The 144,179-nt window shown below is 43.4% G+C and overlaps 1 protein-coding gene, 5 long non-coding RNA genes and 2 pseudogenes across 11 annotated transcripts; 4 read left to right on the top strand and 4 right to left on the bottom strand.

Annotated features, from left to right (window-relative positions):
* Positions 1-26,049: 26,049 nt before the first annotated feature.
* Positions 26,050-46,100, bottom strand: LOC105008421. 5 transcript variants are annotated; one of them, XR_004576671.1, is made up of 8 exons: positions 45,864-46,100; positions 38,126-38,255; positions 37,972-38,028; positions 36,126-36,493; positions 35,926-36,027; positions 35,619-35,843; positions 32,842-33,171; positions 32,382-32,652 (listed from the first exon to the last, which is right to left on the bottom strand). It is a non-coding gene; the product is annotated as an uncharacterized LOC105008421 (long non-coding RNA). The 5 variants fall into 5 exon arrangements; XR_827644.3 differs by having other exon boundaries at positions 36,126-36,501; XR_002197661.2 differs by lacking the exon at positions 45,864-46,100 and adding an exon at positions 39,043-39,155 and having other exon boundaries at positions 36,126-36,501.
* Positions 46,101-47,749: 1,649 nt separating this feature from the next.
* LOC109616517 lies at positions 47,750-52,008 on the bottom strand. Of its 2 annotated transcripts, none has more exons than XR_002197662.1 (4): positions 51,782-52,008; positions 49,480-49,629; positions 49,088-49,202; positions 47,750-48,883 (listed from the first exon to the last, which is right to left on the bottom strand). It is a non-coding gene; the product is annotated as an uncharacterized LOC109616517 (long non-coding RNA). The 2 variants fall into 2 exon arrangements; XR_002197663.1 differs by lacking the exon at positions 51,782-52,008 and adding an exon at positions 51,258-51,768.
* Positions 52,009-54,143: 2,135 nt separating this feature from the next.
* On the top strand, positions 54,144-57,006 carry LOC109616518. The gene is made up of 2 exons (XR_002197664.2): positions 54,144-54,272; positions 56,619-57,006. It is a non-coding gene; the product is annotated as an uncharacterized LOC109616518 (long non-coding RNA).
* Positions 57,007-57,084: 78 nt separating this feature from the next.
* On the bottom strand, positions 57,085-61,347 carry LOC109616471. Its single transcript, XM_020052304.3, has 8 exons — positions 61,055-61,347; positions 60,543-60,952; positions 60,127-60,407; positions 59,061-59,865; positions 58,729-58,938; positions 58,427-58,590; positions 58,237-58,341; positions 57,085-58,129 (listed from the first exon to the last, which is right to left on the bottom strand). The coding sequence occupies exons 4-8, from the start codon at positions 59,701-59,703 to the stop codon at positions 57,332-57,334; spliced, it is 1,920 nt and encodes a 639-aa protein (XP_019907863.3). The 5' UTR covers positions 59,704-59,865; positions 60,127-60,407; positions 60,543-60,952; positions 61,055-61,347; the 3' UTR covers positions 57,085-57,331.
* Positions 61,348-69,649: 8,302 nt separating this feature from the next.
* On the top strand, positions 69,650-72,197 carry LOC114840669. The gene is made up of 3 exons (XR_004576733.1): positions 69,650-69,721; positions 71,594-71,784; positions 72,112-72,197. It is a non-coding gene; the product is annotated as an uncharacterized LOC114840669 (long non-coding RNA).
* Positions 72,198-74,186: 1,989 nt separating this feature from the next.
* LOC114840668 lies at positions 74,187-77,697 on the bottom strand. Its single transcript, XR_003782781.2, has 6 exons — positions 77,237-77,697; positions 76,722-76,805; positions 76,450-76,587; positions 76,025-76,246; positions 75,508-75,667; positions 74,187-74,270 (listed from the first exon to the last, which is right to left on the bottom strand). It is a non-coding gene; the product is annotated as an uncharacterized LOC114840668 (long non-coding RNA).
* Positions 77,698-84,712: 7,015 nt separating this feature from the next.
* On the top strand, positions 84,713-88,109 carry LOC114840727 (annotated as a pseudogene).
* A 66-nt stretch (positions 88,110-88,175) lies between these two features.
* On the top strand, positions 88,176-88,679 carry LOC105030199 (annotated as a pseudogene).
* The last annotated feature ends 55,500 nt before the right edge of the window (positions 88,680-144,179 follow it).

Raw genomic sequence — 144,179 nt, forward strand, 5'->3', positions numbered from 1 at the left:
CACCAGCCCACAGTCGGACGCGTCCACCTCCACGATGAACTGGAGCGACCGGTCGGGATGGGCCAGGACCGGAGCGGTGGTGAAACAGTGTTTCAGTTCCACAAACGCCCGCTCTGCCTCCATGGTCCACCGCAACCGGGTCGCCCCCCCCTTCAGATGGAAGGTGATCGGAGCCGCAACCTGGCTAAAGCCTCGGATAAACCTCCTGTATTAATTCGAGAAGCCTAAACAACGTTGCACGTCCTTCAGCGTGGTTGGGGTCAGCCAATTACGCACGGCGTCAATGTGATGCTCCTCCATGGCCACACCTGTGCTGGAAAAACGATACCCCAGGAAGGACACAGACGACTGAAAAAACAGACACTTCTCGGCTTTCACGTACAGGTCATGCTCCAGCAGTCAAACAAGCACCCTGCGTACCAAGGAGACATGCTCAGCGCGGGTGGTAGTGTATATCAAGATGTCATCGATTTACACCACCACGCCCTCGCACAATATGTCCCGGAACACATCGGTGACAAAGGATTGAAAGACTAATGGAGCATTCATCAAACCGTACGGCATTACTAAATACTCATAGTGGCCGGATGTGGTGCTAAAGGCTGTTTTTCACTCATCCCCTTCCCGGATACGTACCAGGTTATAGGCGCTCCTGATGTCTAATTTGGCTAAAAAGCGGGCCCCGTGCATCCTCTCCACCTCCGCAGAGATCAAAGGGAGAGGGTAGCGGAACGGAATGGTGATCTTGTTCAGCGCCCGGTAATTGATGCATGGGCGCAAACCACCATCCTTCTTTTTCACAAAAAAGAAACTCGAGGAGACCTGTGACTTGGAGGGCCTAATGTAACCCTGTTCCAGCGCTTCCTTAACGTATGCGGCCATAGCCTCCGTTTTGGTACGGGACAGTGGATACACGTGACCCTTAGGGAGTGCGGCTCCGTCAATGAGGTCTATCGCACAATCCCCCGGCCTGTGTGGCGGTAACACAGTGGCCTTAGCCTTGGAAAAAACCACAGCCAAATCCCTGTATTCGGGTGGAATTGGCACGGCGGGAGCACTGTCTGGACTTTCCACCGAGGTCGAGCCAACGGAAACACCCAAACACTTACCTTGACACTTCCGCGACCACCCCGAAAGACTCTGACTAGACCAGGAGATGACGGGGTCATGTAGGGACAACCAGGGGAAACCCAAAACGACAGGGAACGTGGGCGAGTCGATCACATGGAAGGAAAGGGTTTCGCTGTGTCGGTCGCCGGTAACCATAAGGAGGGGGACAGTGCGTTGGGTGACCAAACCCGACCCTAGTGGCCGGTTGTCCAAAGCTCTCACAGGTAAGGGGGTGGTAAGGACTCAAAGGGGTATGCGTGAACATAGAGCAAAGGACATATCCATGAAATTCCCAGCTGCGCCTGAATCTACCAGCGCCTTACACTGGGAAAGCAACGGAAAACCGGGGAACGTAACAGGGACATTGCACATAGAGAGGGAAGAGGCAAGTGGTGAGTGGGCATGTGCTACCTGGGGTGACGCGGAAGTGCCATGCCTGTCGCCTCTCGACTCGGGGAGGGAGGTGTGATGTGGTGTGGTTGTACGGCCTCGACTCCTCTTGGAGGCACTCCACACCTGTCCTCCCCGACCTCTGCCCGAAAGCACAGCTGCCCCCAGGTCCATGGGGACGGCGGCGTCTGGTTGACAGGGCGGAACAGGCGGGCCTCTTCCGGGACGTCCTCGGGCAGCCAGCAGGTTGTCGAGACGGATGGACATGTCTACCAGTTGGTCGAAGGAGAGGGACACGTCCCGACAAGCTAGCTCCCTCCGGACGTCCTCGCGAAGGCTACACCGATAGTGGTCGATGAGAGCCCGCTCGTTCCACCCCGATCCCGCTGCCAGGGTCCGGAACTCCAGTGCTAACTCCTGCGCCGATCTCTTCCCCTGCCGTAGGTGGAACAGCCGTTCACCCGCCTCTCTCCCTTCGTGAGGATGATCGAACACGGCTCGGAAGCGGCGGATGAAGTCGGCGTAGCTGCCCTGGGTGGGCTGCTCGATGTTCCAACGGCGGTGGCCCACTCCAGGGCTTTCCCGGACAGGCAGGAGACGAGTGAGGAGATCTTCTGGGCATCAGTCGGCGCAGGATGCATCGCCTGGAGCGCGATGTCCACTTGCAGCAGGAAACCCTGGCAGCGGTCTGCTGTCCCGTCGTAGTCTCTGGGCAGCGGAATGTGCATCCCCATGTTGGGCGACGCAACCTGGGGAGGCGGAAAGACGGCCAGTGCTGCGGGGTTCTGCTGGCTCAGCTCTAGGCGCTGTACCGCTTTCAAAACAGTGTCCATTGCGGCGCCTAAGCTGGCCAGCATAGTAGAATGTACCTTGACTGCTTCCGCAACACCGACCTCGCCTTTGGCTCCTTGTAGCTCCATTTCCTTCTCTTTTTTGTAGGTGTGTTATTCTGTGACGGCTTCGGATGGGAAAGGAGGAGCAGGAGAACGAGGCGATACTTATAGTGGTTTCTTTTAATAAAAGTGAGAACAATTGGCGAAGCGCAACAATGCTCTTCTTGACAGCGAGACAATAACACACAAAGACAGGGGAAGCAGAGAGAACATATATACTGGGGGGAATGATGAGGATGAGAACCAGGTGCGTTAAACAAGACACAGGTGAAATGCATAATGAGATGGACGGTGGTGTCAGAAGGCCGGTGACGTCGAACGCTGGAGCCCGTTTGCTGCAGGGGGAGGTGAAGCGGGCAGAGGGCGCAGTTGTCACAGTTATTTATCACTGCACATTTAGAGTGGTAACATGCCACGCTCTATATATGGTTTTTCATATTATATTATTATTTTAACCACAACTGATTTGGCCTTAGTGGGGCTGTTGAGAAGGTCTACATAGATTGCCCTTTTTGGATAGGTGATGACATTTCACGAGATTGGTGGCTAGCTACAGAATATTTCAGCGCCAAATACATAATTAAGAGCTTGTTAACCTTATACTAGACATTTTCGATCTGACTTGAATTAAAACATTGTCCAATATAGCACAACACTGTGTAGGCCTTTCTGATTTTCCAAGTGTTTTATTACTAATGTTAACTATACAGCCAGCAATTGGAAGGTTGCGCCTACAGTATCCATCCTTAGGTGACTTTTAACCAAGGAGTCAAACAGAAACTGAATGACTGAATGAGTAGTCTTGTGGTCTAAATACAGAAACATACCAAAGACTGGAAATTAACACCTCTTGGCCTTCTGCATCAAAATCGGGGAGTTTGGAGTTAAGGCCTTGCTGAAGCTGCCACATGCTACATGAATTGCAGTTTGGCTCCTACAGCTCCCCATACCCTATTATTGACATACCAGAATAAATGATGACACTGGAGTCATAATGATCAGACAAATGCATTCTCCTTTTCCAACATTTGTCCATGTTGCTGGTATTAATAGATTTGACTGAAGACATTATGGTCCATGGGATGTATGTTACAACAAGAACACACATAAACAATCGCAAGAAACTGCCATGTGAAGAATCGTAGTTGTCCTGTTTCAGCTCATTGCTTCTTCTTAGTGATACTATTTCTTGTTTTGTCTAATATCACTTCTATGCAAATGTGATAATACAGGTTGCTCAACAAGGTTGGTGAGATTACAGTATTCAATCATGCTACTAGACTATAGATATTTTAGAGTGTGGAGTTGTTTAATTAACATGATGCAGATGTGCAGCTTAAGTGGAGGTCATGTCCCACAGAGTTCACACCCAAGGAGTCGCACAGTACCCATATCCTGGGATCAGTTCTCATTAGAATGGTAGAGTGGTAGACATACTGATCACAGGTACTGTATATATACAAACACTGTGAAGACTGGGATTGGTTGCAACATACTCTACACATTAGTCATTTACATATTACAAGTTCTGATCAAGAGTGACTTTGTTTTATACATTGTTTTTATACAGGTCCTCTGTGGGTATCACACCCACAACTCTGATGTTGAAAGCAACATGCTTTACAAACTGAGCGAGCCACACATGACATTAAGATTTATTGGTCTATGGTTAATTGCACGTTGACAGAGGAGTTACATTGCAGTAACACAGTTATAAAGACGTGACATTAGATTGATGGTGTTGCATCTCAACTTTGTGTTGGTGTAACATTTACTCTTGTTTGTCAGCTCTTGGGAGTCTAACCATCAACTTTGGAAATAACACCAACGAATGACACCAGTGCAGTACACATTATTAAGTAAAATCCCAACTCAGTAATAATGACAGAATATTTTCGATCTGACTTGAATTAAAACATTGTCCAATACATCACAACACTGTGTAGGCCTTTTCTGATTTAGTGGATAATTTATATTAATGCATGAATGTATTTTAATTGTTTAATGATTTGATACTGTATATGCCATCCTCCAATTATACCCAGTATATGAAATATTGAATAAGTTGATGGTTGATATCATATCATTTTAATATAAGGAAAGGTTTAGCACACCAAGGATTAAAGCCCACAGGTTTAATGTAAAGACTAATTAATTAAACAAAAATAATTATTTGTCAGGGCTTCCATGTGTGACTTGGTAAGTATGAACGTTAGCTCTAGGCACAGGCTAAACTAAAGACTTTATGAAACTGTGGTGAGAATTTTGTTTTCAAAATTAACCGGTATGTACAACAGCACAGAAGGAAGCAATCAAAAAGTGTGTGTTAATTGTCTAGAAAAGACTTCTTCTGACATTATACTTCTTAACACAACATACAATTGCCATATCCAATATATGCTCTCAATCAGGGAACATATCTGAGTGAGAACATATAATTGATATAGCCGTGGTCAAAGGAAGCATGTGATTAATCTTTGACGTCCCATCATCTTAGAGCGGTTGCTGACAAGACATAGATGAGAGAGGATATGGACTTGGAAACCAGGGGGGGGGGGGGGTTGACAAAAATACACAATGATCTAAGGTCAGGAATAATTTGTCTCTGTCAATAATTCTATTGAAATGTTGACATGCAGTCCTGTATATATATTTATGTAATTTAACCGATATGCCAAAGGATAGTTCAGCCTGCTAAACATGTACTATTTCCAATGAATTAATCCCTCAGCAGGTGTGGGATGGTCGAAGATCGATCCCATGCTTCCTCCAAGCATGTGTCACCAAACCATCCAATTCTTATCACACTGCTCTTTCAACACAGAAGCCTTGAGTTGATACATGGTGATTTAATTTAAACACTGACAAACTACACACAAGGATTCACTAAAGAGCGATATGACAAGGTACCCACACACAACTACGTACCCGTCCACCCCTGGCAGCGCTGTGCCCATGCTAGCCATGAACAGCATTACATTGTGGTGTCGCTCACTAGCGACGCCTTGTGTGTGTTGGGCACAGGTGAATTCAGTCGTGGCTGTATAGTTGATGAATGTGTAGTTTCCCCTGCGTATATCAACCAACGGCTTCCGTGGTGAAGGAGCACTGGGATCAGAATCGCACAGCTTTGTGATGCACCCTTGGAGGAAGCATGTGGTCAGTCTTCAACCATGACACACCTGCTGTGGAGTTGCCGACAAGGTCAAAGGGGAATTGGATATGAAATATTTGGGGGTTAGAAAAAGAGATGGAACCCCCCCCCCCCCCCCCCCCAAAAAAAAATAACTTGCACATTGATGAGTATAATATATTTTCAATAAATAAGATATTCCATGAATGTGTTGTTCATTTTCAGTTTATTCACATGCTTACACATCTAACTCTACAGTTTGATATAATTATTTTAATGATCAAATTCTATCACAATACTCTAAGCTTATTCTGTACAGCAAACATAAAATATTATCTTGGATAAGTTGCAGAATTGAAACCAATACTTGAATCAAGTATGGAGAACGAATAGGAAAGTTACATTTTTAATTATCAGCACAATTTTCTATAAATACTGGATCAGGTGCTAGAACAAATGCGCCTGGGAGTAGTTAACGGGAGAGGAGAGGGGATAATTGAAAACGTTCGATCAATTGAGCTAGTACGGAGCCGAGGTTGAGTACGGAGATGCCAGAAATAGATAAGCTGATGAAATGTGCACAATACATTTTTTATGGCATCATATATAAAATAATAAAATATGTAGTGTTAATTTTTTTTAAATGGTGGCATGTTGATAAAAATTGGAATGCAATAGAATTCAGAAGGCCACGCCCACCCCAAACGATTAGAATTATTTCATTAGCGCACAGTCAATAAATTATGATCTAACGAAATTCTGTCATTTCTTTATAAAATCCACAAGATCCACAATATAAATACTTGCGCTTTCTAACAATTAGAATGTATATTTTTTTTGTTTTGAAATAGAAATCAGTTGATAACGTTCAATTAATGATTTATCTGGGATTTCACCTATTCAAAAAGGGCTATTTACAGTATGTAGACCTTTTGAACAGCCCTATTAAGGCCAAATCAGTTGTGGTTAAAATAGTAATACGATATAAAAAAACATATGTAGAGCGCGGCCTGTTACCACTCTAAAGGTGCAGTGATAAATAACGTTCAAGATAAAAGTATGTTGAAAAATAATAATCCAATATTTTGTCGGATTTCAACAATCCAGAAATGGCAATTTATGTAGACCTTCTGAACATCCCCACTCAAGCGTAATCAGTTGTGGTTAAAATAATAATACAATCAGTGCTTGAAGTGGGGAGGAAAAGGTACCGGTACTCTCTAACATTTGCATATCATTACATTTGAGATTTTTACAGTGGAAAAAAAAAGAGGGTTTGTTCTGGTTCACCACGTTACCTCTGTTGATGCGTCTGGCTCTGGCACACGCATTCTTTTATTGCCTTTCTGAAGCCAGGCTAACATGACTTACAATTTCAAATTCGACAAACTTTTTCTAAGTTTCTAGGTTTTGGATTTCACCAGTGAAAAATATGTTTACGCTCAGGCGGAAGCCGCAGCCATCAGACAGCTCCTGATAGGGTGAACCGACTGCTTGCCTTTACGTGATTCGTCAAGATCTTTAGTAAGTCACGTATTGCCCTCTGGGTAGTGTAGTTTATGTAACGTTACGTTAGGTCATTACAAATCTCTCTGACACTGACGCCTTTTCTGTCAGTGGTAGAGTACCGGCTGCATGTGAGAAGTAGCAGTACACAAGAAAAAGTGCAGGTACGCTTAAGAGTAAAATGTAGAAGTGCCGGTACTGCGTACCGGTGAGTACCGCCCCACTTCGAGCACTGAATACAATATGAAAACTTGGAGAGCACGGCGTGTGGCGCGTGGATTGATATATATTCTTGACCGACGTTATGGCATGGTGGATATGTTGGCATAGAACGTAATCGCGGTTTTTACAATAGTTCCCATGGAACCTAATTCTTGAGATATACGGTTGCATTTTCCACACAGTTTAATACATGTTATGATCCGACTGAGAACGTACCTGTTTTCCTCAACCCACTCTCTTCCTTTTGCGTACATATAACACGGGTTCACATGCTATGCATACGCCAAAGTCCTTTTTTTGCGTGCAGTTGAGACGCGATCTCCTCCCATTAATAATAATGGTGGTGAATAAAATCGTTTCATTGACACGCACCAACTGAAACCTATTTGACGTCACCATCATCGAGGTACGGATTTCCAGAAGAGTGACTAATTGTTTAAAAGCCGTAGATTAACCTTTTTCTTGAAAGAACGTAAAAGGGTAAAGGTGAAACTTTAATATCGCATTTATTCACCATTGTTCTTAATTGGAGGAGATCGCGTCTGAACTGCACGCAGAAAAGTTCTCTGGCGTATGCATAGCACGAAATTGTGAAGTGTAAACCTGTGTAATATGTACACAAAGGGAAGAGAGTGGGTTGGTTTTCCTCCACCTGTTTGTTATGCTGCTCAATGGAGCGCCTGTATGCACTGTCAACTTGCGCTGCGACATTCTCCCTTCCAAGTAAGCCAAATTTCACAGATGACTCCCGCTGCTCTCATGTTTTGCAATCCTCTCAGAAAGATGTTTCAAATCTTTGTAACCCGTCCTCGACCAAGTACCATCTCCACCAAATAGCAGACATGGAAAACACAAGAGTACCTTCTTTTGTATGCTAACTGTTAGCCACTTTTTCTTCAAAAACCACTCCACGTTAAACCGGCGGTTACTTTTACCAGCAGTTTGAGTGATGACAATATCCCGTGGCTGATGGGCACCAAGTCGCTTTACTTCAAGTTTCTCCTCCAAATTAAGCCCTGAATGGATTGACAGACAGTGTGTATGGTAACATGTGGGTGAGCGGTTTGCTGATGTTAACGTTGTGGATCGAGTGTCCCATGGTGGCAGTGGGTTTATGGTATGGGCAGGCGTGGGTTATGGACAACGAACACAGGTGCATTTTATTGCTGGCATTTTGAATGAACAGAGATACCGTGATGAGATCCTGAGACCCATTGCTGTGCCATTCATCCACGACCATCACCTCATGTTGCAGCATGATAATGCACAGCCCCATGTTGCAAGGACCTGTACACAATTCCTGGAAGCTTAAAACATCCCAGTTCTTGCATGGCCATCATATTCACCGGACATTGAGCATCTTTGGGATGCTCTGGATTGGCATATATGACAGCGTGTTGGGGTGCTTCTCATTTTTCTATTTTTCCTGTATATTAGTTGAGAAAAGCAAATTATGCTTTAAACGACCTGCCTGGGTGGATGGATCTGACAAGGCAGGGGAGGATGAGGAGGGAGTGAACTTCATCCACGTCTCCATTAGTGTAAAGGGAGCTTTCAATAATGTATTCATCCCTAGCTGCTTTCTTTCCAAAGTTGATGGACCAGGACGCTGAATCTTCATAGACATTTTCTGTTTCTTGTTCCTCTTCCAAAATCCCCTGCTAAGTTGTAGCCTATATCTTTTCTCGGTCCTTGGTCCAGTTGGTGTTATTATTCTTCCTTCTTGAGTCTTATTTTGGAGATCTTTTATTTCTGTCTCACTATTCAAGCTTTCTGTGAGTACTGGTTCTATTTCTGGCACATCTCTGTACGGATGGTCTTTGTCTATATTTGTTTATTCTCGGTTTTCTTCAGGACGGAAATGAGATCCAACTCTTGCACGGTTGGGGTACGACTGAGGGCATGTAAAGAAAATGTGGCCTTCTCCTGTGCATGGGCTACACACACTTGCAGAATGGCAATCCTTGGCTTTGTGACGAAGGTCACCACATCTCCAGCACTTAAATCTCTGGACAATCCTTAACTTAGTCTAAACCTTGGCATATATAACACAGAGGTATCTGACCAGGCTATGTTATTTTCCAATTATGGGGCCTAAAGACAATGTATTTGAGATCTGAATAGTTTTTCTTTGTTCGGATTCCGTATTTTCGAACACCATACCAGATCCCGAACTCATTGGAGTCGTTAGGCCTGGGCATGGATCTTTTATGAATTGCCCTGGATCTCAAATTAGTTATATATAAATGTTATCCCAAAAAAAGAAAAGAAAAATAGCTGACCTATTCATCTGTAATTCCGATCATGCATTAAAGCCCTAAAAAAAATTATATTGTTCATTAAAAACGCAAATGTTTCGGGTCCTCTGTGTTTCATTCAAGCAGCAGATCTACACCCTAAAAACAGCTGGGTTATTTAATCTACCCAACTGCTGGGTTATGAAATGTTTTACCAATTATGGGTTATTTATATGGAATTTGGGTTATTTTGTGCAACTCATGCGTTGAGTCAAAATCCATCAACCTTAAAAGGTTTGTGTACACTACATGTCTAATTCACATTGTCTGTGTTGCGTTATCTATTAAAGTAGTATCTTTATTTTGTCTAGGCTAATTGGTTGGTTTGGCTAACAACGTAGTTAACCTTAGCCATTTAGCCGTTATCATGGAAGCACGGATAACCTACAGCTTATCCGTTTGGTCTGAATTATATTAATGAAACAATTTCATAATGCCCATAGCCATATGGTCATGTTTATTGAGTTCGCCAGGCTAATTTGCCAGCTAGTTTCAAGCTTGCCAGGTAATTCGCCAGTTAACTATAGTTTACTAGCCAACAGGCTGTCAGTTAGTTGGTTTGCTTGCTATATTATTTTAACTGGCTATAAAGGAACGCGCTTGTTTTTCCTGAAGCTTTTAATGTGAAATATGAAGGCATAACACAGTGTTTGACTGAAGTATGTAAAAACAGTGATATGTCTGACTAAATGCATTTATGTGCATTTATTAAAGTAATGTGGTGACCGACAATAGATAAGAACAAATTCTTATCTAAGGGCCACTTGAGTGAAGGGTTAAGAAATATATAATAAAAAGTTTGGGAACCACTGCTGTAGACTGTTATACTGACAGTCGTGCCCTGAAGGCTATGCTGTGAGCAGCCACAAAAATTATTGTGAAGTGAAAACATAGAAAATTTACACACAATTCATATTACAAATTGTATAGGGAGAGAGGGAGGATTGTTTTCTCAATATTTTGTGATGCTAAATAAAATGGCGGTTATCTTCGCATTGGATTACATTCTGCTGCTAGTCTGCATTGCTTTTGCATGGTGACATTTGAATAGTTAATACCATAGCAATTGTATATTTGCTTAAGCTATTTTTGTGTTTGTTTCAGATCAATGGACAGCTTTGTCACACTTTGACAGAGTGGCAGCTGACAGACCTTGTTGAAAGATTTAGAGGTAAGAAATATGTTTTCCCATCCAAAGCTTATCAAGTCTGCATTGCTACTCAAGCCCTTTTCAGATATGAATGCTTATGAAATATCATTTCTTTTTTTCAATAGCTTCCATGTAATGTGTCAAAGTGACACCAATAGATGAATAGGGCTCATGTCTTTTGTAGGCTTTCAGTGCTTCATTCTATTTTGTAATAAAAAATAATGGAATATGCATGTTTATTACTATATCTTTCATTTAATTACCAATACATCCTCTGTTGTAAAAACAAATATTACTTTGTGTTTTCTATTTTTGTCTTTCAGAGGAGGGGATTGATGAGGAGAGTTTTTTCTTTTAGATAATATATGAAATGACAGGAGGGGAGTCTAAAATGGTAACGTTTATTCAAATTAGAATACTTGCTTGCAAGTAGAGCTAATGGCTCTTAATAGCAGCTTTTTAATAGGAATTTCTTGAATTTGTTCACTTTAAACCTGTTGACTGTTGGCCTGTTGAGTGTTCAGCCAGTTAATTCGTAATTGTTGTTTTGCTCTGAATGTTTTCCTACCTGAGTGATATGAACTGCACCAGTTCCACTATATTGTTGATATTAATTAATGTAATATAAAAAAAATCTAAGATTCCATTATTTTGTTTTGTTTTTGTATTGTTTAAGTGTTTATTGTGTTTATAATATATGCATAAATCTAGCATGTATTCTGTTCTAGGTTTGTAGTTCTACAGTTTTATAGCTGTGGGTAGTCTATTGCAATTTATTTTATTAAATTGTACTGTAATGTGTTAGAATTAATCTGGTATATGGGTTAATTTTACCCAGCATTTGGGTACACTATATAACAAATATGTAGGTGAATCAACCCAGAATTTCATTTAATTTGACCCAGTATTTGGGTAGAATATTTAACTCATCTGTTGGGTTAAAAATGACCAACCCATCTTGCTGGTTCAAATTAACTACTGCTGGTCTGGTGCAATATTGATCCAGTTGTTGGGTTATAAAACAACCCAATTTGTGTTTTTAACCCATCATTTTTCTGTGTGTATTTAGCACTGTTTGGAACTTGTGTATTTCGTGTGAGCCCGCCGAGAGAAAGAGAGAGAGAGTGCACCGGTTACAGGGCTTGTCATTATTGGCATCTAATTCTGGCGGCTATGGATATAGGATAATTTTTGTGAACATTTATTTTAAGAGGAATATAAGTGCAGCTGAAGAGTATTATATTGAAATCGTAATTTGTGACATTTCAAAGCCAAAGAAAGCTGCGATTTTGGTTTTTATTTCATACCTTCACTATAACAATGTTTGGCATTTGTATACACTACACTTCAAATGGGTCTATTAGGAGTTGATTTTAGAATCAGTTTGCCTACCTAAAAATAATAAGCAAGCGAACGGCACGACCTTAGTAAATATCTGCAAGCGCCATTACAATAAACCGCGCCCTAAATAGCTGTAGCTGTTTTAAGACAATAAACGTTTACATTTCGAATGTCCCGCGGTATGTCTCAAATCGGTCAATCAAACCACACGATACATTATTCTTATCACGCCTTTCACTCGTCCCAATTTATGGCACTGAATGTATTGTGATCCCAGCAACGCTGGTCAGAGAGAGACAAGCAGCCGTGTGTTTGGCTGTAGCGAGGGGCTCAAACTGAACTTGTATAAGAGCTGCACCTCTCCTCTCTGCCGCCATAAAACACAGCACATTATCCCATCACACCGTGCGTAAGAAATTACTATTTTAACTGTGTGCCTACAAACATGATTAGCTAGGTTTTCAGCTTGGCATATCCACTAATTGAAGACGAATGGCGAATAATCAGAAAATGGGAGGAAGGAGTCTGTACCCGAGGACAGCGATGTGAGATAGGCCTACACATATATATAGGTCTACGTACACGATATACACGCCTAGATTTAGGCTACTATACTGTAGGCTACTATACACAATACACATAGCAAATGATTCGGAAGAGAATGAACCGGACAACATACAAAGCAAGTATTGGGTTTCAAAACAAAATGAGCGTCGTTATAAGCCGTCCACTCCATAGGGTGCCTAAATTGGGACGCATTTGTGAATATGTGCTATTTGGGATGAACGTAATGTATGTAAACAACAATCGCATAACCTATACTTAATGTTATCGGTGAGTAAAACCCCAGAACACTCACCACCGAGACGAACACGCGGAGTCCGCGAATGTCCCAATACGTAATGTGTCCGAAGAGCAGGTTCCAATAGCCATGCTGGTAGAGAGCCACAAGTACAACTTCGACGCCACTCACAGTAGCTAGCGGGAAAGCGTGAAGATTAGGGTCTCCTTTAGATAGATCTACTACTCCTCGCTCGGAAACCAAAACACACGCTCAGCCAGACTCGTTTCCCACACAACCGGTAGAACAAAGAACAAAACCGCCCAGGGACTCTACGCTTAGCAACCACTCCTGAGGATTTACCTTGTCAACCAGACCGCGCTAACCCGCGGAGAGCAGCGCTAGCTACATGACTCGGAAAACGGCATTTAACACCTGATCGAGGAGTCGGTGTGCACGCGTTAGTTATAACCTAACAACGCAGACTGACCGCTGGGTGACAACATGTAAAAACTGAGACATTGAAACCTCAATAGCAGATTGAGTGGAGAAGAAGGCCAGTCTCCGTCTTCCGCTGCCCTGTTAAAGTAATGGACTGGATAAGAAGGGCACCAAGTGACGCAACCTCGTGAGGTTGAGACCCAATGGAAAAATGCCTTTTTGTGAAAATGTAAACACAAACATTCCACTTTATTAAATTTAACAACATCAAACAATATCTTGAAACAATAGATGGTCCATTACAGGAAATCCCGACGGTCTATTCCTCGTCCAGTCACAGCCACCTTGGGAGGCGGAATCGCTGACGCAGCCGTCTTGGCCCTAAGAGTTGGAATAGGGTGCGCTGCCGTAGAAACAGCCGTCGGGGGTCTTTGGCGCCTGGCATGTGGCACGGCGCCTGGCACGGTATCTAGCAGAGGAGCCTGGCCTAGCCGCTGTCCTGGGGGATGGGGATGTCAGCTGGGCTGCTGCCTTCGCCAGAGGTAGGTGTCTGGAAAACTCCTGCCGGAGGAGCACCTCTGCCGCCGCATCTCCGAAGAGGCCGGTGGAGACGATAGGGGAGTTTAGGAAAGGGTGTTGGTCAGGCTTCTTGATCGAGGAAAGGGAGAGCCACAAGTGTCGCTGGGCGACGATGGAGTTCGCCATCACCCGGCCGCCACAGACAGCATGGACCTGGTTGACGTGCAAAATTGCTCCAGCCATGCGGGAGATCTCCCCAATCTGAGAACCTGAGAGTGTCGACACTCCCTTGGTGAGCTTTGATATGGCTGCTGCCAGTAGACCTACGTTGTTGGAGGCCGCCACTGCCTGCGCCCCTAACACGTAGGTCTTATCTAGCAGCTGAGCTGTAAAACGGTGTTTAAATGTGGGCAGGGCAGGATTCCTAGCCTGCCAAAAACTCACCGAGGGGAGGAAGTGAGCCACCAGCGGCAACTCAAGCCGCGGAGAACCTTGAACGATCGCTTCCATCCTCCCTACCACCTTGGTGAAAGGCAGGTAAGATCTTTCAGGGGCCTTTGCCAGCAAGGGTCTCTGCCATGAATCTTCTGCGTACTTCGGTAGGTCAGGCAGGGACGGGGCCTCCCGGTCCTCCTCCTTAGCTCTCTCAGCCCAAGATCCAAAGGCCATTAAATTCCGAGACTTAGTAGGCGGGCAAGCCGGAAGGGAAATTTCCAATCTCACCGCGGCTCTCTCAATAAGGACAGAAAACTCGGTCCTGAACGATGGCTGAGGAGTGTGTGAAGAAGGGTCGGCATATCCATCCTGTGGAGAGGGGAGGGGGGGGCAGGTCGGGCCGTGGTCCATCCGCCTGTCCTTAAGTTGTTGAGCATCCAGCTTGCTCATCTTGAGTTGACACCGCAACAGTCGAATATCCGACAATATAAATGTCTTCCGCAGAGCAGCTCTCGGAAAAAATGAGGTTATTTGGATTGTGTGGTGCTCAGTTATATAGTGGCAGGGTGCCCTGATTCGCTGATCACGTGCATGAAAAAGTTCAGCGTTAGCTGCTATTGGCAGTATGATAAACCACTAGGGGCGGAACTCCACGACTAGTAACTGTGCCATAGAAGCTCGCCTCAAAGCAGGGGGCTGGCCTTGAATGAGAACCATTTAGACTCAAACCATCCAGCTCTGCGAAAAGGTTAGGGTCTGAAAGCGGACTTGTCTCGATAAAAAATGTATCTGTGCCGGCTTTGCCCCGTGCATTTGGTTGCAACCTGTGAAAAACTTCACCAATAAACTGTAACCTGGAGTTGTCCACACTCGTTTTCCCGTGCTATTTGTATCCTAAAATTACACCTGAATGCAAGTGGCACTTGTTTCATAATCTTAACATCCTGACATTGGACACGCTTTTGTTTTAACATAACTCCAGCTGACTCCAATACGAACAGGAAGTCTGTTGACCGATATTAGTCATGCAGTGTCTCATTCTTTCCGATGGACTTTAATCAAATACATTGTTGATACAGACTTTACATTCATCTTCAGTTAAATGTTTACATTTACATATATACCACCATGTCATCCGCCTTAACCTTTTCACGCGTGAGTTTCAAATATGCCTTAACGGCCCCCCAGAGTGAGTTTTTTTGCGCGTGAGTTCAGCACTCACTCAGAGTTCCAGAATTTGATTGTGACGTCACAAAACATTTAATCTGCAGCTTCCCAAAAACACCACGCTGCTATGCATCACATTTTTTATTTAAATTATATTAACAAACTTCTACAGGTAGTAACTGTTAAAAATGTATATTGAATAATTATGAACCAATCTTAAAAATGCTGTCTTATTTCTAAAGATCGCGGCGAGAAAGATACTGAAACGCTTCACTTGTTGTATCAATAAAACATACGCAATCTATCAGGCAATAGGTGGTGTGTAAATAGTTTTACGTAATTATTCAGAAGCTCTCAAAAAATTATAGATTCCGATTCTTGCATTTAGTAATGGACAAATGCGATCAGTGAAAAGGTAGATTTTTGAAGATTACGAGCTTTTTTCTCAACAAAAGTAGTGCTGTAATACTGTTTTAGTTTGCGCCATCGGTTTGCTACTAGATCTGCCAATTGAGCTATTGTGCGTGAACCCTACCAAAACAAACTGACTGGATTAACCCCACGTTAGCTACATGCATTGAGTGGCGTTCAGACGGTTGACATGAAGTCACTTTGCCAGGTAAGGAACACTAAATACATTGCATTGCAAGCTTCTCTTTTTGACTCAAATTCAAAGAGCTGCAAAGAGCTGGTTTATGTGTAACTGTAGCTAGCTAGCAAACGTCAGTTAACCGCTAGCAAACGTCAGCTAACCGCTAGCTAACAAAGTTTGACCTGTAATGCAGTGCAGCTAAAATTAAGATCATAGTTTTCCCAGGATGGCAAATCTGTCCGAAAGACTGGCAAATGTAAATGACCATCAGGTCTTAGAGTTACTCACCTTTCTTTATCTTTGATTGATAAAAAGCATAGCAGCACCCTCAACAGGTAACCTAACTTGAAAGTTTTTACACAATGATTTTGACCGGTTGTCAGCTCTTTCAGGAAATGGTTAGATGCTCTATAGTAGTCGCTAATATAATTCGTTTTTGCGTATTATGTTTATTGTAGTAAATCTACTTCTAGTAAACTTCTAGTGTTGGCTACCTGTTGGTATGTAAGTAACACTTGTTTATGCTTGCTACCTGGTTAATAACATAGTGTGGTCTTGAAACAATTACAATCAGGAAAGGAAGTTATAAACGCTGTTTGAGCTAAATGTGAGTAAATAACAGCGCGGTCTGACCAGCCATTGTTACGTCACTCGTACCTAGGCATTCTAATGATGCGTTCTAAACAATACGTTCTAATCACACCGGTGTGATCGTACGCTTCAGGGACCACTCTAGACTGATCACACCGGTGTGATCGTACCCGTCAAAGGGTTTGTGCAAGCTAACTACTCACAGCCAGTTGAAAACATAATGACCATGCCTGTTTGTGGCTAGACAAGTTAGCAAACTGCGTGGCTATCGTAATGGACTGGTAATCCTCCTTCCAGCTAAATAGTCTACATACTATGCATCCCAAATAGCACCTGCTTCCCAATTTTGGCACCCTATGGAGTGGACTGCTTATGACAACGCTAATTTTAGGTATAAGCCCAAGACTTGTTTTACATGTAGTTCCATTAATTCTCTTCAGCATCCTTTGCTAGGTATATTGTACAGTATGTCTAGGCCTGTATATATCACATTGTTGTCCTCAGGTGCTCCTCTTAGACATGTTTAGTATGAGTACCTTGCTACAGGGCTGCTTATCTCTCTCTCACCATCTTTATTTTAAATACCACTGGAGCTCTGTTTCTGTTTGGTTCATGTTTAGTTAGAAAGATACTGGGACTATGAGTGGAGATGGAAAAGCACACAATCTGAACAGGGTGTTAAGGATTATATGAAAGTTGCCATATGCTTGAAATCATCCATGAAGATTGTAACTATTCCTGCTCATAGAAGCATGCTGTTTGAGCGGTGTTTTGTTTGTTTCGATCTCTCTTTCTCCCTCTGTCAACCCTCAGGAACATCAGTCTTCATAATTAATACGGCAGTAGACACATTTATTCCACTATAACTAGTCCCCTCAGATCTAGCTTAGCCTTAGCTATGCCTTCTTACTAGTCACTCACATAACTAAGAAAATGCATCCTAGTATATACATTACCAATGAAAGCATCCATCCTTTCAATGTAGTCAACTGGGTGGGACTGCCAGTTTCATTGCCTGATTTCTCCCGTTGACCTGGTTCATCAAGTGATCACAACTCTCAGAGTCATCAGGAGGGATCAGCCACTGAAATATACCGAAATTAACTTTTTTAAGGAGATTTCCTCAATGTCCCTGCCCATGCTGGAACAGACACTTATATATAATCGCATTGAGACCTCTTTCCATGTCTATGGACATCGATGATTGCTACATAGGAAAGTGTGTGTTCTTTCACTTAACCCAGATGCTTAACTTGTTATTAAAGCATGTTGCTTCCAATTTTATTTGTCAATTTAAATTAATTTTTAAGGGCAAGAAGGCAGAGGTAGGAGGACCTTTTAGCTCTGCACATGAAGGGAAGAATGAACATTTTGGCGGACACTGCGATTTGAGTTCTGATTGTAAAATAACCAGATATTTAGGACTGAATAATTACTCTGCTTTCCAGAATAATTAATGTTCTGGAAGTCTGTGTACGGCCTTTCTGAAATTACATGTATTTGGTAGTTTTATTTATTTCACTATTAAGCTATTGACATTACATTGTGTTTTTTAGCTTCTGATTAACGTCTGACTGAAGAGAATGTCAAGCTGAGGGCACAGCTGGCTCTAAAATCAGGTAAAAACAAGACTATAGTCGAGCTAGCATGTTGTCTTACATTTCATCTGTCTTGAATGTCATGCAATTCTCAAAATCATGTCAGACCATTTAAGTACAATATCTGATATTAATAACTGTATTACAGGAGCCATATGGAAGAATCCTGCCACTGACGAGCCTGTCCAGAACCAGTTCCCCAGGTACCAGAAAGGGGCAGCTGACCGTACAAGTGGGAGAAGACTTCGCGGAGGTACAAGGGACCTGCCGTGAATATGAATGACATCTCCAGCACAACCATTATTGCTGCTAAGCTACAGTACTCAATTATTATTATTATTTTTAACTGCTGCTATGCACCGTGTTATATGATCGCATTATCCTCAATATATTTATAGATCTGTGTGAATGTTCTTAATTCTGACTGTAGTTGTAGTGTTATGCCACCATTCTTAAGCTTATTGCACTGATGTATCTATGATATTCAATAATACACTGGACGGGGGTCATTGGATCAGCTGTCCCGAAATTGGAGCCAGCCCACTTCCTGCCGTAAGCTTGTGGATGACAGAGCAAAAACCCTGTGATGCCTGCTGCTGAAGGACCGTTTCTCGGCCCAGTTGTGGTCTTCACGTTGGGGGCGCAGACAGTCGCAGCGTCCAATAACACTGCTCTGTTGTTGGCGGCCATTTCCAGACTCACCACGGGCGCCTCAACCATCTCTGCTGCGGAGATCGGGGTGATTTCCCAGATGGCTTGTGCGGGGCTAGATCTTTACCAGGTGCATGCCGCGTGTGCAGGGCACAGCATGGCCACAGCGGTTGTGGCACATCGTCACCTCTGGCTGTCACTATCAGCAGTCCAGGAGAGTGAGAAAATCCCCCTCCTTAATGCGCCGTTGATTTCTTCTGGGCTGTTCGGCGACGCGGTGGACCTGGCATCGGAAACCTTTAGGAAGATAGAGGATGACTGCCGCTAGCTCGCCAAGCACCTAGCTTCCCCTTGCCAAGCAGATGAATGCCGAGAGACGTAAGAAGCCCGTCCGGGCTCCTCATCATGGAGCCGCGCAAGGCGTCACACAGATGCTCCTCCCGCTCCTAGAGAGGCGATATCGGCACCTGCGGCCTCTACTACCTCTCTCCCCTCCTCCACGGTACGTCTAAGGGCGCCCAAACTCTCTGCTTCGGGCCCGAAGTCCAGTCCATGGCCACCGGGACAAAAACGGAGACGTACCTGACTAGGCGTGGCTGCGGAGATCGGCTGTTCCCGCCCCTGCGCCCAGTAATGTGTTACTGAATTGTAATAAAGCTACGGCCAATTATTACATTTTCAAGGAAAGACAAATTTTCCTCCAGTATCAGCCCCCTGAGGTTGCGACTGTTATTCCCCTGACTTCTCAGCCCCATCCCTTGACTGTGGGCAGAGGAACTCAGCGTGTGTTGTGTGACATGGACGGCTCTATTAGATCAACGCCGTCTTCACTGAACCCGCCGCTCACAGCGGTCTCCAATGCACCGTCGAGCACGGCACAGCAGGGTCCAGGCTGCACAGCTGTTTCTCCTCCGCTCTCCGCTCAGGCAGGTTCAAGAACTCAGTGGCCAAGCCCGGTCCGTTGTTAAACGTAACTGATGTGTGGCAAAACTGTTAAGAATTTTACGTGTATCAGAATCTCTGAAGAAGGACGAGGCTTCGGTCCGAATGAAAATTTAGCACAAAGATTTATTAATATTTATTAATATTTATTAATATTTATTAATAAGTCAAAATACATGAAATACACTGCAGCAGTCAAATATTTGCTCAACCCTCGAGCTTCCACAAAATATTCGCCCCGAATCAAGATCGAACATCGGTTTTGTTTCTCCCGCCACAGGGGCGGTTACTTTTCACTCTAGTGAGTAAAACCCATCCTTATTGGCTCTTCGTTGGCATGGTGACATTTTGGACAAATCTCTTTGTTTTCGCTGTCCAATGAAGAAGGGCATGCTCTAAACTCTTCACATTTGGGGGTTACTCTCGGTCATAGATCAACAGGTTCTTGCATACAGGTGTGAAATCTTAACCAGGTTACAGTAATTTACATTCTGTTGTCCTAACCTAGACTAGAACATCAGGGGGTTGGAGACAGAAGGTATCTTCCTGCTGTATAGGGGGCAGTTTCATTTGTATGTTAATTGTGGGGTTTTAATCCTGTCTCTCTATCTGAGCCAGGTGTAAAGTCTGAGTGAGTGTGGCTGAGTGTAATGTATGGAGTTCTAAACTTTTTATGGTTATTGTATTCAATCATATTTCCCTAACCTGGCTGCAGCATACAATTTAATAAAACAAAAACATAAGAATACATGGTTATTAAATCAGCATTATTTAAACTTCATTTATCTCAACAGTTGCTAGCACCATTTCTAGCTCGGTTTCTCCGTGGGCTCAACAGGTGCTTGGTTACCCAGCCGGTTCTCTATCCCTAGGCGTCTAAAATCGACGATCGGTCAATGTTCCCTCTGCGGCATACTGTGACACCAAAGGTGCCTTGAAATCACAAGGTCGGAGCTCTAACTTGGAGTTTTCGATCCGATCAGTTCCGAAGTAAACCGAAAACTGCCAAACATAACAAGGTAACGTAAGCCAACCTGTAGCTTGTGAGCGCAATTTAATTTACTGTGTGTATAGTAATAGTTGATAGTTTAGCTAACAATTTCTTGAAATATATGTTTTCATTAGCTAAGTTTTAAACTTCACCACACTAGCTACTCAATTAGGCTGATATTAAAAAACAAAACATATTCTAAGTTGCTAGCCATCTAGCTAATACTGTAACTAGCTACCTAGCTTGTTAGTCTCTGGAAGAAACTTGCTACAGTTTGAATCTCCACATCATGAACACTGGTCCAAGATCAGTTCTACCTGTTACATGGCTCTGATTGTGGTACATGCTATGGTTTGTGTGCAGAACCCAGACCTGTTAGAGCTTATTCTGTAGTTTATCAGATTGATCTAGCTAGCAATATGACTAGTTCTGACATCAGCCATAAAGGTACAGTTAGGGATTTGGGAACCAATACATTAATTGCAATAGTATTTGGAAGATTTTACATAAGGTTTTTGGGGGTTGCAGGAAAAATGACAAAGCCGAAGGTGATGCTGTGCCCCCTCTGCCCTTCTTTCAACCCACTTGCCAGCAAAACATGGCAGATTTGTTTTAGGAGTCTCCCAAAAAAAATACAATAAATGAGACCCTTCAGACCCAATACAATGAAAAAACGTAATTCAAGGTGGACGCTGATGCAAGCATGGGTTGTAGTAAGTGAAAAGCTTCCTGTTTCTACCATTACACAAATTTGATCTTGGTTATACACTACCGTTCAAAAGTTTGGGGTCATCTAGAAATGTCCTTGTTTTTGAAAGAAAATACATTTCTTTGTCCATTAAAATAACATCAAATTGGAGTGACAGCTAGCTCAATTTGCGGCATCGGCAGCTCGCAGTGGCATTTCCGGTGGCAGGTTGAGATACCACGGCATCTGCCCCGTTAGCAGTTGCATTTTTAGTGACAGGTTGAGATACCACGGCATCTGCCCCGTTAGCAGTGGCATTTGTAGTGGCAAGTTGAGATGCCATGGCATCTGCCCCGTTAGCAGTGGCATTTATAGTGGCAGGTTGAGATGCCACGGCATCTGCCCCGTTAGCAGTGGCATTTTTTTGTGTGGCAGGTTGAGATGCCAACGATTTTTCCTGAGATGCCATGGCATCTTTCGCCGTTTATATGGTGTTTCCGGTGGCAGCCTGAGATGCCACAAATTTACTTGACCGATTATGGGGCAGAACGGTGGCAAACAAGGGATGTGTCCGAAATCAACCACTACTCAACATATACAACCAAACCAGTAGCCTGTCGTACTGTAGAGGAAAGAGCATATCCGACTGCAACTGCTGGTGTTTGTAGCATTTGCTAGTGAGATACCTTATAGTTTATAAATGTTAACATTTGCCAATATTACACTTGGTAGCATTTTCATGACCCTATTTGTTCATTTTTTTCAACGTTTCTTTGATTATTTATAATATTTTATTTGTATTACAGTCTGTTATGTTGCAATTGGTGGTAGCCTGTGTTTTTTTATTTTATTTAAAATGCAATGACAAAATACTTTATTCACTCAAATAAAAGACTGCAGTTTAAAGCATGATTACATTAGGGGAACAATATTTAGGCTATAGGCTTACACTTGGCAAAGCACCTGCCAATGTTTGTGGCAATTGCCACTGGCCCCCTGTGGCAGCTGTCCCTTTCTGATTGTAAATTAAACAAGATGTTGTAACAGATGACCTATCCAAAATTATTGACTTTAAACCCTCAACATTTATAGCTTACTATAGTAGGTGATATTTATATGTATCTGTGCATCACAGGATTCTAATTTAAAACCATGTACAAAGGTCTTGGTATGAATTACTAGGCTGTATTTAGGAACAAAACTCTTTAATATAACATAATATAAAAATATTTGAACAATCACTGTTCCTCAAATCTTGCGAAGAGTCTGTAATTGTTTTAATCAACAAATTCTTCCCAGAAGCTGCGTAGTCCTTTTTTCTTTTTCAAAGACAAATTTAAAAAGTTCTACTTCATCCAGTTCCCCATCCCAGGTGTCCATCTCCTGGATGGCTTCTTTTTTCTTCTTCTCTGTCCATCAAAAGGACAGCAGGGAGTTTCAGTCCTCCATGGAATGTTGCCTTATCGCACCAGTCAGCTGCAGCCAGGCTATGTAGGATAAGAAGGTTTTCCTGCAGTAAAAAAAGTATGTTATTGATCATTTATGTTTTTCCCAAGTGAAGATTTCAGACTTATAGAGCATTTACAGTACATCTGAACGAAACATTAAAAAAAAAATGTACCAACAAATGCTGTATTTATTAACACTGTGGGTTCCATCTAAAACCCCCCAAACTAAATGACAGTATATGTTCATAATTGTCTTAATTGTACATGTAAATAAAAATAATAATAAATGGTAATGCAACTAACCTTCAATACACATCAAAAAAAGCAAAAAAGCTTCCTGTCACAGTAAGCGATGCTGTATTGTATGGTCAAGCAACCATACACCCAAGTGCTGCTCTGAGAAAAAGGTGGGCAGTGATCCCCTTTATATGATTCAGATGACGCCCTGCAGGGTTGCCAGGTATGGAAGGTAATTTAAGTATTGCAGGTTCAGATGTACATTATGCTTCTTATAAGGAGTTATAATGATCTGATATGTGAATTGTTTGAAATCCTTGTTTGAAAGGCTACATTTTGGACAATTATTAATGTATTACTTATTTACTTTGCATTTATCCTCCTTCTCTCTTGTTCAATTAAATTAAATCTCAACAACTATATATAGATATATATATGTCTTTTTTACAGTAGGACCATTTTATTCTTCCAGTCATACAACAAACATTGATTGATTGTGGTAACAAACCACAATCAATCAAACCTGCAGACACCTTGTCAGTGACAACATACCAGTATTTGGGCACCAGAGCAAAGAAGCTCTTGTTGCCTCATTTTCATAAATAATTACGAAACATTAATATGTTTCCAATACATCGACATGTGTTATACTGTTCTTAGGCTACATATCATGCACTACGGATTACTTTAAAGGTCCCATGACATGCTACTTTTTGTAGGCTTTAATATAGGCCATAGTGGTCCCTAGTACTGTATCTGAAATCTTTTTTCAAAAATTCAGCCTTGCTGCAGAATTATAGCCACTACAATACAGTCACAGAATGAGCTTCCTTCAAACGGCCCGTATTGGTGTCTGTGACTTTAAATTTTAATGAGGATGAAAAAGGCGGGGCAAGGTGGTGGGTGGGCGTGGCCTTTACTATCTTGCAGCAAAGGTAACGTGCATGTTTACCGGTATGTCTGGATCATATTGCAATGGCACGAAGACACATTGAAGCATTTCAGTTTGACCCAGAATCCGATCCAGATGGAGAAGCAACGGATGAAGAAGTTGCAACTCAGCGCCTCCAGAAGGATGTTTCCGAATGGTTAGTTAAAAATATTATGTCTATATGATACTTTGTTAGGATGTCTGATTATCATGTAAGTTAAAGCTAAAGCTAATCTGCTTTTGCCTTTTCATGTTTCTCTGATTTGTGATGATTTTAAAGCAATGTTAGCATCTATATCAGTAAATATTCTAGTTTAGAGAAGAGGGTTTTTTTAAATGTAAAAATTCTCCCTTCATATCATGAAGTCACGTTACACAAGATATATAAAGCCTATATATTTATGTGCGCGCAGGAGTAAATAATTTTGTTGTGTAACATTATGTACATAGTCGTCGGTGAAATGTTTGCCACAGACATGCAAAACTTTGGGAAGCTGTGTCGGCGCTTTTCCGGAGAAAATGAAATCATTCCACTGGTTCTTCTGTGGCATGTACGAAGGAAGTAAAAAAAGGCTTCGTTGCTCATCTCTAACTCCTATTACTGAGCAATTATTGTGTTTCCTTCGCTCAAAAGCCATGATGCCCCTCCTCGTCGCGTAGACAAATTGAAGTCGCGCTCACACACGTGTGCCTCACACCTGGCTCTATTTAAATTCTTTCTCTGCGCGGGCAAAGGGGAGTTACCATGGGAGTTAACAATTTCTCCTTGCGACGTCACAAAGAGACGGGTCCATGTTTGATTCTCCGTTTTCTCCAAGTCAGAGAAAGATAGAAAATGCTCAATTTACACCGAATGGAATTTTTAGAAAATTTGGGACCATATATAGGCTAGGTGAACTCATATTAATGTTAAAAAACCTCACAAAATGAAAATTTCATGTCAGGGGACCTTTAAGTCCATAAACTATATTTTCAAATTTGACAATCACCTCATGCCACTTGTGATAATATAGTGTCCTTATTATAACTGTTGCCTCAGCACACTTTAAATGGGTAATGTTTTAATGGATACATTAAGAGAAAACAAGTGTTCCTACAAACAACATAAAGCATTGCAAGTAAATAACCATCAGGGCTGATTTTTATATTCTTACAGGACAAACACAAATCTGGCAACCATTTTACACAACCACACAAAGATGTCTTGTGTACTTGTAATTGTAATAATTTTATTTATTTTTATATTGAATTTAATTTAGCAAACTGTATTCAGATGATTAATATTATAATGCAAAGTGAAGTTTATGTATGCTATGTGGAACCTTTCATAAACATTTTGTGCTCTAGGCTACATAATAAAAACTAACGATTGCATAAAACATGATGCATTTGATTTTGGTGCTCATGTGCTGTATTTATGTAATTTATGTGTTCTATGTCTATCTGCTTTTATCTATGCTCTTATGTTTTCTGTCTGTGCTTATGTGCCTGCTGGTGAGAGATGAAAAGAATGATAGCATAAACAATACAGTATATAGGCACGTTTTAATATGAATGCTAACAGAAGAGTGCAGGTGAAAGAAAAGGTTATTTTACTTTAGATGTAGCCTATTGGATATAGCAACTTGCAAGACGCAAAAGACAAAGCCAGAGCTTGCTCAGAAACTTATGCTGTTGCTTCCATTCCCATGTGCTGTTAAATTATAAGTCACTGGCTGCTAATTGATGAGTCTCTTCACTGGTGTTGTACTCTCTGTGAGGATATTTATGTAGGAGTTTTAAGCTTGGGCATCTGTTTCGGATGCCTCCGGAACGCCTTCCTGGGAAGGTGTTCCGGTCCCGTCCCACCGGGAGGAGACCCCGGGGAAGACCTAGGACACGCTGGAGGGACTATGTCTCCCGGCTGGCCTGGGAACGCCTCGGTGTCCCCCCGGAAGAGCTGGAGGAAGTGTCTGGGGAGAGGGAAGTCTGGGCATCCCTGCTTAGACTGCTGCCCCTGCGACCCGGCCCCGGATAAGCGGAAGAAGATGGTATGGTATGGTTTTAAACCCTTCACAAACTCAGTACTATTATCCATTAGTAGCCTAAAGCAGATGCATATTGACATCAGCAAACCTCACCAAATGTTTACAGGTTGAAATGCCAAGTAACCTCCCACTGGAAAGTTAGTAATTTACAGTATAAATAACATTTATAAAACAAAACGTTTGTGACTATCTTTTGTAAAATGTGTACAAAGTTCTCTTACTACAGAATAATCAGAATCACCTTTAATGCAAAGTACGTTGCACAAAGGCTAAGAGATTTGCTTTGGTAGCCTATTTTTGGGCATATTGAGTACACTAGAATATAACCTGTAAGAAAAATAAAACAAACTGATTCATGTTTTTATAAATCATGTTGAATCCAACCTGCGGCCCTTTGCTGTATGTCTTCCCCTCTCTCTCTGTGCCCCTTTCCTGTCTATCTTTGGCTGTCACTAGCAATACATTTTTTTTTTTCATAGTTGATTCCCCCGCTAGCCACAGCTACAGGCTTCATATTCGGCCTCAGCTCCGACGGTCCACATCTTTTATCCGGGAGATAGGCTACTGCCAGCATGGCAACAGTCGGAGCTTCACAATCGCTCTTCCGAAAGCTATAGTCATCCTGCTGATCTCTGCTGATCAGGGTCTGAGAAAAAAATTATGTCAAGATTTAAAAGATTAAAGGGGACACCATCCTAAATATTGTACCCCTAATGTAATCATGCTTTAAACTGCAGTCTTTTATTTGAGTGAGTAAAGTATTTTGTCATTGCATTTTAAATAAAATAAAAAAACACAGGCTACCACCAATTTATTTCCTTAGCTCTGCAACATAACAGGCTGTAATACAAATACAATATTATAAATAATCAAAGAAACGTTGAAAAAAATGAACAAATAAGGTCATGAAAATGCTACCAAGTGTAATATTGGAAAATGTTAACATTTATAAACTATAAGGTATCAATCAAAATCAATCAAATGTATTTATAAAGCCCTTTTTACAACAGCAGTTGTCACAAAGTGCTTTACAGAGACACCTGGCCTTAAACCCCAAGGAGCAAACAACAGTAGTGTTGGATTTCAATAGCTAGGAAAAACTCCCTAAGAAGGCCGAATTTTAGGAAGAAACCTAGAGAGGACCCAGGCTCAGAGGGGTGACCAGTCCTCTTCTGGCTGTGCCGGGTGAGATATTAAGAGTCCAATTAGAATAATAAATACATTTCTCTGTCCTAAATCCAGAGTCTATTTGATTCTAGACTAGGTCAAAAGTATGACCAGGTGGACAAGGACAGGGACAGCAACGGGCCCCCCAAACCAGGTACTCCGCAGGTGTGGACCAGGACCTCATCTCCTCCTAAAATTTAAAACTGGAGGAGACTGAGAAAAGTTAGAAAGTGCATTCCTCATATCCCCCAGCACAATAACATAGCAGCGTAACACCTTGGAACTGAGACGGGGGGGTCCGGCAACACTGTGGCCCTACCCGGGGGAGGCCCCGGACAGGGCCCAACAGGCAGGATATCAATCCACCCACATTATCTCACTAGCAAATGCTACAAACACCAGCAGTTGCAGTCGGATATGGTCTTTCCTCTATTGTACGCCAGGTTACTGGTTTGGTTGTATATGTTGAGTAGTGGGTGATGTCGAACACACCCCTTGTTTTCCACCGTTCTACTCCATAATCGGTCGAGTAAATTTGTGGCATCTCAGGCTGCCACCGGAAATACCATTTAAACGGCCAAAGATGCCATGGCATCTCAGGAAAAATCGTTGGCATCTCAAGCTGCCATACAAAAAAATGCCACTGCTAACGGGGCAGATGCCGTGGCATCTCAACCTGCCACTATAAATGCCACTAACGGGGCAGATGCCATGGCATCTCAACCTGCCACTAAAAATGCCACTGCTAAGGGACAGATGCCGTGGCATCTCAACCTGCCACTAAAAATGCCACTGCTAAGGGGCAGATGCCGTGGTATCTCAACCTGCCACCAGAAATGCCACTGCGAGCTGCCAATGCCGCAAATTGAGCTAGCCCCTGCTGTCAAATTGATCAGAAATACTGTGTATACATTTTTAATGTTGTAAATGACTATTGAAGCTGGAAATGGCTGATTTTCTTTATGGAATATCTTCATCGGCTTACAGAGGCCCATTATCAGCAACCATCACTCCTGGTTCCAATGGCACATTGTGTTTGCTAATACAAGTTTTTCTTTATAAAAGGCTAATTGATCATTAGAAAACACTTTTCCCATTATGTTATGACACTGTTGTGGTACTTAAAGGACAGTTTTATTGCTTCTTTCTAGAATCAGCAACTGTGGGTTTGACTATCATTAGTAATCATTATTTCTATCCTTTGTCAATGACTATATTTCCTATTCATTTTGCAGTATTTCCTATTCAAACATATTTAATGTACAGTAGGTTTTCATGGAAAACAAGGACATTTCTAAGTGACCCAAACCTATGAACGGTAGTGGATGTGCATCCAATATAGATGTTGGATGTCTGTTTAGCTATAGAAGGAGAATATCTGATTTAAAACCAATTTCATGTATCAACTGTCTGAGCTTGTTTATTGATTAGTTCATATATCAACTGTCTGGGTCTGTTTATGGATCAGTTCATGTATTTATCCAAACACTGATGTGCTGTAGTATTTTCTGTAAAAATCCAAGACGTGTTGTGTTAAGCATTCAGGTTTCAGGAGTTACACAAGCTTGGTTATGAACCCATCCTGCTTTTGGGGAAAGAGACCAGGAAGGGTAATCAGAAGTGGGTAGTCACCGAAATGGTGACTGCCTTGGGTCCAGCTCCAGAGGGCCCCCACAGAGATGTTTTAAAGATGTTTGTCTTTATGAGTATCTACTTAAAGGTAATTCAGACATTGTTATGTGTATTAAGTAAAAACTCATCTCTACAGCATGGTTTATAAACCTTCACTGGCCGGGGGCGTGAAGGTGACCAGTAGGCTTGATACTGTCCACCCTTGCTGTCTTGCCAGGTGGGCTCTCGTCGCCACTGGGATGCCCTCCCTCCAATGCCTTTCGGGGGAAGAGTCACTGGCTTGTTGTTGACTCTCTGTTGTGCACCTGTGCAATTGGGCTGTACGCTGCTAGCAATACTCGGCCCTCATTCAGGGGGGTTGCGGTTGGTGGGTGTCCCTTTGGTTGATGCCTGGCAATGTGGGTGGATTGATTTCCTGCCTGTTGGGCCCTGTCCGGGGCCTCCCCCGGGTAGGGCCACAGTGTCACCGGACCCCCCCGTCTCAGTTCCAAGGTGTTACGCTGCTATATTATTGTGCTGGGGGATATGAGGGATGTACTACTAACTTTTCTCAGTCTCCTCCAGTTTTAAATTTTAGGAGGAGATGAGGTCCTGGTCCACACCTGCAGATTACCTGGTTTGAGGGGCCCGTTGCTGTCCCTGTCCTTGTCCACCTGGTCATACTTCTGACCTAGTCTAAAATCAAATAGACTCTGGATTTAGCCCAGAGAAATGTATTTATTATTCCAATTGGACTCTTAATATCTCACCCGGCACAGCCAGAAGAGGACTGGTCACCCCTCTGAGCCTGGGTCCTCTCTAGGTTTCTTCCTAAAATTCGACCTTAGGGAGTTTTTCCTAGCCACTGAAATTCAACACTATTTTTGTTTGCTCCTTGGGGTTTAGGGCCGGGTGTCTCTGTAAGGCACTTTGTGACAACTGCTGATGTAAAAAGGGCTTTATAAATAAATCTGATTGAGATTGATTAAATCATTTAGTCTACATTTTATTAAACAAAATAATTGCAGTGATTATCTTGTGTTGTGAGTCATGTACTAATATCTCTCACTTCCAGTTTTTGAAATCAACATTAATTAACATTTGAACAGCTTCTTGTAGGTTTACAACAACTTCACAGGGCACCCAGCCAGAGACCCCCCCCAGTTGACCCACAGTAACATCCCCTCCATCTGAGGCCCAGGCCAGTGAACCCACAGTGACCGCCCTTCCTTCTAAAGCCCAGGCCAGTGGACCAACAGTGACCTCCCCTCCATCTGAGGCGCAGGCCAGTGGACCCACAGTGACCTTCCCTCCATCGGAAGCCCATGCCAGTGAACCCACAGTGACCTCCCCTCCATCTGGGCCACTGGCCAATGAACCTGCCAAGACATCAACATCCCAAGACAGCGGTGGGTGTGGACATTTTTATTGATGTAAACTATGAGCGGTACATACACTATCTTGCCAAATTTTGAATGCAGGTCGATATAATCAATACTTGTTATGGATTATTTATTTTTTTCATTTCAGTGCTCCACTAGACACTGAAATGAATAAACGCGCTGTGTTTGTAGGGGTGGCATGTAGCAGCATGGTAGTGTAGTTAAGTATTGTGTCAGGTTTTGGAGCTGTTTAATTTATAGTTTGAATAGTTAATTTTTTTAATAAATTTCTACAAAGTGTAGCTATGAATTTGCTGCATGATGACTTTATATCTATACAGTATGTTAACACACACTACCCAAGGTGGCTGAAGCACAGTTTGTATAACCACTAAAATAACACCCAAATTTGTATTGAGAAAGACTATTAAATAACTGTATAAAATAACATTTTGCCTTTTCTCCTGAAAGGCAAAATGAAAGGTATTTTTGTATGAGATAGCGCCAGGAAAGCAGAGAAAGAATCCCAAGTGTAAAGGTACGAGTCTAGGTACTATTTTTAAAGCACATGAGTGTAGATATTATTTTCAATGTTACCTAAGTCTAGGTACTATTTTCAATGTGTCACTGACTATTTCATTTGTACTCAGCGGTGCCAACAAGGCACTATAACAGTCGGTCTAGCAGTAATGTAAAGACAGTGAAAGTTAATTAAGCAGTCAACAGGATGCTTTTCTATGTTTTGAGTAATGACAGAAATGCATTACCATTCCATCGGGTGTAAGAAGAAATTGAGTAACTGAAATACATAATATTTTTCACATTTCAGAATGCAAGGCTAAGAACTTCATGAGAACAGTGGACACTGTTGTGAAGCATAGAGTTAGGGAGGTTAGTCAGAACTAAATGTAAGGGAAGGAAATTTATGTAACTGTGATCCAATAAACAGTATTGGATAATATACATATAAACAGTGCATTGAGAAAGTATTTGTCTCAGTCTGATTTTCTGAATTCTTGGATATATAATTTTGTGTGTTGTATATACACTCTGTGGACAATTATTAGGCACATCATATTTCGCAATATTTAACAATCACAATGCTTTATGTCAATCCAAAATATAATTGAACCTCAAACCTGAATGTTTTACGAAGAAAAAGTGAGTTTTGATCTTCCTCAGGGGAATATAATTGTGCAGAATTATTAGGCAACTAAATTGCAAGAATAGTTTTTCCCAACTCACTTGTTTTTTCTTCATATTTAAAGGAAGTGTAACAAATAAGTAACACAAAATGAGAATTAAAATGTGTATCTTTCCAAAAATATTCAGTGACCAATATAGCCACCCTTCTTTTCAATAACTGCTATGAGCAGTTATTCATGGAATCTGTCAGTTTCTTGATCTGTTTTCAATCAACTTTCACTGAAGCAGCAACCACAGCCTCCCAAATGCTGTTCAAAGAGGTGTTTTGTATTCCATGACTGTAAATCCCACAAATTCTCAATAGGATTTAAGTCAGGTAAGGAAGGGGCCAGGTCATTATTCAGGCATCTTTATGGCTGTTGCTTGCTAGCCAACAGTGGAGTACTTGGATGCATGTGATGGAGTATTGTCCTGCATAAAGATCATGGCCTTCTTGAATGCTGAGGAATTCTTCCTGTACCACTGCTTGAAGAAAATATCTTCCAGAAACTGGCTGTAGGTTTGGAAGTTGAGTTTCAGTTCATCTTCAACCCAAAAAGGTCGAACTACCTCATCCTTAATGATAGCACCCCATACCAGTACCCCTTACAATTCATTATTTTATAGTTTGAAAGCAAGTGGGACAACTGCGCCCTCTGCTGCCTCTCCTCCCCCTGCAGCAGACAGGTTCCAGCGTTCAACGTCACCGGCCTTCTGACACCATCGTCCATCTCATTATGCATTTCACCTGTGTCTTGTTTTGCGCACCTGGTTCTCATCCTCATCATTACCCCTAGTATATGTTCCCTCTGCTTCCCGTCTTTGTGTGTTATTGTCTCATTCTGAAAAGAGCATTGTTAAGCTTCGCCTTTTTTCAATACGAAAAATAAAACAGAAAATACGAACCGCTTTGCTCTCCTGCTCCTCCTTTTTACTCAAAGCCTGACAGCAAGTATCAGTTTATAAAACAGATATTTTATGACTGGTAATCAATAAAATGCAAAATAAAAAGTTAACTTCCAGTTGGAAGAGATGTCATCCTTTAGCTGTGAAGTCAGTTCTTCCAACGTCACTGCTTGATTTCCCAAAGCCCTCCAGTTTTGCTGCATTTCCCCAGCTTTAGTGCTCTTGTGTATGCACCTTTAATTGTATAATAAACTTTATGAAATCACCTCCTCGCCTTTGGTGGATCCAGCTCCTTCTTGATATGATTCTCCCCATTTGACCTAGAGATAAAAAAAGAGCAATTCATCAAACTATAAAAAGTATGTAACACCTGTCATAGAAAAAGGTAATTAATAGCTTTGATCAAATGATAACCAAACCAAATAAAAATAAATGAATGAAAAGAAACCATGTTAAATAAACAATGTGCACTTTTCAATATAACAACTACTATTAATGCTACAGTTTACCTCACATTTCCACTGAAGGGCTGCATGTTCAAAAGGACCTGTAGCTCTGGGCACTTTTGGGCCACCTCCTGGACATAGGGGAAATACTTGCACGCCACATCAGAACACAGAAATGTAATGTTTTCTGCTGACTTAGAGGCTAGCTTGTGCTGGAGGAAAAGTGGGTAAGCATAGACCTCACCCCTGTACATGTTCAATGCACCGAGGAGAAGTCGATGTCAGCACACTACTAGTTCCAGTCCCTCCTCATCAAGCTTGCAGCTGGATTTATTTGAGCAACTCCCTGGCGGCAGTCCATTCTGAAGCTCCACACATCCCCTTCCTAGACACCTGTACCACACCAGTACATACATGTTAATTCATTCATATTTAGGTAATTCAGCAGATGCTCTACCCAGAGTAACTTACAATAGTGAGAGCTTACATAGTACACTATACTAAAGTAATATGATAAACTTACAATACACTGTGCAAGGACAGGTTCCTTCTCCATACTACTACTCCATACGCTAACCCTAAATCTATCCTTAACTGGGCTAAATTCACAACTTATCCCCTCAGCATAAAATATCAATTTTCAATTACTTTTAAGTTTGTTCACATCTTTTGTGGAAGATGTGTGGTTATATGATAAGTGTGGGTAAGTGATTTCACACACTCTAAGCACAAACACACAATTTCAAGGAATATTATATGTTTTGTGGTTCTGGGCACATAGTCCACAGAATTGGCCACATCCTCGTCTTTGTGGATCAATACCCCTTTAAAGCAGCCACATTCATCAGTTCTAAAAAGCAAAGACATGCAGATGGTTTTCAGCAACAACATAAAGATTCATGAAGCTCTTTCAGCAATAACGTAAAGATTGAAAAAGTTCTCAAAACTACTGTTATATATTGTTATTAAACTGGTGAGACCTGAAGTGATTATGAATATATTTTGGTATGTACAGTGGGGCAAAAAAGCATTTAGTCAGCCACCAATTGTGCAAGTTCTCCCACTTAAAAAGATGAGAGGCCTGTAATTTTCATCACAGGTACACTTCAACGATGAGAGACAAAATGAGAAAAGAAATCCAGAAAATCACATTGTAGGATTTGTAATGAATTTATTGGTATATTCCTCAGTAAAATAAGTATTTGGTCACCTAAAAACAAGCAAGATTTCTGGCTCTCACAGACCTGTAACTCCTTCTTTTAGAGGCTCCTCTGTCCTCCACTCGTTACCTGTATTAATGGCACCTGTTTGAACTTGTTATCAGTATAAAAGACACCTGTCCACAACCTCACGACCACACTTCAAGCTCCACTATGGCCAAGACCAAAGAGCTGTCAAAGGACACCAGAAACAAAATTGTAGACCTGCACCAGGCTGGGAAGACTGAGTCTGCAATAGGTAAGCAGCTTGGTGTGAATAAATGAACTATGGGAGCAATTATAAGAAAATGGAAGACATACAAGACCACAGATAATCTCCCTCGATCCGGGGCTCCACGCAAGATCTCACCCCATGGGGTCAAAATGATCACAAGAACGGTGAGCAAAAATCCCAGAACCACACGGGGGGACCTAGTGAATGACCTGCAGAGAGCTTGGACCAAAGTAACAAAGGCTACCATCAGTAACACACTACGTCGCCAGGGACTCAAATCCTGCAGTCCCAGACGTGTCCCCCTGCTTAAGCCAGTACATGTCCAGGCCTGTCTAAGGTTTGCTAGAGAGCATTTGGATGGTCCAGAAGAGGATTGGGAGAATGTCATATGGTCAGTTGAAACCAAAATAGAACTTCCAAAGAACACCATACCTACTGTGAAGCATGAGGGTGGAATCATCATGCTTTGGGGCTGTTTTTCTGCAAAGGGACCAAGGAAAAGTAAAGGAAAGAATGAATGGGGCCATGTATCGTGAAATTTTGAGTGAATAACCTCCTTCCATCAGCAAGGGCATTGAAGAAACGTGGCTGGGTCTTTCAGCATGACAATGATCCCAAACACACCGGCCGGGCAACGAAGGAGTGGCTTCGTAAGAAGCATTTCAAGGTCCTGGAGTGGCCTAGCCAGTCACCAGATCTCAACCCCATAGAAAATCTTTGAAGGGAGTTGAAAGTCCGTGTTGCCCAGCGACAGCCCCAAAACATCACTGCTCTAGAGGAGATCTGCATGGAGGAATGGGCCAAAATACCAGCCACAGTGTGTGAAAACCTTGTGAAGACTTACAGAAAATGTTTGACCTCTGTCATTGCCAACAAAGGGTATATAACAAAGTACTGAGATTAGCTTTTGTTATTGACCAAAAATTTATTTTCCACCATAATTTACCAATAAATTCATTAAAAAACCTACAATGTGATTTTCAGGTTTTTTATTTTCTCATTTTGTCTCTCATGGTTGAAGTGGTACTTATTATGAAAATTACAGGCCCCTCATCTTTTTAAGAGGTAGAACTTGCACAATTGATGACTGACTAAATACTTTTTTGCCCCACTGTATACTGAATGAGTATGTATAAATACCCTGCAGTGTTCTTAAACCGGTAATGCTTGCGATTTCTGTCCACTGAAACCGCAACCATTTTGGGGGTGTAAAATGGAAAAATGTTCATCAAGCTGGTTAATTTCATCCCGTGCAGCCACCAATTCCATGAAACTCTTATGGAAGGAATCAGACAAGATTTTCCCTGTCTGATAATGCAACAATTGTAAAGAAATTGTAAAAATCCTCCTCCTGGCTTGCCTTACAATCAGTCAGTTTTACTTTTGATACAGCTACATAAACCTACTCTGCCAAAACGTTCTGTCCTTTGGTCAAGCATTGTCAAAAATGCTTGACGTGACATCCCTGGGGCAGCCATTTTCATCTCTTCATATGAGGCAAAAACGCCAGTCGAAAACGCAGTGCAAAAGTTGATTGTGGCAGTCACTTCTTTGCAGGTCTCTCATTTCTGCTGAACAAGTCTCCTTGCATGTTTCACAATGGAGCTCTGGCAATGCCAGATAGTAATGACCTAAAGAGAGAAACAAAATTAATTGAACAGATCTATTGCAACAAGACAAAACAACATGTAGTTGATTATACCGAATGCTTACCATTCATGGTGACAAGCGCAACAGACCTGCCAGGGCAAACACTGATTTCTGGTTGTGGACACAGGCAAAAACATTGAGGCCTCTCTACAGGCAGGAGAGGAGCTAAATAAAAACATCAGACATCATAGAAAAAAAATTCTAATCATGAAAGAATAGAATGAAGGTACATTTATGTGATCTCTAAAACAGTAGGAAGTTACCAAGTTGTTTGAAAGCAGGGCTGCCATCAAGGATTGTGATGCCTGCAGTGGGAGGGAGTGGCTCTAGGAAACCTTCCACCATGGCAACCCTATTGTGGAGCACCAAAAGGGAATGCCTTGCTGAGTCACACTCGGCACAGAAGAAGGGTCTTGGAAGGCAGTCTCTAGAGCGCATGACAACTGGGTTGGTCCCACGCTGTTGACATATGGGTGATGAGGAGACATCCTCCATCGCCAGTCAGTTGTTAACGAGAAATGCCCTCTCCTCCCTCCACCTTACTGAAGACATTAGCTGTCTAGTAGCCCAGTTTACTGGCCTTGAGCTGTGGTGGTGTCTCATCATGAACATCAGAATTGTCCAAGAGTTCCTGAAGTTCTTGGAGATGTGCATGTGCAAGATTAAGAAAAGCATTTAAAATTGACAAACTTTGGTAATATGCACTTTAGTCATCACATTTCCAAAGGAAACTTAAAAAAAGACATTCCATCTCCATCCAAAACACAGCTTGTATTGAGGAAACAAATACAATTGTTAATAAATGACAAATAGTATTTATCCTGAGTTCTTTCAAGAAACAGCACCAGTCAACTGTTCAATGTGGACAGTGTTGTGTGCATGCTATACAACTGATGAAGTAAATGGTGATAGCAAAGTAATACTCAAACTCTACGTGTTTTACAAGTAAGTATGAACATACTATTGGTCAAAGGGCACAGCAGCGCCTGTACTTTTTGAGGAGGCTGGAGAAAGCCTGCCTGTTCCCCAAGATTCTTGTGAACTTTTACCACTGCACAATCGAGAGCATTTTGAAAAATTGCACCCCAGTGTGGTTTTTCGGTTGCTCCGGAAGGAAAACATGCAACAGGTGGTGAAAACTGCCCAGCACATCACTGGTACCCAGCTCCTAGCCATCATAGAACTCCAGCACAAGCGGTGCCTGCACAGGATCATCAGGGACCCTTCACATCAATGCCACAAATTGTTTTCCCACCTACCATCAGGCAGGAGGTATAGGTCTATGCGTTCTACACTAGTAGGCTACGGAATAGGTATTTCCATCTACTTTAACCCCGCTTAACTCTGTGACCCAGAGAACTCACTAACCATACCCCCCACCTCTCAGGGACTTGCACAACTCCCTTCTTACTACTCTTACACTGCCTTGTTAAGTCTGATAATGGTAGTCTTCAGCTGTTACATGTACATGTCCACCTCGGGAACCTCACTGATGCTATCCCTGCATTTCAGTTGCACATGCACCTTGCACATTTAGAATTGCCATCCTGCATGCATTTTTACAGTTGTTACATATGCATGTCTACCCCGGGGACACCACTGCGGCTATCCGCATCCCAGTTGCCCATGCTGCCTTCTCCTTCATTTGCCTCGATTACACATCGAGTAATGTAGTATTGCCATTTCACAACTATTATCCCACTTGTAACTTACACTGTACTTAATACTTGTACATTTCTGCCCTCCTCTATTTGCACTGGTTAGATGCTAACTGCATTTCGTTGTACTGTACTTGTACTGTTCAATGACATAAAAGTTGAGTGTAATCTAAAAAAAGAATCTAATCTATTATGATCAAAGTTTGTCCACACAATGTGAAAAGAGAGTAAATGTTATACAATACATACCAACTGTCTTGGGAGCATTAATCCAACTTGTCATTGAATTGCATGGATCTGTACATGACACAATACCATGCAATTCAATGACAAGGCTATTAGATGTGTAAACTCTAATAAAAAAGAATACAGTCCTAGTGAATAAGACCAAAGTCTGTCATGCAACTGCATAAGTGTGTCAAAAGGATTACAAATACAGTTATGTCCATACCAAGATCTTCTGTGTCCTCTTCAATGTCATGGCTTCTAGCTTTGGCAGATGGGTGTGCTGAAATAAGTGTACAGTACATTCACAGTACAATTTGTCTATCAATCACTGTAAGTTTTAAAATTAACAATGAATAGAAGTCAATACAAAAACTGACCAGGTGATGAGCCCTTTGTGGATCTTCCTGATCTTGGTCGCTGAAAGACTAGATCTCCTTTGCTGTCCCTCTTCTTCCAACGGACAGTTGGGAGTGGAGGAACAGAGACGTTTCGCCTTTTTTCCTTTCTCTAAAAATAAGTTTAATAAGTTATATGAATCAAACATCCCTAACTCATAATTGCCAGTATAATACAATAACTGTTTGAATTTCACACACTGAGAAGAAGGAGAGGCTCTAGCCATTTATGGCAGAGCAGAAGCTAGAGGAGTTGGTGATCTACCATGGACTGACTATCATCATTGCTTCTGGCTTGTATGCCATCTACATTAGGTTAGCAAACATTTGTATGCAATGCATTTTGCATAAGTGATTGTTTGGACTTAGTAAACAATGTAAACTGTTGTGTTAAGCTCATAAGTCATTTATGTGACATCATTATTCTTCAGAAATCATTGCTTATATCACAAACTGTACAGTCATTAAAGAAATTCACAGACCACAGTGTGGCTTTAAATGAGGGAAAAAGTTACATTAAAAATTAACTCTTCGACCCATAGTTTCTCAAGTAGATCATCAGTACTCTGCAATTCTTCTTCCAACCCTTGCAATTCAGTCATCATGTCATGTAACTGAATGGCGGATTAATAGCCAGTCTTATTAACAGGTATTTGGACATAGCTAGCCAGTTAATTTAAACAGTCAATGCAAGACACTAGCTAGCTAGGTAGCCAGCTGAGGTTTCCAATTTGCTAGATGTAACAAGGCTAACAAGCTGAATATGGTTTAAAGGGTGTCAACTATTTACGTTGGAAAATGTTAAATATTAAAAAAGAACGTAATTTAAACCGAAATGATTTAGTGCTAAATACATCTATGAAAAAGCACGGTAAAATAATCGTGTCGCATGTACTTACCTTGTAACTAACTTGTTACCAGCCTGCTTCTGCACTAGTTTGATGGATACCGGATATGCTGCCCATGAGCAAAAACTCTCTTTGTGAGGTGAGCAGTTTTGCCAATGAGTGCCTGGAAGTTCAAACTCTTATTTGGAAAGGAAGCGGACCTACATTTTGGCTTTAAAATTGGCCAATGACAGGCATTTCACATTGAACCCCACCCTCTTTGCAGAAAAGAAACATTAAACCGCTTAATGTTATTAGAAAAAAGCAAATATAATGAAAATAGATTTGTTTTTTCGTTATTCCGTTTTTGGAATAAAACAAATGACGAGCATACGAAAATGCTCCAGGTTGGTGACAGCTACGTTAAAATAGGAAATGTAAACAATGAAACACGTCCAGCAAAACTTGTTTTCTGCTAATACATTTTTTGTTTCGAATTTGACATTGGATTTTTTGGTCTTTATCTACATAAAAAATAAATTGAATAAGGAATTATCCATTTGCACCTGGACCCATTCAGATAATTTTAGTGAACATTGTGTACAAGTCAATTCTGTAGGTTGCGTTGGATGCGTTACCAGCATATTATTATCTGGCCATCCAACTAAGGCTATCCAGCGTGGGTTGATATGTTTTTGTCTCTGAAATACACAAGGCCATGTATTTCTAAGCTACTGGTCACAAATTTGTATTTGATGGATATTTACTTGCATTGCATGTATGCAGTTACATGGCAAACCACTAATGTTCTGTATGAACATGCCTTGAATCACAGTAAATTCATAAAATCCTGAAAGGCTTTCATTTATTGGGCCTTTTCAGGCAATTACAAGTTTTAGATGTAAGAGGAAATCTGTAAGACCATGAATTTGGTTGAAAAGGTTATATCATAATGCCCCATGTACAGCGGGGAGAACAAGTATTTTATACACTGCTGATTTCACAGGTTTTCCTACTTACAAAGCATGCAGAGGTCTGAAATGTTATCATAGGTACACTTCAACTGTGAGGGACGGAACGTAAAACAAAAATCCAGAAAATCACATTGTATGTTTTTTTTTATAATTAATTAGCATTTTATTGCATGACATAAGTATTTGATCACCTACCAACCATTAAGAATTCTGGCTCTCACAGACCTGTTCGACCTGGACCAGACATCAAGGATAAAATTGTAGACCTGCTCAAGGCTGGGATGGACTACAGGACAATAAGCAAGCAGCTTGTTGAAAATGGAATAAGTTCAAGATGACAGTCAATCTCCCTCGGTCTGGGGCTCCATGCAAGATCTCACCTCGTGGGGCATCAATGATCATGAGGAAGGTGAGGGATCAGCCCAGAACTACACGGCAGGACCTGGTCAATGGCCTGAAGAGAGCTGGGACCACAGGAAACCATTAGTAACACACTACGCCATGGATTAAAATCCTGCAGCACACGCAAGGTCCCCCTGCTCAAGCCAGCACATGTCCAGGCCTGTCTGAAGTTTGCCAATGACCATCTGGATGATCCAGAGGAGGAATGGGAGAAGGTCATGTGGTCTGATGAGACAAAAATAGAGCTTTTTGGTCTGAACTCCACTCACTGTGTTTGGAGGAAGAAGGATGAGTACAACCCCAAGAACACCATCCAACCGTGAAGCATGGAGGTGGAAACATAATTCTTTGGAGATGCTTTTCTGCAAAGGGGACAGGACAACTGCACCGTATTGAGGGGAGGATGGATGGGGCCATGTATCGCGAGATCTTGGCCAACAACGTCCTTCCCTCAGTAAGAGCATTGAAGATGGGTCGTGGTTGAGTATCCAGCATGACAACGACCCAAAACACACAGCCAGGGCAACTAAGGACTGGCTCCGTAAGAAGCATCTCCAATTCCTGGAGTGGCCTAGCCAGTCTCCAGTCCTGAACCCAATAGAAAATCTTTGGAGGGAGCTGAAAGTCTGTATTGCCCAGCGACAGCCCCAAAACCTGAAGGATCTGGAGATGGTCTGTGTGTGCAAACCTGGTCAAGAACTACAGGAAACATATGATCTCTGCAATTGCAAACAAAGGTTTCTGTACCAAATATTATGTTCTGCTTTTCTGATGTATCAATTACTTATGTAATGCAATAAAATGCAAAATAATTACTTAAAAATCATACAGTGATTTTCTGGATTTTTATTTTAGATTCTGTCACTCACAGTTTTACCTAAGATAAAAATTACATTGTTATTATTAATTAAGGTCGCATAGGCCCCTCCAAGAACTGCCACCTTAACGTGGTGGAGGGGTTTGAGTACCCGAGTGACCCTAGGAGCTATGTTGTCTGGGGCTATATGCCCCTGGTAGGGTCTCCCAAGGCAAACAGGTCTTAGGCGACGGGTCAGACTAAGAGCGGTTCAAAACCCCCTAAATGAAGAAAAACATTTTGAGTACCGTGACGTCGCCCGGGATGGCGCAGCCGGGGCCCCACCCTGGAGCCAGGCCCGGGGTTGGGGCTCGTATGCGAGCGCCTGGTGGCCGGGCCTTCCCCCATGGGGCCCGGCCGGGCTCAGCCCGAACGGGCGACGTGGGGCCGCCCTCCCGTGGGCTCACCACCCACAGGAGGGACCATAAGGGGCCGGTGCGAAGAGGATCGGGCGGCAGTCGAAGGCAGGGGCCTAGACAACCCGATCTCTGGACACGGAAACTAGCTCTAGGGACGTGGAATGTCACCTCGCTGGCGGGGAAGGAGCCTGAGTTGGTGCGTGAGGTTGAGAGGTTCCGATTAGAGGTAATCGGGATCACCTCTACACACGGCTTGGGCTCTGGAACCACACTCCTTGAGAGAGGATGGACTCTTCACCACTCTGGAGTTGCCCATGGTGAGAGGCGGCGGGCTGGTGTGGGTTTGCTCATAGCTCCCCAGCTCTGCCGCCATGTGTTGGAGTTTACCCCGGTGAACGAGAGGGTCGTTTCCCTGCGCCTACGGGTCGGGGATAGGTCTCTCACTGTTGTTTGTGCCTACGGGCCGAACGGCAGTGCAGAGTACCCGACCTTCTTGGAGTCTCTGGGAGGGGTGCTGGAAAGTGCTCCGACTGGGGACTCTATTGTTCTACTGGGGGACTTCAACGCCCACGTGGGCAACGACAGTGACACCTGGAGGGGCGTGATTGGGAGGAACGGCCCCCCGGATCTGAACCCGAGTGGTGTTCAATTATTGGACTTCTGTGCTAGTCACAGTTTGTCCATAACGAACACCATGTTCAAGCATAAGGGTGTCCATCAGTGCACGTGGCACCAGGACACCCTAGGCCGCAGGTCGATGATCGACTTTGTTGTCGTCTCATCTGACCTGCGGCCGTATGTCTTGGACACTCGGGTGAAGAGAGGGGCGGAGCTGTCAACTGATCACCACCTGGTGGTGAGTTGGATCCGATGGCGGGGGAGGAAGCTGGACAGACTCGGCAGGCCCAAGCGTACTGTAAGGGTCTGCTGGGAACGTCTGGCAGAGTCTCCTGTCAGAGAGATCTTTAACTCCCACCTCCGGCAGAGTTTCGACTGGATCCCGAGGGAGGTTGGAGATATTGAGTCCGAGTGGACCATGTTCTCCACCGCCATTGTCGAAGCGGCCGCTCGGAGCTGTGGCCGTAAGGTCTCCGGTGCCTGTCGAGGCGGCAATCCCCGAACCCGGTGGTGGACACCGGAAGTAAGGGATGCCGTCAAGCTGAAGAAGGAGTCCTATCAGGCCTGGTTGGCTTGTGGGACTCCTGAGGCAGCTGACGGGTACCGACAGGCCAAGCGGGCTGCAGCCCGGGTGGTTGTGGAGGCAAAAACTCGGGCCTGGGAGGAGTTCGGTGAGGCCATGGAGAAGGACTATCGGCTGGCCTCGAAGAGATTCTGGCAAACCATCCGGCGCCTCAGGAGAGGGAAACAGTGCCCTACCAACGCTGTTTACAGTAGAGGTGGACAGCTGTTGACCTCAACTGAGGATGTCGTCGGGCGGTGGAAGGAGTACTTCGAGGATCTCCTCAATCCCGCTGACACGTCTTCCATTGAGGAAGCAGAGGATGAGGGCTCAGAGGTGGACTCGTCCATCACCCGGGCTGAAGTCACTGAGGTGGTCAAGAAACTCCTCGGTGGCAAGGCACCGGGGGTGGATGAGATCCGCCCTGAGTACCTCAAGTCTCTGGATGTTGTGGGGCTGTCTTGGTTGACACGCCTGTGCAACATCGCGTGGCGGTCGGGGACAGTGCCTCTTGGATGGCAGACCGGGGTGGTGGTCCCTCTTTTTAAGAAGGGGGACCGGAGGGTGTGTTCCAACTATAGGGGGATCACACTTCTCAGCCTCCCCGGGAAAGTCTATGCCAGGGTTCTGGAGAGGAGAATACGGCCGATAGTAGAACCTCGGATTCAGGAGGAACAGTGTGGTTTTCGTCCGGGCCGTGGAACACTGGACCAGCTCTATACCCTCTACGGGGTGTTGGAGGGTTCATGGGAGTTTGCCCAACCAATCCACATGTGTTTTGTGGATTTGGAGAAAGCATTCGACTGTGTCCCTCGCGGCATCTTGTGGAGGGTGCTTGGGGAATATGGGGTCCTGGGTCCTTTGCTAAGGGCTGTCAGGTCCCTGTACAACCGAAGCAGGAGCTTGGTCCGCATTGCCGGCAGTAAGTCAGACTTGTTCCCAGTGCATGTTGGACTCCGGCAGGGCTGCCCTTTGTCACCGGTTCTGTTCGTAATTTTTATGGACAGAATTTCTAGGCGCAGCCAGGGGCCGGAGGGTGTCAGGTTTGGGGACCACACAATTTCGTCTCTGCTCTTTGCAGATGATGTTGTCGTGTTGGCCCCTTCTAACCAGGACCTTCAGCATGCACTGGGACGGTTTGCAGCCGAGTGTGAAGCGGTGGGGATGAAAATCAGTACCTCCAAATCTGAGGCCATGGTCCTCAGTCGGAAAAGGGTGGCTTGCCCACTTCAGGTTGGTGGAGAGTGCCTGCCTCAAGTGGAGGAGTTTAAGTATCTAGGGGTCTTGTTCACGAGTGAGGGAAGGATGGAACGGGAGATTGACAGACGGATCGGTACAGCTTCTGCAGTAATGCAGTCGATGTATCGGTCTGTCGTGGTGAAGAAAGAGCTGAGCCGCAAGGCGAAGCTCTCGATTTACCAGTCAATCTACGTTCCTACTCTCACCTATGGTCATGAGCTTTGGGTCATGACCGAAAGGACAAGATCCCGGATACAGGCGGCCGAAATGAGCTTTCTCCGCAGGGTGGCCGGGCGATCCCTTAGAGATAGGGTGAGAAGCTCGGTCACCCGGGAGGAGCTCAGAGTAGAGCCGCTGCTCCTCCACATCGAGAGGGGTCAGCTGAGGTGGCTTGGGCATCTTTTTCGGATGCCTCCGGAACGCCTTCCTGGGAAGGTGTTCCGGTCCCGTCCCACCGGGAAGAGACCCCGGGGAAGACCTAGGACACGCTGGAGGGACTATGTCTCCCGGCTGGCCTGGGAACGCCTCGGTGTCCCCCCGGAAGAGCTAGAGGAAGTGTCTGGGGAGAGGGAAGTCTGGGCATCCCTGCTTAGACTGCTGCCCCCGCGACCCGGCCCCGGATAAGCGGGAGAAGATGGATGGATGGAAGGTCGCATAGGAGATATTGAATGTAGAGACACACAGCCTACCTAGTACCTATAGACAACAAACTGACAAATTAAAGGAAAAATCAAGGGTTCATGTACTGCAACCCCACCATACAGGTGTACTGAATTATACAACCCCACCATACTGGTGTACTGAATTATACAACCCCACCATACAGATGTACTGAATTATACAACCCCACCATACAGGTGTACTGAATTATACAACCCTACCATACAGGTGTACTGAATCATACAACCCCACCATGGTGCATTGTGGGATTGTTGACGTGCTGCCTGCTGTTACCTGCCAACATTTTTCGAATTTACTCTATATAAACGAATTGGTCAAATTCAACTTCAAGAGTTTTACCAACACAATATTTTTTATCTATTGACCTTTTACCCAACTTTTCTACACCGGGACTCTTTTTGGACATAATTAACAGAATTTCTCACCCCTGAACACCCGACGCTAAGTATAATTGCTATGCTTTATCATTGTAATTGTCAGTGTTGGGAAAGTTCACTTTCTACATGAACTAGTTCAAAGTTCAGTTCACAAATTTTAAAATGAACTAGTTCAGTTCATAGATCAAACTTCAAAATGTTTAACTAAGTTCACAGTTCCGAAAAAATTAACTAGTTCAGTTATTTTTTTCCATATGTTGCTACGAGCAATTATTTTTCAACATTATTGCCACAGCCCATATAGAACCACAGACAGCAATTCTTTTGTCAGTTTTAACACTGAAGTTATGCGTCAAATTTCATCTTCATATCCAATTTTGAATCCTTATCCAACCAGGGTTTACATTAGCATTGAGTGGACAGCATTTCCCCATTGTTGCTTTAATGCTATGTTGCTGTCCATTCACTCCACACTAGTAGCAGCTGCAGCTTTCACCCCTAAAGTACATTCTCAAAAACACGAGGAAAAACGTGCTGCTTGAATGGTATTTTTTAATAAGGAATTATTAAAAGAAAAACAGGACAGTAATCATTTAGGTGCAAATGTTTTTCCATTTTAATGGCTGCAACCCCTTAATTAAGTTTATGAAGGCTGGGCTTTCCACTTTACTCAAAGGCTGCAGGTCTCCGACAATATACTGCACCACCAGGTTGTCCAGCTGCTGCTGGGAGATGACAACGGAGCCGCTACAGTACGCAGTTAATGGGGTTTGGGTCGAGGATCTGTTTTACTGTCTTTTAATTTTTTTATTTGTTTTCACATACCTTGAAAGACTAGCCGGGTGCTTCAGTTCAATGTGCCGTTTCAGGTTCGCTGTGGATGTAACTGAAGTTCGGATTTTCTTTTTGAAAGCCGGCGGGCAAAGTTTGCACAGAAAAGTCAGATTCCTCCCATCCTCACCAACCTTGTCAGTAACCTCATAAAACTCTTTTAAATTATTATACGCCACCTCATTGCTACACGCTGCTGTCACCTCCATGTTATTTTTTTATATTTTTTGATGACGCATGCGGCTGTGCGACGCTGGTGTCTGGGTGTTGCCAGATTGGGAGTTTTTCTACTACATATTAAGGCGCGTTTACGGTGTGTTTTCGCCTGGTTTTCGCGTGTAAGACACCAGACACCAGAATGAACGAGTTCACAGTAACGTTCATCAGGCAGTAATACAGTACGTTCAGTTCACGTTCGCCCAAAATATGAACGAGTTCAATTAACGCGTTCAGGCACAACACTGGTAATTGTCGTAGCTACAACACGGAGGAGAACTATCGTCTACAGGTAAAGATAGCAGAGTTAGAGGGTCGGTTTCAGACGGAAATGTCATGCAAGGATAATGTTAGTGTAGAAATTAGAAAAACTGCGTCTGTGCCACCAGGAAGAAATGATAGGCTCTCATCTCCAGGTGGGCTCTCATTGCCATGGGATGCCCTCCCTCCAATGCCTGTCGGGAGCGGAGTCACTGGCTTGTTGTTGTCTCTCTGTTGCACACTTGTGCAATTGGGCTGTACTCGGCTGGCAATACTCGGCCCTCATTCAGGGTGGTGTTGGTGGGATCCCTTTGGTTGATGCTTGGCAATGTGGGTGGATTGATTTCCTGCCTGTTGGGCCCTGTCCGGAGCCTCCCCCAGATAGGGCCACAGTGTCACTGGACCCCCCTGTCTCAGTTCCAAGTTCTTATGCTGCTATATTATTGTGCTGGGAGAGTAGGGTCAGTTCTCCCTCTCGACTAAGTTCTCCTTCTCCACTATAAATCCTTGTTGATATGAGGCATGCATTTTCTGAATTTTCCCAGTCTCCTCCCATTTTCAACTTAGGAGGGCATGAGGTCCTGGCCCACATCTGCGAAGTACCTGGCTTGGGGGACCTGTTGCTGTCCCTGTCCTTGTCCTCCTGGTTGTGCTGCAGATCGAGACGATGCCTGACGATTTCAGCTGTCACTGCACTGAGACCTCCCCCATGTTGTCCCTGTCCTTGTCCATGAGGTCATGCTTCCAACCTGGACTAAGTTTAAATAGACTCTAGACTCAGCCCACACACATTTATTAATGATTACAGTTGTAATCTTAAAATATGTTCACCTGGCAGAGCCAGAAGAGGACTGGTCACCCCTCTGAGCCTGGGTCCTCTCTAGGTTTCTTCCTAAATGTTGGCATTCTTAGGGAGTTTTTCTTAGCCACTGAAATTCAACACTACTGTTCTTTGCTCCTTGGCGTTTAAGGCCAGGTGTTTTGTAAAAGCATTTTGTTACATCTGCTGAAAAAAAGCACTTTGTGACATCTGCTGGAAAAAGGGCTTTATAAATACATTTGATTGATTGAGAAAAGGCAGGGATGAATAGTTAAACTTTTCTATTTGTAGTCAAATAAGACCCTGGCTCACTCTACACAGGGATATCAGAAACTATGCACAATAAACAAGGATTCACTAGCAAACATCTAATCTACATTGAAAGAAATACAAATGCAAAATGTCAAGAGTTGGTAACATGTTTATGACTTGAAATTAGAGTCCAGAAATGTCCTATACAAAGCACATCTACATTAAAAAAAAATCACAAATTTGTTTACATCCATGTGAGTGAATTTTGTGTTACAAAACTTTTTGTTCCAAACAAAATGTTTGTTCATTCATATTCCCTTTATCAAAAAATTAATCGAAGACGAAAATATTAATTGACAAAAACATGGTCTAGATAGTCTAGAAAATGTTCCTGTATAATCCTAGTATGTGTGTGTATAATGTCATTACATTTCTGAATCACACCTAACAAACAGCTCAGACTTACTTTCCTATCTCCAGTGTTTAATAAAGGATTGAGGGCTGAATAATTATGAATTGTCAGTGAGTCACCAGTTTCTTACACTTTTACTTGAAAATAATCCATTACTGTTAGTTCCAGCAGTATTGCATGGGTATGTGAAACATGGGGAATTGTTGATATGGAAATCATGGAGTACCTTAACATTGTTGGTTTGATTCAATGGTTGACTTCATCCTCTAAACAAGCATAAATAGTTAAACCAGCAATGAGACTGTCAATGCTTTGGGACTCCATTTGTACCTGCATCAAAGTGGGGTAAAATATAACTGTTGCCCATTACAGACATATCCTGCCTGAATAACATAACTAGTCAAATGAACTGGTACTTAGATAACCAGTACATCTACATATGTTGAGCTTATGTATATTATCTACACAAACTCTAAATCCAATCCTAATCAGTGATCACTTCACTAAAAGGAAAATGGATTGGATGCATGTTGAAGGTTATATTGTCAAAACCTGGCTCTTAGAAGGTGACAATCAAGGGATTCCACACATTGGAATTAAAGGAGTAACAAATGTTTATTAAAAAAGTAACAAAGTACAAAACTAAAAAGGAAAACTGACATGTAAAGTTTGAATGTAGACATACGAGTGGAGATGCCTGGATGACTGTAAAATGTCTAAGTGTGGAGGGGTGCACCTAATCAAAACCCAATCAACCAAATCACATAGCAACATGGTCCTTGTCAGGGGAGAGAGAGCCAGGACTGGGCACCAGAAACTTTTACCTTCTAGTTGGTCCCAAACCCAGGTGCAACCTGTCACCTTAATGACCCAATCAGCTCCACCTGTCCCAAATCGGCAAATAAAAACACAAACACAGGTGGAAGACAGAGAGCTTTGACTACTGATCTGGTTCAATTGAGAGGGGGCAGCATGTCCCAGGATGTGTTTTCTGGCAGTGCAGAAGGAGGGTATGGGATGGCACTCCCACAGCATAACGTGGGTCACCTGGAGCTAGGAAAGGAAAGTAGACTGAAATAAATTAAAGGGGTTGTTGAAAGGTGTTGTATAGATGTCAGTATATTGCCAGACATTGTAGTGGTTAGCATGTTGGGGCAGTAACCATGATAAGATTCTGTTACAAAATGTAGACGTGTATATAGTGCATATTCATATTTATGACTGACACATACTGGCTTTACACATTTCTCAAATCACCTTGTCTGCCATTCATAGGGTGATCTCCAGCACATAGTGTGTTTGAGGCCCTCTCCCGTGTTTCCTGGGTTCTATTCTGCTGGCTTGTGTAGACCTGCAGCTCTCCTCTGCCAGCCTGTCATTGAACGCACACACGCACAGAGAGAGAGTTCAGATATGTTTGGTAATGTATTTTAAAGTGACAGCAGATTGAAATAGGCATCTGCTGTCACTTTAAAATACATTACCAAACATATCTGAACGCTGCTTATGTGAAACTTGACATAAAAACCAATGATCGCTTTACTAAAAGTAACAGGAGGCCTGTTCAAACTACCCCTGATCATTTCAGTAAACAGAAGAGGGATGCATGCTTAAAGTATTGTGATGGAGCCTGTATTCTGACCAATGACCTGGTTCTGTCAGGTCCTGAATATGAAGACAGGGATGTGTTCATGGTGGGTTCTGGCAGTACAGATTGGGGGTGAGAGTTAGGGACACAGGCCCAGGGATGAAGAACACCAGTCTCCTTAACTCCAGCGCATTGTGCAAGTCATCTATAACTGGGAGGTAGACAAGATTCTTTAGAAGTATACATTTTGTATGGTGAATGTACACTACTTTGTCTCAATACTTATGGATGGAACTGCATTTCCTAGCTATAACACAGGTATTAGTTTTATTGCTACCAGCTCTCGTATTGCTACTGGTGTTATAGCAGTTCACACGAAAGATATCCAGCCTGCTTCTCTATGCCACCGACAATCTGGCTATAGTAGCTATTTAGCCAAACATTTATGATAGTGAAAATGTTTCTATTGTGCTGTCATTATTTATGTATATAATATAATATAAACCTTTATTTATATAGCACCTTTCATACAGGGAATGCAGCTCAAAGTGCTTTACATCAATAGAGGTCAATAAGCAGCAATAAAGAGCAATAAAAGCAAAACAGAGAGAATTAAAAAAAATATATATATATAATAATAAAAAGACATGAATAAAAACATAGAGCACATTTGCAGGCAGAGAAATTAAAAAATGTTTTGCGAAGAGCATAGATTACCGGTTTAGTTGAAGGCTAGAGTGAAAACATATGTTTTTAATAGCTTTTTAAATATGTTTATAGATGATGCCTCCTTTATATTTTCTGGTATTTTGTTCCACATCTTTGGGGCATAGGTAAAAAAGGCAGCATCACCGATTTTTTTATGAGTGGAATTTGGAACCTTTAGCAAGTTAGCAGTCGAGGATCTGAGGGCCCTTTGTGGAACATAGGTTTTTAGAGAGTCTGTAAAGTAGGCTGGTCCCAAGCTGTTTAGAGTTTTATAAACAAGCAATAGGACCTTGAAATCAATCCTGTGGGAGACTGGGAGCCAATGCAGTGATTTCAAAACTGGAGTAATGTGTTCTCGCCTCTTTGTTTTTGTTAAGAGTCTTGCTGCTGAGTTCTGGATGAGTTGAATCTTCTCTAAAGACTTTTTGGGGAGACCTGTAAGGATGGCATTGTAGTAGTCCAATCTGGTTGTAATAAATGCGTGAATTAGTTTCTCTGCATCTTTTTGGGTTATGAATGGTCTTACTTTAGCAATATTTCTAAGGTGAAAGTAAGAGGTTTTGGTCACCTTGTTCAGATGGGAGGTAAAGTGTAGGTCAGAATCTATGATAATACCTAGGCTCTTTACTTCAGGTTTGTAGCCAGTTAAAACATATGTTTCATCCACTGTCCTGTAGGTTCTCTTCAACCCCATTTGTGACTAACCTGATTAAGGTTTTCATCCAGCTAGTTACTAGAATCAGGTGTGCTAAATTAATTAGAGTTGGAGAAAACCTAGGACAGTAGATCTCCAGGAACAGGGCTGGGCAGCCCAGCTGAACAGTACACACTAATGCGACTTTGCAAAAATCAAAATGAATATTAAGTACAAATCACTGCATATAAACATGTAGTCGTATATAACGTTGAAACTGTTATATACGGCTACATGACAATTACTATCCATTCAGTAACGTTATAAGTTTTGGTTCAAATGGTAATGTAATTTACATGGCTAATCAATTAACTAATAAACGTAGTTAGGTAGCTATGCGCAACTATCAGTTAACATTAGTTGGCTACTTTAACATTATGACGTTACCTTGCTAAGATACATTTTTTGCTGGAAAAAAGTAATTATTCGGCACTCACGTGACCTTAAAGCTAGCTAGCCTGTTAGGAATCTGTCCATACGTTGGCTCTTCAGCTATTCAAGCCTAGGGCGACGTAAGCCAGGTAAAGTGTTGCACTCTATTAACATAAACAAACACTACGCGACCGCCCCTCCCCTTTCCCCGCCGACGTTTACTATGGTTGTTTTCCAATATTCGAAGTCAGAAACATAGAACAGCCCTGTGCGAGGCTGTAGCGAGGTGCTGAAACTGAACTTGTCTAAGAGCTGCACCTCTCCTTTCCTTCCGCCATAAAATACAGCTCATTTTCACATCACTGTGCCTAATACATTACAATTATAACTGTGGTCCTAGCAACATGATTAGCTAGGCCTTTCAGCTTGGCATATATACAAACTGAAGACGGATGGAGAATAATCAGAAAAGAGGAAGGAGTCCGTAACCCATGAGAGCGATGTGAGATATAGGCCTAGACACACCTAGATACTATACACAATGTACATAGCAAATGATAAGGAAGAGAATGAACCCTAGAACACTCACCACCGAGACCAACTCTGAGTCGGTGAACGTCCCAATCGGTAACGTGTCCCAAGGCATGTTCCAATAGCGACGCTGGCGAAAAAAATAAAATGGTCCACTCTGCAGAAAGTACCACTTCGACGCAACTCACAGTAGCTATACGAGAGCGGGAGAGCGAGAGATGGAGGGACAGCCCTTAGAAAGAACTAGTACATATCTCTCGGAAAGCAAAACACACGCTCAACCAGTCTCGGTCCTCACAGCCTGCAGAAGAGAGAACAAAACTGCCCAGGGAATCAACACAAGGTCGCTTAGCAACCACCCCTGAGGATTTACTTTGACAGCTAGACGGCTCTAACCCGCGGGAGTAGAGCTAGCTACATGGCTCGGAAAACGGCATTTAACACCAGATCGGAGTCAATGTTGTCGTGTGTTAGTTATAACCCTATTAACAGCGCAGACTGACCGCTGGGTGACAGCATGCAAAAACTGGCGTCTCCCAACAAAGTCAGAGCTAGAACAGGTGTCCCCATCTGAGAACGAAGCCACAGGACGATCGATAGGAACACGCCAATTGTTAAACATCAAGGGGTCGTGAAGCCTTAGTTATGTCTTAAAACGTATAGCAACATAACCCTACCAATGTTTGGTCACCTCACCGTTTTCAGGGAGCAGCGTCAGAACGCAGAATCCGTGATGACTGACGAGAACTGCGACACAGAAAACTTAAAAGCAGGTTGAGTGGACCAGTCGCCGTGTTCCCCTGCGTTGTTAAAGGGATGGGCTGGATATTAAGAGAACCAAGAGACGCAACCTTATGAGGCTGAGACCTAATAGAAATATGCCTTTTTGTGAAAATTTCAATACAAACATTCCACTTTATTACATTTACAAGAACATCAAACACGATTTGAGGCAGACGGTCTATTACAGTACATCCAAACGGTCTCCTCCGCCAGTCACTGCATGCGCCGTATGCCTTGCTCTCATGAAGCGGGATCGGTGCCGCAGCTGTCAAGACCCTAGGAGTTGGAATAGGGTGAACTCCCGTAGTAACAGCCGTCGGGGGTCTTTGGCGCCTGGCATCTGGCACGGCGCCTGGCACGGTATCTAGCAGAGGAGCCTGGCCTAGCCGCTGTCCTGGGGGATGGGGATGTCAGCTGGGCTGCTGGCTTCGCCAGAGGTAGGTGTCTGGAAAACTCCTGCCGGAGGAGGACCTCGGCCGCCGCATCTCCGAAGAGGCCGGTGGAGACGATAGGGGCGTTTAGGAAAGGGCGTTGGTCAGTCTTCTTGATCGAGGAAAGAGAGAGCCACAAGTGTCGTTGGGCGACGATGGAGTTCGCCATCACCCGGCCGGCACAGACCGCATGGACCTGGTTGAGGTGCAAAATAGCTCGAGCCATCCGGGAAATGTCCCCAATCTGAGAACCTGACAACGTAGAAACTCCCGTGGTGAGGTCTGATATGGCTGCAGCCAACAGAGCTACGTTGTTGGAGGCTGCCACTGCCTGCGCTCCCAACACGTAACTCTTATCTAACAGCTGTGCCGTGAAACGATCTTCAAATGTTGGCAGGGCGGGATTCATAGCCTGCAAACAACTCACCGAAGGGAGGAAGTGAGCCACCAGAGGCAGGTCAAGCCGAGGAGTACCCTGAACGATCGCTTCCATCCTCCCTACCACTTTTGTGAAAGGAAGATAAGACTTCGCCGGGGCCTTCAACACCAGGGGTCTCTGCCATGAATCCTCGGCGTACTTCGGTAGGTCAGGCAGGGACGGGGCCTCTCTATCCTCCTCCTTAGCCCTCTCAGCCCAAGATCCAAAGGCCATGAAATTGCGGGGCTCAGCAGGCGGGCGAGGAGGAAGGGAAATTCCCAGGCTCACCGCAGCTTTCTCAATGAGGATGGAAAACTCAGTCTTCAGAGATGGCAGACGTTGAGTGTGTGAGGAAAGGTCTGCCTCACACCTGCCACCTCGTCCCAAACCCTGGGCAGAGGGAAGGGAGAGGTAGGTCGGGCGTTCTAGGGGGTCCATCCGCCTGTCCTTGCGTTGTTGAGCAACCAGCTGGCTCATCTTGTGTTGACACGGCGATAGCAGAACCTCCGACAACAGAAATGTCTTGGGCAGAACAGTTCTTGTGCAGCTGAAGAAAAACTGAGGTTGATGTATTGTGTGGTGCTCATTTATATAGTGGCAGTTATATGTCGTGGAGCTCCGCCCCCTAGAGGGGCTTTAGCTCCTAGTGGTTCACCCTGGCCGCGTCTGCTGCCGTACTGAAAACTTATTCAAGATGCGTCAGCCAATCAGGACACGCCTGCCCCTATATATCACCTATGAGCCCAGAGAACGCCGTGTTACATTCACTCCTTCAGTGAAGCGTTTGGGTATGCAAATGCCGTGCTCCTCTCTCCCGCCGTTCGCGGGCTACCGAGCGTCCTGAGAGCTCACTTGGTGTTACAGACATAACCGTGGTGGCTTCTCAACCAGCTCGCTGTGACGGCATCAAACACCAGGTAACGTCATCGGCTCTCGCTCCCGTCTCGCTACCTGTTCCTTCTGATCACATCATTCCCGTCTGCACTTCTCGGCGTCTCCTAGACAACGCGTTCCCACTCAAGGTGCAACGTCCGCGTATGCAGATGCCGTGCTCCTAGGCGTAAGCTGTGCTTTTGTGCAGGCTCAGGCGGCGTCTCTGTGAATTCCTCATGCCCTAGTTTACCTTCATCGGTGGATAATAGAGACTCAGTGAACGCTCTCTCCTTCTCTATGCCTGCCCCGTTGGATATAAGCAGTGGCGCAAATGAGCGGCTTATCCCTCATTCTCGCCCTGCAGCTGGTAGGTTTTCTAATGTGTTTGCTTGTGCACGCTCTATTCCTTTCCCTAGGCAGTGTAAGGATAAGAGTTTTGTTAGTTCAGGGTAGTGAGTGTTTTCGGGGGGTTATAGGTATAACTTATCTCCCCTCTTTACCCGCCACCTCTAATAGACAAACTCCGGCTAGCGGTTTCGGAGGCGTCTCCTGTTCCGCTACCCGCCAGTCAGGAGCGTGTTCGCTCTCAGAGTCCTGCTCGGCAGTATTTTGTTTACATTCACTCGCCGTCAGGGAAACGTTTGCGTATGCAAATGCCGGTTTCCTCTCTCCCGCCACTCGCGGGTTTCCGAGCGTCCTGAGCTTCCAACCGTTGTTACTGACGTAACCGTGGTGGATTCTCATTCCGCTCGCTGTGACGAGACCAAACGCCAGGTAACGCAGCCGGCTTTCGCCTCCGTCTCGCTACCTGTCCTCCCTGATCATCCCAGTCCTGTCTGCCCCAGTCTTGTCTCCTTGGCAACGCGTCCCCGCTCAGGGTGCAACGTCCGCGTATGCAAATGCCGGGCTCCTCGCCGTTCGCGGGCTACCGAGCGTCCTGTGAGTTCACCTGTTGTTACCAAGCGTGCCGCACAAGCCCTGAAAAGTGAAGCCAAAACGTCTCGATCGCCCCCTGGGGAGTGGTCCCAGTATAGGTCATAAACCCCGCCTCCCCATGTTATTCAATGGGACGCGAGACCAACTAAACAATTAAATTACCCTTCAAATATCTTTTTTCCGAAGCTGGTTTCTGTCATTTACTGTAGTTTGTATCACGCTAATGTAAATTCAAGAGTTTGTTTTTAAAATAAGTTGGTTTTTAGTTAGTTTATTTAATGCTCTAAAAACGGTGGTGTGACGTTGTGATTGACAGCTATCTGAGCCGAGGAGCAACTGAAGCGCCAACAGGCTTTTTTCGCGATCTTCGGAGGACTAATGGAGATTGGTGCTTTAAATTTAATCTCTAAATTTCTATAATTTATATAATTTCACACGGACATAATGGGTTGTTCTGCAGTAGATTGTGCTAACCGATCTGGCATTTCAAATCGATCTTAGAATTTTTTTCTGTAAGTTAAATTTATAAGCTATTTAATTAGTAAATAAATGTAATGGGCTAGGCAACGTTAGCTAAAAGACAACAAGCCTCGTTAATAGCCATGTTAATAGCTAGCAGGTGATCGTTAGCTAGAAGTTACCAATTATTTTTGTATTAAGCCTATTCTAAATTAGGGTTAAACATTATGTAAGTTAGGCTATAACATATCGTATTTTAATGAGGTTGGAGTGGAACGGAGCAGACAGAGTTCACAGGAGCAGTACTCCACTTCCAAAACAGTGCAGCGTGTGCTTGCGATTGATTACGGTATGCGCATTCTGCGAGGGGGAGTGATGGCGGGGCACAGGGGTGGGGCCGTTGATTTTGGCTTTACTTCCTGCTCGCTACTGCGCATAACTACTAAGCAGAACTGGTCCCAAGATCGCTATCTGCCCAGACGCAAGTCCAAGATGTCAGCGCCATATCGGGACACTGGCGGCTTCAGTTTTCACCAATGGAAAAGAGCGAAGGGGCGTCGTCCATTTTTTTTACAGTCTATGGTTGTTACAGACGTAACCGTGGTGGCTCCTCATCCCACTCGCAATGAGGAGATCAAATGCCGGCCTACGCCGCTGGCTTTCGCCGCTGTCTCGCTACCTGCTCTTTCTGATAATCTCAGCCCTGTCTGTTCTACTCTGCATCTCTTTGGCAATGCATCCCCGTCAGAGTGCTACGTCTGCGTATGCTAACGCGCTCGGCTCTCGGTCGGTGGACCCGGGTTCGCCTCCCGAGGCGGAACTTGGCTTTCCTCCTGTTTCTTTCTCTCCCTGGCGCCAAAGCTGGGGAACAATAGTCTGTTAAGGGGTGGAAGAAAGGTGAAAATGAAAGAAAATGGAAGATGCCAGCAATGTGTGTTTTACTGACTGCCTTATTTATTCAGAATACCAAAAAAAATATTTTATGTCTTTGTCAGGACTCAAACCCGGGACCTTTGGATCCAGTCACTCTTCTGGCACTGGGAGTACCGCCTCCAGAAGTAAGAGAGTGCTAAGAATAGTGCTCTAAAGTGTTCCTCTTATTGATATGGTGAATTAAAGTTAAACTGAGTTTTAATAATGATTATGTTACCATGATTGTGATAGAAGTATGTTTTTATTAGTGTAAAAGTCCCTGGTAGTGAAGTAGAGGCTCCTGAAATAATTAATTTAAAGTTAATGCCCTTCATTGTACTTCTACCAAAATGTTTGCAATGAATGCACAGCTAAACTGTAGAGAGATTATAAGCAAGTATCAAACTGCATTGTGTACACCTGTGTATCCCTGTACATGTGACATGAATATAATAAATCCAACTTGATCCTGATGTTTTCTTCATTGCCATTTTGACTGAATAACATATGGAATAAGTAAGAGATAAAATGATAGAACAGCAAATAGTTAAAAGTGCCAAAATATGTTTATTAAAGACCTCACACACACATCCACCACACACGATTTTAAATATATTCTTGAGGACAAAAAAACATACACACGAGTGCAGAACGGATTTAACAAACTTTAACGAAGTAATTGGCTAATATACTATATAACAACTAAGTAACGGATGACACATTATATGAAATTATATTAAAGCTATATTAAAGATATTAATACACGCTATATTACAACTGAATTACATTTGAGGAACTATATAAAGAGAGCTATTTCCTCTTCCTTTCCACTGCTCTTTAGAGTCTCAGTGGCTGGGCAATATATTCGCCCCTTATACTGGCTGTGCCCAGTCTGGGCTGTGCGATGATGCCCACACTTCCTGCAAGTGTTAGCAGATGGAGCAGGACAGGCAGGGGTCAGTACGAGGAAACGATGGGCTAGGGGGATGGAATATAAAGTGGGGACAGGGGCAGGGCGGGGGTCATTGGGGGCTGGGCGGGGAGTGATGGGGACAGGATAGGAGGGAGCTCCAGGAAGGACAGGGGCTGCCGGAACAATGAATGGAAAAGTTGAAGCCTGGGGGAATAGCTGCCTCTGTGCTTCTAGTCTTGGTCGCACTGCCACTGGTGGCATGATCACAGTGGTGGACTGTCTCTTTGACTTTGCCTGCCCTGCAGTGCTCCTGGGCAGGGGATAAACTAATGTCTCTCCCTGGTGTTGGGGTGGAGCAACTGCTGGGCGGACATTGGCTGGGTCCAAAGGATCGGAAGCCACAGGGAGAAGACCAGGCAGGTTAATCCCCTGCAGTAGCAATGCAAGATCCTGCCTCTTCACCCTGCCGTTGTGCCACTGGATGAGGGTTGTCTGGTTCACCTCCACCAGCTGCAGGGTTGTCGCCTGCATTATGGCCCCCTTGGCCAGAACCAGCTGCCGTATTTTGCGGTAGTCCTGCAAAATGAGAGTCCATCTTGTTAGCATCCCGTTCCCCTTCTTCTTGGGACTCCTGTGGATGGAACAGAGCCGGACAAAGATGGCCTCCACAATGTTGCTGACCTATGAGGGAAAGGAAAACAATAATTCATAATATGAAGCATTGAAATGTTTAAATCTAGGCATGGGTTTGTTTACAATAATTTTAAATAACAAATAATGTTGCTGACCTGCTGGTTGTTTAGGGTCAACCTGATCTGGTTCCTCAGCTCCACCAAACACTCAGCCAGGCTATCCACACGATCCATGCCTGGCCTGTTGTGCTCATCCATGGCCTGAAACATTAATGTGACTTTAGTGCCGGATACATAAACAGGCTGTATCTTTATATTCTTATGTGTCATCCAGTAGACTACCAACTGTGGAGTCCAGTGTGAATTCCTCAAAGCCTTCATCTTCCTCCTCCTCCTCACCGTCCACGGCCAGGTCCTCCAGCAGATGGTCAGTCTCCTCTGTGTCGGGGTCCACACTCTGCAAAGGCTGCCCTGTCTGATGTAGCAGATAGTCCATGCCTATCAGCTCTCCTAGAAATAAGAGAAATACAATAAAATACAAATCAGCATGCACAGAAAGACATGGAAAATATGAACAGAGAATATGTTTCCAAAGAATCCTAATTCCAAGAACAAAATCCTTATTTTGCTTGATATAGGGTAACTTACCAGTGTACTTTGTAGGGGGGCGGAAAGAGGACACATATTTCCGGCCAAACACCTTCATGCTGTTTTCGTTCACACACTGAACCACGTCCCCAGCGTAGCTCAGCAGTGAGGAGGGTTTGGTGGAGAGGGATGCAGCAGCTCGGTCCTGATTCCACCTGTTCAGGCCTTCCAGGAGATACAGCTGGAAGTTCAGGCTGTTGGCACTGGTTCCTGAATAGGAATGTAAATCCATTTAGAAAATATATTGAATTAAGACCACTTGAATGTTATTTGGTCAAAAGCAATATCTGAATGAATCATTAATCAAAGTGATCGGTGTAACTGATCCCAACCTGGAATGAACCTGTTCAGGTGAAGGTGATAGGACTCCAGGGACGTGGAGCCTCGGGCACACCTGTACCGGGTCAAAACCACACCGTCCTTAGTGGTGGTGGTTCCCTTTTCCGTATAGAGAGGCACACCTGGCACGTCCTGGATGCACTTCACATGCCTCTGCTGAACGCGCCAGATGTGCTCCATCCTGACCCAGTCCAGGGGTGGCACCCCGAGCAGGTCTCTCCCCTTGTCCCCCATCAGCTCCTGCAGCAGGTGGTCAATGCAGCGCATGGTGGCTACCTCACCGCGGGTCCTCCTCCGGCAGTAGAGAGCCAGGTCATTCTTGGTGATGTGCCTGTCCACCATGTCATTGGTGCTAACAGGCACACCCTCCCGTCTGAGCTGCTCCCTCTGGGACTGACGCAAAAGAGCCACATCCCCGGCATCCCACTTAAAGATGCAGACTGACAGTCGGCTCATAAAAGTGGGGTACAGGGGATGTGCATCAGTGGTGCATCCTGCTGCCAGCCGCCGCATGAAATGCCAGATGTCCAGCCTGATGTAGAGGTCTGGCCACCCTCCGAACCTGCCCTGAAGCTTGCTCTGACCCTGCTCCACACAGCAGCCACAGTCCACGTACAGCAGCACTGGAGGGGCCATACCTGCCTGGCTCTAGCGACGCATGAGACCCGAGACCATCAGGTCCAGACAAGGTCCCTCCTGAGCAGTCAGGACGCTGATGAGTATCTGACCGGTCTCATTGCTCACAGAGCTCAGCCACAGAGCAGTCCCCCGTGCTGTCCCCGACAGCTTCCTTGTGATCTGAAATTACACAAAACATACAGCAAAACACTTATAAATGTTGAATATCTAAACACACAAAAATGCCCATCAACTTTAGTTGTCCAGTTCTATGAAATAAACTGATGTGACTGTATTGTAACAAACTAACATTGAGAAAGGATTATTTACCACTTGCAGTCCTACTCTCAGGCTGAGACAGTGTGTGCGCGCGTGTGTGTGTGTTTCATGAGAATCAGTAATGTTTTGAGAATCAGTATTTTTTTTTCAGCTGCTTATCACCTTCTTGGTGGAGTCCATTTTTAAAATGGACCCAAAGGTGGATGTAATCCTGGCCTTGATGTGAGCCATTTGCGTGATGATGTCCCGTCCATAAACAGACAGGAGCCATCGGCTGGTGGGGACATCAAGAGGCTCTGGGGGCTCCTGGTAGCACATTCCCCAAAATAGTCAGCCAGGCGGTCCAACCACTCCTCACTGTGGTTCTCCCTCAGCTGCTTGACAAGACGGGTTGGGCTGTTCCCTCTCTTAGCATACAGATGACCCGTATATCACATGCATACCTTTATGAAAAAAACAAAGACTGTTTTCACGTATTTGTTCAAATGTTGTCAAAGACCTGCATACCAGAGTAAACATCATTATTTCACACATAATGTAATTACAACATTAAAGAAGATGTGTGGATAAAAGCTCACTTGCGCGTCAAGATCAGCCGGAACTTCCTCTGGCGAGGCAGGTCGAGCTGGTCCAGGACAGTCTGTCTGGTGGCCAGATGGTGCAGGCAACACAGTGCACCTGAGTGTCTCCGTCACCATCAGGTAGTACCTGTCGATGTCCAGGACTTTGCGTGCCCTCTTGTGGACACCATATCCCGTCAGCTGCTTCCCACAGGTGGGACAGATCACCCTCACCTTCCACAGGTGGTAGGGCTTCCACGCCAGGAGCCGGTGAGTAAAAAAGCGGTCTGGCGCAGCTTGCCAGCATGGAACAAAGTAGAAGCAATCCACTGCTGATCTTGAACAGGGATTGTCTTCATCATTTCCACAGGCAGCCAGAATGGAGAAGGGCCAGGAGCAGGGCCAGGAGCTATGAGCTCATGCTCATCCTAATTCAAAACAAGAATCAATAAATATGAAAACTCATATTATCATTGCAACATTACCTTCATATCATTCTAAAAGGAGATATCAAAATGCAGAGCACTTACAATAGCCTGGGAGAAGGCACCAGCGGCGGAGGTCCTCACAGAGGCCCTTGCAGGGCTGGAAGGGGGCTGGGAGAAAGGGGAGGTGGTCCTCACAGAGGCCGTAGCAGGGCTGGAAGGGGGCTGGGAGAAAGGGGAGGTGGTCCTCACAGAGGCCCTTGCAGGGCTGGAAGGATGGCCATCATAGAGGCGTGTCTCCATGAGGGACTTGGTATAGTGAAGCGTGAGGACACGCTCCCCCGCTTGGCGGGGGTAGTGTAGCGACCTTGGTAGTGTGCCTGCCTTGAGACACTGCCCCACCATACGCTACAGTATTATAGAAAATACATTACAAAATGTATTTTGAAGCCCATATTAAAATGCATTTTTCAGGTCCTGTGAAAGTAAAAAGATTAAATGTAATTACCGACGTATTGATTATATCACATTTAGGTGTTGAAACAAATTTTATAGATTATACATTACCAAAATACATTTAATCTTAGTCACAAATATAGTCTAATGTACTAAGATAAACTTGGTAATACCACTACTTGCCTTTCCTATCAACCTAATCCTGTTTGGAGTTGTGGTTAGCGCACCTGACTGTGGAACATAAGGTTGTCGACTCCTGTGTCGTTACACCTTGTTTCGCGCTAACATTGTCCATCATCTCGCTAATTTTTTCCATCACGTGACGTGCGCTACACGTATTAGGATTCACCAAATCATCCTTGGAAAAGTTTATCAGAGGCCTGTGTGGCAGCTGTAACTGTTTCTCTGAATTCTTTTAATAATTTGTTATGTTTTTTATTTCTGTTCTATATATTTTGGTGAATATTTTTGTATAGCTGTGTTTTCTTGTGTTCTATCCAGGGCTCTGCTGACTTCCCAGTAGAAATTAAAGTTAAATGTAAAAAAATCTATCCTGAAAGTTTTCTTTTCTTACAGTTTAAACGTTTTGTCACACTATGCTCTTAACTTTGGATGGATTATACATTTTCCATACAACTGTTGGTATTAACTATTACAATTAATTGGATGAACTCAATTAAATTCTGGGCAGACTTTCCATCCAATAAATGTATGTAACCCCAACTCATTTAGATCAAATACAGCTAAAATGAAATAATTACATTGACCAAGTGAAATTGATTCACCTTCGTCCAACTCATTTTAATCAAATGCAGCTAAAATGAAATAAAGGCATTGACTTAGTAAAAATGATTTGAATTTGTCCAACACAATTTTATGTAATTGGTTAGAAATGTAATAAGGCAAACATATTTAAATTTGATCAAAACCTGGTTGGTGTTTTTTTTTTGTTGTTGAAAATGTGTATACAACTCATCACACTGGGCAGAAAATGAAAGCAACAAAAACTATCTATACAGTTCCAATTACACTACTGTTTTTAATGTCAGAACAAGGAAAACATCAATATTTTGTTGAAAAAACAAAAAAACGACTAAAAAGATATAATAAGGAAATGAAATAAAGGTAAACTAAATAAGGACAATGTGCTTTGTATCCTGGTGTTTACCTCTTATGAAAACAACTTGATTTTTAGCTGCTGTATCTTTGCATTTCTTATGACCTTCTGGAAAAGGTACTTGAGCTTGTCTGGAAAGCTTAGATCAAGGGCATAAATGAGCCCAAACAGCATTATGAACCCCATGATGACATTGCCAACATGGCTCAGGAATTTGACGCCTTCAATCACAATTCCCACGTCCTCTGCCTCCCCATCTCTTCGGATCAGGTAATTCCCCATGACTGTGACTGTGATGTCCCTCTCTGCATCCTCAGTGGCAGTAGCCTGAACAACAACACAAACACAGAACACTTGTGTTAAGTAAAATGCTGACCACCAGAAACAGAGAACTAAAATATAAATAAGCATTTTTAGATCATCAACTTTAGTTTACAGAAGCAGATTAGATGCTCATTCCATCAGTTATTGCGGTCAAAATCAGAAATCTCTTGCCCCGAAACCTTTGGCTGAAAAGTTATAGTTCCACCACAGGAACTATACCCAGAAACCAGGAACTTTCCCAGGAACTCTCTGCGTTTCCACCGCAGGAACCAGGGTCTAGAATCAGGAACTGCATTTTACCCCCAAAACAGTCCCTCCTCGGTAGGGAGGACTCGCCCTGAGTACCGGAAATTTTGGGGTGGTGCTTGCAGTACTGAACATTTCTGATTGGTCCAGTAGTAGTAGAGTTTACTCACAGTTTTCAACCACCATTTTTAAATGTCCTCAGCGGAGTAAATTTACAGGAGTTATTAAAGGAGTTTATTTTGCGTACCAAAAAATGTGTAACATTATGGAGAGAAAATCGAGCAACACATGGACCGACGACGAAGTCCAGGCCTAATTGAATGTTTATACTGATGACCAAATCCAGTGAGAATTCAAAATGGCGATTCGTAATGATAAGGTGTACACGAAAATATCCTACAAGTTAGGTGAGCTGAACATTATTCACACCGAGCAACAGTGCCAAGAGAAATTTAAAAAATGAAAACAAGATTACAAGAAGATTGAGGATCACACCCATATGTATTTTATTTCATTTTAAATATATTTTTGAATACATTTGGAAAATATATTTCTGAACACATTTAGAAAATATATTCCTGAATACATTTGGTAAATATATGTCAAAATGTTTGAAATTGGCCGCTTAAATATATTTATAAAAAATGTATTTAATGCATATCTAAAAATATGGCAGCATCGGCTTGTACCAGGAACCTTATGCTTCACAGTCAGGTGCACTAACCACTACTCAAAACAGGATTATATCATTAAAGGTTGCAAGTAGTTCTCTTACCAAGTTTGTCTTAGCATGTAAGACTATATTTGTGACTGTAAGAGGAAATGTATATCTATAACATGTGTTTCACCTAAATGTGATATAATAAATACGTCTGTAATTACATTTCAATATTTTTACTTTCACAGGATCTGAAAAATTTTAATATGGGCTTCAAAATATATTTTGTAATATATTTCCTATAATACATTACAATTGTAATGAGAGCATTGTTGATGGTGAAATACATTTGGACAGAACTCAAATGTATTTACACATTTTCAAATACATTTTGGAATAAAATCTGAAATACACTCACCTAAAGGATTATTAGGAACACCTGTTCAATTTCTCATCAATGCAATTATCTAATCAATCAATCACATGGCAGTTGCTTCAATGGATTTAGGGGTGTGGTCCTGGTCAAGACAATCTCCTGAACTCCAAACTGTCAGAATGGGAAAGAAAGGTGATTTAAGCAATTTTGAGCGTGGCATGGTTGTTGGTACCAGACGGGCCGGTCTGAGTATTTCACAATCTGCTCAGTTACTGGGATTTTCACGCGCAACTATTTCTAGGGTTTACAAAGAATGGTGTGAAAAGGGAGAAACATCCAGTATGCGGCAGTCCTGTGGGCGAAAATGCCTTGTTGATGCTAGAGGTCAGAGGAGAATGGGCCGACTGATTCAAGCTGATAGAAGAGCAACTTTGACTGAAATAACCACTTGTTACAACCGAGGTATGCAGCAAAGCATTTGTGAAGCCACAACATGCACAACCTTGAGGCGGATGGGCTACAACAGCAGAAGACCCCACCGGGTACCACTCATCTCCACTACAAATAGGTACAATTTGCACAAGCTCACCAAAATTGGACAGTTGAAGACTGGAAGAATGTTGCCTGGTCTGATGAGTCTCAATTTCTGTTGAGACATTCAGATGGTAGAGTCAGAATTTGGCGTAAACAGAATGAGAACATGGATCCATCATGCCTTGTTACCACTGTGCAGGCAGGCTGGTGGTGATGGTGTAATGGTGTGGGGGATGTTTTCTTGGCACACTTTAGGCCCCTTAGTGCCAATTGGGCATCGTTTAAATGCCACGGCCTACCTGAGCATTGTTTCTGACCATGTCCATCCCTTTATGACCACCATGTACCCATCCTCTGATGGCTACTTCCAGCAAGATAATGCACCATGTCACAAAGCTCGAATCATTTCAAATTGGTTTCTTGAACATGACAATGAGTTCATTGTACTGAAATGGCCCCCACAGTCACCAGATCTCAACCCAATAGAGCATCTTTGGGATGTGGTGGAACGGGAGCTTCGTGCCCTGGATGTGCATCCCACAAATCTCCATCAACTGCAGCATGCTATCCTATCAATATGGGCCAACATTTCTAAAGAATGCTTTCAGCACCTTGTTGAATCAATGCCACGTAGAATTAAGGCAGTTCTGAAGGCGAAAGGGGGTCAAACACAGTATTAGTATGGTTTTCCTAATAATCCTTTAGGTGAGTGTATATTTTAATAGCTTAAATGTATTTTGAATAAAGCTAAATGTATTTATACATTTTTAAATACATTTCGGAATAAAAGGTGAAATACATTTTGATATGTGAAATTGATTTTGAATTAAGTTAAATGTATTCGACATATATCCATCATATATTCAACATATATTTTGCATTGCAAAAATATATTTATTTTCCATATGGGAACAGAAGCGGTTCTGACTGGCGGAGCAAATAGTTTGACCGTCGACATGCGTTGCTGGGTCAAAGCTTGGCCTTCTATGGCACTGCAGCAACGATTGACTCGCCTGCTGCGTTGTTGGAAGCCATGGTGGAAGACACAGAAACTGGATAACCAGTCGGTTTAATGTAAATCACAATGTTTTACATGATGCATGTTAAATGCTATAATGTTATGTTTTGGAAAAGTCAGGATATTTGTATACTACATTTTATTGTGTCATGCTATTGTTCCTCTAGACAAAAACATCAATGATGTTAGCCTAGCTAACGTCTCCTATTATCGGCCACTCCCTATTTGATACAGTAATGTATGGAGGTTAAATACATTTTAGTTGCAATTCCTGAACTTCGACTGCATCAGACCAGACATCATCATGTAGGTTGTTACCAGTGATCTGACTTTTTAACCCATCTTCAACAAAATGTTTTTAACCCATCTTCAACAGCAATCCAACACCACTGTTGTTTGCTCCTTGGGGTTTAAGGCCGGGTGTCTCTGTAAAGTAAACTGCTGTTGTAAAAAGGGCTTTATAAATAAATGTGATTGATCGATTGATTGAAAGGTATCAAACACTTTCTAGTAAACACGTAATTGAAACGGTGATGAGGCATTTGTAACACAAATAAAGAGGAAATGAAACATTGTTGGACCAAATAATAAGGCGGCTGATGATAGAGGACTGTGGCCGATAATAGGGGTTGTATTTTTTAGCCATGTCGCGTCACGTCACGTACCCATTCATTTTTGAATGGGTACGTGACAGCAATGTCATGTCACCACAGCTATGGTTGGAATCGACGGCACAGGTACAGAAACGTGTCCTTAAATGGTTAATCCATTAGGCCTCAGTGAAAGTTTAAACTTTGGTTTCCCACCGTTTGTGTACCCAAACGGATGGAGAAACACGACGCATTCTGTAGTACTCGCGTGTCTGAAACACACACAAAAAGGTGCCAATAATAAGTTGATGTAGTTTACAGTAACATTATTCCCAATTGTAAATGTATATAGGCCTACTAAAAAAATATCTTAAAGGAACCGTATGTAAGAGATCTATTTCAATTAATCATAAAATGGCCCTGATGTGGCACTAGACATTAAGAAATCATGTTCATTTCAAATACTTATATCACTGACAACAGTAGGCAGACCAGGATATTGTCATTTAAAAGTGAGAGTTGCAGCCCTCAACTGATGTTGATGTTGCCCTGTTGTGTTTTGGCCTGAGGCGCCACCCTCCATCTATCTACCTATCACAAAGTCAGTAGTGTTTCAGGATCCGGGTTGCCAGCTCTGCTCTAACCTACCCTAACTCTAGTCAGATAAATAATTTCTAACGTTACGAAATCTAAAAGACCTCGTTATAATTCCGAAATACGTTGTGACAAAGTCCAAAATAAAACAAGAATTTGTATAGGAGATGCCTTTGAAAGATGGAGACGGCTGAAAACGGAGAAGAATTTGAAGACAGACGCCAACATTGCTAATTTTCTCCTGGACAGGTAAGATTCATCTATGTTTGACTAACTTGTACTTGATGTCAATGGACATTTCATATATTCATGACAGTCGAACAAAGTTATGCATGTTCGTGCAAAGTAACGTTACGTTAGCTCATATGGACGTATGCTAACATTAGCAATGCATTATCAGAGCCCGTTTCTCTGTCCTTATGCTGAGACGCTGAGGAAAACAACATTAGCACGCCCATTATGGCAATTTGAAATGTAATTGAGACAGAAGCCTAACTCAAAATAAACATTCTCTACCTTTTGGGCTATGCACTATGTTAGTGTTGGTTTGGAAGCACTAGGCGCCATTCCAAGGTAAAATAACTTTTTCTAATGTCCATAACACAGTGTAGCCTATGACGTTAAAATAAGTTGGCCCACTTGGAACATTTTGTAGCCTACTTGTTTTTCATGCAAGTTCTACAGCCAAAAATAGTAGAATGTCATGTAATCTTTCACATCACATATTTTAGCGTTATGGACGTGTGCTGCAGGATAAGTAAAAAAATACAGCTGGCCGCTTTCACTTATAGCGTCAGCTAAATGAATAGCTGTATCTTTGATATCGGTTACACATAGTGACATAGGCTTGTGCTTGTACTTACGTTAATGACAGATACCTAACGTTACAAGTTAGACTAACAGCTACTTTTCTAACAATGTATTGTCACATACGAGCATCTTTACAATTATATTTGACTAATGACAATTAGTAAATTTTTGCAATACATAATTACTTCGCAAAATATCTCTCTGTTAATTAAGCATAAACATAATTAACAGAAAAAAAACGTACTGTGTTGGACTCGTCGTCACTTGCCATTGGAAGCTCGTAGAAGCAGCCTACGTTTCTGCCCAATCCTGCAGTTTGTCTGGCAACCTCGAGTAAGGGGGAGGGGGAGGGGATACACCGCTCTACAGTATTTTTAAAGTGATTGCAGTACCAGTTTTGGCCACATTCCTACATACGGTTCCTTTAACATTCTTGTATAAATGTGTAATGAAGGCAAATGCAAGTACATAAGACAATTCTAAATGTGCAATCAAGGCAAATTGAAGGTTCAATGTAACAGGTGCAACTGAAATGCAGGGATAGCATGTACATGTAACAATTGAAAATGTCCTTATTGGACTTTGCAAAGCAATGTCAGAGTCCAGTAGTATAAAGTAGTGTGACAAGGTGCCAGAGAGACAGTACTAAGTGTTGGGCAGGTGGGTTTGGTCAGTGTATGTACAGAGTTCAGCAGGGATACAGTAGTAGGGAAGAAACTGTTCCTGAGTCTGCTGGTGCAGGAACAGAGAGACCTGTACCGCCTGCCTGATGATAGGAGGGCAAACAGTTTGTGGCATGGATGTGAAGGGTCCCTGATGATGCCGTGCGCATGATGCAGACACTGCTTGTGCTTGTAGTCTACGATGGCTGGGAGCTGGGTACCAGTGATGTGCTGGGTGGTTTTCACCACCGGTTGCAGGGCCTTCCAGTCGGCTATGGAGCATCCACAAAACCACACTGTGGTACAGTTAGTCAGAATGCCCTCGATTGCGCAGCGGTAAAAGTTCACAATGGTCTTGGGAGACAGATAGGCCTTCTTTAGCCTCCTCAAAAAGTACAGCACTGCTGCACTTTTTTGACCAGGGTTGAGGTGTTGAGGGTTAAGTAGAGGTCCTTGGAGACAGGGCACACACTTCACATCAGTGCCATTGATGAGAACTGGGATGTGACTGCAGCCTTTAGACTTCCTGTAATGAGCTCCTTGGTTTTCTTTGCAGTGAGGGCCAGGTTGTTGTCAGTGTACCATGCCTCCAGACACTTGACCTCCTCCTTGTAAGCTGACTCATCATTGTCACTGATCACGCCTACCACCATGGTGTCGTCTGCAAACCTGACGATGATGTTGGAACTGTGTACAGGAACTCAGTCGTGGGTGAAGAGGGAGTAACAGGAGAGGGCTCAGCACGCTGCCTTGTGGAACACCAGTGTTCAGGATCAGAGTGGAGGAGGTGAAGTTGTCTAACCTGACATATTTTGGACTGGTGGTTAGGAAGTCCAAAGTCCAGTTGCATAGAGAGGGGCTGATCCCAAGGTCATGGAGTTTGTTGACGAGCCTAGATGGGATGACTGTATTGAATGCTGAGCTAAAGGCTATGAACAGCATTCTAATGTAGCTGTTGGTTTTATTCAGGGGGGTCAGGGCAGAATGTAAATCTGTGGAGATGGCATCCTCTCTAGACCTGTTTGACCGGTAGCCAAACTGGTTGGGATCCAGTTTGGGGGAGGCAAGACTTCCCACACAGCAGTAGACTCCTAAGCGGATCCGCATCCAAGTCGCGAAACCCGCGTGACTGTCACATTCGTTTTGGCACCGCACAGAGGATCCGCTCCGCCTCCGGACAGCGCGGTGAATTCTACTGTCCCACACTGGACCCGTGTCGGATCCGCTCCGCCTCCGGGCAGCACGGTGAATTCTACTGTCCGACACTGGACCCGTGTCGGATCCGCAGAAGTGGACGCGCCTTTACTGTAAAGGTTGCTACGCCGAGACAAGAGTCATATCAGTGGAGATTTTCTTTCCTGGGACACGGTTGCGCTGAACTATCTGAGTAAGTGTATTGATTTATTGCGACATTCACAGCAAACATAGGCCTTTGTGTTTTTTTAATCATCATGTATAATGATTGTAATGACGTTGTTTGATATTAGGACTTTTGTGCAACATGCTATTGCTAGCTGAGAGATTATGATGATATTGTAGCCCATTTGATTTAAAATGGGATAGACATTTGGCAGAATATGTTATGGTAGTGTGATAAAGTCTGGTTTGGTCTGTTTTAATGTGTCGCTGCTATCCATATGTAGCTTATGCTATGTTAGCAGCATGTAGCTCCTAGCTAGCATGCTGCTAGGCGCGATTGCATCATTTCGCAAGTATTGATAATGCCTATATATAGCTATATGTTTGAGTTCACGTTTGCGATGCAAACCTATAGCTGATAAATTGGCACTGGTATTTCAGTCAATGAAGTGGGGTCAATATTACAGTCAGTGAAGCACTTGTCTGCTATGATAGCTAGCAGGTACAATTTTAGCATGTTTAGTTTCTAGCTAGCTGTGCATTAAGTTTGCATTTTGTCAAGTTTGGTCTCATGTGTAGTGTCTATCTGCCATCCTCTTTATAATGAAAATCAAGCTTCGGCATTTTAATCACTGTTTAAGTCGGTTCAGACAACTAATGGGTATTGGCGCCTGTTTGAACGTCAAGAAGTACAGGCTTTTCTGCTAATGGTTGCTACCGACCATTACTTTGAAACCATTCAGCAAATACACAGTACATATGGAGATTTAACATCACGGCTCATTTTACACACCTTTTAAAATGAGCGGCTAGTAATGAGTGAACATTACTAGCTAGCTAGCTAGGTTTTTCATGTTGGTTTTGAGCGGTAGGCTCCCCCACTAACCTAGAAAATGGTTTTAAAACAGTAAAATTAGCTAGCTAGCTAGCTAATACGGAGGAATACTACATGCAGCGGGGGAGTCAGAGGCAGAGGGACAGTCACCGCAGCGTTAGCTAACGTTAGCTTCTTGTTTCATCTGGGGTCTAATAAACAGTCTAGTTTGTAGCAATGAAACAGACAACACCACTATTCAACAATGTTTTTATTTAAATACAACATTAGAAATGATTTTTACACACCTGATAAACGTCTCTGAAATGTCTCTTTTTTAGAACAAAAATGAATAGAAAGACTGTGCCTGTCTCCTTATCAACCTTAAGACGAAGGACACGTGTAGATGTTCAAAAAAGGCATCATCAAATTAGGACAGACAACTGACATGGACAGGAATAGGGGCAGATGACTGAGTTCTTTGAGGACACTGCCCCACCCTCTTTAGCTGCACATGCAATGCCAGAGGTGCAAGTTGTTACTGAAGATGACATGGAATTGGAGGCAGATTTTGATGATGTGTACATTACTCTGGATGAAAATTTGCTGTAAGTATTTCACAAAAGTTGGTATTTTTCCATGTATACACAACACCCATTAATTCATGTTTTCAAAATACGAGATGAAATATTGTCTCTCAAAATGCCATGGGGAAATGATATTTTATGCTGAATTTAACATGCATTGACATTTCCCACCATTCTCAAAACCATTGACCGTACATAGTCCACTATATTATTAGCATTATTCAATGATTTTTGTGAGATTATGAAACAACACCCCAACACATTCTGCCAAAAAAATGCAATAGTACTCTACGGTTGAGCTGAAGTTCTACTTGACCATTATGACCTGTACTTTTTCCTTCCTTATACTTCTTCCCACCTTGGGGCACCATTCAGGTTTACTTTCAGCCCATCTTACTTGCTTATTTGTATACATTGTAGGCCTATACTTGTGCATGCTTTAGTTCATGTTATTCCTTTTTTGATGATGAATAAATACCCTTTTTCTTTCTACATTAAGGATGCCTTTTCATCTAATTGAATTTCAGGCAAGCGAGGACATTGCTTTTGTGCCAGTTGACTGGTATGATGACGGGATGGTGTACTGGCCCAGCTTTAAGAGCACTGAACGTGTGAAACGGGCAGCTGCTAACGAGGAGAAGCATGAGCCAAACTGGCCAAGATATGACGTAAAGGTCGTCAGAACTTGTGGTATGCCAATTCATAAAATTATTGTTTGAAAATAATTTCATGGTTGCTTCTCCTTATGCTTGGAATAACCTATTGTTTCTATTTTCTGAAAATGCACATGAAATTGTCTTTGCCTTGCATTGTTTAAAATGTTCAATTTATATCTGTTGATGCTATTCTTGGCCAGGTCTCTCTTGTAAGAGATATTGTGTTCTCAACGAGACCAACCTGGTTAAATAAAGATGATAATAATAATGATACTAACAATTATCATCATCAATAATAATATTCTGTGCAGCTCTACAGCTAATTTGAAACTCATTTTAATTTTAACATATTTCATTTTAGACAACTACAAAGATGCCATCAGGCTAATGAATCAATATCAGACTGGCTGCAACGCCTCTGAGCTACAGTCTTAGGCAGAGCAGGAGGGTGAGCTGCCAGAGAAACGAGTCAGGAAGCCAATGTAAGTGGGTTCGGTCTTGTTTTTGTTATGTTTCTACAGTAATAGTAGCATTCAAAAGTAGCATTCAAAAATACTATATGTATTATATGTGTATTTGGCAATTTTGGGATTGCAATAACAAAAATGATATGGTTACTTAACAGCCATCGTTTTGTGGACTCTGATGAGAGTGAAGAAGAGCCAGAAAATTGTGACTTAGCTTCTCTGAGGTCGCCACGACCTTCCAACTCGGCTGGTGTATCAGTTGGAGCCTCAAGCCCAAATCAATTACACTGGCAGAGTAAGGAATAATCTCTTAACATCAAAATAACAAAATCATAATAATATAGATATGGTTTACCTTGTTAGTGCTAAAGATATTCCCCTCTCCTTGTATCCATTCCTCCAGCTCCACCATCTCACCGAGTGCCAGGCTGCAGAGTCACTACTCCTCAACCTGGAGGAAACTGTCTAGGTAAAGGGGCCCCGTCTAGATTAATTGTTTTTCAATGGCAATCCATTCATGGGGTTGAAATAGGTAGTTCATGCCAAAATGTTGAAACATACAAATTCACGTTCCCCATGACCAGAGATTCTTTGTTTGCCATTGTTTGGCCCTGTAGCTCGCAGCATACCATTGGTTAACAGATCGCAACCATTTAATAGCAATTTCTCTCCCTTAGCACCTGACCATGGGGCCGGACTGCAACACCCTTCACCACCTCAACTCCCTGCACCTGCATTTAACATGAGGAGAGTTACTCAAGGTAGGGACTCATTTCTGAAATATTAGTGGAGTTTACCCACCGCTCAAATGTCAGAAATAGAGTTTATCCATCTGTTAAGAGTTTACCTCCAAATAGAATCTATGTAGGACCCTACCAAACTTAAAATACTGATTTATCCACATACAATTGTGCTCTGATCAAATAACCATTTAATACCACTGATATTGTTTGAACATTTTGGATGTCTTTTTTAAACATCCGATAGCGAAAGGTGCGGCAAACCTTACCCTGATCACAAATTCATAGTTTACCCACCTCTTATTTTAACCACCACAACCCTGTTTATAACTTTATAATAATTTATAGTCATGTTTCTTTTTTAATTTAATCTCCTTAATACCTATCTCATATTGCATTGTGTAAGCATACTTGGCTTTGGATGCCACATACCATAATCATATCTGTCTGTTTGATTACAGGTGCTGTGAGGAAAAACACAGAGACACAGTCAGCCATGGACGCAGAGGTCACCAAGCACGCAATCAGGTGGTTCAACCTGGCAGCGGATCGGGCAACGAGTAGACGTGTCCAGCCTCAAGCCACACAAACGGAGTAATAGGAGACATACATTCGCCGCGGACCCGTACTGGCCTAATAAAATTCCTGGCTCATCTGGCCCGGGTCCGTTTTGGACCGGTTTTTCTCATTTTCAAAATCCTTAGGCCTGTTCTTGCTGTAGGATAAAATAGGATAAACTAAACCATAGGATTTATATCACTAGGCCTAGTCTAGGTTACTCCAGCAATATAGACCTAATCTTAAATCTGCAATTGCCTTGTATTGTTAACCTAACAATATTGTCAAAAGGCCTAACAAAAAAGGTTCAAGTCAAGACATCAATTTACTGTACAAAAGTAATCACTACTCAATGGAAATATCAAATTGTCATTTACATTTATGGAAAGTTAAGTTCTATCTATTCTGTTTTTGTTAAGTAGCCTACGTTGGCTAAGCTACTTTACATTCATTTTGTGGTCAAAACCTAATTTAGTGCTTTATAGGCCCAGTCGGTGCAGACAAAATATTTTATCCATTAGGCTAAAACTTCAATGAAATGCACAGCTAAAATATCAGAAAATGAATAACTTGTGAACGACAAGTTCAATAAAAATAGTTTATTAATTATTTCTCCTATTAATCTGTTTGTGTGGCTTGAGGCGGGACACGTCTCCTCGTTGCCCGATCCGCTGCCAGGTTGAACCACCAGATTGCATGCTTGGTGACCTCTGCGTCCGTGGCTGACCGTGTCATTGTGTTTTTCCTCACAGCACCTGTAATCAAACAGACATGTTTATGTATGTGGCATCCAAAGCCAAGAATGCTTACACAATACAATATATGAGATAGGTACTAAGGAGATTAAATTAAAAACATGACTAAATGATTATAAAGTTATAAACAGGGCTGTGGTGGTTAAAATAAGAGGTGGGTAAACTATGAATTTGTGATCAGGGTAAGGTTTGCCGCACCTTTCGCTATCGGATGTTTAAAAAAGACATCCAAAATGTTCAAACAATATCAGTGGTATTAAATGGTTATTTGATCAGAGCACAATTGTATGTGGATAAATCAGTATTTTAAGTTTGGTAGGGTCCTACATAGATTCTATTTGGAGGTAAACTCTTAACAGATGGATAAACTCTATTTCTGACATTTGAGCGGTGGGTGAACTCCATTTACTTGCGTTTAGTCTCTACTACAGCCCTGGTTAACATTACGTCAGTTAGCAGATGCTTTTATCCAAAGCAACTTAACATTCAAGCTATATGTTGCAGCAGAGACCTTAGTGTTAGATTAACCATTCCAAAAGCAACACTAAATTAAAATACAACTCACATGGTCATTTACAACCCACACAACTGCATTCCATCATTATTATGGAGAGCCAAGACAAATGTACGCGAGTGAAGTTATCACAACCACCAGGCAGCCAATACATTTGCGTGCATTTACTTCGATAACATGACAATCCACTGTGATTCCAACCCCCAAACTTCGACCGTAGTTGCGCTCTTACGCACAAATACAGGTATGCCACTGTCTTGCCCAAGACAGTGCCGGAAGTTAGCATCTCCACTTTCTAGAAGCGCGCCCATGGTCAACCCGGTTTACAGTGCCAGCGACAAACTGAAGGAATCAAAAGGAGGGAGTCTCACAGCAGAGGGGATCCCACAGCAATTTCAAAGATTTACTACATGTCAGAAAGGTAGGCTTTTTATTATTATCAGTATTGCACTGCCCTTTTAGTTAACAGGAATATTTTTAGTAGCCTATTTCCCCTACTAAATAGATGACCGTGCTGATGGCAAAGTAGCCATCAGCTGCTCGCAGAGTCATTTCAAGTAAAAAAAACATCAAACGTAAAAAAGTCTATGGTATAGTAGCCAGTCTAACAAAGGCTACATGGTCATATTGACAGATGGTTGTTAAGATTTTTAAGGCTGCCCCAACATTTACAAAACTATTGACTTTGAACGTATTTAATATGACTTTGAATTATACACTTACTGAAAAGCAAGATCTTCGTTGCCATCCTACTGAAGGACTTTTTGTTATTAACACCCTTCCAGTTTATCTGATGAGATACCTCATCTGTGAAGAGCCTGGCCAGGATGTTCCAGGTCACTCTCTTCACATCCTGACCTCCAATGGTGGCCTAAGAAGAAACCTAAAATGCAAAGACATCTTGTTTTAAATAGACAGCTTAAGTTGCATTTAAAGGTGCATTTAAAATGTTTTAGTTCCTGTTGAAAGCATCCAGAAATGTAGAAAGACAGAGAACTTATTTGCTAAAAGTCCTGTTCTCTTGGATTATTTTTTGTCTCAACATGCACTTGGCTCACACCCTCATGAACCTGTGCCACCTTTACACACAATGTCAAACGAGGGAGATAGTCACTCACTGACAGAATCTAACCACTGGGAAAAGGCGGATCAGGACAGGCCTGTTCAATAGAATATTTGCAATAATCATGGACAATCAATAAACCTAATGGCAAGATTCATATTAAGTAAGAAAACTCACCACGCTCTGTCGAGCTGGGCCATTTGACGGTTCCTTTAAAAACATTTCAAATGCCTCCACTGCCTCCAATTGTTCCAGGGGAAACTGGATATTGTCCGGCATCTCAACATCTGGCCCCAGGGGTGCTGTTCAGCCTGCTGCTGAGGTAGTTCACCTTTGCCACAAGCTGGTCTTGTCGTTGTTTAATGGTCTCCAGCAGGCTAAGGATGTGGACCTCAGCCGCTGTTGACACACATGAAATATAGCTAAAATGTAGTGTATAAAATATATCACGTTTCAGTGTTTATCCTCATTACTCATAATACTGACCTTAGTTATTGACAATAGTTAATGACAAAAGTTATGAAAATATGTGATGGTTGTGGGATGTTTTTCCAAAATCTGTGGCACAGAATGCCCCTATGGATTTGTCAGTTAGTGCTCACCAGAGCAGGGAATGGTATCGGTCATTCCTCCCCCTCGCCATGTTGGTCTGTAGGCCAGGCTTGAAGAGGGCGCCTCTGTTCGCCTCATGTTGAGGGCCGGTGCGGGGGGTGGAGGGAGTTGAGGAGGGACTGCCGTTCCTGGCCCATAGTGAGTTGGGTGGTGTGAGAGAGTGGGAATTATTTTAAATTAAATGGTAGTCATCTGTTAACCATGACTTATAATACACTTTAGGGCCTTCCAATTCACTAATATTTCAGAAATGAGTCCCTACCTTGAGTAACCCTCCTCATGTTAAATGCAGGTGCAGGGAGTTGAGGTGGTGAAGGGTGTTGCAGTCCGACCCCATGGTCAGGTGCTAAGGGAAAGAAATTGCTATTAAATGGTTGTGATCTGTTAACCAATGGTATGCTGCGAGCTACAGGGCCAAACAATGGCAAACAAAGAATCTGGTGGGAAGAAGTATAAGGAAGGAAAAAGTACAGGTCATAATGGTCAAGTAGAACTTCAGCTCAACCGTAGAGTACTATTGCATTTTTTTGGCAGAATGTGTTGGGGTGTTGTTTCATAATCTCACAAAAATCATTGAATAATGCTAATAATATAGTGGACTATGTACGGTCAATGGTTTTGAGAATGGTGGGAAATGTCAATGCATGTTAAATTCAGCATAAAATATCATTTCCCCATGGCATTTTGAGAGACAATATTTCATCTCGTATTTTGAAAACATGAATTAATGGGTGTTGTGTATACATGGAAAAATACCAACTTTTGTGAAATACTTACAGCAAATTTTCATCCAGAGTAATGTACACATCATCAAAATCTGCCTCCAATTCCATGTCATCTTCAGTAACAACTTGCACCTCTGGCATTGCATGTGCAGCTAAAGAGGGTGGGGCAGTGTCCTCAAAGAACTCAGTCATCTGCCCCTATTCCTGTCCATGTCAGTTGTCTGTCCTAATTTGATGATGCCTTTTTTGAACATCTACACGTGTCCTTCGTCTTAAGGTTGATAAGGAGACAGGCACAGTCTTTCTATTCATTTTTGTTCTAAAAAAGAGACATTTCAGAGACGTTTATCAGGTGTGTAAAAATCATTTCTAATGTTGTATTTAAATAAAAACATTGTTGAATAGTGGTGTTGTCTGTTTCATTGCTACAAACTAGACTGTTTATTAGACCCCAGATGAAACAAGAAGCTAACGTTAGCTAACGCTGCGGTGACTGTCCCTCTGCCTCTGACTCCCCCGCTGCATGTAGTATTCCTCCGTATTAGCTAGCTAGCTAGCTAATTTTACTGTTTTAAAACCATTTTCTAGGTTAGTGGGGGAGCCTACCGCTCAAAACCAACATGAAAAACCTAGCTAGCTAGCTAGTAATGTTCACTCATTACTAGCCGCTCATTTTAAAAGGTGTGTAAAATGAGCCGTGATGTTAAATCTCCATATGTACTGTGTATTTGCTGAATGGTTTCAAAGTAATGGTCGGTAGCAACCATTAGCAGAAAAGCCTGTACTTCTTGACGTTCAAACAGGCGCCAATACCCATTAGTTGTCTGAACCGACTTAAACAGTGATTAAAATGCCGAAGCTTGATTTTCATTATAAAGAGGATGGCAGATAGACACTACACATGAGACCAAACTTGACAAAATGCAAACTTAATGCACAGCTAGCTAGAAACTAAACATGCTAAAATTGTACCTGCTAGCTATCATAGCAGACAAGTGCTTCACTGACTGTAATATTGACCCCACTTCATTGACTGAAATACCAGTGCCAATTTATCAGCTATAGGTTTGCATCGCAAACGTGAACTCAAACATATAGCTATATATAGGCATTATCAATACTTGCGAAATGATGCAATCGCGCCTAGCAGCATGCTAGCTAGGAGCTACATGCTGCTAACATAGCATAAGCTACATATGGATAGCAGCGACACATTAAAACAGACCAAACCAGACTTTATCACACTACCATAACATATTCTGCCAAATGTCTATCCCATTTTAAATCAAATGGGCTACAATATCATCATAATCTCTCAGCTAGCAATAGCATGTTGCACAAAAGTCCTAATATCAAACAACGTCATTACAATCATTATACATGATGATTAAAAAAACACAAAGGCCTATGTTTGCTGTGAATGTCGCAATAAATCAATACACTTACTCAGATAGTTCAGCGCAACCGTGTCCCAGAAAAGAAAATCTCCACTGATATGACTCTTGTCTCGGCGTAGCAAGAGCACACCAAGAGGTTGTAGTTCAACCTTTACAGTAAAGGCGCGTCCACTTCTGCGGATCCGACACGGGTCCAGTGTCGGACAGTAGAATTCACCGCGCTTCCCGGAGGCGGAGCGGATCCTCTGGGCGGTGCCAAAACGAATGTGACAGTCACGCGGGTTTCGCGACTTGGATGCGGATCCGCTTAAGAGTCTACTGCTGTGTGGGCTGCTAGTCACATCTAGTTAAACAATTCTGTCATACTACGTTTCAGTTCTCTACACCTAATGAATGGAAACTACAAAAAACTATAAAACATTCAACTTTTTAAACATTCCCACTTTCAAAAACACATTCACAGACACCTGTAACTGCTTCATGTGATATGCCCTTTTATTGTAGTTCTACAGTTTTGTGATTTCATATAAATATGTCTGTGTCCTGCTGTATTTTTATATTCTCTGCTGGGAGGTCTATGTTTTTTTAATCATGTATCTGGTGTCATGCCCTGTGTTCATGCTCTATTATCTTTCATAATTCAGTGGTGTCTCCCTATTGGCTTGATTTAAATGTAGTTTAGTTTTGTCTCTATGTGCACGATTTTTATGTAGTTTAGTGGTATCTCTCTGTGTGATTGGTTTCAATGTGTTTTTGTTTCTACTGTGCTGTAGTCATGTGTCTTCTGTCTATGTTGTCTTTCTCTTTTCATTTAATCCTGATAGCCATTCTCTTCAGGAGGCCTCCTGCCAGGCCTTATTGTAACTAATCTGTTCTTAACTGACTCGTCTGCTAAAATAAGAATATATATTATAGTTATTTTCTCAAATAAGCTACCTTTTGCCTTGATGACTACTTTGCAAACTCTTGGTAATCTCTCAACCAGCTTCAGGAGTCACCTGGAATGCTTTTCACAAATACTTGAAGGAGCTCCCTCTATGCTTAGCATTTGACACGATGAATAGAACCAACATTTTTTTTTTACACATTAGACCAAAGGACAGTTTCCCACCAGTCTTGATTGATTACAATTTTTGTTTGTTGTATTTTTTCATAGTTTTGATGCATTAACTATTATACTGCCATGTTGAAAAAAGAAAAAGAAAGAAACCACAAATAGTTAAAGGTTTGTCCAGACTTTTGACTGGTACTGTATATTCTTTCCAAAAGCAATGCTACTTGAATTTACACTATTTCAAGGGCTAGTCTCAAGGCTTCTGCAAAAATATCCAAGCCAAAGCATGTTCTCATCCTGAGCGGGTCTATGCGCTGCTGCAAAAAATGTATCACAGTGTTTTGTAGTCCCTGCGGAGTCTCTGGAACTTAAACTGTTCCTTCTGGCTCCTCTGGCATTGGTTCATCACAGTCGATGACGTAGTCTTCAGGGTTTTCCTTTTAGGAAAATATTATAATTAAAATGATTGCTGTAGAGTATTCTTAAATACATTGCGAAAAATTCTAGAAAAAAACTGTTAGTGCATTAGGCTGTATTAAAACCTGTGACCCTCGGACCACCCCAGGCTACATACACCATACTTTCCATTTTATTCTAGTGATCATAACGCAACAGATGGAAGCAACATCAAAAAGAGGCTGTTGCATAATGCCTACAAACAATGTGTTTAAATGTATGTGTGTGGTATGGAAGACAATGATGAATAACATACCCGAGGTTTGCAAATTAAATTACAGCCAACAATCTGTCTTTCAATCCACAGTTGTTGTGGTGATCTCCCACGCTGTGTACATAAGGAATGCAGATCCCATGCTCTTCTGAACAGATGAAGATGCATGTCGGTTCTTGATATCATAACAAAACGCAGACAGGCCAGGTGGACATCATCATCAGGATCCAAAGCACCAACACTCATGAGATGTTGAAGGGCTGAATTATAGTTTTTTGTAACAACGCACAAAACATCTTGCCACAATCTTTCTATCCTTTGGTTGTGAACACTTTGTCCCGTAATGAAACTTCTTTGGTATGGTTGAGGAAAAAATAAAAAATGTTTGATTAAATTTAGATTCACTATAGTATACGTATACACAAACAACCCTAAAAATTCTAAATAAAGGAAATCCAAGTTATATAATACTAACTAATCCTTATGTATTTAACCATGTGAATGCCGCAATAGGAGACATACAATGTAGTATTTTATAAATGTAAAACTTCATGAGGCTATATGTAGTTATAATATACTTCAAGTGTGCATTTCAAAATTTTCATATTACATAAATGTTTCCAATCAAGCAGTTGGCTAGAAATAATTAAAGTTGTCATAGCATTGGTGTGGACCATGGTTACTTCAGTATTTAAAAAGTATTCAATTAAAACAATTAATTATATTAAAACACTATTTTCTTACTGTAACAGGAATATAGTGCCTCTACTACAACGTAGACATTGTTTAATGACTCTACTGCAACATAGACATTGAATCCTGTTTGTGGCATTCTGACATTGGGCTCCAGCTTAGCGAGTGCAGATTGGTTCTGCATTGTCTAGCGTTGACAACAAACAGAGTTGCCTTTTCAAATCGCTCTCTAGCAACTTCTTGTGGTAGGTCAGGTGCCTGCAGACTTGATCAAGGATATATCCAAATAGGGCCAAAATCGCAAATTGGACATTAGAGATTGTATTTTACATTTAGTAAAACATAGGAATACTCAAATAGACAGGTAATAGGAAAACACAGGACACTGAATCTATTACAAACACCCCTTCAGTTCCATATTCATTCAAAATTGTGGGAAATATAGTTTTTTTTTTTTTTTGCTGCTGGGTATGCCGATAACAGTGCAATTTCTAGCCTTTTGGGGGCCCTAGGCAAAATTAGATTTGGTGCCTCCTCTGCCCTATCAGACAGGGACTCCCTAAGCGACCACTTATGTCACTTAAGCCAGCAGCCGACCCTGGTCGATAATTTGGTCTTCAACGCTTTTTCAGTTTGTTATAATAAATTAACAATGGTTTTACACATTAGTGTTTCTCCAGCCATTGCCTTGGCGGGATGGGCCAACCCGGTTAGGTAACATAATACCCACCAAAAACATCTCTCACACACACTGTACATCCAGGATAATATCCTTTCTCACAGATGTTATTGAATCAAATTCAGATGAAAAAGGAAAGAAAACTGAATCTGCCTATAGGTAACAAGCATTCATTGTTACATGTGTGTAATTGAGAAATTAACTATGTTTGAGTGAGTGAAGTGTAGCCCACATAAACTGCACAGAGCCAAATAAATTGCTGTTATTCTCCATTCCCATAGATGGCGCTATTTCATGTTTATTGGCTGAGCCACTCGGTTGTGTTAGCTAAAGAAGATGAGAGATCGTTTTTCTTTTTCTCTTCTACCCTCTCGTCAAGTGCATCGTGAGATGAAGACAGTGAGATAAATATATTGAAGCAGACCACTTAACACACAGGAGAAAATATTTTTATGTTGAAATAAGCTTGTAAGAGTGGCAAGAAGCCTTAGTTATTGTAAACTGCCATTTACACTTTTGTTTTTTCTTTGGATGAGTTTAAGAATCTCCGATTGGTTTTTTTGTTGTGCATATTTTGCCACTGTTGAGAAAGTGATTCTACGGCGAGCCAGTGATCCAGTGATTCAGGAATTTGACTGTAACCAGCGGCCATCAACTCACTAAGCTGGTGGACTACACGCTTGGATACATCATACAGATAAGATTTATGAGATCTCCAACGTTATCACACACTGCCCGGGTAGGGATTTAAAACAAGGCCTTTTATTCAACAAACCACACAGGAACTGAATTGAAACTCAACTGAGTTGAACATTGAACTAATTGACCGGACTGATATTTTTTTTTTCTTTCACTGACTATTTTGGGGGGAAATTTGTTATTGTTGTTTTTTTTCCAATCCATGTGGAATGTAAAATAAATGTTTTGATTTAGCGTTTGCTATTCAAACGGTGGTCGTAGCCAATACATTTCAAGAGCCGAACCTAATTCTGATTTCTAATGCTTGAATATTATTAATATTGGTTATTGTGATATTCTTATTGGTGCCTTAAGTTGGTATAGTTACAGAAGGAACATCTGAATGGCAATGGTAAGCACTCTGATAAATGGTGCAATAACACACAGTTAGAACTGCAGTTAAATGGCATTTAAAACATACTTAAGTAGTCCAAGTTAGTCCAATTAGGAGTTTCACCTCAGACAAACTCACAATCACAGATAAAAATATGATAATTCCTGCCCTGCTCTAGTGGCCAAATGTACCACCATAAATATTGTTGCTTTTACTAGAGCTTAGCTTTGAGCTACCTGTCCACTTGAAAAATAAATCAGGCGAAACACTGCCCATGTCTACAAAACCACAAGTGACTGTGTTTGTGTTGGTACTTTACATGAAATACTACCTTTCATGTTTGTTCACTACCTAGCCACTTCCTGAGAGTCTATTGTAAATGTACTCACCATACCAACTTGTGATTTCCATCTATGTGCCACAGAGCCATAGGGGCAGGTACATAATACACTCGTTGGATTATGTTGATGCCAAGGCCGTAACAAATCACACCTACAAGATCCACAATCCTCACTGTTTCCGCTAACCTTGACCGTTGTACTCTAAACATTAAACCACAATTAGGTATTTATATGACTTGATCAATTTTCTCATCACCCACTCGCACTGTTCCTGGAAATGTTTGATATTTTATTATGATCCCTTTCTAAATTGAATGGCTTAGTACAACTAATACATCTAATACACAAGTTATTGCATTCAATCGTGAATGATAATTACTCAGGATTTACCCATAATAGTAGCCTAACCTTCAATTGAAAAAATGTTCATGCGATTGTGCATTTAGATTTTTTTTAAACCAATCTACACCAGAGTTCATACACTGGTTGCAGCATTCTAACTCCAGCACATTTTTTTTATCAACAACTACACAAACACAAAGGCTAGTTTACTTTTGATGTATCTCCATGTGCCAATCCCCAAAAAATTAAATGCTGGTATTTCACCAATGTTGACAACTAATGCTTAGTACGGCTTTTTTTCCACATATGAATAACCGCATGGATAGATAACCGGTTCCAATGTCCTTTTTGATATTATTGGTGTGATATTTAAAAAATGTATGCAAGTGGGCTACCCATTTATTACAGTCGAATTACATTTTACAACATTGTGTATATTGCTACAACAGTCCTACGAGTTCACCACAGGTTATACTCAGACCGGCCTGAACACCTGCTATCGTGTCGAAACCCAAAATGAATTTGCAGAAAACAGGTTTTTTGGTCCAGGTGCTAATGGATAATTCCTCATTCGATAATTTTTTTTATGTAGATAACAACCAAAACAGTTTGGTTTATAGCGGCTATGTCCTTAAATCCAATGTCAAATCGTTTCTCGTTTATTGTGTGGAAACGAAAAATGAATTAGCAGAAAAGTTTTTCTGGAGATGTTTCATTGTTTAAATTCCTGATTTTAACAAATCTGTCACCAACCTGATGCATTTCAATCCATTTCTGTATTCTCGTTATTCGTTTCATTCCAAAAACGTTTTTCTAATACCATTAAGAGGTTTAATGATTCATTTCTGCAAAGAGGATGGGGTTCAATGTGAAATGCCTGTCATTGGTCAATTTTAAAGCCAAAACGTAGGTCTACTTCCTTTCCAAATAAGAGTTTGAACTTCCAGGCACTCATTAGCAAAACGGCTAACCATGAACAATATTACCATTCTGTTCCTAGATCACCGCCTCAAAATTTGGGACAGTGCCATGACTAAAATGAAAATGCCTTCAGCTGGGACTATATTTCCCTTTACTTTGAATAAATACATACAGGGATTTATTGTTTATTCATTCAAATTGCATTGTAAGTTTATAGCATACACCGATCAGCCATAACATTATGACCACCAATAAGTAGATAACACTGATAATCTCGTTATCATGGCACCAATCAGTGGGTGGGATATATTAGGCAGCAAGAGAACATTCTGTCCTTAAAGTAAACCAATTCAATGTAAATGGACGAATATGATTTCAGCCATAACTGTCCTCCCAACACAACTGAACGGTACTGACTGTCAGTTAAACCGTTGCATGCAAAAGCCAGCCAAGCTCTCCTTATCCCTCCAAAAAATAAATAAGATAAGAAACTACAGCATATTGAAAGAGTATGGTAATAACCGTGGCTTGGGAGTTGTTTCTGTTTTTCAGGGAGGGGGTGTATCCATTGTAAAATACAGGGCCCCCTCAACTTTCAGCAGACACCCTAGATACCCAGATAGGCACTACTGTTCTCGTATAAAACTGAGGTACCCTAGATATGGGAAACTTACATCCAGGAAGTTCATGTGAATTCCCTGAATGTGATGGTATGATTTTTGTTTTAGAGTCCGTCTCTCACAGTTGAAGTGTACCTATGAAAGAAATTACAGACCTCTTCATGCTTTGTAAGTAGGAAAACCTGCAAAATCAGCAGTGTATCAAATACTTGTTCTCCCCACTGTAGATATGATATTTTTGTAGAGAAATTAACACCAGAGACAAGAGAACTGTTTTGGTTAATTATGTGCATAGTAAATAGTAAGTTATGGAAAACCAGATGTATTATGGTAATTAATCAAATAATAATAGACAAACTGTCTTTAGACAAATTGTGACAGAATTAAAAAGAAGGAAAACCATAAAACATTTTTTTTTTTAAAGAGTGTTTTGTAACAGCCCAAATGAATGGACATGCAATGTTTTGTGTATGTATGTGCAACTGTGTATGTATGTGCAACTTTGAGTTTTGCTGATCTATGAAATGTGTGTGAAATTGTAGTATTTATATGACATCATGTTATTCTTGTTTTAGGATGTATTAGGCGAAAGCAATTATTATTTTAGCTAGATCTTTTGAATTATGATAGTAAAATGTAATATTTGATATAGTCTCTCTCCGCATGATATAAAATGTATATGTAAAAGCAAAACCGGGGGCAAAGCCAGCGCAAAGGTAAAGACCCGTTCATCCCGTGCTGGGCTCCAGGTCCCTGTGGGACGTGTGCACAGGCTGCTGCGCAAAAGGCAATTACGCTGAGCGTGTGGGCGATGGCGCACCCGTCTACCTGGCCGCCGTGCTCAAGCACCTGGCTGCTGAGATCCTGGAGTTGGCAGGCAACGCAGCCCGCGACAACAAGAAGACTCGCATCATCCCCCGTCACCTGCAGTTGGCCGTGCGTAATGACGAGGAGCTGAACAAACTGCTCGGCGGTGTGACCATCGCTCAGGGCGGTGTCCTGCCCAACATCCCAGCAGTGCTTCTCCCCAAGAAGACCGAGAAGGCAGTCAAAGCCAAGTACACTTCCTACTGTGACTCCCACTTGACATTTGCACCCCAAGACTAATTTCTCTCTGCAAAAACGCCTATGACATATACACGCCAGCATGTACAGTATCTCACATAGGTGAGTACACCCCTCACATTTTTGCAAATATTTGATTGTATGTTTTCATGTGACAACACTGAAGAAATCATACTTTGCTGTAATGTAAAGTAGTGAGTGTACAGCATGTATAACTGAAAATTTGCTTTCCCTTCAAAATAACTCAACCTACAGCCATTAATGTCTAAACCGCATGCAACAAAAGTGAGTATACCCCTAAGAGAAAATGTCCAAATAGGGCCCAATTATCCATTTTCCCTCCCCGGTGTCATGTGACTCATTAGTGTTACAAGGTCTCAGGTGTGAATGGGGAGCATTAAAGATAAGTGTTTTTACTCTCACACTCCCTCATACCGGTCACTAAAAGTTCAACATAGCACCTCATGGTAAAGAACTCTCTGAGGATCTGAAAAAAAAAGAATTGTTGCTCCACACAAAGATGGCCTAGGCTATATGAAGATTGACAAGACCCTGAAACTGAGCTACAGCACGATGGCCAAGACCATACAGCGGTTTAACAGGATAGGTTCCACTCAGAACAGGTCTTGCCATGGTCAACCAAAGAAGTTGAATGCACATGTTCAGTGTCATATTCAGAGGATGTCTTCGGTAAATAGATGTATGAATGCTACCAGCATTGCTGCAGAGGTTGAAGGGGTGGGGGGTCAGCCTGTCAGTGCTCAGACCATTCGCCGCACACTGCATCAAATTTGTCTGCATGGCTGTCATCCCAGAAGGAAGCCTCTTCTAAAGAGGATGCACAAGAAAGCCTGCAAACAGTTTGGATTACTGGAACCATGTCCTTGGGTCTGATGAGACCAAGATAAACTTATTTGGTTCAGATGGTGTCAAGCGTGTGTGGCGTCAAACAGGTGAGGAGTACAAAGACACGTGTCAGTCAAGCATGGTGGTGGGAGTGTCATGGTCTGGGGCTGCATGAGTGCTGCCGGCACTGGGGAGCTACAGTTCATTGAGGGAACCATGAATGCCAACATGTACTGTGACATACTGAAGCAGAGCATGATCCCCTCCCTTTGGAGACTGGGCCACAGGGCAGTATTCCAACATGATAACGACCCCAAACACACATCCAAGACGACCACTGCCTTGCTAAAGAAGCTGAGGGTAAAGGTGATAGACTGGCCAAGCATGTCTCCAGACCTAAAATCTATTGAACATCTGTGGGGCATCCTCAAATGGAAGGTGGAGGAGTGCAAGGTCTCTAACATCCACCAGCTCTGTGATGTCGTCATGGAGGAGTGGAAGAGGACTCCAGTGGTAACCAGTGAAGTATTCACTTTTGTGAGATACTGTGTGTATGTATGTATGTATTGATGTCCGTCAAGTAAAATTTGTGATTGCACTCAATTGCCTAATGTTGGAGCAGCACTGTCCTGTACACAAATCGACACAAACACACACAATAAACAAGAACAGTGTATGCCCACGTGAGGCTATGAATGAACCATATTGTGTAACAATCTAGTATAGCAGGCTAGCTCCTTTGTCTTGATCGGCCCTCTTATCTGTGCTCAAGCGAATATTCCACTAGAGTGCTACAAGAGCACTTTGGCCACAATACCACTAGTCCTTTTGGAAATGTTTAGCCGCTACATGCCGTTGTACCGACCTGTCGCCGGAACAGGATTCACAGAGGTCATGTGTTTCCTGCCTGTGACCAGCTCACACTCGTGAGGGTCTCACCGACCCCTCAGCTTGCTCCTCTTGCGCTGCTTTGTCCCTCTCTACAAGTGTGGAGAGGGCAAACTTTTTTGAGGAGGAAGTGGACATCTCTGCCGTGCTGGACACCAACGGGGATGATGATGAGAAGTCTGGGGACGAGGAGGAAGCTCCTACGCAGGACCCCACTCCCCTGACTTTTGGCCACTGTGACGCATGGCCATTATTTCATGCAAAAGAAGTGCGGCCCGGAAAAACACCCAGGGACTTCTATTTCAGGGCGGCACAGAGAGGCCTTTCCAATGGCTGATGGAGGAGGTCCTCCGCTCTGGCCCAATCGATGCACTGATGACATGGTGTCCAATCAGCAGACAACGCAGCCGGCTTTATAAACGCAACTTAGGGATTTTCACGGCTACACTCCTACTGTCTAAAGAAGGAAACTCGCAGGCGCCATGGCCAGAACCAAGCAGACCGCTCGTAAATCCACCGGTGGCAAAGCCCCTAGGAAGCAGCTCACCACCAAGGCTGCTTGAAAGAGTGCCCCGGCCACGGGGAGGGGGGGGGGGGGGGGGTGAAGAAACCCCATCGCTACAGGCCCGGCTCCGTGGCCCTGAGGGAGATCCATCAGTACCAGAAGTCAACCGAGTTGCTCATCTGCAAACTGCCTTTCCAGCACCTCATCAGAGAAATCACCCAGGACTTCAAAACTGACCTGCGCTTCCAGAGCTCGGCCGTGATGGCCCTGCAAGAGGCTAGCGAGGCCTACCTGGTGAGTCTGTCCGAGGACACCAACTTGTGCGCCATCCACGCTAAGAGGGTGACCATTATGCCCAAGGACATCCAGCTGGCCCGCCGCATTCATGAAGAGCACGCTTAAACCAACGAGCCACCTCCATTTTTCTATGAAAAAGGCAAACATCATCCGTACGTTCATGATGTCCACATACCACATGGGTGCTGCTGGTGGTTGTTGTTGTTGTGTCAAACTTAAGCCAGAAGGGAAAACTACGAAGTGAATTCAACCTACTCTGAGTTAACTCTGGGTTATCAAGGAATGTCAGGGTTCACAAACTCTAATTGCCTAAAGTGGTGTTAAACGGTACTACGACGGTGATTAAGATGTTTGTTAGTTGACTGTGTGTTAACTTACTGGAGTTTGTGCGCATTCGACTAAAAGGTGCGCTTTCGGCAACGCAAGCTGAGTTTGCACAATTGCTCACGCTCCATATTCTTCCCCACAAGAAAGCATGTTTATAATGTCAAGATATGAGGAGTTTTAAGCAATGTTAACGGTTAAATCTAACAGCGTGGCGACCAACAAAGCCAGTGAGGCTTGTTGGCAGCACATTACAGAGAGAGTAAAATCATAAGGGCAGTTTTCTTGTCCTATATTCTCTATTTGATCTTACAGATTCTTCTTTTATTTGTAGTTTGATTGAGATATAAAGTAAGGACAAGTTAAATAGTAACTATACTAGTTAATATACTAAGAATATTAAATTATTGCTTACACATGGGCTACATCTCTGAAAATGACCCATTGGTCACTGTTGATTTAAGAAAGAGGCTACTCCATAAAGCACCTAGGTTGTAGGGCGACCTGTATGATTTTAATGATCAAATACCTCAACATGAATGCTGTGATTTGACTTCCTATTCACATATCCCCCTCATGTTCTCCCAGGGGCACTCAAGTGGGATTATGTGTACAGTCAATTGCACCAATCACCCTCGGGATTCCTATGGAAAACAATGTGTTCTTTATATAGCCTAGGCCCACCCTTACGGAAGAGGATTAGTGCCAAGCAATAATAAAAAAATAAAACCATCTCGACATTAAAGTCATTTTAATGCGAGATTAAACTCGTTATATTTCGAGAAAAAAGTCGAAATACAATCTTGAGAATAAACTCATTAAATATCGAGAATAAAGTCGTTGTGTTTCGAGAAAAAAGTCGAAATACAATCTTGAGAATAAACTCATTAAATATCGAGAATAAAAGTCGAAATTAAATGTAGAGAATAACGCATTCGATCAGTGTGCATTGCATAGCCTAGTGATAGAGGACATGGCAGAGTTGGATAAATTATTCAAGCTATATTATAGACTTTCTTTCAGTAACAAAGAAATACTATCAACTTTAGCTAATTATGACAGAATTATAATTAGCATACGAACTTTAAAGAGAATTTGCAAGCGGCAAGGTCTTTTTAGAAGAAAAAATCCGGCCAATTTGCTCCCTTGAGAAAACACCACCAATACAACTCAAAAGCTCCATTCCCTAACCTTAATGAGTTTATTCTCAAGATTGTATTTCGACTTTTTTTTTTTTTTTTAAATATAACGAGTTTAATCTCGCATTATAATGACTTTAATCTCGAGATGGTTTAATTTTTTTTATTATTGCTTGGCACTAATCCTCTTCCGTACTCTTCCGTACACCCTATACATATTAAAAATAAACCAAGTATTTTTTGCGAATTACTTGCGTTAGCATAAAAAGCATATTTGATCTTTAGAACACTTAAATGGCCAGGGAACACAGCAAATGAATCAAGCAGTGAGAGCAAGTACCACCTTGCGAAGATGTTCAGCATCACCGATGGAATACATGAAATGTCCGCTGGCAAAATATCGCATAGCAAGGCACATTTGTCTGTTCAACAGTGAGGGCATTACTCCGGCGAGTGGCATTAGGTACGTCTGCCCCTAGAAGTATATTTATATCAGATGAGAATCGATAAATATATTTATTTGTTTCGGGGTAAACTAAAAGTTACACAGTCTTTAAACACCCTCGCCCAGCGAAGTGAGCCTCTCACAATCCATGCGCCATTCTCGATTGCGTCTTTCAAATGTACTGGCCTTTTTGTGGGCGGTGCTTACGTTGGGTAACTTCGGGTTAATCATTAATATATCCTGCTCCGTGAAGTGTAGAGATGCAGCGTAAATTGCCATGGCAGCACACCCCGGGTAAAACGTAGTACGGGTTAATCGGGAACTTGCAGCCGACATCACCAAGTTACTCCTGAAGTTACCTCAATAAGCCAGTTACCACGCTTCGTAGTATTCTCCGCAGGAGAGTGTTCCAATATGCGTGCCAGCGTTCAACCTGACTGTTGCTATTATTAGGCTTTCCACAGTGGCAACTTTAGCATTGCATTCTTGGTTTCTGTTAAGCCATGCCAATGATCCGATGAATGTCTCCCACTACTATTCAGCGTTTGATTGCGTCTCAAAGTGCAGCGACGACGGGTATAGAAATCGAGCCCTTTAGCAATCCGAGTTGTTACTATGGTCGTGACAATAGTGGGATGTGAAGGAAATGCGTCATCGTTCTTCTAAGTCGTTTCGTTACACTAGCCGTGCATTTGTTCAAACTGCTCTGAGATGGAAACAGACAGTGTACACATCCAATTGCACCTATCAGTGGCGTCGTTAGCCCTGGGCGTCCGGGGGCCTGTTGCACAAAACCAGGATAAGTGATTAAGCCTGATTAAGCCTGGATTAATTTAGCTTTGACTTGGTTGCACAAAAGCAGGCTGAATTAAACCCAGCCAAGTAACCATGGAGATTTATTCTTTGCAGCTAGCCTGCTCCAGAGCAGGCTAACAGCCAGGCTAAGATTAATCCTGGAGTCGTATGTGTTAAATCAGATGCCGCTCTGATCCGAAATAAACGTCTTTAACAGTTGTTCCGTTGTCTTCTAAATGTTTTATACTTTATTGTTAACATGCATTACTTGTCACTATTGCTGTGACGAGTTTGATTTAAATCCTACTATTGCAGTTTAGATGGTTTGTAATGGTTGATTTATTTGCAACAGGGATTTCAATGAAGTCAGTGATGAGGGCAATATATAAAGTCCCATTCACCTGTGTTTCTCCCTGCACCATGGCATGCCCATTTCTGAATGACGTTTTGGATGAAGAAGCGCTGATATTTAGACATGCGTTCAAACGTGAGAGGGTGTTTCGGGACAGATCAGACCCTTTAGCTTTTCCCGACGAGTACCTGCATGAGAGGTATCAATTTACTGGAGATGGAATCCATTATTGTGTGGCACTGCGTTTTTTTAGAAGCGGCATGTTTTTATATGCCGTGGGACATGCCGAAATTCTAAATAAAGGCACTATTTGCCGTTGTGTCCGAAGTGCGTTTGGCACTCAAATCCTTGGCACACATCTTTATTACATTCGCTGGCCACAGAAGAATGTGCTTCATCAAAGAGATTTCTACAAGATTGCAGGTAACATGAATTACAGATTACAAAAATGTGTTACATTACAACAGTCACAGGATGTACTCAGACTATTTTGTGTTACAGCTTTCCCTAATGTCATTGGTGCGCTGGACTGCACACAGATCCGCATTAAACGCCCCTCAGGGGCCCACGAGGGAGATTGTGTCAACAGAAAATCTTTCCACAGTATCAATGTTCAGGTAAAAATTATTTAGTTACTGTCAACTAGCCCAAATGTATTCTGTGCATGACATGTATACTGAATAGGAAACATTGCATTGTTTCAGATGATCTGTGATGCTGCCTGCATCATTACCAATGTGGAGGCAAAGTGGCCTGGGTCCTTCCATGACTCCCGAGTTTTTAGGTCCAGTACCATTTCCCAGCGACTATCACAAGGTAGGCCACACACATTTCACTGATAAACACAATTGCGTCAAAGGTTTTACTTGTGTAGTTGTAATGATTACATTTTGTATTCTCAGGTGAATTCTCTGCCGTTCTGCTGGGAGACAAGGGTTATGCCTGTGAGACATACCTTCTCACTCCCCTTGCAGACCCTCACTCCCCTTGCAGACCCTCAGACAGCAGCACAGCAAGGATACAATCTTGCCCATGCAAGAACAAGGGCCTGAATTGAGATGGCATTTGGCCTTCTCAAGTCACGATTTCAGTGTCTCCACCACCTGAGGGTCACCCCAGACAGGGCCTGTGACATTACTGTAGCCTGCAGGGTCCAACACAATATTGCCTGTCTGAGAAAGGAAAGGGGTCCAGCAGTGGCACCGGAGATTGAGTGGGACAATGCAGCTATATTCCCAGATGACATTAATGGCAGGCTGGTCAGAGACCAATACATTCATTATTTCAGATGAGTGATTTCATTGTCTTGTCCTTCTCCAATAAAGGATTGTTTGTGTTACTTCTTAATTATGCCTAATGTTTTATTCAATATTATAGTAGCTTACTTTGGTTTCATAACCTCAATTTTCATCTCACCTCACTGAACTAATAACTTTGCATAGTGTAGTGTACATTCATCACACAGGGAACACCACAATGCTTCTTAAGCGTTTTATTTTAGTGCTGTCACTTGTCAGTTTGGTACTGCATCTGGATCCTGTTGCATACAGATCCTTCCATCACAGGACTTCCTTGGTTCAAATCAAGGGCCATTTCCTCAGCTGGGTGGGGAGAGTCTGCAGCTGGCTAAAATCTGTTTAGATAAAATGTGAGCTGGCATCTTGTAAGTAGTTTCTACATACCATTTGCACACCGTTAAGAATTAAGGCACTTACCAGCTTGCAAAATGTTTTTATATTTGATCTTTACTTGTTGCCAGGTTATTTTTTGCCCAGTCACATTTGTTCTGTATGAACATTAATTGTAGGAAGATATTTAGACTTAGACATAGCTTCTAGAAATTTGTGCACATGGTTGTAAAACATTCTCGCATGAGAGTTTTATATTGTGCTTTACATGTAAGGCTACCTACAGTACAACCAGCACATTTAGCACACAACGAGATACAGCACTGAAACCGACACATAAAACAAGCATATTAAAAGCAATTAAAACAGTGTACAACTTTTCTAGAAAGTAGATATTTTTAAATCCTTCCGCATTCAGTCGGTCCGCTATTGTCTGCCAGGCTTTTTCTCTCAGTTTAATAACAGCCGCCGTATTTCCTTTTCTGCATATTATATGCTTCACCTCCTCATAACTTTCCATAATTAGTTACTGCTCCTCGGGTGAAAAATATGCCGCAAGCATCTTCTCCATCTCTGAATCTGTGATCGATACCGTGGTCTATTTAAGAACGACGTGGACGTGCACTTATCCCGACTATCTACACCTGGCTTGACATAGCTTCACCTTCTCATCCTGGCTCGGCAAACGTGCAACCGATTAAGCCGCGATGAGCGGATCACGCTAAGTCAAGCTGCGCTTTTTCAGTTATCCTGGATTTCTTCATTCTACTTTTGTGCAACAGGCCCCGGGGCTATAGCCCTGGATCTTTTATGAATAGCCCCAGATCTCAAATGGAATACAAAAAATAATAATTAAAAAAATGTGCCCCTGCAAATAGATCATGATCTATTCATCTATAATTCCGATCGCGCATTATGACAATGTGGACGTGTAGCCCGCTAGCGTGTACATCGAACTTTTCCGCATGTACATTCAAAAGCCAGTACTTTCGGAAGGGTGGGCTAAGCCCCGAATGTATTGTGATCCTAGCGATGCATCTGGCACATATCGTTCCTTCTACGCAACATGCCATCCTTAAATGGGCGGAAACAGCTCATTTGAGTGAAGCCAAACTTTATGGTGGAGTGCCGAGGACATCTTGTGGTCAGAATTGGCAGTGCGGCTGTGTTACTGTCCAGTTTCCAAAATGCTTGTGTAGTTTGAGATTTCTCAGGGAAAAGTGTTTTTGTAGTCCCGGTAACGCAGGCTGCACAGTTCTCCAAGAAGTCCTCTTTTGTATTTTCACATGTCAACAGACCAAATAATGGAGACAATATCCCAATAGGACTGCATGTTACATGGCTATCAGACACATTGAACACATTCAAGCGGCATAATTCTGTTTACACAGAAAACGGAAAGCCATGTCCTACAGTGAGAACATTAGATCGGGGGATTCCTTGGGGAAGAAAAAGAGCATAGATTCCTTCACTCTGTCTGAGTATGTGACTGTGTGTGTATGTGTGTGAGAGAGACTGGGTCTGTCTGTCTGTCTGAGTGTGTGACTGTGTGTGTATGTGTGTGAGAGACTGGGTCTGTCTGTCTGTCTTTTGATCCTTCACTCTGTCTGTCTGAGTGTGTGACTGTGTGTGTGTGTGTGAGAGAGAGAGACTGTGTCTGTCTAATTATGCCAGGCTGAAACCCATTCAGAGCAGTGTGATCCACTGTATTGCAGGCGATTCCAGTGCTTTCCGATTTCTTGGTCCTTCCGCTATACTGTGGCCTACTGACAAGACACTCAGTGTATTCTGTTTCCATTCGATCCGCTGCAAGGGGAAGTAATGGGGTCCTATGCTCTTTGTTGTTTTGTGTTGGAACTATGCGCCCTGCCTGCGGTGTATTAAATAACACAGCAGGTTGAGAATACGGTGTGGAAAAGAGTGTCACTGTGCAGTGGGTTTGTGCATGTTTTGCTGTCCTAGGTGTTCTAGGAGAATAAGTAGCAGTGTTCCCGAAGGGGGACACTGTGACAACATAAGGACAGATGTAATATGAATGGTGTGGTGTGTGTCATTCCAATGTAGTGCGCTGGAGTCTCTCAGTTTTTAGTGTCCAGTAATGCCTGTAACATAGAAAAGCCGGCCATTTGTCTTTGGGCCATTTGTCTGAATGCCGGACCTCATTAAGTACAGGTGAGACCTAATTCTGTTGACAATATGATTTTGAATACTGAAGACGAATGCAAGGTTAGAATGAGCAACAGGTGCTTCTAAGGCCTAATGGTTTTGTAGGATTTGGGGTTTTAAAGTCATTCTGATCATGTCTGTGATATGCTGTCTTGAAGGACTTTTCGGGCCAAGTCTCTCTGCCTGTCTGGGTGAATGTCTGGGAGTGTTACGGTCTGCCTTTGTGACTGTCCGTGTGTGTGTCTCTGTCTGTGACTGTGTGTGTGTGTGTGTGTGGGACTGTCTCTCTCCCTCTCTCTCTCTCTGGCTGTCTGTCTTTGTGTGACTGTCTATCTGTCTGTCTTTAAGTCAGGCTGAGTGTGTGACGTGTGTTTGTGTGAGAGAGACTGTCTCTGTCTGTCTGTCTGATGGATTTCAGATGGATGGCTTGCTATTGCTCACAGGTCCATTTGTGATTTGGGCCTTGCCTATGTCTGTATGCTCCATGCTCCTATAATTCACCGGTTCTGCATTGGGGGAGAATAGTCTTTGAAACATTCCTATATTGTGGACCGTTTTGTTATCTGTCTTCTTTGTTATGGCTTTTCCATTGTAGAGAGGCCACTGGCAGCACAGACTTGGTGGGGGCATTCCTAGTACGGACACCCTCCCTCGCCATCTCCCTCCCTCCCCGCATACTGTAGGAGGAGGGGGACGACCTCTTTGAGGCCGCATGTTGGACATGTGTGCACCGCCCGAAGCCGACTGCAGCGCTGGAAGTCCATTCTCTGCGTAAGTACGCAGAAGAGGCTTGGGGGGCCCCATTCATGACCCGGGGCACGGTCAAGTCCCCCTCATTTTTATTACAGAGCATATAACTCTGGTTTCTCTTCAATCACCACTAGTTTGAGGTGGATAGTATCTAGAACGTATCACATTTTACCTGCTCTTTTCTACCTGCTTTTTTCTGCTCGCCCACCTTTTTCTGTCCCCTCTTCTACTCTATGGAGACGGCAGGAATAACAATGGCTTGACCGTGGCTTGTCCCAAAACCCTGGTTCATGGACCAGGCCAACCAACAGAGAAGGACTAGTGAGAGGGAAGAGTAACAGTGGCTTGACCGCGGTTCAAACCAACCCCCCGGTTCACGGACCGGGCCGGCGAACAGAGAAGGACTGAGGAGAAGGGAAGTGTAACAGTGGCTTGACCGCGGCCCGACCTGACTCTTCAGTCCACGGAAGACCCCCGTTTTTTTTCTAGCCATTTCCCCCACTGGCCCCAGTTTTGTTTTTGTTCGGTTTCCAGTTTGGACCAGACACCCACCCGCTGGAGGAACCGAAGGTTGACTGACCTAGAGGGAAGCAGCAGACAGACCAGGACCAGGCACCATCACCACCAGAGGCACAGAGAAAAAACCTAAAGAAATCTTTTAACACCAGGAGTGAGCAGGCCACAGGGGAGTACCTTGCCGACTCTCGGGTCAAGGGCTTCCAGGTGGATCTGCTCGCCCTTAGGTCATCCTTCCTCACCTCACACAGGACACCTGAGACCCCCACCCCAATTATGAACCCAGGAGGCATGCGACTCTACAATGCGATGAGGCTGACGCTAATCCCAACCCGAGAGGCTGCCAAGGATGAAGCCAACAAGGGACAAGGATCAACAACACCACCGACATCAACATCAGGACCTGAACAAGCAAAAAAAACTGAAAACACAATGACCCGCCTGGAATTCAGCAGGTCAGGTCTGCAGAAAGGTATGGACTTCGCGTCATCTAATTTAAACTGCTTGGCTAAACCCCCTGGACCTGTGGAAGCATTCAAGGTCAGTTTCAAAAACCCACAGCTATTAGAACAATTTTGGTCAACCTTCAATGGCTTCAGAATCTTGTCCCCATTTAACAAATTCAGAGCATTTCCACTGTTGGCTTATGGCTCTTTTGCAGAATAATAAAGGACCCAAATCAGGGGGGAGAAGTGTTCCTTGTTACCACTGTGCAGGCTGGTGGTGGTGTAATGGTGTGGGGGATGTTTTCTTGGCACACTTTAGGCCCCTTAGTGCCAATTGGGCATCGTTTAAATGCCACAGCCTACCTGAGCATTGTTTCTGACCATGTCCATCCCTTTATGACCACCATGTACCCATCCTCTGATGGCTACTTCCAGCAGGATAATGCACCATGTCACAAAGCTCGAATCATTTCAAATTGGTTTCTTGAACATGACAATGAGTTCACTGTAATGAAATGGCCCCCACAGTCACCAGATCTCAACCCAATAGAGCATCTTTGGGATTTGGTGGAACGGGAGCTTCGTGCCCTGGATGTGCATCCCACAAATCTTCATCAACTGCAAAATGCTATCCTATCAATATGGGCCAACATTTCTAAAGAATGCTTTCAGCACCTTGTTGAATCAATTAAGGCAGTTCTGAAGGCGAAAGGGGGTCAAACACAGTATTAGTATGGTGTTCCTAATAATCCTTTAGGTGAGTGTAGGTGCATAGGCGCCGATTTATGTTTTCCTCCGTGGGTGCTCATAGGCGCACGCCATTTATATATACACACACCTATATACCTATATATACACACCTATATATACATATATAAATGCACTACGCACACCTATTCATTTATTATTAATAAAGCCGTAAAGTAGATCTTTCAAAATGTACCACTTATCACAAATACAGGATTGGAGATGAAAAGTTTAACTGACACGTAGGCCTAACCGCGATCAGTTCATGGGAAATTAATGTTTTGCGCTATCATCTAAATATCGATAAAAAAAAACTACACATATAGTTTCTGGGAGTTTCTCCCTAATTTCTGCTACGAGTTTTTGATAGTGGCATTTTTTCATCTGAGAAACGCTGTGATTGGTGGATAGGGAGCACCCGGAGCAGGCGACTGGTTATGTCGCTGTCACTAACATCGACATAACCAATCACAGTGTGACAGACGCTTCACATATCACCAACGGCAAGTTTAATTTTAAATGAATGTAGCCTACTGGCGGACTGGCGGTCTGGCACACGTGGGTGCTCGTGCTCGGTACTTTCATGGGTGCTCGCTATTTTCCGTGGGTGCTCGCTATTTTCCGTGGGTGCTCGAGCCCCGGAGCACCCACGGTATCGGCGCCTATGTGTAGGTGTGTTTTACATATGCATCCTAACCTTGTTTGGTAGTGTCCCTTCTTGAGTCCTGGGGCCCTTCTAATAATAGACAGCAGCTGATAACTATGTGTACCTCATATAGCACCTACTCAAACATTCTTCCTCTGTGTTGTGTGTTGTGTTCATTTAACGAGAGTATAGGACTATCATACATTTAAGACATTAGGAAAAGACATGTTTTCTCACAATTCCCCCCTATGACATTAAAGTACTACATTTACATGTCATAACAACAAGTCTGTAAAGAAGAATAACACTACCCATGTAAAAATAAGAGAAGGAAAACAGTTACAAAGAATACAAATAATAAAGCGAGCTAATTCATCTCACGTCCTAATAACGTAAGAGATACACTTGCGGTTACCTATATATGCATATTAAAATTATAGATAGACGGTGGGTGTGATGGTACTCTCGTCCTTTACAACACAAGCCTGTGAGGGAGAACGTTGTTGGTCCGTACAGATATCACAGTCACCTTGGGCACACTGGAGCAGGTACGGACATGGACTGTGCTCGTGAAAGTCCCGTGGGAGCATGCGCCTTTCTTTGAGTGACAGACACCTGTCGACAGCACACTTGGCAAGAGTTATTAAGATAAAATAGACCAACACTACAACCACCACTGGCATAATCATGTTCAGCAGAGAACCCCCCAGCCTACCCAAAATAGATGACAACCATGTAGAAAAACCTAAATCATCAGGATTGTAATTATTGTATTTAGCACCTCCCTCACGGATTTTACCAGCCAAATCAGTCAGGTCTTCAGAGTTATCAGGTATATAGGTACAACACTCAGTCCCGATAACTGCACAGGTTCCCCCCTAAGCTGATAATATGTAATCGAGAGCAAGTCCATTTTGCATTGCAAAAGTTTGAAGGGCAACCATTTCAGCTGACTGCAATTTCAGACTTTCAGAGGTCATGTTAGCTAAAGCCTCCAAAGAGCTAGCCATACTAATAACTTCTCTTGCCAACATGGCTGTGCCATAGGAAGGGAATGCAATAGCAAAAAACCTTTCAGTTTCTGTGATAGCTCGTGTATGTCGTGTTTTAAAGGGAGAATCTGTACTCAGTCTCACATGTGGAATCACATAACCCAAATAACATGATCCTCACCATAAAGGTGGGAGCCATGGATAGGCATTGGGGCCACAAATGAAATGAGTTCCATTAGGAGCAATCATGCCCGTAGTTATCAAGTTGCCTAAGGTGTTAGCATAAAATACAGTTTCTGTGCCATTATTGAGGGTTATATTGGCATACATCAAACACTCAGGGATAGTAGTACCATCACAAATAGAGAGATCCGCTGTTTGGTTGCATTAACTTCGGCCTACAAACACAAAAGCATTTGAATATTGTTCCATTAGGCTTTTGGATTGTTCTCGCTGTATACCCAACCACCCCCTAGGTGGATTAGTAACTACTATATGTGGCGGACGACGCCAGAATTCAGGGCTGTTTCTATCAAAGGCTGGCATATAACTATGATGCCATGATTTCACAGGCACACCTAAAGATGTTACATGATCCTGGACGGAAATGCATCCAGATCGTTTAGGTTCCCTCCAGCAGGGATCAGGAGCATTTGGTCCGCGAGAGTGCAAGTAGCTGTCATTAACACCCCAATTATTGCATATAGAAAATCTGAACCAACTGAGGTCTCTTCAGATCCCTAACATCTCAGACTGATTGAATGGAATGACTCCTAAGGGAATACCTCCGTTAGCAGTGAACGGTGTATGGGTACAAATCCAACAACTACTCTGGTTAATTGTCCTGGCAAATTGTAGGGAAAGGGCCAAACATTTATTAATACCATGATGACCATCCTTGTGTCTATGTGCATCAATGTTTGGGACTAGAGCACCACCACACTGTACCACCAAGAAACACACAGAAACAACTACCATGAACATTGTGATCTATATACCACAGTAGTGTAAGAGTCTACTTTCCTAGTGACTAACTATTTCCTAACTGACATTTAATTCAACACAAATAACAATCACAATGGTTCTATTTGGCACATAACAATTGTGAAGCATTCTTCTTCCTATCCGTTGGTCAATTGGGTTGATCCCACAAGTCACTTTATCTGTGTAGAGTCAGAAAAGACCAGGATACAGTTTGTGTTGTTGGAGGATCAGGTGGATAATCTGCATAACCTGCCAAAAGAACAAAGAGAGAAAGTGAGAGTATGGGTGTTTCTATGTAAAAGGTAGATAATCAGCCTCAATTTAGCAAAATGACGGTTGCAGGGGTTGCATAAAAATGTATCAGATTCTGATCCCTTTCTATGCATCTTCACCCAAGATGGGTAACATGTATCCACCTTGGTTTACCCTGTACCTTCACTGCTGATCTAGTGACAAGTAAAACTTGGTAAGGGCCTTCCCACTTTGCTCCTAATGTCTCTGTAAGGTGTTTCTTTATCATTACCCATTGTCCTGGCACTACATCATTTTCCCCCTCGGGGGTTGTTCCCCATGCTTCCTTGACCTGTTTGTCTGCCTCTGCTACTGATTCTGACAGTTGCATACAGTAATTAAGCATAGTATCACTCATGATGTGTATATCTGCTTTCCTCAGGTCTAGCGTGCCTGGTTGTGACATAGGCCTGCTTGTGACAACCTCAAACGGACTTAACCCTGTAGTCTTATTGTGTGTAGCTAAGATAAGACGGTAGGCAGTGCGTCAGGCCATGCTATCCCTTCTTGATGCATCTTTGCTAATCTGCTCTTCACAACCTGGTTTTGGCGTTCCACATGACCACTGGATTGTGGATGGTAAGGGCAATGTAGTCGCCAGTCTATGCTCAGGAGGCGGGCTACCTCCTGACACACTTTCCCAGTAAAGGTGCTACCCACCTAAGGTTGTATTTCCACACAACTTCTTTGTTGAGCATCCTGCAGACATCCATTCCCATACTTCATCTTTTGGTGCGTTGTTCTGCATTTCTTTGATGTGTTGCAGAGTGTCCAATGTATATGTTCTCATGAGTCTGGGTGATAGTGGTGTCCGCTTGGCAGCTGCCTTCGCAGCCCTATCCGCCAGATCATTGCCTTTGTTCTCTTCTGTGAGAATCTTTCCGTGTGCTTTTGTTTTCATAATTGCAACTTGAACAGGTAACTGGAGAGCTTCCAATAGAGCCATTACTTCTGGTCCATTCTTCACCAGAGCCCCCAGTGATGTCATGAATCCTCTATTCTTCCAGATTTTTCCAAAATCATGTGTGACACCAAATGCATACCTTGAATCAGTGTAGATGTTTGCTGTTTTCCCTTCAGCCTGTTTACATGCTTCTGTCAGAGCCACTAGCTCTGCAACTTGTGCTGAAGTTCCTACTGGTAAAACACCAGATGCCACTACATCACTTGATGTAGTAACTGCCCATCCCGCCTTCCTCTCTCCCCCCTCCACAATGCTGGAACCGTCAGTATAGAAAACAAGTTCAGGATTCACAAGGGGGTGGATTTTTGTGAATTCATCACAGAGCTGGTCCAAAACCAACTCACAACAGTCGTGTTCAAGAAATGTGGAATCAGGCGGGAGCATCAAGGTGGCAGGAATAGAGGGTGTACCACGCGGTATGCTGATATTAGACGCCTCCAGCGTGCAGCTGTAACCTGTGCCGCTCGGTTCATAGTCAAGAGAGTGTGCACAGCATGTGGGCATTTGATGATAAGCTGTTGGTCAAGAACAAGGGGTGATACCAGGGATACAGCAATGTAGGTTGCCTGCATAGCTCTCAGACAAGGACCCCAGCCTGAGGCTACATCATCCAATTTCTTAGAGTAGTAACTTACAGGCTTTTGGCGATCTCCATGGTCTTGTGTCAGAACTGATACATAGCCATATTTTCAGCCACAAAAAGGGTGAATGGCTTTCCTGAGTCAGAAATGCCCAGAGCAGGTACTGACGACAGTGCCATCTTGAGTTTGACAAAGGCATCTTTCTGTTGTTCTGTGAACTGAACAGGATCTTTTGAGTCAGGGTCACCCTTCAGGAGATCATTGAGGGGTTGTGCTATTTCAGCAAACGAATCCACCCAACATATGTTGTAGTTACACAGGCCCATGAAAGAACGAACATCTTTAATGGTAGTGGGTTCCTTTGCAGCTTGGATGGTTGCAGTGCGACTTTGAGTAATTTCCCGCTTCCCCTGTGAGACTAGCTGTCCTAGATAGGTGACCTGTGGCTGCATGATTTGTGCTTTGTCAGGGCTGGCCTTGTGACCTTTTGCATGTAGATGGTCCAGCAGTGTATGGAGGTCCCGTACATGTGTCGTCTCATCTTCAGATGCCAATAGGATGTCGTCCACATATTGTATGACAACTGAGGACATTAGAGGCACGTCTTGTAGGTGCTTCCGCAACGCCTGATGGTATATGGAGGGGCTATTGTGTAGACCCTGCGGTAGGCATGTCCATTGATACTGCTGACCGTCTACAGTAAAGGCAAGTCACGGTCTGACATCAGGATGTAATGGTACTGATCAAAAGCCATTAGCCATGTCAATCACAGAAAAAACTGAGTGTGCGGGTGACAGTGAGGCGAAAATAGTAGATGTGTCTGCCACCAGTGGGGTGAGTTAGGAAATGGTTTCATTTGTGTTCCTGTAGTCTACAGTCATACGCCATGCACCTGTTGGTTTTTTCACTGGCCAAACCGGGCTATTCGATGCAGAATGTGTCCTTTCCACAACACCCATGTTATGTAAATCTCCAATAACTACTTTAGTTTCAGCCATGGCTTCTTTACTGATAGGGTACTGTTTTGTGCAAGGCGGTGCTTTACCTATCAGGCGTACAGGGTCCATATCCAATTTACCACACTCGTTCTTTTTGGTGGTCCATAAAGGGTGGTCTTTCAAGTTTGTTGTTTCAACCTTTCTGATTTGCCATGTCACCTTTCCCTCATTGATGTCCAATGTGGAGTCCAGTTTCATGATAACATCAAGGCCCAAGATAGGCTGATCAAACGGACCAACCCATATCTCAGCATCAATCGTCATTGGACCAATAGAAAATGATAATGGTTCAGTTTGTTGCATCTGTTTTCCCCCCCCACACACCCGTAGCTCTCATCTTCTTGTCGTTGTACACAGGATGTATGTGTTTTACATAGGATGTGGGCATCACACTAACTTCAGCTCCTGTGTCCCCCAAAAAAATCAATCGGGTAGGTGTTTACCAGCATATTCACATATATCCCATCAGACTTCATGTGTACTCCAGCAGAGATGGGCCGTAAGAGGGGGTCTGTTAGCTTCCCTCCACCGCTTCCAGCAACCTTTGCTGTTGCTCATGAGAGAGTTCTTTACATTTTTGCATTAGCATTGTGTCATTAGGATTGTTGTCCTTTTTCCAAGTACCTTGGTTTCTGTTTGAACCTGTCTTGGCCCTACTGTTCTTCTTATAACAATCTTTTGCCATGTGGCCAGAGAATCCACAGCAATAACATGCCCCTTGTTTCTTACTTTGTCGGTTTTGAATTGCTTTAGATGCGTTTTCTACCTGTATCTGTCTGATGACAGGTGGCTTAGTGACATTGTGTTGATTCATGTCTCTATCCAGTCTTGTTAGAGTATCAGCTGTTTCTCCATATGTAGCTTTATCCCAGTTTTTAGTAGTAGCAACATAAGTTGAATTCAGATTTTCATGTATGGATTGCATCAATTGATGAAGAATAGTGCCATTTTTTATGTCAATGAGCGCATCATCATCCTCCACTCCAGGTAAACCACTGTGTCTGATCACAACAGCCCTAAATCGTTCTTCAAAATCTAAGAATGATTCCTTTGGCTTTTGAACACATCTGGTTATCTCTCCCCAATTTGTGGTGACATTGGTCAAGTCTTTGACATATGCCTGTACTGCCTTCCATCCACTTCTGTTATCTTGGCCGTCCTCACCTAATGCGGTAACAACCTTATCTTGTAACAGAATCATTAGAATCATCATCTGAGTCTAAAGAGTCCCAGCCAGGGAGGTCACTCCATGTCGGATCCCAGATACCCGATGCCTTGGCTGCTTTTTTCATTTCGGCATGAGGGTATAATGGGGAGGGCGTTATTTTAAGTGAGGGAGGAGCCACTCTCTCTCCCTTCAGCTTGTTCAGTTCCTCCTCCTTTTTCTGCTTCTGTTCAGCCAGCGCCCTAACATTTTCTTTCTCCTTTCTCATAGCTTTTTCATGGTTATCTTTAAGAAATGTATCATTCCTTTTACGACCAGCGTGTTTTTTGTAATCTATCAGACATTCTCTGAATTTTCCCCCATGTTTTCTGTATATCAGAAAGATTCCATACATTATCTTATCCTGGAACAATGGCATATTTTTTCAATATCTCTTGGAGACAGTCATCTAATTTCATACTCTTTTTTATGTCATCAGCTAATGATTTAGTAATTTCATCAATTGTAATATTAGTCGGGGCTGCAGTCCCCTTTCTTTCTAATGTTGTTTTTTCAATTAAAGACGTCATTTCTTTTCTCCACCTTACTTGTACAAGATTATTATTGCAATTATTACACACGCGTCTACCTGTTATCCAATTAACAAGGACTCCTAGATGAATACCGGAGCTTTGCACTAAACAGTGTCCTATATTAGGACTTCACACATGAAGATTGAGTACTTACTACTCAATCTAGTAAGTACTTCCCATCACAAGGAAGATTTCACACTACAAATAGTGTACTTGGATACATATCACTCATTTGCATGTACTATAACAACACATAACCTGACCATTGGTTCTTTAAAAGGTGTAGATTCTGACTCACCAACCACTGTCAAAGGATGAGGAAACCAACTCCCAAATGGGTGTGCCCTGTCAGCAATCTTCTCCTCTTGATCAACGATGGATGTTTGATGAATTGGATCTCAGAACCCAACCTATCCGGGTCACGGCACCAACTGTTGGCTTATGGCTCTTTTGCAGAATAATAAAGGACCCAAGTCAGGGGGGAGAAGTGTTCCTTGTTGTTTATTCACTAAATATAGTACATGTCTGTTTTAGATGTTCTGCCTTCTTCCGATCTGTCTCCTCGTGGTCTTTCCAGATGTCTCTGTGCTTCTCCAAATGTCATGGTCTTAAACAGCATATATATACTAAACCAAAGACCAGCACATCCTACTTTCTGGATGTCTGCCAATCATATAGGTGTGTTTTACATATGCATCCTAACCTTGTTTGGTATAGTGTCCCTTCTTGAGTCCTGGTGCCCTTCTAAAAATAGACAGCAGCTGATAACTATGTGTACCTCATATGGCACCTACTCAAACATTCTTCCTCTATGTTGTGTTCATTTAACAAGAGTATAGGACTATCATACATTTAAGACATTAGGAAAAGACATGCTTTCTCACACCACTATCCGACACCGAATCCAAAGTAGTTACCGTTCATTTTCACAATGAATGTATCTAGGAACATGATATAGAAACATGGTTAAAGCGCTTCGCAACAGTAAAATCCACAGCTAGGAGGATTCTTGATGAAGACCAGGTCTGGACCGGGGCATTAAAATGGCTGGTTTTAGCTGACACCAGACTCAACTGGAGTGGGTGGGGTCTGTCACCTGCCCAGCACTATCACGCTGGGAAACAACAAGGCCCCCGTCCACTACTACGGCATGCCTAAACTGTGCATGAACTGTGGGCATCTATGTCATCTGGCCACAGCCTGCACAGCCTGCAAAATATGTCAAGATAATCACTCAACTTTAGAATGCATAACTACCAGACCATGCAACCTGTGCATAATCGTAGGACATTTCTTCAGGACATGCCCCAAGTCATATCCTGGCAGGGCAAGGGCAGGAGGCCAAAACACACAACCCCTGAACCCCCCAATCGCCTCAACCGCCTCTTCCTCCACCACCCTCACCTCCTCCACCAACAAACAGTGAAAACAGAGAATCAGACCCAGACCATGCAGACACAAATCCAACTGACACACGAGACACCACCCACGCAGACCCCAACATCCACAGCACCTTCCCCAGCCACCTCCACACCCTTACTCAAAGGGGAGCCAGAAAAAAACCCCAATATCACAGTAACTGTACTCAGAAGAGGAGGACTACCCAAACTGGACACAGGTAACATACCAAAAACGAAAAAGACCCCCAAAACCCACTATCAACAAACGCACAGATCAAAAGGCTACCCCAGAGCCAAGGCCACAATGCAAACGGGCTAGACCGGACCCCACACCATCATTAACCCCCCCAACTCTCACCCATCCCAGTCCCTTGCCTGCCACAATCCCTCACCCCCCCTCGTTTCCACCACCATACAACCATCACCAATCCCTGCTCCACCCACCCCAGATCCACCACCACTCCTTGAACTCAGAGTGCCCAATCCCATACAGGAAACCAGCCAACCCCGGTCTGGAATCACAAGACCCTCCGAACCACCAACTGCTCTCCCCTCAACATCCGCAGCACCACCGGAGGGCCAACCGATAGGACAGCCAGGCAGTAAGTGGGGAGGCATAATGACCTCCATGAGTAGCCCAAGGGGGGGAGAGCCGTCGCTCGACCTCTTCAATTCAACAGAGGCCCTCATCCACATCTGTAATCAAATTAGTGCCAACGAAACCAGACACATCTCTGACCTAACATGATACTTACAATCTCATCCCTTAAGAAGCATCCGATACCTTGACGAATGACGCACAGTCCTAGGGCATCTTACCTACACTCACCTAAAGGATTATTAGGAACACCATACTAATACTGGGGTTGACCCCCTTTCGCCTTCAGAACTGCCTTAATTCTATGTGGCATTGATTCAACAAGGTGCTGAAAGCATTCTTTAGAAATGTTGGCCCATATTGATAGGATAGCATCTTGCAGTTGATGGAGATTTGTGGGATGCACATCCAGGGCACAAAGCTCCCGTTCCACCACATCCCAAAGATGCTCTATTGCGTTGAGATCTGGTGACTGTGGGGGCCATTTCAGTACAGTGAACTCATTGTCATGTTTAAGAAACCATTTTGAAATGATTCGAGCTTTGTGACATGGTGCATTATCCTGCTGGAAGTAACCATCAGAGGATGGGTACATGGTGGTCATAAAGGGATGGACATGGTCAGAAACAATGCTCAGGTAGGCTGTGGCATTTAAACGATGCCCAATTGGCACTAAGGGGCCTAAAGTGTGCCAAGAAAACATCCCCCACACCATTACACCACCACCACCAGCCTGCACAGTGGTAACAAGGCATGATGGATCCATGTTCTCATTCTGTTTACGCCATATTCTGACTCTACCATCTGAATGTGTCAACAGAAATCGACTCATCAGACCAGGCAACATTCTTCCAGTCTTCAACTGTCCAATTTTGGTGAGTTAGTGCAAATTGTAGCCTCTTTTTCCTATTTATAGTGGAGATGAGTGGTACCCGGTGGGGTCTTCTGGTGTTGTAGCCCATCCGCCTCAAGGTTGTGCGTGTTGTGGCTTCACAAATGGTTTGCTACATACCTTGGTTGTAACTGTAACGGTCCCTGCCTGAAGGGGCCATTCCACTTCGTGTTTTCTGTTTGTCCTTGTCTTGTCCTTGTATGGTCTTTCCTGTTCTTATTTCAGTTGATTGGTATATTCATTTCACCTGTGTTTAGCCCCCACCTGTTTCTGTTCTCCTCGTTTGTCTGTGTATTTAGTTCGGCCATTTTCTCCGTCAGGGTTGGACATTGTGCTTGTTTGGTTTGTGTGCTCCTGTACCATTGAACCCCTGAACTATTGAGTATATTTGTAGTGCCCGGCACGCCATTTGGTTTTCTTTGTTTTTGTTAAATAAAAAGGGGAAACACCTCAACCTTCTGCGCCAGCCTGTGTCTCCTACTATACAACGTGACAGTAACGAGTGGTTATTTCAGTCAAAGTTGCTCTTCTATCAGCTTGAATCAGTTTCTCCTCTGACCTCTAGCATCAACAAGGCATTTTCGCCCACAGGACTGCCGCATACTGAATGTTTTTCCCTTTTCACACCATTCTTTATAAACCCTACAAAATGGTTGCGCGTGAAAATCCCAGTAACTGAGCAGATTGTGAAATACTCAGACCGGCCCGCCTGGCACCAACAACCATGCCACGCTCAAAATTGCTTAAATCACCTTTCTTTCCCATTCTGACATTCAGTATGGAGTTCAGAAGATTGTCTTGACCAGAATCACACCCCTAAATGCATTGAACCAACTACCATGTGATTGGTTGATTAGATAATTGCATTAATGAGAAATTGAACAGGTGTTCCTAATAATCCTTTAGGTGAGTGTATTTCGCAGTGTTGAGTTTAGATCCTCGATTTGATCGTTTACAGATTTATTCACTCTGTCGTTAATGAGCGAACTTGTAAGAATATCAAGGAATTCATTTGTAGTCTGAGAATTTATAGTATGGCTTTTGAAACTCATTGCTTTGCGGAGCAAGTGGATTTCTTGTTTTAACGGTAAATGTAATTAGACAGTGATCTGATAATCCAGGATTTTGGGGGGAAATTATTAGATCTACGATATCTATTTCTCATGACAGTACTAAATCTAAGGTGTGATTGTGGCAATGTGTTGGACCTGAGACATGTTGGATAAAACCCATTGAGTCAATCATGGCTTCAAAGGCTTTTTGAAGAGGATCATTGGACTTTTCCATATGAATATTGAAATCGCCAAAAATTTGAATACTATCTGCCATGACTACAAGGTTAGACAAGAATTCTGGAAACTCCGTGAGGAACATTGTGTATGGCCCGGGGGGCCTATAAATAGTAGCTATGTAAAACGATTTATCGGCCTGGTTATCTTTCATTAGTAAAACTTCAAAAGAATGAAACTCTTGAATGAAAAATTTATATTTACATAAATATTAGCGACACCCACTCCTTTTCGGAATGCACAAGGGATATGATCACTAGTATAACCAGGAGGAGAGGCCTCATTTAAGGCAGTGAATTAATTAGGCTTTAGCCACGTTTCACATAAACCAATAACATCTAGTTTATGGTCAGAGATTAATTAATTTACGGCAACTGCCTTTGGAGCAAGGGATCTAACATTTAGGAGTCCCATTTTGAGATGCGAGGTGATACAGTAATTTTTATTTGTGACCGAGGCGGAGGAAGGCTTTATCTTAATAAGGTTTTTTTTGTTAGCACTACCTTGTTTAACTTTTCTCAGCCTGGAACGAGTCACAGTGTCAATAGGTAAAGCTGTACTAACTACTCTGGCTATGCTATCGACAGACTCCACTATGCTAGCGGGCTGGCTAACAGCCTGCGGCCTGACCTGCACCCTATCTCATGTTAAGGCTATAGGAGTGAGACTCCTGTCAATGTTCCTAGATAAAAGAAGAGCACCACTCCAACTAGGATGGAGTCCGTAGCTCCTCAGCAGATCAGGCCTGGCCCTATTTCTGGGAGAGTCCCAAAAAGAAAGCCAGTTATCTACAAACTCTACCTCCTGCGACGGGCAGAACTCAGTTTTCAGCCAGCGATTGAGTTGCGCAGGTCTGCTGTAGAGCTCGTCACCACCCCTAGCTGGGAGGGGGCCAGAGACAATTACTCGATGCCGACACATCTTTCTAGCTAGTTTACATGCTGATGCTATGTTCTGCTTTGTAACCTCTGACTGTTTCATCCTAACGTCGTTGGTGCCAACGTGAATAACAATATCTCTGTACTCTCTATACTTGCCAGTTTTAGACTTCACTAGCACCAACCCCAGATTTGCGGCTACGTTGGTGGCTCTGCCCCCCGGTAAACAGTGTAGGATCGCCGGCTGATTCTTTAGTCTAATACTGCGGGTAATGGAATCGCCAATGACCAAAGTTTTCAGTTTTTCAAGGCCACCTGTAGAAAATGCCTGCCGATCATTCCCCTCCGAAGGCGGCTCGGGCCTTGACTCCGACTCCAGTGGGGAAAACCTCACAACAGTTTGACAGCTTATACACTCAATGTATCCACAATTCCCCCTTTTGATCTCTCCCAAGAGAGATCACCCCTATTCGCCAAGCTCCAGTTCTCCCGGGTCGTGCTGCTCCAGTAGAGGCATCAGCATCCCTGGTGGCGGTCCTGGAGCCTTCTCAATGGCTGTAGAGATCACTCTCATGGCGAGCCCTCTTATGAATGGGATACAACAACACCCACAAGTAACCATTATAGCACAAAATGTAGCAAGCGATAAAAGAACAGACATTATCAAACCTTTCCACTGGCCGAACATTGAGGTCATCCATTCCTCCAGCGGGTTGTCTATCCCAGAATGCTCGTGCATAGTTCGCAAGAGAGTCCTAAGGCCCTGCAGTGCCTTAGCAACCGACCCGTCAGGAGCTTTATTGTTGGGAATGAAAGTACAACACATTGCACAAACCCTGCCCTTCTCTGCCAGTAACATATCAAGGGCTATGTGATTTTGCACCGCCATCAACGAGGTGGGGTCCAGCTGTTCTGACAGGCCCTCGACCGCATCACGGGTCAAATTAGAAAGACGTAGGACATTATAATGGACGTAGTTAATACGGTCTACATTCTTGTTTGGGGTGACAGGGAACAAAGCCGACAAAATGGGAATATTTTCAAAGCCCGACGCGACCTGGTCTGTGAGCTTGAATTCTTTGGGAACTCTAGGGACCCTTATCGCATCTATATAGGTCGGGGAGTCCTCAGTGAGGTCGAATGTATCAGCCGAGCGACGGCCTATTATGTGTCTACGCCGGCGCCGGGTGAGAGCGTTGCTCCTTTTTGCCTGGAGTGATTTAACTTGGTCGCCTATCAGCACTAAGGGTGCTGCTAAACGAACCATCGCACATACCCCCTGGATGCCTTTTGAGATATGTATCAGGAGTCGGGTGCCCCCACAGTAGTAATACAGACCAGACCAGGCCTGAGGTCCGATAATAGATCGGCTCTGGATCGTGACATTGCACCACTGCGAGGGGATATCCCCAGCGTTCATTACGGGTCTCTGACTGGTGAAGTTGAAACAGGTATATCCCCCTCCCCCTTTATGGGGAGTGAACAGCCCCGTCCTGGTGTCGTTAGCTATCGGAGGGAACACGCTTGCCAGGGTGGTACAGTTCGCCGGGGAAGCGCTATGTGTAAGTGCTAACATGCACTGATATCCCCAGGGGTCCTCTGAGTGCAGAGGAGCCGGCTCGGTGTATAATTGAGGTCGAGTGGCAGCACATGCCACACAGTCCCCTAAATCTTGTTCTTTGGCATTTTGCAACATCCAATCAAGCCAAATATTGCTCTCGCGATACCCCGTGGCTCTCTCGATCACCTCTAACGGTTTCAGTTTGGTGTAGTCAACTTCTACCACTTCCCCGGACTGTGCCTTACCTGCTGAGGTGTCCACAGTCCCTGTGGCTGTTACAACTGGGGAGCTGGTGGTCGGCGCCTTAATGTTGATCTTAATAAACGCTTTGGTGTCTGTTCCTGACTGTTCCACTCCGAGAACCAAGTATATTTTGTCCGCTCCTCGGTAAGGAGAGCGGTCCCAACCTCCGATAGACAGGGTGAGTGGATTCTGGGGGGGGCTGAAATCTCGTTGGAACTTAAACAAGTTCCACATGGTGGCATTTGGTCCCCGCGGGGGTCCGGGCTGTTACTGTCCAGTATACGCTCGGACCTCGTCCCATCCCGGGCACCGACCATCAACCGGCGGACGTCCCCACATGGCACATACCCTATCTACCACTGCCGTGTGACACACACATACAGGTTGTAATCTATCCACGAGCCATTGAATCCCCCGCAATCTATGACCGAGCATAAGTCAAACGTGAACGCAGTATGTGACCCCTTGACATAATCCAATTCGATGCCCCCGCCCTTTTTCAGGCAGGCGTCTTCTTTTTGTGTCACATGCCTCTATGCTGGGGGAGTGGAGACCCGATGCCAACCAGGGAAACCTGTAGCAACATACAATACACATCATTATTCCACCAATGCCCATGTACCACTTCATTCTATTATCATCTCCCCAGGCCTTTCTCTGTAACCCTGTCATCTTGGTACGAGTGTTAGGAGCCACTCCGTGTCCTATACCCCCTTTTGTTACAGTATTCTTCAGTTCATTCCCCTAAAAGTCTATTCCCCTGGCGCCGTCCTTCTTTCGCTCGTAGTCCCGCAGTATCCTGGGGTCCGCTCCTGGCACCGGTCCGGCTGGTTTTGGTCCTCCTTCCGTCCACACTGGGGCAAGCTCCTCCTTCCCGGTTTGGATGAGGTCCGTCAGTGACCTCCCTGGCTCCTGCGCTGGTGTACTCTGGCTCCAATGGTACCACGTCTCTCCTTTGTCCCTCAGGCGGACCGCATGGCTCGTTCTCTCCACCACCTGATGAGGACCCGTCCACCTTGGCTCCGACCACTTTCGCTTGATGACCTTCAGCAGCACCCACTCCGCCTGGGGCAGGTTCTGGTCCAACAGGTGCAGGTTCCTCCTTTCTCAGACTCTGTTGGTGAATTCTGAAACGAGAGCTCGTAATTCATCAAAATACACTCTGTGATCTTTGGGCCATTTCTTCCCTTCCGGGACCACAGGCCCCGCGGCTGGTCCTGGAAACTGTCTCCCCGTTAGCAGCTCGTATGGGGTGAACCCAGTGGTCTGATTTAACGAGCATCGAAGAGTCATGAGTGCCAGTGGCAGTGCATCTACACAGTTCAATTTGGTCTGTGCACATATCTTAGCCAACTTGTTCTTTAAATTTTGGTTCATCCTTTCTACTCTTCCCTGGGACTGTGGGTGGTATACAGTGCCAAAAGCATGTTTTAGGCCCAATAAGCTCTCTACCTTCTGTAAGTCAGTGTTCTTAAAGTGAGTCCCGTTGTCTGACCTAATTTTTAAAAAGCTGTGTCTGGGAATGTACTGGTTTATTAAACACTTGTCTGACTGTCCTCCCTTCTTGCCGGCCAGGCTTCAGGCCACCCTGGGAACACATCCACATACACTAACATGTAACGGCACCCCTGTACTGTTTCCCCCATGTCCGTGTAGTCTATCACTATCTCTTATCCTGGTCTCATCGTCATGGGGAACGCCCACATCTCAGGTTTAATCGTTGGTTTTGGATTGTGAGTGCAGATGGTGCATGTCCTAGTGTAGTTGCTTACCATGTCTACCATAAACGGATGCCACCAGTGCCACAAGTTTCTTAACATTTGAGCCGGGCCTACATGGCCCAGCCCATGAGCTTCTGCAAATGTATTTCCTCGCATGGAAGCTGGTGGAAGTATTACTCTACCATCTGGCCCTCTCCAGAGCCCTCGCGTCTCTGTTGCTCCTCTCTGTCGCCAAATAGTTTTCTCTTGTGTGGATGCCCCCTTTTGATGTCTCATTAGCTCATCTCTCTCAGGGCCTTCTCCCCACCCCACTTCCTCTTCTGGTCTTACCACCATCACTTGTGAAGTGTACCCTGCTGCCTGTTTTGCTGCTGTGTCTGCCGCTTGGTTTCCCTGGGCCACTGCACAATTTGAGTTATTGTGTCCTTTGCATTTTATGATTGCTACCTTTTCGGGCAGGTCCAGGGCCTCGGCTAGCTCTCTCATCTCCGCCTCATGTTTAATCGGTTTGTCTCCTGCTGTTCTAAACCCGGCTTTTAACCACTGTCCTAGCTCCACGTGCGCCGCGCCTACCGCGTATGCCGAATCTGTGTAGATGTTTACTCTCTTCCCCTTGGACTGCCTGAGTGCCTCTATCACTGCTCTCACTTCTGCTCTCTGAGCTGACTGCAGCCCTTGGAGTCTCTCTGCTTTCACCGTGACTAGACCCTCTGGTGTTAGTTTCACTACCGCAAAGGCCGCCCTCAGCCCATCTTGTTCGTGTCTGAAACAGCACCCATCTGTAAAGAGGTGAAAGTCAAATTTGGAGCCCTGAGAATTTTACTTAGGTGTTGTTGCCTGAGGGAAGTCATGGTGAACATCTGTGAGTTTACATACGCCACTACACTGTGTGTTGTGAGTATCTGAAGTTGATGTCCCATCACTATGTGTGCACATTTTTGAATGAGTCTCGCCACCCCCGCGGCGTGTTGTGTACAGGTGGGGTGCCTTTTTTCGGTTTTGTCAAATCCTATGCTTATGTACATGAGGATGTTCCTATCTCCCCCTTTTTTCTGAAACAGGACCCCGTTCATGACTTGTCCTGTTTCAGAAACATCTAGAAAAAAGGGTTTTGTGTAGTCGGGAATTGCCAGATCAGCTGCGGTGGCTAGTTGTTGTTTCAGCAAAATTAAGGCCTGGTCGGCCAGGCAAGTCCAGTTGAGTGTGGCTTTAAGTTTACGTATTCCCTGCTCTTTAACTAGCACTCTAAGTGGCTCTGTGAGCCCTGAGTAGTTTGGGATGTAATTGCGGCTGTACCCCGTGAGCCCCAGGAATGATAACATTTCCTGAACAGTAGTGGGTTTGGGATGGTGGAGAATGGTTGTGCGGTGTGCCGGTGAAAGCCCCGCTCCCTTCTGCGAGATTACTCTGCCCAGAAAGGAGACCTGTGTTCTTACATGCTGTAGCTTTTCTTTCGACACCTTGAACCCTTTCTCAGCCAGTCTGGTGAGGACCATCATTGTAGCTTGGATGCCAGCAGCAGGTCGTCTACGGACTGGACCAAAGTTACCCCTGTCGTCAGCGAGCATCCCTGCTGCGCTTCTCTCAGTACCTGGTTGAATATGCCAGGGGAAAGCGTGAACCCCTGTGGTAGTCTCGTGTATCGCCTTTGTCGACCCCTATGTGTGAAAGAAAAGATGTCACGAAGTTCATCTGCTAGTGGGAGACAGAAAAAAGCATTAGCCAGGTCAATGCAGGTGAACAATTTTTTGATCAGGGGTCAAATTAGTGAGTGCTACATACGGGTTAGGTACCGGTGGGTATGGTGGGTGTGAGTAAAATGTTGTTAATGGCTCTGAGATCATGGGCCATACGGTATTTCCCTGTCCCTTTCTTTTCGACTGGGAGGATAGGCGTGTTCCATGCGGAACACGACTCCTCCAACACCCCTGTGAGCCACAAGCCGTTCAATGTCACATCTAACCCTTCCTCTGCCTCTGGTTTGTGTGGGTATTGGGGCAGCCATATTGGCTCTCCCTGTCTGATTTTAAAGGTGACTGGTGGGCAATCGGTGAGCCCCACGCCCGTGGGGCCCTTGGACCACAGTGAGTCCGGCAACTCATTGAGTCTTTCCGTGGCAGCAGGGTGATCCATCTTTTCCCTCCCATGATCCTGAGTTATCTCCCTTTGCTCTAAATATACCCAATCGGTCCCTGGTCTTACAGCTGGGTGAGTACCATACGTTTGACGCCTGAGTGGTTGTCCAATCATTGCATTCGACCGCCCTTTTAACCATGGGCCCCAGGTCTTTTGCTTGGTGTTTAGGATGCAGGGCCAGTGGCACATGCGGGATGGACTCCTCCGCCATCATGTACCACTGTTCCTGCTTGTCGGTCAACTGTACATCTGCCGCTACCCCTTCAGGGCCTACATATATGAATTTAGACCTAATCTGCCACGTGTCCCCACACACTGCATCCCCAAACCCTTCTCTATACACCTCGTCACCCTGCCGATCATAAAATAGGGTCACGTGAGGGGGGTCTGGCGTAGAAAAGTACGGCTCGAGGAGGGAGATCCACGGCCTCCACTTGAAGTACTGTGACAAAATGCCCTGTTTGTCCGGCTTTTCCGGTATCAATAGTCCCCAGTATATCTCCGCTATTTCACCCTTCACCGGTTGTACCAGGTACTGCCCTTTGCGTGTGGTTTCAGGTCCGCATACCGCCGACGTCCCGTCCGGTAACGTAACAGTTAGTCCATCTGAAGAACATAAAATAGTAGCCCCCAGTTTTATTAGTAAGTCTCTTCCCAATAGGTTCACTGGTGTGTTTGCCGACACCACATACGGATGGCTGAGGGCCTGTTTACCCAGTATCGTTTTAAGAGGAAACATCACTGGCAAAATCTGTCCCACCCCTTCAAACCCCACAACCTCCACTGTCTTGAAGGATAATAGTCCTGTGGTGGGAGGGGCGGTGATGGTGGAAAAAGTGGCACCTGTGTCGACCAGAAAGGGGAAGTCCCTCCTGTCGACATTCAGGGACAGCATAGGGTCTGCCTTTCCCACGCAGTCCCCTCCCCTCCCTGTGGACTGTCAATCCTGGTCCCACCCTCCCTCATAAGAGAGTGGGTACTGGCCAGGCGCACTAGGTGGTGGGACGGCGTGTGGGTTGGGGACTGGAGCTGCCCCTTGGTTTGTGTACCCTCTGCCTCTTCCGGCATTCTGTGGGCACTCTCTGGACCAGTGGTTCGGGTCCCCACACGTAAAACAGGCTCTGTATGGGACTTGGGCTCCTGGGCTCCTGTCACATCAGCATTATTTATATTTCAAACACTCCTAAAAGTGGGGGCTGAATATGCCAAGCATGTGTGCCATTGGTCCAGTTTATTTTCTATACCTTATATGTGTAAATGCAGCACAAACGTCATCTTGCCCTTTGTGGTTTCTGTCTTGTCTATTCTCAATCTGACACACAAGCTCAATCTGCTCTCTCTCCCCGGCAACAGCCTAAATACGATTTCCTGTTTTCTACTTGCAACTTTCAGTTTCAGCTTATGCTACAGACATTCAATATTTTGCTTCAATGCTCACAACAGTTTGATAGCTTATACACTCAATGTATCCACATAAGGCATTTTAATGATACTTAGCCTAGGGTGTTCAGGGGTGAGTATTTCTGTTAATTATGTCCAAAAAGAGTCCCGGTGTAGTAAAGTTGAGGTCAACAGATAAAAATATTGTGTTGGTAAAACTCTTAAAATAGAATTTTGACCAATTCGTTTATATAGATTAAATTCGAAAAAAGTTTGGCAGGTAGCCAGGTAGGTAACAGCAGGCAGCGTACAGCACGTCAACAATCCGCAATCTCAACAATCCCACAATGCAGTTTGTGCATTATACAGGTTTTAACACCCACAGTGATCATGGCTGTAAACCTAGCTGTAGTGTCTGTCTTCATGAAGATTGTCTTACCCAGCCCCGCAACACACAGCAGCGGATATGTTATTCTGACTTTTAGTATAAACAGCATAAACGCTTGAAGCACAACAAAAGTGTGGGTCATTGGGTTAGCAGGTGTGACCAGAAGAAATACTGTGTCGATTGTGGCCGTTATTACAATGTTAGTATTACCAACTATAAAGCGCACAAGTGCACGGCTAACCTGTATCCCAATTGTAATGTGGATCTGGCGGTTGAAATGAATCATCAGTGTTTCATAAAACCCTCTAATCCCGAGGACCCCAGTGAGTGCTACATATTTTATGATTTTGAGACAATTGCCAATCCAATGAATGGTGTACACACAGCAAATTTTGTGTGGGCAATAAGCTTTGATAACGAAACGTGGTGTTAAGCCGGAGATAGTTGTGTTGCTGCTTTTTACAGCTTATCCGATTGGGCATCCAGACATAATCTTTCGAGATTTCAAACCATTAGACACCTACTTTGATATTGTTAGGGCTAGAGTGTGTCCACCGAAAGGCCGTTATCACCCTTATTTACCGCACTGGGGTGGCTAGGAGTGGAGCCGACCCCGAATACGGTATTCGGAAAGGCACAAATAACGTGGTTTTTACAAATACTTATTTCAAACAAATACTTGAAAAAATATTTATATTCGGGAACAAGAAAACCGTAATATCAAAAAGCTGCGTTTTCTCATGAGACCGCAGTACATGCCCGGATGAGTGAGTGAGTGAGTGACGTTCAGTCAGGGGAGGGGAAAAGAATAAAAGCGGTAACTGACACAGGCTGCTCCACACATCTCCATTCTCCACACAGCAACAGAGAGCGCTCGGCTGAGCGAAAAAACTTTTGTTTAATAGATTTTTGTACCTTAAATGGGTTCCTAAGGCAATTTATAACTTTCAGGAAGTGGAGTTTGATCGGGACATTACGCTGCAATCGGGTGAACCAGCCCTAATGCAAAAAAACCCCGAAATGTTTACGCCTATTTTGAATTTTAATCGAATACAAATACTTTTTCCCACTGAACAAATACAAATACAGATACAAATACTGGCTGCTTTGCACACCCCTAGGGGTGGCGGTAAGCTGTTCTTTCCCTTGTGTAGGTTCTGTGTAGAGTCTGAAAACCAGGTAACTGATTGTTCACATACTGATTCAGAGAGACCTATATCTGGTACCTGGCTTTCTATTGAGCTGGATAAGGCTGTTGAGAAAGGTTATCACATAGGTCTGGGATTTCGCCAGGACATCAAATCATCTTTTTGCAGATTACATGGGAACATTAATCTGGGCTATCAGTTTGATCTGGTGGGGCTTACATCCACTCACAGTCTCGGTTCTGGAACCGTACTCCTGGATAGGGGATGGACTTTATTCTTCTCTGGAGTTGCCCAGGGTGTGAGGCGCCAGGCGGGGGTTGGGATACACACAAGCCCCCGCCTAAGTGTTGGAGTTTACCCCAGTGGACAAGTTGTGGGGGGGGATTCGGAGTATTTGGCCTTCTTGGAGACCCTGAATGGAGTCCTGTATGGGGCTCCAGTAGGGGACTCCATAATTCTGCTGGGGGACTTCAACGCACACGTGGGCAATGATGGAGACACCTGGAGAGGCGTGATAGGGAGGAACGGCCTCCCTGATCTGAACTCGAGTGGTCGTTTGTTGTTAGAGTTCTGTGCTAGTCATGGATTATCTATAACGAACACCATGTTCGAACATAAGGATGCTCATAAGTGTACGTGGTACCAGAGCACCCTAGGTCGAAGGTCAATGATTGATTTTGTGATCGTGTCATCGGTCCTGAGAGAGGGGCGGAGCTGTCAACCGATCACCATCAGTTGGTGAGTTGGGTCAGGGGGTGGGGGAAGAAGCTGGACAGACCGGGAAAACCTTAACGGGTAGTACGGGTGATCTGGGAACGTCTGGAGGAGGCGCCCGTCCGAAAGATCTTCAACTCACACCTCCGGTGGAGCTTTTCTGGCATCCCTGTGGAGGTTGGGGGCATTGAACCAGAGTGGTCGATGTTCAAAGCCTCCATTGCCGAAGCTGCGGCGGGGAGCTGTGGTCTAAAGGTCTTAGGTGCATCAAGGGCCAGTAACCCTCGAACACCCTGGTGGACACCGGTGGTCAGGGAAGCCGTCCGACTGAAGAAGGAGGCCTTCCGGGATATGTTATCCCGGAGGACTCCGGAGACGGTTGCAGTGTACCCACAGACCCGAAGGGCTGCGACGTCTGCTGTGAAAGAGGCAAAACAGCGGGTGTGGGAGGAGTTTGGGGAAGCCATGGAGAAGGACTTTCGTTCGGCACCAAGGTGTTTCTGGAAACCGCCCGCCACCTCAGGAGGGGAAAACGGGGAACTACCCAAGCTGTGTACAGTAGGGATGGGACACTTTTGACCTCAACTGAGGAGGTAATTGGGCGTTGGAAGGAACACTTTGAGGAACTCCTAAATCCCAATAACACGCCCTCTATATTGGAGGCAGAGCTGGAGGCTGATTGGGAAGCATCGTCAATCTCCATGGCAGAAGTCACTGAGGTAGTCAAACAACTCCACAGTGGCAAAGCTCCGGGGATTGACGAGATCCGTCCAGAAATGTTGAAAGCTTTGGGTGTGGAGGGGATGTCTTGGATGACACGCCTCTTCAACATTGCGTGGGAGTCGGGGAAAGTGCCTAAGGGGTGGTGGTTCCCCTGTTCAAAAAGGGGGACCAGAGGGTGTGTGGCAATTACAGGGGTATCACACTTCTCAGCCTCCCTGGGAAAGTCTACTCAAAAGTACTGGAAAGGAGGGTTCGGCAGATAGTTGAACCTCAGATTGAAGAGGAACAATGCGGTTTTTGTCCAGGTCGCGGAACAACCGACCAGCTCTTTACTCTTGTAAGGATCCTGAAGGGGGCCTGGGAATATGCCCATCCTGTCTACATGTGTTTTGTGAATCTGGAGAGGGCGTATGACTGGGTCCCCCCGGGAGATACTATGGGAGGTCCTGCGGGAATATGGGGTGAGGAGGTCCCTTCTGAGGGCTATCCAATCCCTGTACGTCCAAAGTGAGAGCTGTGTTTGGGTTCTCGGTAGTAAGTCGGACTCATTCCAGGTGGGGATTGGCCTCCGCCAGGGCTGCGCTTTGTCACCAATCCGGTTTGTAACTTTTATGGACAGGATATCGAGGCGTAGTCGGGGTTGGAAGTGGTTGCAGTTCGGTGGGCTGGGGATCTCATTGCTGCTTTTTGCGGATGATGAGGTCCTGATGGCATCAACGGTCTGTGACCTTCAGCACTCACTGGACCGGTCCGCAGCCGAGTGCGAAGCGGTTGGGATGAGGATTAGCACCTCTAAATCTGAGGCCAAGGTTCTCAGCAGGAAACCAATGGAGTGCCTCCTCCGGGTAGGGAATGAGGCGTTACCCCAAGTAAAGGAGTTCAAGTATCTCAGGGTCTTGTTCGCGAGTGAGGGGACAATGGAGCGGGAGATTGGCCGGAGAATTGGAGCAGCTGGGGCGGTATTGCATTCGTTTTACCGCACTGTTGTAACGAAAAGAGAGCTGAGCCAGAAGGCAAAGCTCTCGATATACCGGTCAATTTTCCTTCCTACCCTCACCTATGGTCATGAAGGCTGGGTCATGACCAAAAGAACAAGATTGCGAGTACAAGCAGCTGAAATGGGTTTTCTCAGAAGGGTGGCTGGCTTCTCCCTTAGGGATAGGGTGAGAAGCTCAGCCATCCGTGAGGAACTCGAGTAGAGACGCTGCTCCTTTGCGTCGAAAGGAGACAGTTGAGGTGGTTTGGGCATCTGGTAAGGATGCCCCAAGGACGTCTCCCTAGGGAGGTGTTCCAGGCACGTCCAGCTGGGAGGAGACCTCGGGGTAGGCCCAGGACTAGGTGGAGAGATTATATTTCGACACTGGCCTGGGAACTGGCCTAGTCAGAGCTGGCAAATGTGGCTTGGGAAAGGGAAGTTTGGGGTCCCCTGCTGGAGCTGCTGCCCCCGCAGATGAAGCAGATGAAGATGAGAATGGGAACATTCCTGAAGCACAAGCAGGAAGCTAGCAGCTTCCCGCCATCTGTGGTTGAAGACTATGCTAAAAACCGGTATATCCGTGAATATCATGAAAAGGAAGGTGTGCAGCTTGACAAGGAAAACATTGTTGTAAACAGTGCTAGGCGATCTTTGGCTAAATTGGCAATGAATAGTCTTTGGGGTAAGATGGGTGAGCGGTCTAACCTTATTTTGATAATGATAATTACAGATCCGGAGGAGTTTAGCCACTACCTTTTTCCCAGTAAAATAGAAGTTGGTTATTTCTCTTTCATCTCAGACACAGTTGCGATGGTACAGTGGCGTTACACAAAACAGACACCAATCAAACCACAGAAAGTCACAATTTTTATTGCCGCATTCACAACCGCTTATGCTAGACTTGAGTTGTATTCTCGGGGCGCGAGAGGGTGTCAGGCCTCGTTTCCTGTCTCACCGGCCGAGCACTGGAGTGGGCCAACTCAGTTTGGAGGAGCGGCAGCCCCATCGTGGAGGACTACGAGGTGTTCACCCACCTGTTTTCTGCTGTATTTGACCATCCCCCTGAGGGCAGGGATTCGACCTGTGACAGGGCAACAGGACAGCTAGGGAATTTGCCCTGGAGTTCCGCACTCTGGCCAGTTGGCATGACCGTGCACTCGTCGACCACTTTCAGTGCAGCCTGTGGCAGGACATCCGGCAGGAGTTGGCATGCTGTTATGCCACCCTGGGGTTCAATCAACTGGTAGGAAGGCCCCCGCTGTATATTGCCACCTGCGCCTTTCGGGTCCAGGAAGCGGCAGCACATGCTCTAATGCACCACCCCAAGTACAACTCTCATCGCCACTATCCACCACACAAGTTCTCATCCTTGTCTCTTTCCCTATGTTCCCTAGCTCTACCCCGCTTAAGGCCCTCATAGATTCGGAGGCAGCAGGTCATTTCATGGACAGGGCATTGGCGAGTGCCTTATTCATTCCACTGACCACGCTCAATCACCCATTAGGGTCGAGTTTTGTACGTCAGGCTCCTGTTCCGGTTACCATGATGACTCAACACACCCATACAGAACAGATCTCCTTCTACGTCATAGACACCCCCTCTTGTCATGTTGTGTTAGGGCTTCCCTGGTTGTCTGTGTCTTGGCCCCGTAGGTCCATCGAGGGGTGGTCTCATGAGTGTCTGGGAAGGTGTTCCGGTTTCGCTGAACGCCACCACGGTGGTAATTCCTGACAGTGCCTCCAACATTCCCATTCCAATTGAATATTCCGACCCATTGCAGGCCTCCAAGGCAAAAGCCACCAAATGACCACCCCATTGGCCCTGGGATTGTGCCGTCGACCTCCTACCAGGGACCGTACTGCCCAGGTGTTGGGTGTACCCTCTGTCGCATGCGGAGACCGAGGCTATGGAAACATACGTCTCGGAGTCCCTGCGGCAGGGGTACATCCGTCCCTCCACTTCACTTGCATCCTCAAGTTTCTTTTTCGTAAAGAAGAAGGACGGAGGTCTGCGTCCATGCATAGATAACCGTGCACTCAATCCGATCACCGTCCGATACACTCATCCGCTCCCTCCCATTTCCTCTGTAGAGGAATCTATGCATGGCGCGCGCTTCTTTACGAAATTGGATCTCCGAAGTGCCTACAATCTTGTGCGTATCCTAGACGGAAAAGAGTATAAGACAGCATTTAGCACTACGACGGGCCATTACGAATACCTGGTCATGCCGTACGGTCTTATGAATGCTACATCAGTGTTCCAAGCATTTATTAACGAGATCTTTAGGGACATGTGGGGTCGCGGGGTTCTGGCGTACATTGACGACATCTTGGTGTACTCTGCCTCTCGCGAGCAACATGTCACTCTGGTCTGTCGGGTGCTTGAAAGACTGCTGAAGCATAACTTGTATGCCAAGGCTGAGAAGTGCCTTTTCTTACAGCAATCCATCTCCTTTCTGGGATACCGCCTCTCTGCGACAGGGGTGGAGATGGAGACAGACCACATTGAGGCTGTGCGTAATTGGCCAACCCCAACCACGGTAAAGGCAATACAGCGTATCCTTGATTTTGCGAATTATTACCGGAGGTTCATTCGTGGTTTTAGTAAAGTTGTGGCTCTGATCACCTCCCTGCTAAAAGGGGGGCCGGCCAGGCTACATTGGATCCCCAAGGGCTTTCACCTCATTGAAGTTCCTGTTCTCCTCGGCGCCTGTGCAGGCTCACCCCTAACGCCCGCCGAACGGAATTGTTGATCGTGAGCTGTTGGCTGTCATTAAGGCCCTTATGGCATGGAGGGACTGGCTCGAGGGGGCTGAACACCCTTTTCTCGTTTGGACTGAACACCGTAATCTGGAGTACATCTGGGCGGTTAGGAGACTGAATCCTCGCAAGGCAAGGTGGTTTCTATTTCTGGCCAGGTTCACCTTTACACTGTCCTATATCCCAGGCAGCAAGAACGTGAAGGCCAACGCTTTATCTCGCCAGCATGACACGGGGGAGAGGCCACTGAGCGATGGTCCCATACTACCGGGGACCTGCATCGTGGCGCCGGTGGTTTGGGACCTCGATACTGAGATCCAGCAGGCGTTGCGCATGGACCCAGCGCCCACACAGTGTCCTGCTGGTCACCAGTACGTGCCTGATACCACCCCCTCCTCCGGTCACCCTGGTATCGGCCACACAATCGGCTGCCTGGAGGACCTTGGCCAGGGACGTGAGGGTTTATGTCTCCTCCTGCTCGCTGTGCGCCCAGAGTAAGGCGCCAAGACACCTTCCTGCAGGGAAGTTAATGCCTCTTCTGGTTCCACAACGGCCTTAGTCGCATCTATCCATAGATTTTGTCACCGATCTCCACCCTTTGGGGGGCAATACTGCGATCTTGGTTGTTGTGGACCGGTTCTCTAAGGCTTTTTACCTCTCCCCAGTATTCCCACAGCCCTGCAAACCGCGTAAGCCCTTTTCACCCATGTCTTCTGGCACTACGGCGTCGCGGAGGATATTGTTTCTGACCGGGGCCCCCAGTTTACCTCCCGCATATGGAAGGCTTTCATGAAGAGACTGGGGGTCACGGTCACTCTCACATCTGGGTTCCATCCCGAGGCCAACGGGCAGGTGGAACGTGTCCACCAGGAGGTGGGCAGGTTCCTGTGGTCTAACTGCCAGGGTCGGCCGGCGGAGTTGTCCGCGTTCCTGCCCTGGGTGGCAGGAATCTCTCCCCCTTTCAGTGTGTGTTAGGGTACCAGCCGGCCCTGGCACAGTGGCATCCGAGCCAGACTGAGGCCCCCGCGGTGGATCAGTGGTTCTGTCATGCGGAGGAGACGTGGAACACAGCCCACATGTGCCTTCAGCATGCCGGACGCTGCTGAAGGCAAACTACAGGCTGATCATCAACCAATCCGGAGGTTTTCTACTACCGTTACTAAGCGTTGCAGTTCCTAACCAGTCTAATTGAATCGAGACACGGTTAAACAACATGGATCGTGCTCAGAAATCAGTTAAAAAAACTGTGAGAATCCAAAAAGACTAGCACCAATGTAATCTGTTGAAAAACTAGCACAAATCTGTTGAAAATTATTTGGACTCATCGATTCGCAAAATACTGTTGAAGCCTGATATGGATTTATATGAGAAAGCTAAAAGATACTCTGCCATTATACAAAGATTTTTGAATGTTGTGAGACGGGGGAGCTTGCCACAAACACACTGACTTTAAGTCTACCCGGGTCTGAGACTGGGACAGATGTAGTAAACATGACTGAGACTAAGCAAACTGTTGACCGAAATGTTAACCTTGTTAATAACATTTTGGATAATGTGCCTGCGAGGCATAGGAATATATTCTTAATAGAATGCACAGGTCTAAAGTTTTGACTTCATGGACTTCAAATGGTGAATTCATTTTCAAAGGAGAGATAATCAAGGGTTTGCACCTGTTGGATCTGGTTAATACATCTATGCATGTTAACATACATTTCATGTTATAGTTTTCCATACTATAAGCACTCATGTCAACCAAATCCAGCTGAAATTGTGAATTTATTTCATGAACAATAACTCTATTTCTTTGATAATGTATAGCTACAGGCCTGTGTATCATGTATGTATCCTGGGTGAGTAGCCAGTCATCGGCCTCCTCATTTTTGAGGATCTCCCTGGCTTTCAAAACCTTTCTACCCGCATAAGCACCAGGGTTTGCTGGGTTGTAGTAAAAACTTTTCATAACCTGTTCAGACATCATAGAGCATTCAGGCAATAATGAGAAGTAATACATGTTTAACATTGTTTTATTTGAGTTTTCGAAAAACAAACATAACAGGAGCCCAATTTTAAAGTCTTTGTTGTCAACATTTGAAAATCTTAGAAATGTATACATGAAGTTGTTTAGAGCCGTTGATTCAACACAGTTTGACAACAATTGCCGCCAATCATCAGGTGTGTTCCTGACCGTTTCCATATGCTTGTTCAGATTACTAAAACTCTTTATACTGACATGGTCTTTATTGCTTTGTGCAACTGTTTAATCACTTAACTCACATAGGATTTGTTTATATACAGTGGGGAGAACAAGTATTTGATACACTGCCGATTTTGCAGGTTTTCCTACTTACAAAGCATGTAGAGGTAATTTTTTTCATAGGGACAGTTGAAGTGTATCATAGTTACACTTCAACTGTGAGAGACGGAATCTAATACAAAAATCCAGAAAATCACATTGTATGATTTTTAAATAATTAATTTGCATTTTATTGCATGACATAAGTATTTGATCACCTACCAACCAGTAAGAATTCTGGGTCTCACAGACCTGTTAGTTTTTCTTTAAGAAGCCCTCCTGTTCTCCACTCATTACCTGTATTAACTGCACCTGTTTGAACCTGTTTGAACAGTCTTTGAGACTGGGACCACAATCTCAAAGAAAACCATTAGTAACACACTACGCCGTCATGGATCAAAATCCTGCAGCGCACGCAAGGTCACCCTGCTTAAGCCAGAACATGTCCAAGCCTATCTGAAGTTTGCCAATGACCATCTGGATGATCCAGAGGAGGAATGGTAGAAGGTCATGTGGTGTGATGAGACAAAAATAGAGCTTTTTGGTCTAACTCCACTCGCCGTGTTTGGAGGAAGAAGAAGGATGAGTACAACCCCAAGAACACCATCACAACCATGAAGCATGGAGGTGGAAACATCATTCTTTAGGGATGCTTTTCTGCAAAGGGGACAGGACGACTGCACCGTATTGAGGGGAGGATGGATGGGGCCATGTATCGCGAGATCTTGGCCAACAACCTCCTTCCCTCAGTAAGAGCATTGAAGATGGGTCGTGGCGGGGTCTTCCAGCATGACAACGACCCAAAACACACAGCCAGGGCAACTAAGGAGTGGCTCCGTAAGAAGCATCTCAAGGTCCTGGAGTGGCCTAGCCAGTCTCCAGACCTGAACCCAATAGAAAATCTTTGGAGGGAGCTGATAGACCATATTGCCCAGCAACAGCCCCAAAACCTGAAGGATCTGGAGAAGGTCTGTATGGAGGAGTGGGCCAAAATCCCTGCTGCAGTATGTGCAAACCTGGTCAAGAACTACCGGAAACGTATGATCTCTGTAATTGCAAACAAAGGTTTCTGTACCAAATATTCAGTTCTGCTTTCCCTATGTATCAAATACTTATGTCATGCAATAAAATGCAAATTAAAAATTAATTACTTAAAAATCATACAATGTGATTTTCTGGATTTTTGTTTTAGATTCCGTCACGCACAGTTGAAGAATACCTATGATAAAAATGACAGACTGATTTTGCAGGTTATCAAATACTTGTTCTCCCCACTGTACATGTAAACACGACAACTGAAGTTACCCATCCTTAGACAACAGACTCTTTGCTATCGTAGGACCAAAACACCACTGCATCGCATACAGCATCATCATTAAATGTATCCATGACCAACTTGAGCTCATGCAGAAAGTTCTCAGCGGCCACGTGAACCCTGATGCGTTCAAAACCTTGACCAACACGTTTAAAACTGTCTCCGCGATGTCATCATAATGTGTCTAAAAAAAATAATCAGGTGGATCGAGACAAGAATGTCTTCTGTGGCTCGGGTGGTCCACTTCACATCCGATGCATGCTTTGTGGAGAATAGCCGCAACAACGTTTTCCAGAATCATACCCAATGTTGCTTTGATGATCTTTAAAACTTGTGGTGCAAGGCATTTGTCCATTTTATGATAACTCTTGTCAGCATTTGAAAGGTGTGACAGATTAAGAGGTCCTAGCTGATCACCAAACCAGTCAAGCCAATTGTAGCTTCTTGTTGGGTATGCCTGTGGAATCGAACTGTCGTGGGTCCGGGGTACCTCGTTTGGAGGACTACATACGAATTACATGAGCGAGGCCATGCCTGGGAGGCGCCAGCCACAAAGACCCACAAAAACACGCTAAAGAGTCATGCTAAGGGAGGGAGGCTGCCAGGCACACATGCAGGGAGAAGCCCGTAAACAACACTCCTTTTCATTAGCACCAGTATTAGTAGTCACCAGTATACCTAGCCACTTGCCAACACAAACACACAACAGATGCTCTACCACACCACAGCCTCAGCTATTGCCATCTCACACAAGATCACGCATGTTTTATCGCATTTTATCGCGTATCGCATCTTCCTCTTCACAATACCCCGTAGATTTTCTATAGGGTTAAGGTCAGGCGAGTTTGCTGGCCAATTAAGAACAGGAATACCATGGTCCTTAAACCAGGTACTGGTAGCTTTGGCACAGTGTGCAGGTGCCAAGTCCTGTTGGAAAATGAAATCTGCATCTCCATAAAGTTGGTCAGCTCCAGGAAGCATGAAAACACAATGGATCAACACCAGCAGATGAGAAAACACAGTGGACCAACACCAGCAGATAACATGACACCCCAAACCATCACTGACTGTGGACACTTTACACTGGACTTCAAGCAACGTGGATTCTGTGCCTCTCCTCTGTTCCTCCAGACTCAGGGACCTTGATTTCCAAAGGAAATGCTAAATTTACTTTCATCAGAGAACATAACTCAGCAGCAGTCCAGTCCTTTTTGTCTTTAGCCCAGGCAAGACACTTCTGACGCTGTGTCTTGTTCAAGAGTGGCTTAACACAAGGATTGCAACAGCTGAAACCCATGTCTTGCATATGTCTGTGCGTGGTGGTTCCTGAAGCACTGACTCCAGCTGCAGTCCACTCTTTGTGAATCTCCCCCACATTTCTGGTGTTTTGGGTTAATTAGCTGATTAGAGTGTGGCATCAAGTGTCTTCAATATAGAACCTTTTCACAAAATTCTAATTTTCTGAGATACTGAATTTGGGGTTTTCATTAGTTGTCAGTTATAATCATCAAAATTAAATGAAATAAACACTTGAAATATATCAGTCTGTGTGGAATGAATGTATACATTATACAAGTTTCACTTTTTGAATGGAATTACTGAAATAAATCAACTTTTTGATGATATTCTAATTTTATGACCAGCACCTATATATATATATATATATATATATATATATATATATATATATATAACATTAGCTATCCCTCTCCCCCACGTTTAAAATGAGCACTTTGCACATAGCCATCTCAAATGTACAAGGGGTTCAATCTTTAAAAAATTGATATGATACATTTTATTATTTATTACAAACAAATTTCGACTTTCTTTGCCTTCAAGAGTTGAGATTAAAAACAGATAGTGATGTTGATGATACAGTTAAAATGTGGAGTAAAGGAACTGTGGTTATTTCCAATGAAGAAGATACGGCGGATGGGGCAGCTATCTTATTTAAAACATTTAATGTCATAATTCAAAGACGAAGAGATATAATACCAGGACGACTTGTCATGATAGATTGTATTTTACATGGTCATAAGCTTAGAATAATTGGTGAGAAGTACAAAGACAAGTTTATCTTGCCTACAGCATGGTGGTGGGAGTGTCATGGTCTGGGGATGCATGAGTGCTGCTGGCACTGGGGAACTACTGTTCATTGAGGGAAACATGAATGCCAACATGTACTGTGACTGTGACATACTGAAGCAGAGCATGATCCCCTCCATTCGGAGACTGGGCCGCAGGGCAGTATTCCAACATCATAACGACACCAAACACACCTCCAAGACGAACATTGCCTTACTAAAGAAGCTGAGGGAAAAGGTGATGGACTGGCCAAGCATGTCTCCAGACCTAAACCCTATTGAGCATCTGTGGGGCATCCTCAAACGGAAGGTGGAGGAGCGCAAGGTCTCTTAACATCCACCAGCTCTGTGATGTCGTCATGGAGGAGTGGAAGAGGACTCCAGTGGCAACCTGTGAAGCTCTGGTGAACTCCATGCCCAAGAGGGTAAAGGCAGTGTTATACAAGCTGTACACTCACTACTTTACATTTTGGCAAAGTGTAATTTCTTCTGTGTTGTCACATGAAAAGATATAATGAAGTACTCACTTTTGTGAGATACTGTATATTTACAACCTCTGATAAGGCCAGGAAGATACAGCTGTTTAAAAAAATGCAACAACTATAACACGTTGGATATGATGTTCTTATATGTGGAGATTTTAATACAGTAACAGAAGAAAATGATAGAATATCCAATGTAAATTTTAAGTTAACTCCAGAAGGGAAGGTTTTAAGAGACATTCTTTGTAGTTCAAAAGTAGTAGACGTGTTTAGATACTTAAATTCAGGACGAAGGGATTTTACAAGATCAGATGGGAAGACTGCCCTTTGTCGCCGGTTCTGTTCGGAAGACTGCCCACAGTCGCCGCAAATATTGCAGGAGACCTACTGGAGCCCGCATGGATCCGAGATTCACCCAGAAAACAGTGAAGTTCGGTGGCGGAAAAATCATGGTCTGGGGTTACATCCAGTATGGGGGTGTGCGAGAGATCTGCAGGGTGGAAGGCAACATCAATAGTCTAAAATACCAAGAAATCTTAGCTACTTCTTATATTCCCAACCATAAAAGAGGCCAAATTCTGCAGCAGGATGGTGCTCCATCGCATACTTCCATCTCCACATCAAAGTTCCTCAAGGCGAAGAAGATCAAGATGCTCCAGGATTGGCCAGCCCAGTCACCAGACCTGAACATCATTGAGCATATGTGGGGTAGGATGAAAGAGGAAGCATGGAAGACGAAACCAAAGAATATTGATGAACTCTGGGAGGCATGCAAGACTGCTTTCTTTGCTATTCCTGATGACTTCATCAATAAATTGTATGAATCCTTGCCAAACTGCATGAATGCAGTCCTTCAAGCTCATGGAAGTCATACAAGATATATAGGTGTATAGGTGACAAAACTTTTGTCTTGCCAAAATTTGACCTTTCTGTCTTGATTAAATGCTAAATCTTTTTTCAGTGAAACTAATTTATTTCAGTGCATTAAACATCATTTGGGAGGGTTTTAGCTTTGATATGAGCTATTTCTAACACCAATTGATTAATTAAAAGTCAGGTTAATAGCAGGTGTTTCTACAAAATAGATAAGCGACAAGACTTTTTTCAGGGACTGTAGGGGTCTTGTTCACGAGTGAGGGAAGGATGGAACGGGAGATTGACAGATGGATCGGTGCAGCTTCTGCAGTAATGCAGTTGATGTATCGGTCTGTCGTGGTGAAGAAAGAGCTGAGCCGCAAGGCGAAGCTCTCGATTTACCGGTCAATCTACATTCCTACTCTCACCTATGGTCATGAGCTTTGGGTCATGACCGAAAGGACAAGATCCCGGATACAGGTGGCCGAAATGAGCTTTCTCCGCAGGGTGGCTGGGCGATCCCTTAGGGTGAGAAGCTCGGTCACATGGGAGGAGCTCAGAGTAGAGCTGCTGCTCCTCCACATCGAGAGGGGTAAGCTGAGGTGGATTGGGCATCTGTTTCGGATGCCTCCGGAACGCCTTCCTGGGAAGGTGTTCCGGTCCCGTCCCACCGGGAGGAGACCCCAGGGAAAGCCTAGGACACGCTGGAGGGACTATGTCTCCCGGCTGGCCTGGGAACGCCTCGGTGTCCCCCCGGAAGAGCTGGAGGAAGTGTCTGGGGAGAGGGAAGTCTGGGCATCTCTGCTTAGACTGCTGCCCCCGCGACCTGGCCCTGGATGAAGCGGAAGAAGATGTATGAGATTGTTTTTTTTTTTTTAGAGATGATGCTAGCGCATTCACTTTTTCGGTTTGGAGTCACCCAGTGTACTTGTCGGTTTGGAGTCTCAGTGTCGTTTGATGTTATACTCCTTTACTACAGCCACTTCTTGTGAGCAAATAAAGCTTATAGGTTTGCCATGTACCTCCCAGAACAAAAACAACTCTTTCCATCTTTCTTGAAATACCCTACATTTCGTGTCAACCGTCCTCTTTTTCGACAGCATTTTTGCTTAGATAGCTTAACGTGATTGTCAGCGCAGCAACTGGCGGTTTTATTACTTCCTGCGAATAGAGAGTTGGTAGTGATGAAACCTGCCGACCGTATCTCTGAAATCTCTGGTCTAGTTCTTTACATATGGTTGCTTACTATATTTTGTTTCTTCGTTTATCCTCAAGTTCGGATGCTTTGTGCTTCTTCGCATATCAACAGTTGAACAGGTATGGTACAATCGTTAACTAACTTGTCTAAATCGTGTTTCTTAGGGTATCAACAAGTTAGAATTTGATAATATGTGCTTACTCCTTGTAATTTTTATCAACTGATACGTAACGTTGGCTAAATTGTGTTTCTTTGTGTAACGTTATCCACATCATGTGGGTAACGTTACTCTTGGTAGTAAATTTAGATTAGCTGTACCTGGTGTATCCACATTGTTCTTAGCTAGCCTGTGTGTGTCTTATGCGGCCGTTTTTTAAAACTTTTTTTTAAAACATTGAATTCAGGTGATGACGTTTCCTGTAGTTTTGTTCCCGGAGGAGGAAGACTGTGGCAGCAGTTCCACGCCAGGTATGTGAATTACATGTTGATCTCGTAATTGCTGCAATGTTTACTTGGTTTCACCATATTTACCTGTTCACCAACTTTTATGTTTAATTTTAGGATGGAGCAAGCACAGTACTCCAAGGCACCAGAGAGGTATTCCACGCCACCATGTAGAGGATGGCTACATAGGTAAGTGTGGGTTCATTCACTTAACCCAGATGCTTAACTTGTTATTAAAGCATGTTGCTTCCAATTTTATTTGTCAATTTATTTTTAGGGGCAAGAAGGCAGAGGTAGGGGGAAGTTTTAGCTCTGCACATGAAGGTAAGAATGAACATTTTGGTGGACACAGCAATTTGAGTTCTGATTGTAAAATAACCAGATATTTAGGATATTTAGGTCTGTCTTTACTTTCAGAACATTTGGAGAAGATCAAGTGGCTGGCTGACTGAAGAGAGGGTCGAGCTGAGGGCACAGTTGGCTCAACAATCAGCTAAAAACAAGACTATAGTTACGCTAGCATCTTGTCATAATGAAACTGCATTTGTCTGAACATGAGCCCTTTACTGAAATGCAATACTGTACAGCCTTTCTGAAATTACATGTATATGGCAGTTTTGTTTATTTCACTATTAAGTTATTGACATTTCATTGTGCTTTTTATCTTCTGATAAACGTCTGACTGAAAAGAATGTCAAGCCGAGGGCACAGCTGCCTCTACAATCAGGTAAAAACAAGACTATAGTTGCGCTAGCATGTTGTCTTCATGAAACATTTCATTTGTCTTGAATGTCATGCAATTCTCAAAATCATGCCAGACCATTTAAGTACAATATCTGATTACAGTATTTCAGGAGCCATAAGGAAGAATCTTTCTAACCGGAATACCACTGATGAGGCTGTCCAGAACCAGGTCCCCAGGTACCAGAAAGGGGCAGCTGACCGTGCAGGTGGGAGATGTCGCGGCAGTACAAGGGACCTGCCGTGAATATGAATTACATCTCCAGCACAACCAATATTGCTGTTAAGCTGCAGTACTGTAGCCTATTTCTTTTTTAAATTATTATTTTACTGCTGCTGTGTACAGTGTTATATATGAATGATTGCATTATCCTCTTAATATATTTATAGCTCTGTTAATGTTCTTAATTCTGACTAGTTGTAGTGTTATGCCACCATTCACTGATGTATCTAATATTCAATAACTATTGATTGCTGCTAGGTCATACTTATGTATATTACTGCCATTCTAGCCCTTGTTTATTTTGCATTGAATTATGTTTATTTTGTACTTTCAAATTCAAATACTGTACTTTTACTTTTACTATCTGTTGCTGGACACGTTTTCTTGCACTATTTGATTTGGTAACATTTTTATTTCAATTTATTTGCACATGTTTATTTTGTACGCTTGCTGTATAATGCATGTTTTTTTGTATGCATCTTGCACTATTTGAAATAAATTGTTTAGATTTTATTCAGTTCATTGTCATTTGTTATATGACCAAAACTATTATAAAGGATTATTATAAATAAAACCTATTATTGGGGCGTGAGGCATCCCGCTGGGTTTTTTTGCATAAAAGCGGCTAGCCACCGTCGGGCCGCTGGTGAGCCGCTGATCAGGGTATTGTTAGAAGGCATTGTCATGAAAGCGGCCCACCGGCGGCCCGACTGCGACACGCGCTATAAAAAAGCGGCTGCCGCCGGTGGCCCGCTTGCCGAACGCTTTGCAGAAACGCTTGACGGCCGCAGCGACAAAACGCTAGTGGGCCACCGGTGGGTCACTGGCATGTTGCTTGCTGGGTAGCACCTTGTCACTTGGCCAGCATATGAAATCTTGCCTTTATACAGACCCAAAATCACAGAATTCGGTATCTGCATAGGGATTCTATCATTGTCTTTTCAAATCTTTGTATTTCCTAATTCCATACCACATCCCAAATCTGTCCAAAGGCTTGGTGGGTGGGTATAGTATACTACAAAATCTGCTCAGAAAGGTTTTGACGTCTTCATCTTCCTGTCCAGAACTTAACAAATATTAGCTTGGTGTTCAAATCGATAGGCGACTCCACTTCCCAATCTTTTCACTCATCAGATACTTTATGCTTGTCATGCTCTTCTAGGAAACGGCGTAGAGGTCCTTGTTCGTTAAATACCAATTCAAAGTATTTTCTATTCAGTAGTGCTATAAAGAAATACACATCCGTGATGGAGATCATCTTTGGAGCTAGGAGAAGGGTTTCCCTTACATAGTCTCTATTGGGAGGTGGTTCACGTTTCCCAACATATTTGATTCTTGCCCAGTACTGGCCAAAATGAGACTCAAGCAACCTATGTGCTTTATAGACTTGAAATATTGAAATTATATTCTTAAACTCCGGGTTTCGCTTCCTAAAAAATTTTGTTTAGTTCAATAATCTTCTTACTTATTAATACCGCATTGTCTGTGTTACACTTACCAATTTCCTTAATCCCTACTCCTGCCTGAATTCGCACATTAAAGGTAGTCTCTTCATTAATTATATTGATCTCTGTTTTTAAATTACATATTTCATTTTCTTCCTCTGTGTTTTTTTCTTTCTTACTTTTCAAATAAATGTATCTTGTAATTCATTCTACATATTTATTATTTTGTTCCTATTAATTTCTTTTCATTAAAAAAAATATATATATCAATTAGCCTAGATTTTCCATAATTGAATGTCGGTTTTTGTTAGTATTTTAAATTCTCTAATACTACAAACCTCCTGTTTCAATTCATTTAAGAAATTTTTTAAACACATTAAGTTTCCAGTGCCCCTTTTTCCTATGCTATCCAAACGCAATTATTGGTTTCACAATAAGATGATCGGAGAAAGTCACAAGAATCTTAGAGTAGTGTAGAGCTTTAAGGGATTGGGATACATATATTCTGTCTATTCTAGTTTTTGTCTTCCCATCCATCCATCCATCCATCCATCCATCATCTTCCGCTTATCCAGGGCCGGGTCGTGGGGGCAGCAGTCTAAGCAGGGATGCCCAGACTTCCCTCTCCCCAGACACTTCCTCCAGCTCTTCCGGGGGGACACCGAGGCGTTCCCAGGCCAGCCGGGAGACATAGTCCCTCCAGCATGTCCTAGGTCTTACCCGGGGTCTCCTCCCGGTGGGACGGGACCGGAACACCTTCCCAGGAAGGCGTTCCGGAGGCATCCGAAACAGATGCCCAAGCCACCTCAGCTGACCCCTCTCGATGTGGAGGAGCAGCAGCTCTACTCTGAGCTCCTCCCAGGTGACCGAGCTTCTCACCCTATCTCTAAGGGATCGCCCAGCCACCCTGCGGAGAAAGCTCATTTCGGCTGCCTGTATCCGGGATCTTGTCCTTTCGGTCATGACCCAAAGCTCATGACCATAGGTGAGAGTAGGAATGTAGATTGACCGGTAAATCGAGAGCTTCGCCTTGCGGCTCAGCTCTTTCTTCACCACGACAGACCGATACATCAACTGCATTACTGCAGAAGCTGCACCGATCCATCTGTCAATCTCCCGTTCCATCCTTCCCTCACTCGTGAACAAGACCCCTACAGTCCCTGAAAAAAGTCTTGTCGCTTATCTATTTTGTAGAAACACCTGCTATTAACCTGACTTTTAATTAATCAATTGGTGTTAGAAATAGCTCATATCAAAGCTAAAACCCTCCCAAATGATGTTTAATGCACTGAAATAAATTAGTTTCACTGAAAAAAGATTTAGCATTTAATCAAGACAGAAAGGTCAAATTTTGGCAAGACAAAAGTTTTGTCACCTATACACCTATATATCTTGTATGACTTCCATGAGCTTGAAGGACTGCATTCATGCAGTTTGGCAAGGATTCATACAATTTATTGATGAAGTCATCAGGAATAGCAAAGAAAGCAGTCTTGCATGCCTCCCAGAGTTCATCAATATTCTTTGGTTTCGTCTTCCATGCTTCCTCTTTCATCCTACCCCACATATGCTCAATGATGTTCAGGTCTGGTGACTGGGCTGGCCAATCCTGGAGCATCTTGATCTTCTTCGCCTTGAGGAACTTTGATGTGGAGATGGAAGTATGCGATGGAGCACCATCCTGCTGCAGAATTTGGCCTCTTTTATGGTTGGGAATATAAGAAGTAGCTAAGATTTCTTGGTATTTTAGACTATTGATGTTGCCTTCCACCCTGCAGATCTCTCGCACACCCCCATACTGGATGTAACCCCAGACCATGATTTTTCCGCCACCGAACTTCACTGTTTTCTGGGTGAATCTCGGATCCATGCGGGCTCCAGTAGGTCTCCTGCAATATTTGCGGCGACTGTGGTGTAATTCAACAGAAGATTCATCTGAAAAATCCACCTTCTTCCACTTTTCCAGCATCCATCCTTTTAGCAGGCTGTGGGCCTTGGCAAATGCCACACGGTTTTTCAATTGTCTTTTGTTTAGTGCTGGCTTCTGGGCACTGATTCGACCATGGAGGCCATTTCGAGACAGAATCCGACAAACTGTTCTGGTTGACACAGGGACTTCAGGTGACCAGGTCTCGTGGAGCTCTGCTGCAGTGGAAAAGGGGCTGGCCTTGGATTTTCGAGCCAACAAACGGTCCTCTCAAGCAGTTGTCTTGCGGGGTCTGCCTGACCTGGGCTTGTCAAAAACGTCTCCAGTGTCTTCAAATGTTTTTTTTATCCTCTGTACTTGACGCTGAGACACATTGAAGGTGTCTGCCACATCAGCAGTGGATCTGATCTTCAGCCTCTTGATAATCAAAACTTTGGTCTCAGGGTGAATCTTAGGCATGTTTGCAGAGGTGTTGCAGTTGATGTGAAGGGTCTAGTGTACTGGGGTTGTTTTTATACACACCTGAGACCTAATTGATCCATTATTAGTCACAGGTGAAGATCATATGACAAGGCGACAACACTTATGTCTTTGCAAAAATTGACTCAATGGGCTTTACCAAAACTTTCTCAGAGGGGGAATTTGTGAAGACCTGCATGCTAAAAGCAGCCGAGCTGGTGTGCCCTGAGAAGCGACAAGCTTTAGCTAATATTAGCTTGTCGAGAAATACTGTCACGGAAAGAATTTGGGAACTTGCTGGAGATTTGAAGAGTCAACTAAAAGACAAAGTTAAGTCATTCATAGCATTCTCTATTGCTATTGATGAAAGTGACTGATGTAGACCAATTAGGAATATTTATTTGTGGTGTGGATGCATCTTTGACTGTCACTGAAGAAGTTTGTGGCACTGGTGCCAATGATAGACACTACAATGACATGTTCGTTAGCCTTGTCGGGCCTTCTAACTACATGTATATTGAAGCGAACTGGATGTCTTATGTATAAGCATATTTTGAATGTAATAAAATGGAGAATGAAGCGATCATCAATCAAATTATGGCTATTATTCAATGACGATATGTATTTCTTTGATGATTATGCTACAATTCAGGCTAGGCGGCACTGTTTTCTTTGATTGGGGGAAGTGTTTTATGTTTTGTTTTAGGCAAAAACAACACTGAAGTCTTAAGAAGTTTTACTCTGATGTTGTGTTTTTATAGCACAAATAGTCCATTTAATTTCACTTTGTAATAATATTTCTTGGTTAGGCTATAGTTTACAGTGTTATGTATATTATCGCTTCATTTTTTGCTTAATTCTTACTACGTAGATGTCGGGTGCTATGTCACAAGAGTTTCATTGTGCAAGATGACGCTATGTTTTTTGGTGTATTTGATAAATAAACATTGAAACTTAAAAAAAAAATTAAATTCTTTCCCACTTTTGTCATGTCAAAATAATGAATAATAATAGTAAATTCTACAAATCAAGTTTTAAATAAGACTCATTTATTTATTTAGATTTTTTAAATAAAATACTAATTCCCACCAAAACAATAACGGCAGTGTATATATTTGTTGTTGTTTCTGCTTTGGCTGCTAACACAAGCTAGATGCATATTTTCAAAACATACAAAGTACATTTTGAAGTAGCCAACATTTAAATGTAATTTGCTGTAACACACCCATTAGTTGTCATTTGAAAAAAACAACGGGCAATTATTTTGTAATAAGGAAGAAAACTAGGCTAGGTACAACAAGCTGTACTATAGCACCCTAAGAAATTATCAACCGGTGTGATGGCAATTTCTAAAGTTCAACCAGTTCTATGAAAATGGTAGATAAGACAGATAAGACAGGATAAATCAATTGCACAATAAATGGTTTAATATACTTGCAAGTAGAGAATACGCAGGTTACAAAGTAACAGTGAATAGTCTCTAAATTAATACAGGTCAATCAACAGTATTTAAGTGTATGTTAGTAGCATGAGGGAATGTTACTGTTCAGTCTCTTGACGAAGTACCTGCTACTATTCATTTCCATCGAAATAATCCTTCTGCCTGTGTTTGCATCTTCCGTATGTATTATATTAATTTGCCTTTATTTACATACGTGCACAAGTATTATGAGTTTGTTTAAATATAATTTTGCTTACCTATGCTGATAAATGTTAGTCAATATAGCATACGTTGTTTTTAGTCAGTTAGCTGGAGACGAAAACTCCATTGTCATATTTACGTATGTTTAAACTTAAGTGTATGATATTTAAAGTATCTCTTTTCTGTATGCTTTTTAGTTTCACACTTTTTGTAGCTAATGAACTGTGGACAAAATGAACAACTGTCTAAAGTGTTTTAGTGAATGAAAGGTGTTTATCTGACTGTCAAGCACTTAGCCTTTGTGGAGGACAGCACAGTGTTCATCATGACTAGAAAGACAAGCACATAGACTTCCAGTCCAGGACATCAACAGGGCAACCGGGCCACATTTAAAAAAAGACATGCTTATTATAACACCACCTATGGACCAATCAGTACCACTCTTTCAGGACATACTACAAGTGGCCTATAGTTATGTCCTGCCATATTACATGCATTTTTAGAATATACTTGACTGAATTATTTGGGCATTCTAAAGAAAATAATACTAATGTAAGAAACCTAATAGAATCTCAAGAACATTGGCTGTACTGTCCAAGCATTAAACGGGAAGCTGCTACCACTATTGAGGTGACAGGACAGAAGAGTTTTGACTAGGCTGGGCAGGAGTTGCCCTCGAGTAAAGCTGGGGTGGCCAAGAGACCAGAGATGACTTTGTTCTGTTTGTTTATTATAATCAAAAAGTTACCCAAGCAGTAGTGCCTAAAGTGTCATCACACCCAAACAGGATGAATTGTCAGGTGTTTTATTCAAACAGCTTGTAAAAGATCTTTATGATAATTTTTGTTACAATGTATTGGGCCTTTAAAAGTGGATCCAATGGTTTCTTTATAATGCTTATGTTTAACTTCAAAAAGATTGAGTAATGTTTTACTTTTAAATCTTACTGTATTCTACTTTTTTAATATGAAATGACTAAAATGTTTTTTTTGTTTGTTTTTTTTGTTCTGTCTTTAGGTAGGAATTGGAAAAATAACTGGTAGGCTATTAACCTGTCTGGCTTCTAAATTTCTTCATCTGATAGTTACAGTCTTTTTGTCAGCTTTCAGAGTAAATCAATAGCAATGTTTCTGTATCTGCTGCCCTTTAGGGCAGCTGGCGACCTTGATATAATGACAAATTAGCGAGACAGCAGGAACCAATAAAAGCAAGGATTTAGAGCTTCTGAATCTGCAGGTGCTGTGTTGTCCAGGTGAGAGATGCCTGATCTTAATATTTTGTGTGCTGCGGATGGGCTCTTTATTTGGCAGACCTTTATGGTGTTAGTGGTCCTATAAAGTATTTAAACAAGATATTTTCTGTTGAACATTTGTGGGGGAAATGTAAATATTCTACAAACACTGTATCAAATTATTTTCACTTTTAATTTGACAACATGTACCATTGGCTTTTCCATTAATTTATTAATTTATATATATTGTTGGATCAGAATAACGCATACTACAGCCATTCTTAGAATTTGATTGAGAGTAGTGTGATCAAATGAAAACAAAATCATCACCCTTTGAAGTACTGGGTTATTTGTCTGAGGGTAAAGTAGTGTAGGTAATTTTGATGAATATACACTGAACGAAAATATAAATGCAGCATGTAAAGTGTTGGTCCCGTGTTTCTTGAGCTGAAATAAAAGATCTTAGTTATTATTACAAACTAAAAAGCATTTTAATGAATAAATTTTCCTTAAACAAACTGTATATGAGTAAAACATTTAGTTTCAGATGCATGCTGCAGTTGTATTTTCACTGGGTGTATGTTAAACAAATAAGTTCAACAGAAGCTTCCAATAGTCCATACCCCATTTTTGTCACCAGAGGGCAGTCAAGTGTTGTTATTTGGATCTTAAATTTGACTAAGTAGGACCACTGTGAGGAGCTACATATAAATGTATTTTAAGATGACAAGAATATTCAGATATTAAGTTGGAATGTTTTGTTTTTCAAAATGTTTATATCTACCACCCCAATTTTACATTAAATTAGCAAAACATTTTTGTTTTCCCCTCCATGGGAATCCAACCCACAACCCTGGGATTGCAAGTGAAATTGTTTTTTTTATGCAAGGAGCATCTACATCCAACATATTTTTCCCAAAATTAATTCCTGATTGCGGAGTTAGTCTTTGCAGAGGCTATAAACACTGTTTTTGATTGAGAATTGTAGCATGCATCTTCTAGAGATTAATTATAGATTTTATTGACTTTACCATTGGCAGTCATAATAATATTTTCTTCTGTAATGGTAAAGATATTCATACAAAATCAATTTGTAAAGAAAAAAAGGTTAATTCATTTTTATCAAGAAGATGGGAAGACCTCCTTCGTAGTGCTACTAGTAGAATTTAAAATGAGGGATTTCATTCCCCAAGCATCCTAAATAAAACCCACACCCTGGTTGATAAAGAAAAGGTCAAATTACAAATTTAAAGGGTGGATGGCTAAGTGTGTTTACTCTGAACAAACGATCAGATTTCACTGGAATCTGGGATGGCATGAGCAATGACCCCACATCCACTAATGATAGTATAATGGAGTGGTAATAACAGAATTAAATAACACTGAAACATTCTGGATGTTTCTTTGGCCTGTCCCTCTTTGCTTCCCCTTTGTTCATTCCTTCCTGGAGCTCAGAAAGCCCTTGGGGCTCCTTAAGACATATGTCTTGGTAAGGGAAGAATCAATGGTAAACAAGTATTCGGCATAGCACGGATATCTTGCTGTGGGGGCATTTTGAATAGAAAGCAACAGTTGGTAGGTAATGTGAATGTTCAAGTCAGTCCCTACCAACTTGATTAAGAGAATACAAACATTAAAAACTAATGTGTTTACCCCTGCCCCTTCCCCTTAAAGTTCCACCACACAGTTGACAGGCCAGAGAAACATCCTTGAAGAGAAATAGGAGCACTGCTTATTTACGACACATCCAAAGGGTGATCATTGGATTACAATGTTTGAATAGACAGAGAACAACTTTAGTTGTGGCTCTTGAAAAAGGAAAACATTAAACCTGAAAGCCTTCAACAACAAAAGCCAAGGTGCTCCTTTTGTAATTGACATTTTAAGAACCTACTTAGTATGCCCCTACCCAAGTCAAAGCATGTCCATAGTAAGTTCATGGTGAGGTCTCCTTTATATTTGGATCAAAAAGAGTGCCCTAATTGGGTTTTTGTTGTAAGCTTTTGGTTTGACAGTTTTTTAAGATGCAAATCAAAACTTACTTTGTGTTGTTTTCAGTCTTAAGAAAGGTTCAAAAGTAAAGATATTCAGGAAAATACTTGGGGAAGACCATTTCCTGCATTGCATGTATGTTTTCCCACAGTGGCGTCGTTAGGCCTGGGCGTCCTCTTTTATGAATAGCCCCGGATCTCAAATAGAACAAAAATAATAATCACAAAAAAATAACCCCTGATCTATTCATTTATAATTATGATTGCACGTTATGACAATGTAGACGTGTAGGTCACCAGCGTGTACATGAAACTTTTTCAGAAGTACATTCAAAACTGTGTACTTTCTGTCCCGGGCGCGGCGGGTGGGCTAAGCCCCGAATGTATTGGGATCCTAGCGACGCCTCTGCTTTCCAAATAGGATAGGATAGGATGAACGAAGGGAGAAATTGTGTTAGCAAAGCAAACAGACCAGCTACTAGCAAAATATTGAGCCTTGGCTAAAATGAGTCCCTTTGGGCCTTGGTCAAAAGAAGTGTACTATGAAATGAAGTAGGGCATTTTTCTGGAAGCATGCAGCCATTGTTTTTTTGTGTGTGATTTTATTCCTTAACTATTTTTCCCAGACACAGACACACGGGCTCTGTCTAGAAGCTCAAAGTGGGATCCAGGCACATCAGTCAGTCAAACGGGTCAAAAGATTGACAAAAGGTTGCAGGGTCACCCCTCATATCGTCAGAACAGACGTCCCGTTCCCTCTGTGGCCCTAGAGCCTGGGCCTGGGAAGAGCTAAAGTCACACAGATACTGACTTGTCATCGGGTACAGCCCTGCTAATTTCTAATTTCATGGGAGCTAGAGGCAGGGCGAGGACGGTCAGCCCCGGCACGGCCCCTGTGTGCCCGCTCTGCAGGATCCATTGTTGTCGAACAACCTTGCCGCAGGGCGCCGTGTGTGGGGGGGCAAACTTTTCCCCGTGACACTCGAGTGTCCCCATCGATAACTGCGCACTACAAAGTCAGTATGAGTTCTTCATGGAATGCTTTACTAGAGACCTCAAAAGGGTTGGCATGAGTTGGTTTTTAATGGGGGCAAAAAGTACTCAGACGTTCTAGAAGGATGTCATTCATTCAAATCTTCAGAGTTTATATGTAATAGCCTTCTTGTCCATATGGACCATGAAGAAATTGGAGCAGGCCAACATTTTCACCGTCAGACTTGATTATGTACTTCAAATGATTTATTCTTCAAACTGCTGGGATGTGGCTACAAAACCTAACTTTCTTCAACTGTTGTTTAGGAAGAGACTGCTGAATGAAGCAAGCTATTGTTTTCCATTGTATTTCACTTGATAACATTGCATTTCTTGACCGCTTAGCCATGGCTTTTTCAATTTAGTATCAGGTGACTTTTGGTAAACAGATCGAAAAATGTAGATAAGCCCAACACTTCCTATCCTACTGTCCATCTGACCGGCCACAGACCAGTCGACCGGTGACACATGTCCTATTAGCTTTACAGCCAGCCCAGGACCCAATCCACTGTAACCTATCATTGTTTGTGTTGGATAAACATAGGGGCCTCTTTGATCAATAGGTCAACCTGTGGTTGTTATTTAGAAGAAGAGTGGGTGTGGCCACAGTAAGAAGAATAGGTAGCACAGGGAAATCCAGCCGAGCTGAATGTGCATCCATTCTCTTCGTGATGAGCTGATTGGCATGTTGCTGACCAGGGGCTTTTTATACCTTAAAACGAGAGACGTACAATGAAAGAAAATGTTTAAGTGTAACTGCCTGACTGTAGCGTGCATCTCAGGTGTTTGTGATTCATTTAGATCGTTTATTGTATTAACAGTTAGAGTTGAAATAAGACCTCAACATTTCTCTCAGTTACAGTACATTTCAGCTACTTGCTTTCTCTCTCTGTCTGTCTCTCTCGCACTCTCATTTGCTCTTGCTTTTTGCACTCT

This window comes from Esox lucius, chromosome 13, assembly GCF_011004845.1.
Source record: "Esox lucius isolate fEsoLuc1 chromosome 13, fEsoLuc1.pri, whole genome shotgun sequence".
NCBI lineage: Eukaryota > Metazoa > Chordata > Actinopteri > Esociformes > Esocidae > Esox > Esox lucius.

Excerpts from the sequence above, each read along its gene's own strand:
- LOC109616471 (XM_020052304.3), bottom strand. The coding sequence starts at position 59,703 with ATGGCCCCTCCAGTGCTGCTGTACGTGGACTGTGGCTGCTGTGTGGAG. Across the intron at positions 58,939-59,060 it reads CCTGAACAGGTTCATTCCAG|GAACCAGTGCCAACAGCCTG; the intron begins GTTGGGATCAGT and ends ATTCCTATTCAG. Across the intron at positions 58,342-58,426 it reads AATTCACACTGGACTCCACA|GCCATGGATGAGCACAACAG; the intron begins GTTGGTAGTCTA and ends TTAATGTTTCAG.